Source organism: Onychomys torridus, chromosome 7 (assembly GCF_903995425.1).
Source record: "Onychomys torridus chromosome 7, mOncTor1.1, whole genome shotgun sequence".
In the NCBI taxonomy this organism is placed as follows: Eukaryota; Metazoa; Chordata; class Mammalia; order Rodentia; family Cricetidae; genus Onychomys; species Onychomys torridus.
The window spans coordinates 106,011,746-106,141,129 of NC_050449.1; the positions used below are offsets into that span (position 1 = coordinate 106,011,746).

At 43.5% G+C, this 129,384-nt stretch overlaps 1 protein-coding gene across 2 annotated transcripts; it reads right to left on the reverse strand.

Annotated features, from left to right (window-relative positions):
• Positions 1 to 58,663: 58,663 nt before the first annotated feature.
• LOC118586854 (programmed cell death 6 interacting protein) lies at positions 58,664 to 121,313 on the reverse strand. 2 transcript variants are annotated; one of them, XM_036192227.1, is made up of 18 exons: positions 120,956 to 121,313; positions 104,140 to 104,194; positions 102,182 to 102,251; positions 95,766 to 95,893; positions 93,957 to 94,110; positions 91,937 to 92,037; positions 89,256 to 89,372; positions 81,009 to 81,231; positions 80,105 to 80,228; positions 76,988 to 77,165; positions 74,890 to 75,001; positions 73,928 to 74,097; positions 69,716 to 69,964; positions 68,147 to 68,281; positions 66,775 to 66,869; positions 64,152 to 64,275; positions 63,063 to 63,247; positions 58,664 to 62,117 (listed from the first exon to the last, which is right to left on the reverse strand). In XM_036192227.1, the coding sequence occupies exons 1-18, from the start codon at positions 121,162 to 121,164 to the stop codon at positions 61,943 to 61,945; spliced, it is 2,604 nt and encodes an 867-aa protein (XP_036048120.1). In that variant the 5' UTR covers positions 121,165 to 121,313; the 3' UTR covers positions 58,664 to 61,942. The 2 variants fall into 2 exon arrangements, with proteins under 2 accessions (XP_036048120.1, XP_036048119.1); XM_036192226.1 differs by having other exon boundaries at positions 89,256 to 89,387.
• Between the last annotated feature and the right edge of the window lie 8,071 nt (positions 121,314 to 129,384).

A 129,384-nucleotide genomic window follows, 5' to 3' on the forward strand; every position in this document is an offset into this window, starting at 1 on the left:
TGTGGCCTCTGCATGCACATACACAAGTATACATGCATATATATACTGTGCACATACAAATAATAATAAATTGAAATAATAAATTAAATATATATTATATATAAATAAAAATAATAATAAATTAAAAATCAAAGAAATACCAGCTGGCTTGTGATTCAAACACAATCAAACGCTTAAAAAAGTTATAATTTTTTCCTCTCCAGGCAGGGTAAGGTCCTAAAGCAAATACTGAACACACTGTTTTTTATCGATCTGAGACATAAGTATGTGTGTATATGTATACATACCCAAGGTCAGGAGACAGGCAATACTGTGTCCAGTCCCCACCAGGGATTGCTGAGGATAAGAAAAGAGGGAAGGAACAGAGCCACAAACAGCACCAACATCAAAGGCTGGTCGCAGGCAGAATTGGGAATCTCTGTCATCAACTCACCATTGGTGACATAGGAACAGCAGCCAGCCATGATTTCTCCCCTGTGCCTCCAGCCACCAGTTCTATTAGAAGTGGTAGTGGACACAGGACATGTGTCTCCTTGCCTGGTCTGCAGTGAAGTTCTTGCTCTGTTGGAAAGCTGCCAAGTCTTCCAGTCCCCCTTCTGTTGCTCTTATCCCATCTCATAATCTCCAAGGTGACATGTCTTGAATGGGCTGCTTGTGCTGCTAATAAAGGCACTGGGACCCCAATTTGAGTGACTGAGTTGTCTCGAGGCTGCCGGTGGGTTCTCGCCACTCCCTTCCAACATGGCCTTGAAAAACGACAATAATGTGATTTGGGTCTAGAACCATTTGATTTGGTTAGCTGAGCATGCATATGAAAACCCATAATTCATCAGAAAAGCAAGAAACAGACAATTTGACAGGAAATTGAGAGAACCTGGTTCTCCTGACTCCCTGGGGGTTGGAGTCAGGGTAAGAGTTAGCTCTGTTCTCAGCAAAAAACATGCCTTAATTCCAAAAGCTGCATTAATTCAGAAGAAAAGAGAACCTGGGTTGGTGGGTCAGAACTCTGCAACTACAGCACCTCCTGCCTTCTCCAAGCCCCAGTCCAAGTCACTGTGCTCCCCACAGATGAAATAAACATTGCTAATGAGCGTCAGGGTCAAACAGCAGGCAGCTGGACCCACAGGTCTGATCAATGTGAGCAATCCTTAGCCTTCCTGGGGCCTGTGGTCTCTCCCTGGCCGGCTCAGCAGTTCTAAGGGGTTATTTTTAGTGTGTTGAGTTAATCGAGATCCCTGAAGTAGTGTGAAAAGAGCCAAGTCACTGGAAGGTCCCTGCTGAATCCCCACCCAGAGACAGGCTGCAGCTGCAGGGAGCCCAGGGTTAGATGAGTAGTGAGTGTGTCATTCCTGCTGCTGCTGCTGGTGGTGTGTGTGTGTGTGTGTGTGTGTGTGTGTGTTGGGAATAGAACTAAGAGGCTTGCACATGACAGGCAAGTGTTGTCTCAACTTTTCCGGGGGAGACATGAATCAAGGCCTGCTCCCCTCAGATAAGGCACCAATCTCACACAAGTCTAGTCTGGGCCACAAAGGAACTTACTGGGCTTATTTATAAGATTCATGAGTGACCCCCAAACAACCCTAACACTGAAAGTACTACTCCAGCATGGATGATATCTTCCCCATAGCTGCACAGATGGAGTCCCCTTCCATAAAGGCCCCACCCTATATACACTCCAGCACCTTCCATAGGAACTGTGGCTGGGACAGCTGGGAGAAGGGGATACAGGACCAAGTGACTGAGCCTCAGGTAAGGGTGTAATGACCCTCTCAACCCCTCCTCCTGTGAGGGACATAAGCAAACCCAATCTTAAAGATTTCTTGCAGATAGCCACAGTTGCTCTGGTGGAGACAGCAATGCTTTGTCATGCTTTGTCTCAACAGTCAGAAACAGCAAGGCTGCCACCACTGATCCAGATCCCCAGCCCTATACTTAGTAGCTGGACTGAGGCATCCTATTCTAGGATCCTCTGAGCTGAGCGAGATAGGGACAAAGGAGATAGATGAGCACAGCTTTCTTCCTCAATGATAAATATAAAGGGAAGATCGAATAAAAACAATGAGAGTCTTCAGGGAAGAAAATAAGCCAGTAAGTTTATATGACATTAAAATACATGTTAGGAAATCAAAGCCACTCCCTCCCTGGCTGATGTCAACTGTTCGGTCTCGTATTTGAATAACATCTAGCCCACCATTCCTTCTAAATAACTGTCAGGATAATTAGAGTTCTAACAAAGGACATACAGACTTACTCAGGAAAGAAAATTATGACAGCCTTGATCAAAATTACCCTCTAAATATCATGTTACTGTTTTAACAACCACATTTTAGTTGTAGGCTAGGAAGATGAGTCATGTTACCAAAGCTAGACACAGAAATGAAATCGGATTCGTTCTTTCTCTGGCAACCACACACACCGATGTGCCCACAGGAGACTCGCCTACAATTAATGTGCACTAGGTTCCTGGTGGGCATGGCCCCTGAACGCCAATGTTGTATTAAAAGAAAAGGGGTGGGGGCAGATGAGAGCAGAAATGAAGAACTCCTCCTCATTCGATGCTACTCTCAAGCATCCTTGGTGCAGTTCCCCATGCAGAGGAGGAACAGGAGAAAAGCTCACCCAGGACAATGCCACGGGTGCTGTCGCCTGACTGCAGCCTTTCGTGTCCAGCCCTCTTTCATGACAACTTCAGAGGGCACCAGGCTGTCATCAAACATGGAACCTCCCCTGGAGGACACAACGTGATGAAGAAGGAGAAAGATATATAATTCAATCTGTCTTGGTCAAACAAAAGACTAAAGACTTTTTTTTGAGACAGTATCTCACTGTGTAGCCCTAATTGGCCTGGAACTAGCTATGTAGACCAGGCTGGCCTCAAATTCACAGAGCCTTGGCCTCTGCCTCTAGAATGCTGCAATTAAACATGTGAGTTACTACACTCAGCTTGAATTTTTTTTTTTTTTTTCCAAATGGCCTTTTTTTTTTTTTTAATAGGATCTTGTATAGTCCAGGCTGGCCTCAAACTTGCTATGTAAATACAGGTAGCCTTGAATTTCTGACCTCCTGGCTCTACCTCCTGGATACTAGAATTACAGGCAATAGCTGGGTTCAATGTAGTACTGAGGATCGAACTTATGGCTCCAGTGTGCCAGATCATCACTCCACCAACCGAGCCGCGTCCCTCACATTGCCTTTATGCTACTTCATAAAGTTGTGATTATTGAAGCTGTAAAGGAAAAATGTTCCATTAAAAGTAGAAAAGTACTTAAATTCTATCGTAAAACAAATGTGAGTGTGCACACTCCTTCACATACACGTGGGCTGCCTCACTTCCAAAGGAGAACGCTGTCATGGCTCACTCACCTGGAAGTGAGAGGCAGAGGCACCAACATCTTTTCATTGATTCAAAAATCTGATGTTGAAGTGGTTGCCAAAGGAAAACAGGACATTTTTATCTCTCTGGGTTCAGTATGGGGAAAGCTAGACTTGCCTTTTATTTAAAATATAAAGTGCTATTAACTAAATTAAAACTATTATTTTAAAAACATTTTATTTCCAAAACCACTAGCCTAAAAACATTGAGGACATCTAAAAGACCAACACAGGCCATTCAACTTTTTTTAGATAGGATATGCCCAGGCTAGCTCATGATTTTCCTGTTTCAATCTTCCAGTTGCTGGGATTTCAAGTATATGCCACCATATCCAGCTTAAACAATTTAAAAGTGAATGTGTGTGTGTGTATGTGTAGTGTGTGTGTGTGTGTGTGCGTTGTGTATGGTATGTGTGTGTATGGTGTATATATATGTGTGGTGGGGTGTGGTGTGGTGTGTGTGTGTGGTGTATGTGTCTGTGTAGTGTCTGTGTATGAGTGATATGCGTGTGTTTTCATGTATGTGTGGTGTGTATGTGTATATGTTGTATATGTGTGTGTGGTATATGTGGTGTAGGTGTGTATGTGTATGTGTCTGTATGGTATATATGTGTATGTGTGGTATAGTGTATATATGTATGGGTGTGTGTATGTGTTGTGTGTGTATGTGTGGTGTGTGTATGTGTGGTGTGTGTATGTGGTGTATGTGTGTGTGTGGTGAGTGTGTGTGTGTGATATATGTGTGGTCTGTGTATGGTATATATGTGTATGTATGTGTGATGTGTGTGTATTGTGGTATGTGGTAAGAGTGTGTGTGTGTGTGTGTGTGTGTGTGTGTGTGTGTGTGTGTGATATGTGTGGTGTGTATGTGGGGGGATGTTGTGTTGTATGTGTGTGTGTGGTGTGTGTAATGTGTGTGTGGTGTGTGTAATATATGTATGTGGTGTGTGTAATGTGTGTGTGGTATATGTGTGGTGTGTATGTAGAGGGGGGTGTGGTGTGTGGTATGTGTGTGTATGTGTGGTGTATGTGTGTGTGTGATGTATATGTGTGCATATGATGTGTACACATGTGTAGAGGCCAGAGGAGGACAGCAGGTGTCCTGCTCTGTCACCCTCTGCCTTCCCTTGGAGCAGGATCTCTCACTGAAGCTGGAGTGGAGTTGCAGCCAGAAGGCCTCAGCGATCCTCCTGCCATCACACACACAACCCCAGCACTGGGATTCGAGGGGAGGTTGTACCCAGGTCCTCACGCTGACACACCAAGCACTCCTATCCTCTGGGCTATCTTGCCAGCCCCACTAATAGACTTTTAAGCAATACCTTCCAATTTTTTCTTTACTCCACAGAGATCTGCGCTGTCCCTGCCTACTATATGGAATCAAGAAGCTAGAAGGAACAGGAAGCAGGGAGTGTCCCAGAATGCATGTCAGGCACATTTGGCTTCCTCTTCCCAATTGAGGATTTTTCTGGGGAGCACAGACAAGGTGGGGAGCAGAGAGGAGAGAGTAGAAGGACATTCAAGGGCAGAAAAATCTTGCTTAGGCAAGAACTTGTCACTGCTGTGGTTTGAATGCTTGTCCCAAATTCAGGTTGACATTTAATCTCCCATGTAACACAGCTAAGAAGTACGGTCTTTAAGAAGTGACTTGCGGGCTGGAGAGATGGCTCAGAGGTTAAGAGCACAGACTATTCTTCCAGCGGTCCTGAGTTCAATTCCCAGCAACCACATGGTGGCTCACAACCATCTGTAATGAGATCTGGTGCCCTCTTCTGTGTACATAATAAATAAATAAATCTTTAAAGAAGGAGAAGAGGAGGAGGGGGGGGAGGGGAAGGGGGAGGGGAAGGAGGAGGGGAAGGGGGGGGGGGGGAGACTTGCCCATGAGGGTTCTGCCCTTATGAATGGGTCAATGCCATTATCCTCTGAGTGGGGTCCTTACTTAAGGATAAATTCATAGTGTGGCTCAGGGCTTCTGGTCGTGATGTGGCCATGGCCGTCACACTCTTAAACTCTCAGAAGCTATCATTACCTGTCTTGAAAGTCTCAGAGGACTTCTAGCAGTTAACGGTTGCTAGGGGATGGGGAGATTTTCCCCAGGGTTTACTTATTGTAAATGTGGTAGGCAAACCTCACCCAAGGTCCTGTAAACAACCCTAATGAAACTCATTGGGTCATAGGGAGGGGGAAGAAGGGAGAGAAGGAGAGAGGAAAGGAGGGAGGAAGGAAAAAGAAGGGTATTAGCTGGGAAATAGCAGAACAAAAGAGAGTAACTAATGCTCAAAATACATTATGTTCATGCATGAAAATGTCATGATGAGACCCGCTATGTATATAATATGTGCTATTAAAAAGCATCCCCTCCCTCTACCCCCTATTTATTCCTCTCTTGGCCCCTGCATCCCCCCCCCACTCTATCTATCCCTCTCTTGGCCCCTGCAGGCACTCACGCTTTGGCCTCAAAGCCTCCAGAACTGTGAACCAGTACGTTTCTACTAGTCGCCATTGCTGAGTCTGTGGTATTACAGAGCAGCACACATCCCTGGAATATCAAATAGCCTTCAATGGTGTGGTCACTACTACAAGGCAGCCAGCTGTTTCCCAAGTGCCAGTGAGGGCAGCAGTTGATGTGTCCTGCTAAGGAAGTGCTGTTTTATCAACAGCTGATCTGCACTGTTGCCATCATAAATCAGCATTTGGGTTATAAAGTGTGGAGATAAGCATCACTTTTCTTAGTCCTGCCCTTATCTCATCAGAAGCCATAGTGTGAGACCTCCATGTGAAAAACACTCTTGGAGGGAGGGGTCATTAACCCTGAAAATCAGTGGAGCCTCCTGTCCCTCTGGAAGCCACCTGAAGAGGGGAATTACTTGGGCACCGCTGTCTGCCATTTCTAACTTCTTGGATTCTGCTTTCCCAGAACAATGTGGACTCCCTGTCCTCGGAATCCAGAGGCATTTCAAACCTTCTGGGCTCCCTTAAAATAATGAAAAAGTCCTTCTTAACAGATGACTCGAGTTCCCCTGACTGCAATTTAAACAGACACCCCTTTCTCTCTAACTGATGGACGAACCAAAAAACTTAGGAGTCCCACACAACTGACCAAACTATTTTCTGACCTTCTGCATTTTGTTTCCACATTTCTACCTGGATCCTGAATCTAATGGAGGGGCTTGTGGGGAGGAGTAGCCATTATATTAATAAGCGTCACAGGGAAATAATGATTGCCTAATTCAGCAGAGCAGAGAGAACAGGAACAACCTTCAAATGGCATCATTGGAGGCGGCATTGAAAGGACTCGGTTCCTGACACAGTTCTGTCAATTAGCTGAGAAGGACAATTACCACTCCTTTCTCTCTTTTATTTGCAGAGAACCAAAATTTTCTAAGGATGATAAATGACTCCCTGGAAAATTCAATGCTGCTCCTGCTAAATCTGCACTTTTCATATCCTAACGATTTGGGTAGACTTTTTTTTTCAATTATTTCTCATAATCAATAGGGAAAGCAACTATCACACACACACACACACACACACACACACACACACACACACACACGACTGTGTAGAAGTCAGAAATAGGGGCCATACAAGAAATCTGGTACATGTGGATCTGTCCAAATGACCAGTGAATGAATACATACCTCAGTATAATTTGGGTGAGGATGTTGTTAAGCAAATGATGAAGTAATTTTCATTTTCATTGTTTTAAATCCTATTCCTGTTGCCCTGAAAAGAAGAAAAGGAGATATATTCAGATTATGACCTTTGAGAATTTCTGGACTCATTAGTGTTTTCTACAACACAGCACAGAATTAAAGTGAGGACTAAAACTGAAGTGTTCCCCAACTGCAGTTAGAGCATCATTAATGGCATGTAATTAAGAAGGTGCCCGTGTTGCTCCCCTGTCTTGGCTGACTATGCCTCACAAATAGCATTAAGGGTCTATTGTATAATATAGCCAGCTAACAATGGCCAAACCTGCTAGTTCAAAAAGAGGGCTCACTTTGCTCAGTGCTCTGACCAGGGACAAAGGCTTGGTGGGAACAGGCTATGGTGCAAATCCTAAACCAGTTTCCAGAAGCCTCTGCAGCCTTGAGGGCTCCTTGGGCTATGGAAGAGGGAAATGCAGGCAGAAAGAAAACCCAGGCTAAGATACTGGCAGGGAGGAGTAGAGGAGGGGAAGTCAGAGAGGGCCTCAGGAAGAGAAAGGTCACCATTAACTGCTCTCGGATGCCACCTGAAGGCCATCACAGAAGACAGAGGAAAGGAGAGAAAATACTTCTAGGCATAAGGACGACTAGGTGGTGTTGCTGGGGAGACACTCCCAGAAAGGGTCCACCAGAAATGCAGCTCCGCCACCTGATTCTGCTTCAGTTACCTTGTACAGTGTCAAAAGCCACCCAAAACTTAGCCCAAACAACAGTGTGCTCCTCTTTGTGTCTCTGAGTGAGCCTGGGTTCTGCTCCATGTGGTGTAGCTGTGGTTACTGATGGTGACACAAAGGTGGGAGTCTGGTTAGCTGGGGCTGGGGATTCATGGTGGCCTATTGTATTTTGGCTTCCCTTACTCTGTGACATGATGACAAGACACCAGGCAAGGGATGAAGGGGTTATTTTGGCTCATAGTTTGTGAGAGTAGAGCCCATCGTGACAGTGAGGGTATAGTGACAGGGCTGCTTCCTCACATGGGACAAATCAGGAAACAGAGGAGACAGGAGGTCTAGCTGAGCTCTATGCCTCAATGACTCACTTCCTCCAGCTAAGTCCCATTTCCCATGGGGTCCAAAACCTCCCAAATAGCATCATCAGCTAAACCCGAGAGTTCATAAATCTGTATGGAATACTTTTATGTCTAAACCTCTCATCTCCCGGGGGTACGTCTCTGTGGCATTTGCCATGTCAGGGATTGACCTGAACTCCTTTCCTACAGAGCTGCTGTCTTCCGAGGGTGGATCTCAAGAGACACTTGAACATGCACACACGTGCTCAACCTCATCTGCTTTGTGCTTACCAACAAGCCATTAGCCAAAGCAAGTCCCATGTCCAAGTCCAGAACTGGACTAGGAGGGAATGCCCAAGGCACAAACAGGAAACCCGTGGTTCAAAGGAAACATCAACCTACCGGTCAACTTCAGGGGCACAAGCCTCCCCAGGATTGACACCTTCTTCAGAGGCTTCTAAGGTCTACTGAAGCTGGTAGACATCACCTAACAATAATTTTGCAGAAACTGTAATGTCTATTATAGTGCCCACATAGAGACACACTCTCACATACATGTCCAAACACACGTGGTTCCTCTGGCATTCCTTTATTCTAGAGATAGTATCTTGATCCGTTCAACTGCACATGTCAGAAACACAAGAGCCATTGGTGTGGATGGCATCGCATCTCCCCTTGCTTGCCGTGTTGGTGCCAACCGAACAGAATGTAGAATAATCGAGGAAACACCTCTGAGAATATTTCCAGAAAAGCTTAACATCACCCTCTAGTCTAGGGTCCCAGAATGAATAAAAAGGAGATAATGGGCTGGCCCTGTTGGCACGCACCTCCAAAGCCAGCACTCGGAAGGCAAAGGCAGGTGGGTCTTAAGTGGCTCCTGTCCGGTGTCTTGACACAACAGCACACACTAACTGCCATCCATCGCAAGTCCTGTCCTCTGGGACCTGGCCACTTCTGACAGCTGGGTGGCTCTCCTAATTGGCTGGTCACTCCCAAAGAATCCACCACAACATAGCCAGAGTTTGCTTCACAGAACACAAGTCGAATCATGCCACACCATCCTGCTGCGCTTCCATGTTTAACCCCTTCAGTGCCTCATCTTCCTTTGAATAAGAACCAGGATCTCACTATAGTCATCCCACCCTGGCTTCCACTACAAGATCTTTGCTCACTCTCCACCTGGTCAAGTCCCGCTCCACAGTCAAATCTCAAGCACCACTTGGCCAAGAAATTCATATTGGTCCCTGAAACTGTGTGACCAGTTCTCTCCTCCCTCGGAGCTCTTCATATCCATGGCAAGCAGTATAAGAATGGAGAGTCTAGGAATGGGCTTGACATTTGCTTGCCCAGCATGGTGTAACATTGACAATAAACACTTGCTGAACACTTACTATTAATACATGCTGTGGATTCTGCAGTAACTGGCCCCTATCTGCCTGGCGCTTCCAAGCTGGTTGGAGAAGCTAGAAAAACATTCATATATACACACTGATGATGGTGAGTTCCAAGTAATTAAGTGTAATAAAGGGGTAGAAAGTGACAAAAATAAAAGATAGTTTTCCTCTTTTTTTCTCCATTTTATTAGCATGTAACAGTTGCAAGACTACTGGTATTTGATGTGACATTCTCATACACACATATAATATACTGACTATATTCACCCTTTGTGGAGATGTTATTTCTGGTATCTATCTAGAAGAGGTGACATTTGAGCAGAGACCTAAGGAAAATACAGGGACCAGTTGCGGGACCCTCTGAGAGAGAATATTCTAGGCGAGAAGATCCCTGACATGCTTGACCAGCCCTCAAGAGGCTAGGCTGAGTTGAGGAAGAGCTGGTAATAAATGAGGAATGGGAAGGAATTGGCACTTGAAGTCATGGGGAGTGGGGGGGGGGGGGATGCTGGGACAGCATTGTCACAAACTGGGTGGTGTAAACAAGAGAAATGTATTCTTTCACAGTCCACTAGCAAGGTGTTGGCTGAGTAAGTCCCTTCTGGAGGATCCACCTTGGGCTCCCTCCCATCTCCTCATGACCTCCACCCTTTGTGCTCCTTGGCATGTGGATGCCCTGCCTCAATCTCTGTCCCTGCTGCCACGTGGTTACATTTCCTTCACGTGTACACCCTCTGTGTCTCCTGTACTTTCTTTTTCTTCGAGATGAGGTCTTGATGTATAGCCCAGGCTGGCCTTGAGCTTGCGATCCTCTGCATTGACCTCACAAATGCCTGGGTTATAGGCATGCATCACCACACCTACCTCCTCCTCTTGTTCAAAGGACACTAGTCACATTGGATGAAGGGCTCACCCCAGCCCAATATGACCACATGTACACCTTTACATCCTTCTAAATTAGGTCACAGTCTGAGGCTCAGGGAAGGACAGAAATCTGGGAGAGCCGCTACTCAACCCACTGCAGTGAGGACTTGGGGCCCTGCTTCACTTGTGTGAGAGCAATGAATAAACAAATAGGTGATCAGAAACATGCTCAATGGAATGACACCGAGGTGAGATGATAGGTGAGCCTTTGTGAGCCTTGTGGCTCACTGTTGATCCTGCTCTTACCTCTGGATGCTCCTTCAGAATGGATACTCAAAAGTCATTGTTCTTAACATCTGTCCAGGAAGCATAGAGACATCTCTCCAACCAAAACAGCAGGAACACTTATGGGTCCCCTGATAGGCAGCCTCCCCCTGTCTCTCCCACATCCAAACTCTCTAACTCTCTTCTCCCAGCTTCGTAATTAGGCCTGAATTCAGGTTCATCCAACATAATGACAGGTGCCCAAAGAGGACCGGTTGTATTTCCCTGCTCAGCCCTCATTATAAGTCTCAGCTGATGGGCTACTAAGTCCTGACACTGCACATTTATTTAGAGGCACAAACACCTGTGACCAGAAAACCAGGCCAGCAGAAAGGCTTGTCTCATCCCCTCCCCCATCCCTCTTCTAGAGGGGTAGCCCACCCTGCTGCCACCCCCACAGCCGAAAGCCAGAAGCCAAGAAGGCAAAGGTCCCCTCCTGAGCACCTGAAAGGCCTTACTCAGCTTCCCCATCGTGTAGCCCATCCCAAGCGAAGGTGCTAGCCTGTCATGGGTTAAGGAAATAATTATTGTGGGGCTGGGAGAGTTGGTAAACAGCCTACGCCTGAGGAGGAAGCAGGTTCCTGAGCCCAGCTGAGAAATACAATTAAGTTGTAATATTTTGTCAGGGCTTTCCCTCCTCCTTCCTGTTTACCAGGGTTAAGAGACAATTTCCACTTTGCAATTCTCTAGGATGGCGAGTGTAGCTCACAGCAGGCAGATAAGATTAAACTGCCTGTCACAAGACACTGGCCTTGCATGTCGCTACATACACTGAACCAAAGAGATGAGAGTTCTGGGTACCAAAAATCTGCTGACTGGAAACTCTGACAACTGGGTACAGGGCAGCGTTGTCTCCTTTGCCTTCTCCATTACTCAGATGCTTGATTCAGTTCAACAGAAAGATACGGTATCCCCTATGTGCAGGCAAGCTGTCCTGTCTTCTCCATAGATGAGGGCCTCACAGAAGGGTTTCTGGTTCCCCAGTGACAGTGAGGTCCACATCCTAGTTAGCTTTCTCTATTGCTGTGATAAAACACTGGCCAAAACCCACTTGGGAAAGAAAGATTCTTTGGCTTACATGTCCCAGTCAATTGTTGACAGAAGTCAGAATAGAAACTCAAGGTGGGAAGCTGGAGGAAGGAACTGAAGCAGAAGCCACAGAGGAACAATGCTTACTGGGTTGCTCCTCATGACATGCTCAGCCTTTTTTACATAACACAGTACAACCTACCCAGGGGTGGCACCACCCACAGTGGCTGGGGCCCTCCCACATCAATCATCAATTAAGAAAATGCCTCACAGACATGCCCACAGGCCAATCTAATGGAGGCAATTCCTCTGCTGAGGTTCCCTCTTCTCGGGTGATCTTCTCAGGTGACTCTAATTTGTGCCAAGTTGACAGAAACTAGCCAGCAAAGTCCATTAGGAGCCTCCCCTCCTGGAAGAAACCGACCTGTGAACAAGCTAGATAGAGGTGGCACCTAGCACCTGGCAGAGTTAACCCATTCCTCTGCTGTGCCTCAGAGGATATGACTATCCATATGAGATATGGCACCTCAGAAGGTTCACATTTAGCCAATCTCAAAAATCCTATCAGCCTTGGATTGCTCTTCATTTCTCCCCACTTCGAATAACTGAAAATATGTTGACTCTATTGTCCTTAATTTAATTCACACTAAAGCCAGTGGTCTGGTACATACCTTTAATGCTAGCACAGAGGAAGCTGAGGCAGGGTGAGTGGTGAGAGGGCTCACAACCTAGGCTACATAGTGAGTTCCAGACCACCCATGGCTATGACAGCAACAAGAAAACAGCAACAAAATAGTGTATACATCAAAAGACTTGAATGTTCCAGCAGCTTTGTGCAAAACAGTCCAGCACTAGAAACAACTGGAATGCCCACTAACAGAAGACAAGATGGAACAATTGTAGCCCACATAACAGAATAATGTTCCTCAATAAATCAGGCCAATGAAACAGGACAAACCAGTGACATGGCAACATAAAAACGACTCTAACAGACAAGAGTTTGAGTGACAGAGGCCAGTGCCCTTTGAAGCACACAGTCGGGCAAAACTGATTTATGTAGACAAGTCAAAATGGTGGTTAACTCCAGACAGGGTACACAGAAGGGGGTGTAGGTGAGCTAGGATATTTTCTTAGCTGATAGAAATTTTCTGCACCCTTTTCAGCCTGGTAGTCACACAGTTGTAAAGAGTTACCAAGACACACACTTCATGTGTTCCTTTTACTGTATATAAATTAAGCTTCTATAAAGAATTTCTAATATTTATTCAATGTCTTTTCATTTAAATGGTATCCTCCTTCCTAAGCCACCAGACTCTCCAAACCTCCAGCAATCTGCTTAAAATAAGGGTGGTTTTTTTTTTTTCAATATTCTTAGGCTGCTAGATAAGTGGGTATGTAGATGAATGGATATATGAAGGATGGATGGATGGATGAATGGATGGATGGATGGATGGATGGATGGATATATGAAAGATGGATAGATGGAAAGTGAGTGGATCAATGTATGATGTAGGGATAAATAATAGATGAATAGGGTTGGAAAGATGGCTCAGAGGTTAAGAGCACCATCTGCTCTTCCAGAGGTCTTGAATTCAATTCCCAGTACCCACATGGTGGTTCACAACCATCTGTAATGAGATCTGGCCCCCTCTTCTGTATTACATAATAAATAAATAAATCTTGAAAAATGGATGAATAGGTAGATAATAGCTGATGGATGGATGTGTGGGTGGATGATGAATGTATAGCTTGATGATGTATGGATGTGTGAGTGGATGGTGAATGATGGATAGATTTGTAGGTAGATGGTAGATGATGGATGATGGATGGATGTGTGGGTAGATGATAAATAATGGATAGCTGTGTGGGAGGATGGTGGATGATAGATGGATGTGTAGGTGGATGATGAATAATTAATGATGGAAGGATGTGTAGGTGGATGGTGGATGATGGGTTGATATGTAGGTAGATGAAGGATAATTGATGATGGATAGATGTGTAGGTGGATGATGAATGATGGATGGATATGTGAGAGGATTGTGGATGATGAATGATGGATGATGGATGATGTGTAGATGGATGGTGGATGATGGATATGTGGGAGGATGGTGGGTGATGGACGGATGTGTGGGAAGATGATGGATGGTGGATGATGGATGGATGTGTGGGAAGATGATGGATGGTAGATGATGGATGGATGTGTGGGAAGATGACAGATGGTGGATGATGGATGGACACATGGGAAGATGATGGATGATGCATGATGGATGAATTTGTGGAATGGATGGTGTTTGCATCATGCCCTTCAACTTTCAGAAAGTGACCTACAATGTTGAATTGCTCTCACAGAAGATGGCTACATCTGTACCCACTCACCACTCACACTCACCTAGTCCTCCAGGTATCAACAGCACAGGGCTGGTCAATGACTGGTGTATGATCAAATGAAAGATGTAAGTTCTACATTCAGGAAGAGATAAAACCATAATGTAGGCCCATAATTGTTGACCATTATCTGAGGTACTTGGAAACCATGCTTACCAAACTTAGTGAAGGAAAAGAAATCTTGATTAAGTCAAACTTAGGACCAAAGTGACCTGCATTAAGTGTCTTGACAATTGTGACTAGTGCCTAATTGTTTAGATCAAGAATTGGGGTTGGAGGTTGCTGAGGATTGAAGTCAGGATTTCACACATGCTAGTCAGGTGCTATACCACTGAGCCACACCCCTAGCTAAGGCTAGGGTCAAGATTTTCTTAATAGGTGAGAGGTATGCCAAATTAACTAAGAAGACAGGAGACAAACACAAACTTTTATAGGTGCATTAGTTACTTTTTTGTTGCTATGACAGAACACCATAACCAAGGCAACTTAGAAAGTGTTTACTTAGGGCTTATGGCCTTAGAGGGTTAAAGTCCATGATGGCAGAGCAAAGGCATGGTAGCAGGAACAGCTAGAGCTCACATCTTGATCCATAAGCAATAGGCAAAAAACATACTGAGAAAGACACAAGTCTTGAAACCTCAAACCCTGCCCCCAGTGGCGCACTTCAACAAGGCCACACCTCCTAATGCTTCCCAAACAGTTCCACCAGCAGGGGACCAAGCATCTGAGTACATGAGCCTATGGGGGACAGTCTCATTCAAACCTCCACAGCAGACCATTACTAATTAAGAATTAGTTACATCCTTGGGTCTGTAACTGGGAGTGTTTTGTTTAGACAGATAACATGTCTGAATCCAGATCTATTTTCTCAGCATTTTATCAGATTTCCATATGTATCCTTTTAACTCTGTATGCATGGGATTTTTCTTCTTAAAGTGAATAAAAAACATACTAAGTATGAAATATATTTCCAGTTCCTTGAAAGATAGGGTCCTCAGACCACATGAGTGGGTAGAATGTAAAACAGCAGTATTGTCTTGCTGTAAAGGATGTTATTTTAACCTGCTGAGGTGGAGTTGATGCAAACATCTACACAGGAGAAAGAATACAGGTGAGAAATGTTCTAGTTAAATGTGGGGAAAGCTGCAATGACATAGGCTGTTGTGGGAATTCACTCAGCCAATGACCTTGGGGTATGTGGCTTGACAGAGAATACTTTAATTAGACAGAAAGGGGGAAATGCTTTGGGAGGATCCTTTTGTATGCTGTGAATATGTGTGCTGCTCTCATTGGTTGATAAGTAAAGCTGTTTTGACTATAGCCAGGCAGAATAAGGCTGAACAGGAAAGCCAAATGGAGATACAGGGAGAAGAGTGGAGTTGGGGCAGATGCCAGCCAGCCACCAAGGAAGCAAGATGTATAGAAAATGAGGTAACAAGCCATAAACCACATGGTAAAGCGCAGATAAGAAATATGGGTTAATTTAAATATAAGAGCTAACAAATAATAAGCCTGAGCTACTGGCTGAGCATTTATAAGTAATATTCAGCCTCTGAGTGGTTGTTTGGGAACTGACAGGTGGAAGAGAACCATCACATTATATATGATTACAACAGGCATTGGTCATTTTTAATGACCTGTCACTCTTGTCTCTCTATTTGCTGAATGGGTAGTGTTTGAGATAGAACAGGCTGAGCTTTAGCTGATAATGTTCTTCTAACTCTATAGAGGATGGAGCTGCAATAAATTAAACAGCTCCAGAAACTTGACCTTGAGTCTCTGCCTGTGTTCACAAAACCATATGTATTGGGTCCTGTCCTCAGACAGCCCAGAGGCCAAAGTCTGTGGGTACCAAAGGCAAAATGTTACCCATCCTTCTTAAACAAGGCTATTGTGTGCATGCCCACAAACACAGAAGCACTTTTTCACTCTTACATATACATCATCCTAGCCCTGCCAACACTCCACAACATGGAACCAGGAGCCCCCACCTTTGACAATTTGGCTTTATTTGAGGTAGTCTCACTGTGAGGCCAAGGCTGTCTAGGAACTAGAGACTCTCCTGCCTCAGTCATCATCCCCAACCCCCTCCTCACAAACATAGTGCTGGGATTATAGGTGTGGTGACCACACACCTAGTTCTCAATATGGTTTTACTCCCCTAAGAGAAGTGAAGTTTGAGTGTTAGGATTGATGGCACACCCTTGCTTTCATCTTGAAAGACATATTGTCACCAAAGGTTTAAAAGGAAGAAAGGGAAATGCTGAAGACAGATTCTAAGTGTTCAGAAAGGAGAGGAGAGTCAACCATCTTCCATAGCCTACTTGCTTCCATTTAAGTTTAGATAGTTAAAATGTCTATAGAATGTTTGCTCTCCATGCCCATTCCAGAGGATGCTGGAAAGTGCTAGAAGATTCTGGAAAGTAGGGGTAGCCTCTGTTGACTCCAAAGCTCTGTTTTCAAAGGACCATGAAATTCTTCTCTTAGTCTTTATGGTCTTACTTACTGAACCCTCCACTGTAACCTTGGGTCTATACACCTTATCCACATCTTCATCCTCAGAGCCTGCCTCTGAAGACCCAGAAAGTTCACCAGCACAGGAGGCTACTCATTTCTCTGGAAAAGGTGGCTTAAAGACACAATGTCACACACACTGGTCACAGTACCAGGCAGGGTTATCTGGTGGACTCAACAACCTACAGTCCTCTCTTAGTTATAAATGCAGAAATTGTCTGGAGCCATTTGGTCCAAAACTGAATATAATGTCTCAGAACCACTCTTGAGCAAAGGCACAGAGATGGTGCAGAAGCTGCAAACAAACAGAACCTCATCATCCAACAAATGATGTATACATTATACTCAGAATCCCTCATTTATGTCTGAGAATCTTCCTCCAAAAATGAGTGCTTTTCCATTTGCATCTGTGAATGATGGCTTTATTTTTCAAGAAAATGAAACACTACTACAGTATAATACAATAAATACCCCCACCTTTGAGAGATGAAAAATCCTAAATTTTAGTCTTCCAGAAACAGATTATAAATGGCCCAGACAAACCCAGTATTAAGGTCAAGGTAGAAAATTATATTCATCTCTTTTCTCACTGCTTTTCTGGCTCACGTGTGAGGATATGGTAGGTCTCTTCTGGCTCACATGTGAGGATACAGTCCATCACAAAGGGGGAAAGGTGGCAATGGGAGCATGAAGCAGCTGGTCACATGTCACCCAAAGCCAAGAAATGAATGCTAGTGCTCAGCTGGCTTTTTCCTTATCTCTACGCACACGGGTGGGGGCGTGCACAGGAGTACTCACCCTTGTATGCACATGTGGTGACCAGAGGTTGGTGTTATTAGGTGTGTTCTTTAACACTTTCCACCTTACCTTTTGAGATCAGGTCTCTCACTAAACCTGTTCCTTGCCATTTCTGCATGAGTGCCTAGCCAGCAAACCCCTGAGATTTATTGTCTCCACCAGGGCTGGAGTTATAGATGCACACGGCTGGTCTGGTTCCAAGGTACTTAGAATTTGAACTCAGGTTCTCATTCTTGCACAGCAAACTCTTTACACACTGAGCCACCTCCCCAGCCCCTCATTTTCACCTTTTTATTCAGTCCAGGACCAAGCCATGGGAGGGTGCCACCCACATTCAGAGTGAGTCTTTCCACCTTAGTTCCTCAGTTAAACTCTTCTGGAAAAGCCCTCACAGACACACTTGAAGGTGTGTCTCCTAGGTGACTCTAAATCTAATCAAGTTGACATTCATGATTAACCATCACAGAAAGTCTCAGTTTCATGTGCTCTCAGCTAATACAGAATTACAGCTTTCTAGACTGGGTTACAGGTGGTGAGCCTAAGGAAAGTCTTGGTGAAGGTAAGGAGGCAGCTTCAGGAAATGCACTGAAAAGGAGCAGGCACTGCATATGTGTGTGAATACATTCACAACGGCCACCTTAGGTCCACAGAACTGAGGTAAATTTCCATAGCCTGGAATGGAGGGAAATGGGGGCACAGATGAAACAAGGTTGGCTATAGATTGTTGTGGGTGTTTGTTACTTCATGAGGTTTATTGTAGATGCTCTGGTTTTTCATCTGTGCTTGAGATTTCTCTCAATAAAGCCAAAAGTGTCTTTTAAGGATAAATTGATTTTAGAGTATTATGCTTTAAAAGGGTAGAAATCATATTATGCATTTTAAAACTATGTCTTTCAAAAGCAATTCAACTAAAATATTAAGGCACTTTAAAAAGATGCTCTAAAAAATATATTTATCTAAAAATAACTCAGCTCTTGTCAGTAATTGCCTTATATGGAGGAAGGGGAGTTTATGGAGATCTATCTGTCTATCACTGGCTCTGTATCCCTCTCTCCTTCCAGCTCTCTTTCCCTCCCTCTCAGCATTTTTCAGGTCTCAAATCTATTCTTTTAGCACTAAGAACCTGTCCCCTGACATGAGCCAGCCATCTCTCAAATGTACAGCTCAAGGCATCTCTGTGGGAGCCCGTTTTCAGGTTCCTCATGGCTTTACCCAGCAGGTCCTCATAGAGAGGATGATTAGGACCATGGGCCTGAGTGCAGATGCCTGAGATGGTCTGCTCTTGGCTGTGCTGGGGGAAGGTCTTTTGCTCCACCCCTTGGCGTCTCTATAAATACCCTGGGGCAGAGACAGTCAGGGCCTCTTGAGGCTGTCCTTTATTTTCTGTTTATCTCTGCAATATAAATCCTTCTATTTAATATTTCCTGCTCACACTCAAGAAAACTCTGGGGAGCAGTGGGGTTGGTGGGTAAAAGCCCCACACATCTCTACAACCATGAGGAGTGAGGATCCTGGGCCTCCTACCCTGTCCTACCTAAGCAGAAATGACCTCTCAGCTGCCCTTGGGCACTAGAAACAGGATTTTTTTTCTGCTGCTGGCTATCTAAGTATGCTGCTGAGGGTTGGATTTGGGTTTTTAGGCTCAACACACAGGCCTACTCCTGAACCCTAGAAGCTTCATCCAACCCCCAACGAAGACCATCAGAGATGAGCAAATGTCACAGAGCAATGCACTATTAGACCAAAGCCAAGCTGACCAAGGAGACAGCAGCAGTCAGATCTCTGTGGAATACCATTATTACAAAGAAGATTAACTTGTTCTTCACATCACTGTCCTGTCAATGTCTTGGGAGCAACAGCCCAGGCTGGGAAAATAATTATGGCAGTTTGAGGTAATGTTTGGAAGCAACAAAATCTGAGATGTTTGTGAACACTTAGCTCTCCCAGGTTTCTCTGTGTGTCCTATCAAAGACCACTTCAGGGTCCCTCGGTGATTGTTTGTGAGGAATCAATATATCAACAGTCATTGATAGCTGCTTAAAGCTGGACTGACCATCTCTCCTCATCACAACCAGCTCATCACTCAAGCCAAAGCTGGGCACCAATCCAGGACCTACCCTCTGCACCCTCTTCCAACCAGTCCATTTTAACCCTAAATACCTCTCAGCTCTATCCCTACTCTCCATTTCTACTGCCTACATGTTCATCTACTTCAGTGTCAGTGAGTCTGCTGACATCTGTAAGAACTCAAACAAGGCCAAGGCAGGAAAGAAGCCCTGCCATACCTCAGGTATCGGGTGACAAAACCTCCCTGCATCATAGCATCTGCCTCACTATGACCCAAACATTTAGTCAGTCTGGGACCCCAGTCAAGAATCTTGCATCAGAACTATAGAGACAAAATATTGATAGCTAACCAAGTGTAGTGACTCATGCCTATAATCTTTGGCGACGATGGAGACAGGATGAGCAAGAGTTGAGGAACAGACTATACTTCATAATGGGTTTGAAGCCAGCCTTGGTTATATTAGACTCCATCCTCAGTGCCATGTGAAGCTCATTCTAACTTGAGGGAGTCACAGGAGGCAGTCTTTCATCCTGACCAAAAACAGGGTTTGCTCATGGTATGTTTCAAAATTGGACTTGGAGTCTTTAGCTAGAATACCCCATCTCCATTCCCCACCCCACAAACTTCACCACATCTAATACCATGAAACCTATTTCTGCAACCTTCTGAGCTTCTGAGAGTCTTCATTCCTCGTCACCACCACTACCATGACTTAAGTACCTGTGGCCACAGAAAGCCTGAGGGGACCGTGCCCTACCTCATAGGACACCCGTCGCTCTGATCCAGTGGTCTTGGTGCAGATAGGAAGGAATGAACTGGTTCAGAACCTCAAGTCAAATCCAGAGAGTGAGATAAGCCAAGTTTCCTCTAGGTGCCATAAACTAATAAGCCAAAAGTAGAAAGTAACAAGTCATTAAGGTCACACAGGGGAAAAGCAGAGTGCATGGCAAGGCTCCCAGGCCAGGCAGTGGGAGGAGGCAGCAGAGCAACCCCAAGATGTGGAGCTGTTCTCTGAGACTGGCTGATGGACTATGTCTTAGTTGGGGTTTCTATTGCTGTGAAGAGACACCATGACCACGGCACCTCTTATAAAGGAGAACATTTAATTAGAGTGACTTCAAGTTCAGAGGTTTAGTCTATTATTGTAATGGTACAGCATGGCGGTGTGAAGGATGAGAAATTCTACATCCACAGGCAATAGGAAGCAAACAGTCTTGCTGGGCATGGCTTGAGCATATATAAGACCTCAAAGCCCACCCCCACAGTGACACACTTCCTTCAACAAAGCCACACCTACTCCAACAAGGCCACATCTCCTAATAGTGCCACTCCCTCTTGGGGCCATTTTCTTTTAAACCACCACATACTGATGGTAGTGCAAGTGCAAAGCCATTTGAGGTCACATGAAAGTTCCTAAAGAGGTCATCAGTGGGTGCCTCTATGGATACCAGCACTCACCATACAGAAACATACACACACACACACACACACACACACACTCACACACACACACACACACGCACGCACGCACGCACTAAATGTAACAAAGTAAATATTTTATAAAGAAAAAACTTTAAAGCCAGAAAAGTTCAAAGGACTTCCCCAAGGTTATTATCTACCAGACAACAGACTAGAACTAGATGACCTGTCTTCATCAGGAACTGCTTAGATATCCTTGGCACTGTATTCTCTTTCCAACTTCCAAGAGAGACCTCAACTTTGCTGCAAATGAATTGTCTGTGGATGAAATATAAATATGTATCCAACTAATGCAACACCACTAAAAATGTAAAAATCATAGGAAAATTATTTGTCAACTTCCAAGTAATCGCCATTTGTCATCATACTGTCCAAGATTTCTGAAAACGTCTTCCTATGATTTCTGTGTTATATAATACATACAGACAAAATCCTAAAGCTTTATGTCAGCCTTAGCTACATGAACTACTAGAACCTTCCTACCTAATGAAATACTTTTTTAAAAAAAACTATTCTCTTGGAATGGGAATGTAGCTCAATGGCTGAGTACTTTTCTAGTAACCATGAGGCCCTGGGTTCAGTCCTCTACTCCAAAATCTAAAGAAATGATTCTCTTAGCAATGGTGTTTTAGTAGTAGTAGTAGTAATAATAATAATAAATAGAGACAGAGCAGGGAGGAAATTGAGTCTGTTTCTGTTTCTTGCATCTGGACTGACCTTGGGAACCAATGGAGCACTAACAGTAAGCATGACATAAGCGGAGGAGACAGGACTTGCCCTCTTCCTGCACAAGGAACCCTATAGGAAGAGTGACAGCTAGCCACCTGGACGATGCGTGACTGTGGGGGAGAAGTAAAGCATCTAGGCCACCAGCCTGCCAACCACTAGCCCATGTGAATGAGACCATGCTGATTACTCACAACACACAAGCTGCCCACAGGTGACGTCAAACCCAGCAGAGGATGTTCAACCCACCTCATATTGGACTGCTATGCTGGGCTACAGTCACAAGCCAACATGTTTTAGGATGTTGTGCACCATAAGCTGGCGAATTCTTTCTATAGCACTGCAGATACCATCATATTAGTGAAGTCTAATAATGTTAGAAATGACTTTCTCTGTGCTGGGGAAAAGGGAGGAAGTACTGTTGAGTAGACAGGTTGGAATCTGCTATTTATAATTACAGCTTCATGTTTTCTTCCACACCAGTCTCAGAGACTCATTAGTTTTCATTTTCTTGCAGATAATCACCATTTGACTGTGGGTGAACCCTTCGTGGATGTGTCAGAAGTCAATGATCAATACAAGAACTAATCGGTGCACTGAGAATCGCAAATCCAAGAAGAAAACAGCAGGAATCGGGCTATATGGTTTCCAGGGTTTGCTCACTTAGCCTTCTCCAACTCTGGTCATTGTTGTCTAGGCTGAGCAATATGGGATTTGTTCTTCTTATTAAGATCCAAGCCCCTGACAAGTTTATTGGCCAAGCAGCTGCTGCCCTTCTCATCTGCTAAGACTACAACCACTTTCCCAACCCCAGTTGGTCCTTCAGACCTGTATCTATTTGGTAAATTGTGTATATATTCAAACATTGCTATTCTACACATGAAATTCCCTGTTGTGGTTGACAAGGGTTCCAACCACCTCTCCAGTTCATTCACCACCACTGTCTCCTTTGCTCACCCTGGCCTCCTACTGCTCGTTATACACATCCAATATCCTTGGTTCTCACAGTCTTCACACTGGCTTGGATGCTCTGCTCCACATGGTCTCTCATCTGCCAAGCTAAGTCTGGGCTTGTTTGAATGCTGGTAGCTCAGCCTGTTTCAGAGGGAAAGAAAGAAAGTACATGACATCTAGGCTCAGAACTGGCGCTTGGTTACGGCTGCCACATTCCACCAACCATAGTCTGTCAGAAGACCAGCCTACATCAAGAGATGAGAAACAAACCCTAACTCTTCAGAGCAGAGGCCGCAGAGTCACAGAACAGCAAGGTGTGATCTCAGGAAGGAAAGAAACTGGGGTTGCCTTTGCAATCAACTATATCAGCATAGACCCAGAAAGATGCCTTTGGGAAATCTCCCTGGGGTTGTAGATACCCTACTTCCTCTATATAGCTTTCTTTACATATTTCTTTATATATCTCTCTTTGGGATTTTGAATTTATCAAACAACATATAAAAAACAATGAATAAGTTTTAACTAAAAAATTGTAATCCTGCTTTTACAATTATGTTTTAATGTCTAACAAAGAAGAGGATGAAAACCTTTAGCCGAATAAAATATGAGACAACTAGACTTGGTTGTCTCAGCATTTTGAAGGCTAGCACAGGAGGGTGATGAGTTCCAAGCCAGCCTGGCTTACAAAAAGACAATCCTTTCTCAAAAATGTAAGATGAAGCCAAACGCAGTGAGACACACCCATGATCTCAGCATTTGGGAGGTAGAGGCAGGAAGGTCAGGAGTTCAAGGTTACAAGCAAAGTCAAGGCCACCCTGAATTATGTGAGACTCCATTTCAAAACAACAAAAAGAGAAAAGAAGGAAGGAAGGAAGGAAGGAAGGAAGGAAGGAAGGAAGGAAGGAAGGAAGGAAGGGGAAGGGAGATGGGAGGGAGGGAAACAGGAAGCTCTGAGGTCCCTGTACCTGATGAATAATCAATCACATGTCAGCTGAGTCCACATATGCAGCAGTCACATTTGTTAACTTCCTTATATTTTGGTTCTTTCAAAAGTTCTCTCTGAGAGGGTCCTACACCTTACCTGAGCAACACAATAGAGCTGACCCTACTGACTAGTGGCACCCCTCCCCAACAGGTGAACTGACCCTAAGAATGTGAGTGTGTGGGATCTGGCCCCGCCCCTTGTCTACCACCCCCCATACCCTGCCCTGAGGTTATAAGAACAGAGAGCTGGCTGTGCCCCTCACCAGCTGCAGCACTGAGAGAGTGGCCCCTGCCCCTCGCCTGGGCAACACAGTAGAGCTGGCCCTGATGGTCCAGGTGTAGGAGAGCCAACCCTGAGGGCATGAAAGCAGGAGAACTGGCCCTGCCCCTTGCTCACTGCTGCAAGGGGCAAACAAGCCAGGGCAATGCTGGAGAGCTCACCCTGGTGGTGAGGACAGGAGAGAGCTGGCAGGTTGACCAACCCTACAACTAACCAGGCCCAGACCAGGGTTTTGAGTTGGCCCACTCCAACATCCATCCCATCTATGATCTGCTGGAACAGAAGAAGGGGCCGGTCCCGCAGACCCAAAGTGATAGGATCTTCATGACACAGGCCAACGACAGGATATCCAAGAGGATTCCCAGTGAGGGCCCAGCATCAGTAGTGTGGCAGAAACCATTGGCCTCAAACCAGACCAATGACTCTTTACAATGAACACTTGTATGTAAATATATATGGACAAAAAGGTTTACTGTGGGCTGAAGAGATGGCTCAGTGGTTAAGAGCACCAACTGCTCTTCCAGAAGTCCTGAGTTCAATTCCCAGCAACCACATGGTGGCTCACAACCACTTGCAATTAGATCTGGTGCTCTCTTCTGGCCTGCAAGGACCCATGCAGGCAGAACACTGTATATGTAATAAAATAAATAAACCTTTAAAAAAAAAAAAAAAGGTTTACTGCATGATTCAGTATGTCATACTACAGCTTCCATGATGAGATTTTTCCCTTTTTTCCTCCTTTTTTTTCCTTTAAATTTTATTTTGTTTTACTGGGGGGAGGAGGAGAGTTGCAAGGGCAGAGGGTGGATACAAAGAGACAGGAATGGGATCAAGATGCATCATGTGAAAGACAAAAAGAATAAATATAAAGAAAGTTAAAAGAAAAACAGAATTCTGTCTGTCCTTAGAGTTTGAAGTGGCTGGTGTCATTCCAAAGGGTAGGTGCAATACAGTGACATCCACGCAGACTCTGCAGCCATGCCTATATGGATTTCACATCCTTTCCTATCTGCATACTCTGTGGCAACCATTCCTCCTACCTAGGTCATGATTTTCTCCTCTGCAAATGCACATACAGCATGTCCAGTAAACATAAGGGAAAATGCAACAACTTGAGAAGAATTCTAGCATGGAATAGATGCAACAAATGCTAAGTATTATTATAGAAGAAAAACTTGTATTTTCTTTCCATAAACCATTTCCCACAGTTCTTTAAAAATAAACTCTTCACGAGCTGGAGATGGCTCATCAGTTAAGAGCACTGGCTGCTGCACTTGCAGAGATTCCGTGTTCAGTTCCCATCACCATTGGCAGGTCCATACTGTCTGCAACACCAGTCCCAAGGGGTCTGATGTTCTCTTCTGGCCTTCTCAGGTACTACATGCAAGTAGTACACAGATATACACACAGACAAAACACCCACAGACATGAAATTTTAAAAAAACCAAAAAACAGAAATAAATAAACTCTTCAGGCCAGATAACTGACTAACAATCCCACAGGGAGCCTCACTTAGCTGACCCTTGAAAGGCCATGAGAACCTTCTTATTGCTTATAATTCACAAAGCTCAGTTCTACGGAGGGTAAACAGTGCCAATCACTCACTGTCACTCACAAAGCAAAGCCTAGTGCCTTGAATACACCGTCAGAGAATACTAGGCTGTGAGTGAGTGTGTGTGTGTGTGTGTGTGTGTGTGTGTCCTCCAGGAAGCCAGAGGCTTCAGCCAGTCCAAAGAGTACAGTTTAGAGGAAATTAGACTCTAATTCAGAATTTAGATGGATAATAGAAGAATGAGGTGATGTTATAGGCTCAGGGGATGCTCCTGCAAACCCCAAAGAAATGAAGCTCCAGTCTAGAAGCAGCCTTCTGGGATTTGGACCGATAACTGGGATGGATCAAGTGGATTATCAAGGCTTTAACTGGGCGATTGCGTCCTTTCAGGCTTAATCACAAAGGCACTTCACTGGAAGGAAAGGGCTCCATCCCAGTGAGGAATTTAGAGACAGACAGGAAGCTGATGGCTTCCACAGGGTGGGGCTCAGCCCAGCCTGGGAGGCTGAGATGCTGGGCAGCTGCTGCGAGCGGCTGGACAGCTAAAGATGGAAGATATTTGCTTTCCAAAACAAACTGCAACTCGTGCTCACTCACACATACAGATTTACTACACAAACACTGTCTGGGAAGCAAACTCCACATCCAACAAAGAAAGACTGTTTTAGACCAAGGATTTCCAGTGAGTAAGAAACAACAGACACCATTCTTTGAGTGGAGTAGCGCAGGAACTGAGAAAGGACTGTGGCTTCTTTCTTTGCTGGCACCAATCAGAGTTTTATGAAAGTGGACTTCTGGGGCTGGCACACCCATCAGGAATGAAGAAGCTCTGAGGACTTCCTGTCAGTCTCTTCCTCTGGCCAACCTGTCCCTCATTTTCCCCAAAATCTTATCTCTTCCTCCATCCACTAGCCCCAGGCTTAAAGGCTAACCCTGGACAATGATCTTCCTGATCCAGAGGCAGATCATAAATACTATAGACTTCACAAGCTAAGCAGTCTCCTATGCTACCCCCAATTCTACTGCAGCCTGTGGGCAATATGTAAATTAATAAGAATAGCTGTTTCAATAAAACTTTATTTATGAATACCAAATGTGAGTTTCATATAGCTTTTACATGTTATGAAATATTATTCTTTTGATTTTTTTCTTAACCATTCAAAAATGTAAAGCCCGTTCTTAGCTTCCATGCCACATAAAACCAGGTTGGCAGGCAGGATTTATCCCAGCACAGTTTGCCAAGTCTTCATCTAGCCAATGCATAATATTCTGAGACATGAATATCCAGTACTGGGACTGCAATACCAACTTCCCCCAAGGCAAGCTGCATGTTAGAGCATCAAGGACCCATTTCATTCCAAAACTGGCCAAAATTCTAAGAACAACTGACCATCATCGCCAACTGACACATCTACAAACAACCTCCACACCTGAGGCTCAGGAAACATTATGAAGAGGGGCAGAAAAATCGTAAGAGCCAGAAGAGCAGGATGTCTTCTGTGGACACGACAGAGAAGCACCCTTAAAATCTTAACAACATCATCACCTAAACAATACTGCACAATGACAATACAAGCTTATGTGCCATAGTGGACGTGATAAAGGCTATGACCAAATGCAACTTGGCAAGAAAAGGTTTGTCTTATCTTACCACTTACCATCCTTCATGAAGGAAAAGCAGAGCAAGAACTCAAGGCAGGAACCTGAAGTAGAAGCCTTGGAGAAATGCCGCTTACTGGCTTGCTCCCCATGGCTTGCTCAGCCTGCTTTCTTAGGTACCCTAGAACCACCTGCCCAGGGTTAGTGCCACCCACAGTGGGCTCGACACCCCCCCATATCATCATTAATAAAGCAAATGCCACACAGACTTGTCTACCAGACAATCAGATGGAGACATTTTCTCAATTGATATTCTTTCTTCTCAAGTGACCCAAGCTAGTATCAAGTTGACAGAAAACGAGCTAGCACAGCCCCACCCTAGATAAGAGCCTCGGGCAATTAATGGCTGCTAAGAGAAGGAGAATCAGTCTTTTCCAGGGAAAAGCCCCTTGTTAGGTTCTCCAGTCCAAGCGGTCAGCCCTAAACACATACACATATGAACAACATTAAATAAACTTAGCAGGGTGTGTTTATATACACAATATAATTACAGTAATCATAATAATGAAGGACCAAGTCTTCACCTAGTGTATAATAGTCTGAGAAATGGATAGCCAATATTGAGGTTGAAAGACTAACATTTCCCAGATTGGTAACACTAATAATTTGAAAAGACGAATTTGCAAGGGAGTTGGGGTGGGGGACACAAGAGGAGTTGGAGGTGGGGTGAAATGCTCAAACAAAATAATAAAATACATATATTAAAATCATTATTTTTCCCCAGTTGCTAGCTTTAAGCAGCTTCCTACAGCTCTATACCATGATGTATACTGGAAATAGGCCAAACATCCAGAAAAGACCTGGTCCCTTGTACTTCTAGAGCTGATGGTTGGCAGAGAGAACTCTGATGGAGCTGCAGGAGGACCATTCTGAGCAGGAAAAGAGACTGTGTCAAAAGGACACGGAATCAAGACCACTGGGTCCACAGTGGGTCTGTGACACACTCCAAAGCCAAGCCAGGCCCAACAAGCCCCTACTGTGCCACATGATTCCCACCTGACTCCAGAATGCCCTGAGAAAGCCCTCTCCTCCTAGCCTGCCATTGGTGAGGCCACAGCTTGAATTGTGTGGGGGTTGGAAAGAACCATTTTCTTTTCAGTGTTTAGGATGCAGTGCAGGGGTAAGGTTGCAGAGCAATGGAAACAAATACAAGCTAACACTCGAATCACAGAGCTGAGATGGGGACGAACATCTGTTCGATGGCAAATCTACCGATCATAACTCAGAACTTTGCATCTTTTGGGCAACAAGACTCGTTTACATGCAGCCTCTGAAAATTGTGTTGTTCTGTCTCCCCGGCCTGTGAAGGGCGCAGAACACAATCTGTACTTGCTTATTTTGTAGCTAAGCAACTGTCAGATTCTATATCTACTAATAAGAAAGGGTATAATTATACCCTGATACTTTAATTAGCAGCAGATGCCTGTGTTTGCGAAGAAAATGTAAGATTTTAGAGGCCCGGAAGCCCAATTATATGCAAACTTCAGGTGCCTGGTGTCAAGCCTCTATTTCTTCCAGTAGGTCAGCAGAGATGGAAGGGGTGACTACAGCCTTTGCCCGCCTTGGCCCCAAGAGGAGGAATGGGGGCTAATTTGCATGGAATTTTCATACCATAGCCTATCAGTGTGTGCCTGTGTTTTCCAGCAATATTCCAGAAAACATGATAACATCTTCACTTACGTAATTCACCATTACTTTTTAGCCACAAAACCCTGACAAAAAAGCAAAAACTCAGAACCTGGAGAATTGGGGCAGCCCACAGTAAATTATGATTGGGTTGTATTTGGACAGCACCTTCCTGAAAGAGTTTTTGAGCTTTTCTGTGACAGAGGTATATTTCTTGAGGGGGGGGGGGGACGGGACTTTAAAAACACTTTAACTAGTGTGGTTTTCTCTCTCAGAATACAAGGCAATACAAATTTTTTCTTGAAGTCTAAAAGTACTTGTCTTGTGTTGAGACCTTTGGGGAAGGACAAAAGTGATCAAATGTGTCCTTGGAATCCCCACATTCCTGCTTCTTCATCTTCACCTGGAACATGCAAGATCCCCACAGGGACTTAAAACAGCATCAGAACTCCTAACTTTTAAAGGGTCAGGAGAGGCTGAGGTTGTAGCCCAGCAGGAAGAGTGCTCGCCTACACGCACCAGAGATCCATCCCTGGATCATATTAACAGGATGTCATGGCCACACCTGTAACCCCCAGCACTGAGGAGGCAGAGATGAGAGAATCAGAAAGTCAAGGTTACCTTCAGCTACACAGCATGTTGAAGCCAGCCCGGGCTACATGAAACCTTTCTCAATAAAACCAGATGATTTTGAAAATTAAAAAGGTAGAAGAGGAAGAAAGGAAGGAAAGGGGAAGAGAATTTAAGAGAAGGGGAGAGAAAGAAGAAAGAACAAAAGAGAGAAAGGGGAAGGAAGGAGAGGGTGGAGGGGAGGAAACGGGAGGAGCAACACACTGATCCTTGTACTTCCTGTTCCCTGTATCCTCAGTCTCTGCACAGCACCTGGTGCAAGCCTACTCACCTCGGCTTTGCTAAACAAACACACTGGATCTCTCTGGGCCTTCAACAAGAGCTAGCTAAGACATGTTCACACCCCATCCTCCAACCCACAACCCTACTGCCCATAGGCCTGCAGACTTCTGCAACATCGGCAATATAGCCAAGCTAACTTAAAGACAGATAGTCACTTGGGAGAAAAAAAATATCAGATCTAAACTTAAACGCTGAAGTCTCTAAAAACAGTGTCCCTACCCATCTGCCACAACCCCAAGTCATTTCAGACAGCGCTGCCATCAAAATAGGCAAGAAATAGCTGGTTTAAATAGGTTCCCAAATAAATTCTCAAACTCGTATCTGCACTGACCAAATAGAGCTGATTGAACCAAGCACCATTAAATAAAGAGGCCAGGTTTGGCGGGCTGGAAAGATGGTGTAGCAATTAAGAGTGCCTGAGTTTGAATCGCAGCGTCCACACTGCATCTCACATCCATCTGAACTCCAGTTCCAAGGGCCCTCTTCTGGCCTCCATGGGTACTGCACATGGGCACTACACACACATGCAGGCAAACCGTCCACACACATAAAATAAAAATAAATCTTTTCAAGTAGAGAGACCAGGTAGTATAAGATGACACCACAATTCTGGGGCTGATGAATCTTTCCTTTGCCTCTTGTCGAAAGTCAAGTCCCTCCAGTCCACAGGCAGACTCCAGCCCCTCTAACATGGCTGTCACTGGGTGCCTAAGGAGAATGAAGAATGGAAAATCTTAAGAACCAAAGAAAACCTGTATATTCTTTTCACAGTCTGGCGAGGCAAACAGGTGGATATGAGAGGCAACTACATGCTGAAAACTCTCCCACTAGGCTCTCAGGGGCAAAAGGCACCAGTTATCAACATCTGAGAGGTGTACAGGCACATCCCAAGGGCCTGGTGCATGGTGGGGAAGGATTTTCTCATTCCTGCAGCCTGGCTCTGATTAACCAGTGCTGCAAACTATCTGTTGCCTCCCCTGGCCTCCGGGAGCAGAACCAAGTGGACTGAGAACTTTTACCCACACCTAATTCTCTGCAGCTTCACCATTCCCAGCTGTTGACACCTCTCTGGCAGAAAGAAAGAAAGAAAGAAAGAAAGAAAGAAAGAAAGAAAGAAAGAAAGAAAGAAAGAAAGAAAGAAAGAAAGAAAGAAGGGAGGGAGGGAGGGAGGGAGGGAGGGAGGGAGGGAGGGAGGGAGGAAGGAAGGAAGGGAGAAAGGAAGAAAGGGAAGGAAGGAGGGAGGGAGGAAGGGAGGGAAGAAGGAGGGAAGGAAGAGAAGAAGCCAAAATTACAAATGCCCAAATCTCTCATTCCACATAAACATCCTTCCAAGACTTGCTGGACTTGCCAGTGATATCTCAGTTGCTTTCATATCATCCCAACCTTCTCTTCATGACCCAATTGTGCTCAGCTGCCTCCCACCCCACCCTGCTCCACACAAGCAACAGCACCCACTGCCTAGCAAACTTTCTTTTGATGTCCATCCACTGCCATCTAGCGTTCACACACTGTCACATCCACTGACTCCAGGAGTTGCTGAAAGCATTTCTGTGAGCTACTTTAAGTATTCATTGCCCTGGGAATAAATACAGTGGAAGGTTTGGCTCAGTCCATCCTTGCAGAGAAAATCCCGTTTCTGACCCTGAGGACATACTAGCACGGAGCATTTTGCTGTATCATCTGTCCCCGACACCTCACAGCTAGCATCCTCAAGCCTTTCCTTTCGGAAGGACCCCTCTATAGAAGCTCTTGGATTTTTAGATGCACTCTGACCACAAAAAGATCTTGTTAAAATGCAGTCTACAGCTCAGTGGTAGAAGTCTTGCCTGGCCTGCATGAGGCCCAAGGTTTGACTCCCCAACATAGAAGAAGGAAGAAAGGAAGGAAGGAAGGAAGGAAGGAAGGAAGGAAGGAAGGAAAGGAGGGAGGGAGGGAGGGAGGGAGGGAGGGAGGGAGGGAGGGAGGGAGGGAAAAGGAAGGAGTCAAAATGCACATTCTGAGCTGGTAAAGTGTTTGCCTTGAAGCATGAGGAGCTGAGTTTGGTTCCTAGAACCATCATTTTAAAAGGCAGGCATAGTGGTACATGCTTAGCCTATCCTATATGAAGAGGGTGACAGGTAGATCCCTGGGGCTCCCTGAGCAGCCAGCCTAGCCTACTTGGCAAGTTCCCAGTCAGTAAGAGACCCTGTCTCAAAACTACAAGGTGAATGGAACCTGAGGAATGACAGCTGAGTTTGTCCTGTGACCTTCAAATGTGTGCACACACATGCACCCTCAGAGGTATGTTAGCAAAAAATAATTTACTAATTAAAGTGCAGATTCTGATGCAGCCATTGGGGTTGCCAGGGTCTGCATCTATAACAAGCTGAGATCCTGTTTGAACAAAGAGTGAGAAAGAAGCACAGCTACAGATTCGGGAACCTGGGTCCAGACGCCACTGACCAGCACAGGGTTCTGCATACTCCACAGGACAAGCCCATCACAGCCTGCTGGAAGCAGTAAGCTATGTTACCAGCAGCTTAAGGGCAGATGGAAAGCTTGAGCTTGAAGATTATTATCTGGTTGCTACTTACAGTGTGACCTTGAGGAAGACACTGAATCCCTCAGAGCCTCTTTTTCTCCTCCATAAAATGTGGACAATCACGTGACTCGCTGAAACAGAATGCATAGGACAGCCCTGTGGGTAGCACTGAGTTGTCACCTTTGATCATAGGAAAGCACCAAATCCCCCATTGCTCTGCTCCTGACTGTGGATTCATCCTGTAGGATGATGGATATAAGAATATGGGTGTTTCTGAACCCGAAGAGCAGACCCTTGTGCAAAACAAGCCAGGAAGTAGAGAAGGGATTGTGAGAAGCAGACAGGCAGGCATGCTGCCTCTCTGCTTTCGGCTGCTACACTGGAGGCCTGCTGTAAAGCCAGTCAGCCCTGGCCCTGGGAGCTTTGCTCCCTCTGGTAGCATCCTTTCCAGGATAGGTGGCTAATGGGCAATCCTATCCAGTTCCTAATTTGCTGACAGTGTAAGGAACTTGGAGAACAGAAATCATTTCATCTATTCTATTTTGACTACTTGTGATGGCTATTCTTGGTTGTCAACTTGACTATATCTGGACTGAACTATAATCCAGAAATCGAGGGCACACTGTGATCAGATCTTGAGGAAAGAAGACAACATGCCTTTGGTCAAGACCTGGAGGCTGGAAAGTGCACCTTTCATCTGGGCCACACCTCTACTGGAAGCCTATATAAGGACAGTGGAAGAAGGAAGGGTTCGTTCCTCTTCATGTGCTTGCCCTGGGCTTGTCAGTACTGCCATTCCTTCTACTTCTTAGAAGACCAGCTGAGACACCCAGCCTCGTGGGACTAAGCAGCTACTAGATTCTTGGACTTTATCTTCACAACTAGCCACTGTTGGACTGCAGCCTGTACGTCATTCCAATGAGAGAGAGAGAGAGAGAGAGAGAGAGAGAGAGAGAGAGAGAGAGAGAGAGAGAGAGAGATTCATTCTATAAGGTCTGTGACTCTAAAAAGAACCCTGACTAAAACACTATGGTATTAAATTTCCCATCTCAGCAGTATAAATAGTTCGGAGTCTGAGACCTTAGACTCACGATCTTCTAGGCTCCAAAGGGTTTGGGTAGCCACCATTACTCTGGCTCTGCTATCAGCAACGCACGCAGCTTGTCACCTAGGCTCTGACTGGCTCCACCCGACACCCACCACTGTCTTTAGTGGTCACCCCACCAGCCTTGCATCTCCAATATGCTGGGGTCTCCACTGCAGCTGGGGCTGTAGCTTCACCAGCGGCCTCCTGGCCTCTCTACAGGAGCACCATCCCTGCCACATGGTGCCAAGCCTCAGCTGCTGTACCTAACTCCTTCATACCTTTGAAACCAGTCCCATGTCTGAGACTCTTACACATTACCAAGCTTGGCTGCCAACTTGAGAGGCAGCCATAGCTTCCTCTCTAAAGCACAGCTTCTATAAGATGACCTGAGTGAATAATTCCCAAAAGATTTCATTGCAGTGATGCTGGTCTCTCTTTAATCACAGCTGATCATGTTAACAGACCAAGCTGGCCAAAAATCACAGATTATTTATGTATATGAGTGCTCTATTTGCATGTGTGCCTTCATGACAGAAGAGGGCACCAGATCCCATTACACATGGTTGTTGCTGGGAATTGAACTGGGGATCTCTGAACCACTGAGCCATCTCTCCAGCCCAAATCACAGATTCTTTATTCAAAATATCACATGAATAGGGTCTTTAGGGGACACTCAAACTTCCCTCTGAAACTTCACAAGCCAGGCCACCATCATTTTCATTGCTCTCAGTATTAACTAAAAGTTCCCACAGCAGCTCACTGAGCTCTGAGCTCTCAATGGATTCCCCAGCCCAAAGCTGCAAAGTCAGCCACTTCCTTCCCACCACATAGTGCAAAATCTAAAAGCTACATGGCCAGGTCCATCACAGCAACATCCCACTCACTCTGTTAATAGTTTCTCTCTGTTCTCCTTACTTTCTGCTACTGTGATAAAACACTGACCAAAACCAACCTATGAGGGTGGTAATTTTCCCATCCCTGAGGAAAATCAAGGAAGGAACTAGGAAGAAGGACGCTGCCTACTGGCTTGGTCCCCGTGGCTTGCTCAGCCTACTTTCTTATATAGAACCTAAGACTACCTGCCTAGGGATGGCACTGCCCACAGTGGGCTGGGCCCTCCTGCATCAAATATTAATCAAGAAAATGCCCCCACAGACATGCACACAGGCCAATCCAGTGGAGGCAATCCCTCAAGTGAGGTTCCTGCTTCCCAACTGATTCTGCTTTATGTCACAGTAACAAAACTAACCGGTACAGGGGTGCTGCCTCGCTGAGGCAGCAATGACGGGCAGTCAGTCTTCAGGCCCTACCAAGCTCCTCCTAGCTACAATCAACTTTTATTCCTTCCTGCCCACAGACATTTCAATTTATCCTCTGTCACAAAGGAAAATTATTGCAAGGTCCTACCCTCTTTTTCATGAAGAGAAAAAGAAAAATAATATTGTTTTCCTGCTTGGAGCTTTGTCAGAAATGCCTAGAAGGCAAAATTAAACCTGAGATCAATCAAAACCTTGAGCGAAGAGATGAGCCAGACCTCAGGGCTCAGGCTCCACAGACCCCTGCCAGCCACCAGGAGTCCAGCCCTGGCAGGTGACCTAGCCCTGGCAGGTGACCTAGCCCTAGGGAAGAGTGCTGCTACCTTCCTGTCCCAGGACTTGCCTACCTGTCCAGGTTTCGGCTACCTACTCCTGGCCCTCCTCACCACCTGTCCTCCAGAATGACATCAGCAAAGAGGACTAAGGACCCTGAACTGTGAGTGTGGCCTCTCTAATACTCTAAGGATGGTCTCTGTGACCCTCAAAACCTAGCGGTTAGCAGAGCTCAGCATTGTGTCTTTCCCCCGTCATAAGGACTGAGTTGGGTTGATTGAGGATCTTCTTTTTTGTCCTTTTAAATTTTAAGTAGCTGCAACCCAAAATGTCACAAATACAAAAATAACATCTCTTGACACTCTGAATCTTAAAAATACTTCCTGGGATGAGGTCTATGTTCTGTCTCTCCACATCCAGTTGGCTAGCGCCTCTGTGCCTGTGCAAGTGTGCACGCCCACGTGTGTGTGTGTGTGTGTGTGTGTGTGTGTGTGTGTGTGTGTTTGCATGTGTGTGTGTGTGTTTGTCTCTGTCTCTGCTTCTCTTTCTTTGTCTCTCTCTGTGTTTCTCTATGTCTCTCTCTCTGTCTCTGTCTGTCTGTCTTTCTCTGTGTCTCTGTCTCTCTCTCTGTCTCTCTCTGTGTGTGTCTCTCTCTGTCTCTCTCTCTGTCTCTCTCTCTGTCTCTCTCTCTCTCTGTCTCTCTCTCTCTCTGTCTCTCTCTCTCTGTCTCTCTCTGTCTCTCTCTCTCTCTGTCTCTCTCTCTCTCTCTCTCTCTCTCTGTCTCTCTCTCTCTGTCTCTCTCTCTCTCTCTCTCCTCTTCCATGTCTGGTTGATAAGAATCACTGCTTTTCATCCTTCCCTATTTTTGCAGGCTTCACAGTCTCTGTGGTACTTTTCCCATCTCTGCCTCCCTCTTGCCCCCTCAGACCTGCCCATCAGAGCTTCCTCAGCAGCCACAGCTCGGGCACAACCTTTGGCCAGAGACGGCATGTCTACCTGTATGTAGGACCCAGTTGCCTTGCACCTCAGAGGCCTTCACTTCTGCTTTCAGACCTGCTTTGTTGTTCTCTGGGCAGAAGTTCCCTGGGACAGTTCGTGGAGTTGAGACTTAGGGGAGTGAGGGCCTAGGCTCACTCCCAGTACCATGGGCTACCACCATGATGATGGGGACCGAGGACTGACTGCCTCATCTAGGCAGAAGGAGCCATAGCAAGAGCAGTATGGCAAGGTGGCTGGGGACCAAAGAGGGGTGTGATGGCGAAGGATACATCAAAGGACACCACCGAACAGATGAGAACTCCAGTTTCTTTCTCAGGACGCCTGGCCACGGCGGCTGCTCTCTGTACCTGCCAGTCTTTCCCAAGGCAGCCAAACAGGAAAGCTGTCCTTACATAAAGAATGGGCTTTGGTAAAGCACACAGAGGATCAGGGCTGGACTCTGAGCAGACATGCCTGTATCCAGTGTTGAGTCTCCCAGGGCCTCTGTGTCCTCACTCATCAAATAAAGTATAACCAGCTCACAGTGTTCCTCACAAGCCAACAGGAGACAATGGTCTTCACAGACATGGAAAGTGCCACTGTCTCTTGGTTTCTCTTCAAAACTTCTTCCCACCAAGGGTGGTGGCACACAACTTTAATCCTAGCACTTGAGGGGCAGAGGCAGGCAGATCTCTGTGAGTTCAAGGCCATCCTAGTCTACATAGTGACACCCTGACCAAAAAAAAAAAAAAAAATCTTCCTATGACCTCTACTGTCTCTCTATATAAGAAAAATTGACTTTTGGACAATTTCTCCTAAGAAAGCTCTTTCATTCAGTCAGTCCACTCACAAGAGTTTTCTGAGCACCTACACTGCAGCTAGACCCTTTGCCAGGCACTGGGTTTAAAATCAAATGGGACAGTCCCTGCTATCTAGGGGATCACAAGCCAGCAGGAGAGACAGGTAGGATAGGCAGCCTCAGAAACATAGAGGAAGGGGGAAGGGAGCCACCAGATTCATGAGGACAGCCCACTCCCTCTTTGGAGCCATGGTCCCATTCAAGTTACCTCCCTCTCTGGGCCTTCAGAGGACAGCTCACGTGAAGAGACGGAGACTGGAAGCTGTTGGTATCTAAGGCTTGTAAGTCTCCCGTACCCTGTTCCACAAAGTCCTGTTATCAAGAGAATGTGAAGACTGTGGGATCGGGGAGATGACTTTGCTAGTGAAGTGCTTGCTTGCCTTACAGTTATGAGGTCCTGAGTGTGAGCTCCAGAATCCATACTCTTAATGGGGAGGTAGGAGACAAAACAGCACACACTTAAAATCTCGTTGCTGGAAAGACTGAGACAGGTGGATCCCTGGAAGTAGCTGGCAAGTGAGCCTAGCCTATTTGGCAAGTTCCAGGCCTATGAAGAATTTGCATCAAACAAGATGAATAGTGCTTCAGGTTTTCCTCTGACTTCTATATGGACATGCATACACATGCACCTGCACTCACATGCACACATACACACAAAATAATATGGAATAAATGAAGATTCTAACATCCAGGAGAGCTTCATACTCTAACCAAACTCTCTCCCCTCTCATCTCAGACATACACACACACACACACACACACACACACACACACACACACGTACACATGCATGCATGCACGCACCTCACCACTCACTCTAAGAGGACCTTGCACATCACTCATAATCAGGCAACCTGCCATCTACCCCTGCACCCCTCTCTTTGGTCAAGGCGGAGAGGTGCTGCAGGGGTCTTCTGGATGAACTGGAATGAATTCAAGTCTCATCCTAGCATGGCACGCAGCTGCCGGAGTTAATAAGGAAGCTACAGCAGCTTCGGGAGGCAGTTCAGGACCTTGAGCTATTTATAGACACTTCAATATGCACAACCGTTGCTTTACACTTTCCATTAACCCCTCCGAGGTTTGAACCGGCAGATTAATTTCCCGGTTCTCTGAGGAATGCTGGCCTTTATTAACCCCATTAGGACATTTTCTTCAGGGGTTCAATTCTCTGTATATGGGGAAGAAAAAAAACCTCAATTTCTTCATAGGCCTGATCAATTTACCTTGTGCTTCTTAAGTTATAAAAATAATAATGATTTTTAAATTCCAAATCATACAAATTCCAAACACTTTTCATAGCAAATAAAACTCATGGCTGAGGCATGCAATTAAAAGAAATGTTTCACAAGCCATGCATAGCATGATGCCTTATACACTTGCAAAAATGGTAACATGAATGGTTTTGTATTTGCTTACACTGGAAAGAAAAAAAAAAAAAAGACTTTGCACATGAGTTGAGCTCAAGTCCCATCTCTGCCACCACTGACTTTGGACACAACTTTCCACCTCTTTGGCTGAGGTTGCTTTTGACATAAAAGAAGAGAGGAGAATTCAGTTGAAAAAAGTCTGAATGGCTTTCAAATATTTGATCATGAAAATTCTCCAAGTGATGGTTCAGAGGGGCTAGGCATGTGGCTTGGTTGGTAGAGTGCTCATCTAGCATGCATGGAGTCCTAGGTTCAATCCCCTGCACTGCAGAAGCCAGATATAGTGGTGCATACCCATAATTTGAGCACTCAGGAGGTAAGAGTGGGAAGATCAGAAATTCAAGCTTATCCTCAGCTGTGTTGCAAGTTCAAGACCAGCCTGGGCTGTATGTGACCATGTACCAAAATGTTTGAAAATGAAGTTGCTTGGGGCGGGAGTGGGGAAGACAGGGGAACCCATGGCTGATGTATAAAATTAAAACAAAAAAAAAATGAAGTTGCAGATCAGTTCCATTATATAAAGTAACAAATGCTCCAGCAGGCCAGGGCTTCTGAGTTCCACCCAGAATTCCCTCTTCTCCCCGTGTTGTGTCCTTCAGGACACTCCATGGAACTCTGAGGAATCCCTGGAACATAGCTTGAAGCTTCTTGTTCAGCAAGTTCTAAATCTTTCATAGCATCAAGCTTTGTATTCTTATTGCCAAGTTCTTGTTTCCATCAACCCACCCAGCACCTTAGGGTGTCCTGCTGTCCTAAGTAGTTCTAAGCCTATATGAGAGGAAACCTTCCTAACAACTGAGAACCATCACCTCCCTTAGGGTAAGCACGTGTGACATGGTTCTGCCACCTCAGAGCACAGAGGTGTTCGGGGAGAGACACGCAACAGAGGTGGCCCTCTTGACAGGGACAAGAGCAGACTAAGGAGGCTGAGAAGATGGCTCAAGGGCCCCAGGAAGATTCAGGGACGTGGCAAGCCATGTCTCCAAGCACATGGCAGAGAATCTCTCAAAGTCCACCTACCACACCCACCACACATCCTAGAGAACATGGAGACAAAGTGAACATGCTCGCCATCCTTGAGGCAACAGCCAGCCCTGAGCATGAGTAGCCCCAAGAACAGTGGACAGAGAAGGATAGGTGTGGTGATATTATGTTCCCCCAAAATATTGTGCAGGAAGTGACATCAGCAGGACTTTGGTGACTGGTTTGGTGTGGGGTGATCACTGTGATTCCTTGGGTTCTGTGCTGTGGATATCGCTCTGTGTAAATAAATTTCTGATTGGCCAGTGGCCAGGCAGGAAGTATAGGCGGGACAAGAGAGAAGAGAATTCTGGAAAGTAGAAGGCTGGAGAGAGACACCGCCAGCTGCCGCCATGAAAAGCAACATGTAAAGACACTGGTAAGCCACAAGGCATGTGGCAAAGTATAGACTAACAGAAATGGGTTAATTTAAGATAGAAAAAGCAGATAACAAGAAGCCTGCCACGGCCATACAGTTTGTAAACAATGTAAGTTTCTGTGTGCTTTCTTGGTTGGGTCTGAGCGATTGTGGGACTGGCTGGTAAGAGAGATTTGTCCTGACTGGGTCAGGCAGGAAAACTCTAACTACAGTTCTGCTTGAGCAAATGTGTAGACAGACATTACTTGAGCTCTCCAGAGAAACAGAAATGGTATAGGGCATTTTTTTTTTTGATAGGGTCTCCCACAGTGCAGGCTGGCTTCAACCTTGCTTATAGCTGAAGATGACCTCAGACTTCTTATTCTCCTGCCTCTACTTCCCAATTGTGGAGATGACAGGTGTGCACCACCATATCCAGTTTATGTGGTGCTGGAAATCAAACCCAGGGCTTCGTGCACAGCAAGCAAGCACTCTACCAACTGAAGAGCAATTTCTTACAAACAGTGTTTCCTGTGATTATGAAAGCTGGAAAGGCCAAGTCCACAGTGCAAGTTGGCAGGCTCAAGACCCAGAAGAGTTGATGATGAGGCCCACTCCAGCAGCAGACAGGTAGAGAACCATTCCTACTTGTATCCTATTAAGTCTCCAGCTGATTGGAGGAGGCTTGCTCACACTGTGGCGGGCAGTCTCCTCCCCTCTGCCATAATATTAATAGAATATAAATTAACCACCCTTGCAGACACATGAAGAATACAGTCTGACCAAATACCTGGAGACTCCATGGACACTGACCATCACAACGTGATGCCTGTTCTGAGATCTGGAGACCAAGGGAATGGAGGGAGATTCAGGTAAAGTACACATGCCCAAGGAAAGATAAAACTCAATGAACAAAGGTTGTTCTTCAGGTTCAAGGAATCCCAGGGAACTCTGAGCAGTGAGAATAATTTTGCCAATCCTTGTTGTCACCATCAGTAGCCTACAGTGTGAACAGAACCCCAAAGCAGCTACTGAAGAGGCCAAGACAAGCAGATGGCACAGCTCCTACCCCCTTGATAGGAAAACTATGGAACTCATGTAGTCTGGCCTCCGAGAGGGGTGATAGAGAAGCCCCCAGCTAGCAATGAGAGGTTGTCAGTGAACAGTGTTGGCTCTGTGACTGCCTCATAGCCCTGCGCGTGGCATACTAGGCCCTTCTAGGTCTGAGACTTCCTCCTTCCGATTCTGCTTCCCTCACTGCTGTGGGATGGTCTTTCTGTACGCTGTGAATATGTGGTTAACAAAGAAGCTGCTCTGGCCTATGGCAAAGCAGAATACAGCCAGGCAGGGAATCCGAACAGGGGACATGGAGAAGAAGGCAGAGTCAGGGGAGATGCTGAGAGCCGCTTGGAGGAGCAAGACATAATGCAACACAGGTAAAGCCACAAGACATGTGGCGATACATAGATGAACAGAAAATGATTAATTTAAGTTGTAAGAGCTAGTTAATGATAAGCCTGAGCCATAGGCCAAACAGTTTGTAATTAATATATGCCTCTGTGTGTTTACTTAGGACCAAGCGGCTGCAGGACACAGGAAAACTTCTAGCTACACCTGCATCTCACAAGCCACTAAGAAATTTCTGGTTTCCACATTCCTGAAGTGAGGGTAGAAGCCACAGACTCAAATGTCATGATAATGACCCAGGATGGTGCTTAGCACGGTGCTCAGTGCAGAGTAAGCATGCAGTAACTGTTGACTACTACTGTGCTGCTGCAGTTGTCCTTGACATCACTGCCGACTTCAGAACCTAACACACGTGATTCCGGCTTTGGTGGCTGCTTATTACCTGAGAACCTTGGCTAGGTCACTCAACATCCCTGCGCCATGGAACAGCACTGCTTCTTGTCTCTCAGGTCTGTTGTGAGGATTCGAGGAGTCAAGCAGAGAAAGCCAAACACTCAAGGACACTTTAGCTGAGTGCAGCAAGGCAGGCTGGCCTCTGTCACAACACACAGTTCTATTTAGCACCCCTGTGGCTATTTCATCTGAGACACTCTTCTCCATCTACCGAGCATCCCTTCACATTGGGAGACCTGTTCACAGCCTTTTCACCAGAAACTACTGATACCCACACCTGCTCAAACCACCCTCTTTCCTGAGGCCTCCCCTGTCCCTGTCTTCCTAGAGAACATGAGAGGATGTCCTGAAGAAGCAGAGGTCCACAGACCCAGCGCATGCTCTACTGTGTGACCTGCAGATGTCCATTCCACTCCTTAGTGAGCTGGCAAGAAGAGAGTTCTCACCCCAGCTTGCTGCTCCTGTCTGTAACAACAGCAAAATGGTAAATGGTACCTCTCTGCCCCACACCACAAGGAAGGAAGGAAGGTCATGCTGGACCTGTGTGTTAGAAAATACTCCAGCAGCACCGCCCTAGAGTGGACCTAGGGTGGACCTAGGGTGGGCCTCTTGCACATGCCATTCACTTGAGGTAACAAGCAGAGTCTGAGCAGGCACCATCCCCCCCACATTGGCACTCTCAGAGCTTGGCACCAGCAGCATCTTCCTGCCCCTTACCCAAATGGCTACAATCTCTTTTAAGCCATTAATTCAAAGTGCTGGTATCACATAGACCTTAGGAGGTACTCACCATCTCAGATACACCTACTGTTAACAGAGAAAATGAGCAAGGAAGAGGCTGAAAGGCACTACACCCCACACCCCACACCCCACACCCCCAAAAAATCTTATACAAAAGACTGGGGAAATAACCAGTAAAGTGCTTGCCATGAAATCTTGAGAACCTGAGTTCTCATCCTCGTGATGCCTGTAAAGGTCAGGCATGGACTGTACTTTTACGTCCCTGTACTAGAGAGGTAGAGGTAGGTGGATCCCTGGAGTTTGATGGTCAGTCAGTCTAAGCAATTGGCAAACTTTCAATTTGGTGAGAAACTCTGTCTCAAAACATATGGTGGAGAGCAATCACGGAAGACACCTGAGGTCAATGTCTGGCCTCCACTGGCTGGTGCATACATGCGAATGAACACCCACAGGCACATGTGTATATATACATACACACACAAACACACACACACACACACACACACACACACACACACACACACACACCAAAAAACTTACACAAGGTACTAGAGACGTAGCTCAGCTGACAGTCTTTGAATAGCATGTCCAAAGCCCTGTTCCCATGCTATGGTCAGAGCCCTTTCCTGTCCAAAAATGACTTCTGTCTTAGTTAGGATTTCTATTGACATGAACAGACACCATGATCATGGCAACTCTCATTAAGGAAAACATTTAATTGGAACTGGCTTACAGTTTCAGAGGTTTAGTCCGTTATCATCATGGTGGGACATGGCATCATGCAGGCAGGCATGGTGCTGGAAAAGGAGCTGAGAGTTCTCCATCTGAATCCACAGGCAGCAGCAGAAGACTGTGACACACTGGGCATGGCTTGAGCATATGAGACCTCAAAGCTTGCCCCCACTGTGACACACTTCCTCCAGCAAGGCCACAGCTACTCCAACAAGGCCACATCTCCTCATAGTCCCATTCTCCATGGGACAAGCATTCAAGCATATCAGTCTATGGGGACCAGACCTATTCAAACTACCACAGCTTATTTTGGCTTGATGTCAAGATCTGCCTCTAGCCAGATGCAGGACCCATGTGAGACTTCAGATGGCATATTCTGGCTAGGGATACAGCCTAGTGGGAAGGCATTTACATTGCTATCAGAGGCCTTAGGTTCAGTCCCCAACACTGGGGGACGAGGGTATAAATTTTGATAGATCCTTAATATGATAGATATGTGTCTCAGTGTGGGGGTTGTTGTCATTTTTTTAAGACATGGTCTCTCTTTATAGTCCTAGCTGACCTGGATCTCACTATGTAGAGCAGACTAACCTTCAACTCACAGAGATCTGCTTGACTCTGTGTCCTGAATTCTGGGATTAAAGATGTATGCTGCCTGGGAATAGCCATAGCAGCAGCTTGAGCTTGGCATGAGGGAACATTTACGGGCACTGAGAGGGAAGAGTAGAAGAAAAAGTCCTTGGTGTCATGTGGCTTCTGAGTCACAGCCTGTGAAGTGTGGTGGAATTGTATAATTCATAGTAAGGATCCCCTCGGCTCCATAACTGCTGAAGTCAGGGCTATCTGCTCTCCAGGGAGGTCAGCATCCTACCACACACACACAGCTCTTCTTTATGGCCTGGGTGTAAACAACGAGGTGAAAGAAGGTGGGATACACAAGAAGGGGTTTATTTATGTATCCAATGTTCTATTTCAACAAGCATTTGTAAATCATCTGCTCCGAGAAGAAGACAGAGGCTCTTCAGTCAAACTCGCCAGCTGTTCACCAGCTGGCCCTGCCTTGGCCCTGGACCCCCAGTGCCCCACACACTTTTATTTCTGCAATCCTGACCTCCTCTGTGTCCACTGCCTCCTGGGATACTCAATGCCACCTAGTTGATCTATAAAACTCCTATTTATCTCCCGATGCCCAGGTCCTAGGTATTTTGATGATGGGGGAGGGGAAAGCATCTCTAAGATGTTTCATTTGGTAGTTAACCTAGCCACTCCCTGCTAGACTATGACATCTCCAAGATCCACAGCCATGTCCAAATATCTACATCAACTGAGAAGTCCAATTATATAAAAAGAAAACCACTCCATAACCTGAACGAGGGAGGCAGGGTGCCTGAGTTTCCTTTCCCTTGACTAATGTGAGTCACTATTGTTCCTTTCCAAGCAGTGGCTACAGATAACTCCATCCTCCCACACCCAGACCTATAGGTTAAACCAAGGAGTGTGAATAATACAAGGTACCTACCCACCAAATTGCTCCACTTTCTAAAATACTAACCCAGAATGGAGCCCAAATCCGTTGTAGTCAACACTACCCCCCCCCCCCGATTCACATGCCCAAATAATTTCACAAACTCAAGTCCCTCTTTCCTCAAACAGTCTGTGGTTTTCCTTTGGTGAAATAAGCTAAGAACTCAGCTCTGACTCCAGACCCAGGTCTGGTGGCCTTAGGTGGGCCATTGACACCTGTTCCTGTCCCACCTCAGCAGAGTAGGACTCCAACATCGTCCTTCTCTGGACCACACTCCACTGCTGCACACCCTCCAGTGTAGTTAGAAGGTTTCTCTGGTCCTGCCAGCCCCACAATCCTGCAGTCGCTTATAAGATAAGTCCTGAGGCTTAATATTATTTACAAACTGTATGGTCTATGGCAGGCCTCTTGCTAGCTAGCTCTTATATCTTAAATTAACCCATTTCTATTAATCTATGTATTGTCATGTGGTTGTGGCATTATCGGTCTGCTGGCATCTTGCTGTTCCTTAGGCAGCAGCTGGCATCTCTCCTCTCCTTTCTTTTCCCAATATATCTACTTAGATTTCCCACCTGCCTGTAAGCTGCCTTGCCATAGGCCAATGCAGCTTTATTCATCAACCAATCAAAGCAACACATATTCACAGTGTACAGAAAGACATCCCACAGCACTGCAGTGCCCTTCACTTCCAGGGATTCACAGCTCTGCCCTGAGATGCCCTTTCCTGGTGCCAGGGCTACTTCTTCCTAACAGTGATGTTCCACGACATAACCCAGTTGGGCACAGAGCAGGCCGTTCCAGGAGTCCTCTGAGACATCACAAAGCAAAGCTTCCCTGCCGATCTCTGAGGATCTCAACCAAGCACCACGTGGTTTGTAATTTTCCCTTCTCCCCAGCCTACATCCCACACGGAGCCCCAGGACAGGAAGGGAAGTCACTCTTGGTCAGCACTTCATGTGGCTTCCTCATTTTTGCCTTACTTGCTGTTTTTAAATCTGCAAAGTCGTCATGACATTGCTCCACTTCTGAGACCACTTCTGAGGCTCCAGAATCTCCCCTGATGGCACTTGCCCATTTATTGCAAGCAGAGGACCGCAACCTCAGGCCCTTAATGGGAACACAAGTTAATGAGTGGGCACCAGCAAGAGGAGCATTCACTAGAGGGAAGAAAGGAAGAGTCCTGAGGTTTAAACATCCATAAAACATCTACAAATAGGACTGGGGAGGGCTGCCGGGAGCTTCTGGTTCTGTTTAACATGCACAGTTAGCATTTGAGGATGCTGCTTGCTAGAGACAATGGCCCATGTGTGGACCTTTCATCCATTTCTCAGCCTCAAAGGCTGACTGCCTTTGTCACAGCTCATGCTCCAACAATGCTCCATCTCCAAGGACAGGAACTGCGGTGGGCCCCTCTCTTCAAAGGCATTCTGGAAGAAACTGCAGCCTTTCTCACCAAGGAAAATGTGATCCTTTTTTTCTCAGCTTTACCAACTGTGAAGCAAAAAAAAAAAAAAAAAGAGTGATCAAAAATAACAACCGTGTTTGGGTTTTGTTTTGTTTTTTTTCCTCTTTCATTCTTTCTCTCTCTTTCTTTTCTGTAGCCAAAATGGTTCCTGAGCTGGCAAAGGCAGTACAAACAACACTGACTCTTCAAAGATTCATAGGAAACTGGGTGCCCCTCCCCGGGTCCCCAGTGTTCCGTGGCTCAGCCCCCACCCCAGCACCACCTTGTCAGCAAGGAAACCAGGTCACCCATCAGATACAGGACGAACCACCCAACCTGGCTCTCTGAAAAGGGAAAGAAACAGCTGTCTCTGGCATCCCCTCTTCCATGAGAAAAGGAGGTGGAAACGTAACAAAACAGCCTTTGTCTCCAATAAAAATTAACTCTCCCAGCCCCAGGAAGGGTTGTAAACCAGAAGCCACTTCGAAACAGTTTAAGAAACATGAGACCTGAAGATGAACCTCAATTTCGTCACCTGTAAAGTGAGGTTCTTGTACCTGACCCCACATCAAAGGCATGTTGTAAGAAATACGTGAAAATTATCTTTAAAATGTCTGTGGTTTCTCAGAGGGGAAAAAGAGTATGAGATGAGGCTATAAATAAAGCATAAGGGCTGAAGAGACAGTTCAGCAGTTAAGGGTGCTTGTTCTTGCAGAGGACCGGGGTTCAATTCCCAGCACCCACATGGCTGTTCATAGCTGTCCATAATTCCAGTTCCAGGAGATCTAGTTCCTTTCCTGGGCACCAGGAACATACATGGTTCACATACTTAGGTGCAGGCAAAATATTCATACACATAAAACAAATATTTTGAATTTTTTTTTTGAGACAGGGTTTCTCTGTGTGACTGCCCTGGCTGTCCTGGATCTCGCTCTATAGACCAGGCTGACCTTAAACTCACAGAGATCCACCTACCTCTGCCTTCCAAGTGCTGGGATTAAAGGCATGTACCAACACCACCAGCAGCTAAAATTTTTAATGAAGTGTGCCAGGACTGCAGAGATAGCTCAGTGGCTAAGGTTTTCCACACGGTCATGAGTACTGGAGTTTGGATCCCCCAAAATCCACATCAATGTGAATTGGGTGTGGTGGGCTGCCTATAATTCTACCTTCATTAGGGGGAGTCAGGGGATTCCCAGAGCGAGCTGGCTAGTGAGATTAGCCATATCAGTGAGCTCTGAGTTTGATTGAAAACCCTGCTTCAATGAGTAAGGTGGAAGAGAGATGAAGGATAAGTCCTGACATCAGCTTTGTGTCTTCATATGCACACACACACACACACACACACTGTGGGGTGCACACACTCACCTGCAAACATGAATACACACACATACACATAAAAACAGAAAATGAAAGTTGATTGATTGATGGATCAATTACTTTAGTTCAGGCATGTCCATAAGTGAATGAGAGAAGTTTCTAGGCAATGATCAGAAACTGGTACAGCTGTCAACACACCAGGGCCTCTAGGAAGACATCTGAGATCCTGGGGAGCTGGGTCACTTCAGCTCCTGAAGGTGACCTGTGGTTCTGGTCAGTAAGGATGCCCCCCCCAGAACAGAGAGAAGGGCCATCTTGCCTCACCACACTGCCAGTGCCCCATCTCACACAGCCTCCCCACAGCTCCAGCAACAGCTACCCCATCCTCCTCCACATCCCAGTCCCTCCTCCACTGATACCCTACTGGCATCCCATTGACCACATCAAGTCCACCATCATCACAGACAACAGCCACACACCACCTCCTTCACCTCTCATGTTCCCACACCCAAAAGGCTCATGTGTTAAGTGCTTGATCCTTAGCTGACTGTGCTGTTTGGGAAGGTTCTGGGAAACCAAGGTGCTAAAGGAACAGCCTCCTCCACACACTCCTACCACCATGAAATGTTGTCTCACCAGGCACCCAGCATCACAGAGCCAAATGTCCATGAATTGAACCCTCTGAGAGAGTGAGTGAAGTGAATCCAACCCTGGAGTTATTCTAGTACCCCACCTGTACCAACATTTCATCCTCTGTACACTTCATCCCATCACCTCACCTCATCCCATCACCTCACCTTCATCCCATCACCTCACCTTCACCTACCATCACCACCTTCATCCACCACCTCACCTTCATCCCACCACCTCACCTTCATCCCATCACCTCACCTCATCCCACTACCTCACCTTCATCCCCACCACAATCTTACCACTATAATCCCACCCAGACCACTACCTACCTCTTCTCCCCCACCCACCCTGTTCTCACCGCATTCTCCTACTGTGTTGGAGAAACAGCCTCCAGGGATGTGAGATCACTGGTCTCGGAGCTGTACACCCTTTAAGTTTATCATCGGAGAACTTCAACAAGTTGGCTGGGACAACAGTAGCAATGACCGCAGCATCATGGTGAATGCTGAAGTCCATGAGGGCCTATTCTAAGTGCTTTGCACTGACTCAGAACCACTGTGTTCAGAAAGCTGCTGTTATTTTACAGGTTGGACATTAAAACACAAATACTCTAAGTAACCGGCTTAAAGCTTGCAGCCAGAAGCTGTCCGGCTGGGACTTAACCTTGACCAGGCTGCTTGAGGGCCTGTCCCCTTAAACAATTTGTCATACTGTCATCTCACAAATCAGTCTTGGACACCATAGGGAAGGACATCTATTAGGTTCACTGGGTTTAGGGCACCAGTGCCATGACTAAAGCAGGGTACAGTAGCAGTTCACACTCTTAGCTACCACAATTTGCCTTCACCACCTGCTCAAAGGACAAAGCTGTTTCTCATAGCCAGGCCCCATGCTGACTGTGTACACTGTGTACACAATCTGTTTTCTTCGCCCTCACTGTAATCTAGTGCGCTTAGTGATAGAGTTAGGTACAAAATTATTCCTGTTTTAGATATGAAAAAACTGCGGTTCAGAGAAGAGAGGAAGTCACCGCCTAGTAGATATGTCTCAAAGGATTCACATGCCCCCAGCATGTACCAAGCATCCTGAGAGGTCCTCTCCTGAGGCTCCAGCATCTAGGATGGAGTCTGGAAAGGCCAGCTTTCAGTATGTGAGTGAGTGCATGAGTGTGAGAGAGTGTGTGAGTAAGAGTGCATGAGTGAGTGTGTGAGTGAGGTGTGTGTGTGTGTGTGTGTGTGTGAGAGAGTGCATGAGTGAGTGTGTGAGTGAGGTGTGTGTGTGTGTGTGTGTGTGAGAGAGTGCATGAGTGAGTGTGTGAGTGAGGTGTATGTGTGTGTGAGTGAGGTGTGTGTGTGTGAGTGAGAGTACATGAGTGTGTGTGAGTGAGTGTGTGTGAGTGAGTGTGTGTGAGTGAGTGTGTGAGTGAGGTGTGTGTGTGTGAGTGAGAGTGCATGAGTGAGTGTGTGAGTGAGGTGTGTGTGTGTGAGTGAGAGTACATGAGTGAGTGTGTGAGTGAGGTGTGTGTGTGTGTGAGTGAGAGTACATGAGTGTGTGTGAGTGAGTGTGTGTGAGGTGTGTGTGAGTGAGTGCATGAGTGAGTGTGTGTGAGTGAGGTGTGTGTATGTGTGTGAGAGAGAGAGAGAGAGAGAGTGCATGAGTGAGTGTGTGAGTAAGTGAGTGAGTGGGTGCGTGAGTGAGTGAATGAGACATGGCTCATAATTGATGCGGGGTGAGGGGACAACCAAAAGCCCTTAAGGGTCAGAGAACCAGGCAGTTGGAGGAAGGTTCCTTTCAGAGCCTTCTGCATACTGCTCTCACAGACACCAGGCTGCTTCCTCCAGCCTGACCTACTTCAGGCCCTGCAGGGTTTGCAGAGCTGTTCCCTTGAACAAATGACGCTGACTTGAAGGAGTGGCTGCTGCCCTTTGCAATCAGATGCTTTGAGACCTCTCTTCTTCACCCGGCAATAAAGACAGTGAGCGAAGTGCTGATGTGGCCCAAGGACAAGGGTATTTGTGTGAAATTGTTCCCATTAAAATCAGCCCTGGGGGCAAAGAGCAAAACCAAGCAGAGGCCCGACGAGGTCTCAGGTTTTCAGTACAGGATCACAACCTCTGTCCACTTGGAATGTTCTCCCACCCTACCTTCATACCAGCTCTGCCCTCCCCAACACACACACACACACACACACACACACACACACACACACACATACACACACACACATTCCTCACACTGTATTAACAGAAACCCTACAACTATGTGCCTGTCTTGATCAGTCCTATTCATAGCAGAATAGCAAAATAAATATCTTCTCCACTGTGCAAGGTTTGGGATGGAAGGCGGGGGTTGGGGGTAGGGGCACTGTGAACACTAACTCTCATGTTCTCACTAGCCCTGGGGCGCTTGCTCTTTCATCTCTCCTTCCTGGATTCACAAGACAAGGATCTCCTGGTGGCGAGCCACCGCAGAGCCTCATCACTGGGCTCCAATCACACTGCTAACTCCAAGGAAAACTTGAACCAATTTTAGAACAAGAGCTAAGAGGCCAGAAGAACGAAATCCCTGCTGCAAAGTCTTCAAACATAAGTTGTGAAATGTCTCCATCTTGTGGTTTCCTGTGAAATTGCCATTCTTATTCCACACCCAGTAGACTGTTGGATAGTGGACATCATCTCCCCCTTTCCTGTGGAGCCTTGACAATCCATCAGAATGGGTGTTGCAGAAGCAGCAGGCATGAAGAACAGGTTTGCACCTCAGAAATACTTCCGCTGTGATGGTGAGATAGCCAGGGACTGTAGGTGCTTCCTAGGCAAGCCTGATGACCTGCGTTCAATCCCTGGGATCCATGTAAAGGTGAAAGGAGAGAAACATCTCCACATGGTTTACTCTGACCTCCAGATGTGAGCCATTGCACATGGTCACACACGTCGGGAGTAGCAGTAGTCAACACTTCCGCCAGCGGAGACGGCCTGATGCAGGGAGGGACTACCAACGGAAGCCGTCAACTGAGAAACACGGGAAATACCTACTTCGTTCCTTGAAATGTTTGCTTCTGGCTTTGAAGCACAGTGAACTAATGAGAAACTGTCTCTGTGGTTGCTGGGTCTCCATACAGTCAGCCACCGTGGTGGAGGTGCTGTCCTGGACGCCATAAGCCTGTCCCCTCAGCTGTGAGACTTTCACCCCTCAAGCTTGACACCTCTAGGAATATCCCAGTATCACTTTGCCAAAAAGCCACCTCCTCTGAGATCTTAACTGACTCTCGGTCACAGAGACCAGCTCCTGCTTGCACTTATGCCTACCCGTCACACAGGGGAGGTTCCAGTTTAGTGCTGATGTTTGCCTCATACATTTTAATGCAGTATCCACCTTCAAGCTTTCTTGTTCAACCTCATTCCCACTCAAAATGCAAATTCCTACAACCTAGAATATAAGTAGTCTGCCACCATGCAATTTAGTTTGGTTAGTTTTAAGATAGTTTCCCTCCCTCCCTCCCTTCTCTCTTCCTCCCTCTCCCCCCTCTCTTTCTCTCTCCAAGACAGGGTCTCATTATATAGCCCTGGCTGTCCTGGAATTCACTGTGTAGACCAGGCTGGCTTCTAACTCACAGATATCCATCTGCCTCTCCCAAGTGCTGAAATTAAATGTGTATGCAAGATACAAAAGAAAAAAAAAAAAAACTTTGAGGCCAGCCTCGTCTACAGAGGTGGGCTATCTATAATAGTCCAGGCTGATCTCAAACTTACTATCTAGTAATGACAGATACCAGAATTCCCACAACAATCTAGCCTTAGGATGATCTTGAACTTCTCATCCTCCTGCCTCCACCTCCTGAATTTTGTGATTATAGGTATCAGCTTTTTGTTTTGTTTTGTTTTGTTTTGTTTTGTTTTGTTTTGTTTTGTTTTGTTTTTCTAGACAGGGTTTCTCTATGTAGCTTTGCACCTTTCCTGGAACTCACTTGGTAGCCCAGGCTGGCCTTGAACTCACAGAGATCCACCTGGCTCTGCCTCCCAAGTGCTGGGATTACAGGCGTGCGACACCACCGCCCGGCTAAATGTGTAGCCCAGGCTGGCCTCAAACTCATGATCCTCCTGCCTCCGCCTCCTTCAGCAAATCCTACCGGCATGCGCCACCACAACCAGTGGTATCAGCTTTATATGCTGCTGGGCATCTAGCCCAGAGCTTTGTGAATACTAGGCCAGAATTCTACCAACTAACTACATCCCAGCCCTCACCCTAGAATTGTGAATGACTAAGGAGGAGAAAACATGGATGGGGGATGGATGGATGGATGGATGGATGGATGGATGGATGGATGGGAGCAAAAGCATTCCTATAAATAAACTCCAAGGAAAGAGAAATTTAGAAACTTTAACATTTAATCATTTTGAAAGCCCAGCTTCTCCATATCCCAACCCCAAACACTATCACCACGTTTTATCCATTCCCACCAAGTGAAGCAAAGTCAATGGAGACCTCTCAAGTGGCTGCTGAGCTCAATGCTTGAAGAACCTGGAATAGCATGCTCCAAGCATGCTGAAATCACACAAAGCTCAGGCTCCCTGTTTACTGCAGTAGCAGGAGCAGCATCACAGGTTAGAAGCAACTGAAGCCCAACTCAGCTCCTCAGAAGCCATGCAACCTTGGACAAGCTGTTCAACTCAGTCAAGCTGTGCCCACTGTTTAGAGTGTGATTGTAAAGTGGTACCACCTTCATGGGGTTCCATGAAACAAAGACCCACCACAGTCACTATTATGTAAAGCACAGTGGCTACCATGGAATTAACTAAACAAAGCAGCCACTGGCTATGGAGGAAATGTGAGACCAATAGATTGTCTCAGATCACATGAGACCATAGCCATATCTGAAAATGTATTGGAGAGATGTCTCAGTGGTTAAGAGCACTGGCTTCTCTTCCAGGTTCAAATCCCAGCAGGCACAGAAGGGCTCACAGCCACCTATAACTCCAGTTCCAGGAGATCTGATATGGTCTTCTGGCTTCCTCAGGTACTGCATGCACATGGTGCACAGACATACATACAGGCAAAACACCTATGCATATAAAACAAAAAAAAATTTTAAATAATAAACAAAAAAGATGGAGAACAAAGAGGAAAACACCCAACATTGATCTCTGGCCTGCACAGACCCACACAGGCAAGTGGACTTGACCTCTCTGTGCTGCTAGTTTGATGTCAGCTTGGCACAGCTATAATCATCTGAGAGGAGAGAATCTCAATTAAGAAAAGGCCTCCATAAGATCGTGTTGTAGGAGGCCGGGCGGTGGAGTGTGTGCCTTTAATCCCAGCACTTGAGAGGCAGAGGCAGGTGAGGCCAACTTGGTCTCCAGAGTTAGTTCTAAGACACCTAAGGCTACACAGAGAAACCCTATCTCAAAAACAAAAACAAAAAATCATGTTATAGGCAACCCTGTAAGGCATTTTTTTTAAATTAATGGGGAAGGGACCAGTCCATTATGAGTGATGCCATCCCTGGGCTGGTGGTCCTGGGTTCTATAAGAAAGCAGGCTGAGCAAGCCATGAGGAGCAAGCTAGTAAGCAGTGCCCCTCCATGACTTCTGCATCAGCTCCTGCCTCCAGGTTCCTGCCCTGCTTGAGTTCCTGTCCTGACTTCCTTTGATGATGAACAGTGATGTGGAAGCATAAATCAAATCAACCCTTTCCTCTCCAAGTTGCTTTGGTCACAGTGTTTCATCACAGCAATGGTAACCCTAAGACACACATTCATTTACATATGCCACATAAGACACACATCAAAAATATATAAAAATCACATGCTAGGCAAAGAAAAAAGATGTATCTAGACTTTTAGGCTTCATTCTGAAATGTGAAGACCTTAAAAGTTGTCACTCATTTTGTTAAGATTTATTTTTATGTGTATGAGCATTTTGCCTGTGTGTATGTAAGTACATCACAAGTGTACAGTGCCCACATAAAAGGCCAGAAGAGGACATCAGATACCCTAGAACTAGAGTTACAGACAATTGTGAGCAGCCACCATGTTGATGCTGAGAACTGAACCCAGGTCCTCTGCAAGAGCAGTCAGTGCTCTTAACCACTGAGCCATCTCTCCAGCCCGTCACTTCATTCTTACAAAGAACAAGAGAAGCAAACTGAAAACCAACAGCTCTTTGTAGATCCATCAGAGAACTGATCTCACTGGACCACACACCCCCAAAAGGTCACAGACAGGTGAATACAGATATTACTTACTGTGAGTGTATGTCACGGGAGCTAGGATCAAGAAAGGCAACAAGTAATGGGCAAACTACTGGAAGCGGGATGTGGGCTGACCTGAGAGGTCAAGCTAGCTGCTCAGTCCTAGCCCCCTACACACACACACACACACACACACACACACACACACACACACACACACACTTTAATGACATCTACTTCCAGAATCCATCTCTTCATGTGCCCAGCGGGAGCGGGTGGCCGGGGGACAGTGGCTGCCTCAGCATTCTGCTCTATCAGAGTTGACCTTATAGGGAACACAACCTATTCTAGCCCCTTCTATCCTAGAACCTTAACTAAGAGGGAAAACAGAATGGGGAGCACTTGTTGGAGGCCATAGCTCAGGGCCACATGCTTCTTAAGACCTAGGACCTTCTCAGGACACTCTATCCAATAGTCACCTCTGTCACCAACAGTGCTACTATATGACCATAAAGTGCTACAGCTGAAGTAATTCCCAGGTGTAATTTAAGGAATTCCTAGGGAAAGCAAAGGTGCTTAAAAAAAAAAAAAATGAAGTGGCTGGAAAAAAAATGGCTCAGTGGTTAAGAGCACATATTGTTCTTACAGAGGACCTGGGTTCAATTCCCAGCACCCACATCAGGCAGCTCACAACTGCCTGGAACTCCAGCTTCAGGGGGCTGACAGCACTCTGAACTCCTTGGCCACAAACACATGTCCATAAACATAAATAATAATTTCTTAATGAAGTCTCAAGACTTAACAGCCACAATAAGCTAAAAACACAATGGCCAAGCCAGAGGAGCATTAGGCCTGCTCCTACTGTTCTCTATCCCAGTTCCTTTAGCCAGCACACCGTGTCTCTCTTCCAATAGCACATGCTAAAAGGCAAAGCATCTGAAGATACAAAAGCAGCGATAGAATCAGGCCCTATATGGCAAGGATTTGGGAAGGTTCACACTACAGATTTTAAATAACTAGTTACTATGTTGAGAGTCTGGGCAAAACTATGGACATTGTACAAGAAAGAGCCAAGTACACAGACTGGAATCCTAAGGAGACAAGAGGAAATGCTGGAAACCAAAAGCCATGTAAGAGAGATGAAGACCCCTTAGGTGGGTTCACTAGCAGACTGAAACCTAAGCTGAGAAAAAGAGCTCAGTGGTAGAGCACTTGCCTAGCATGTCTGAGGCCAGGGTTCAATTCCCAGCACCATCCAAAGAAAAATGCAGTAGATTGAATACAGATGGGGGAATTAAACAAACTTGCCAACCTTGAAAATACACCAATAGAAACTTCCCAAGTGGAAATGCAAAGAGAAAAAAATAATGCAAAACTGGAACAGAGTATCTAAGAACTGTGAGAGAGTTGAGACCACGGGCACAATGAGAATGACCTTCAAGAATAAAAGAGAAGAAGAAATATGTGCTGGCACATGACTATAATTTCCAGCAGTGGAGAGGGGGGGTCATTACTGAGCAAGAGGATCAGGAGCTTGGGGCTCAAGGCCAACCTGAACTAAATGGTGAGTTTGACAAGACAGGGCTACACACAAAACCCTGCCTAAATGACAGCAGTGGACTGGAAAGTTCTGAGAAGACACAAGAGTTATAGTGGTTTGAATAAAAATGGCCCCCATAGGCCCATAAGGAGTGGTATTAGGAGGTGTGGCCTTGTTGGAGTAGGCATGGCTTTGCTGGAGGAAGTGTGTCACTAGGAGGTGCATTTTGAGGTCTCAAATGCTAAAGCATGGCCAATGGGTCACTGTCACTTCTTGCTGTCTGCAGATCCAGATATAGAACTCTCAGCTCCTTCTCCAGCACCATGTCTGTCTCCATGTCACCATGTCCCACCATGATGATAATGGGCTAAATCTCTGAAACTGGAAGGAAGCTCCAAATAAATGTTTTCCTTTGTTAAGAGTTGCCATGGCCAGGCAGTGGTGCCTTTAATCTCAGCACTCAGAGGCAAAGGCAGGCAGATTGTTCTGAGTTTGAGGCCAGCCTAGTCTACAGAGCTAGTTCCAGGACAGTCACCAGGGCTACACACACACAATTTAAAAAAAAAATAAAAAATAAAAAGTTGCCATGGTCATGGTGTCTCTTCACACCTGCAGAAACCCTAACTATGACAGGAGCACACATGAGGAAGCTCGGCTGTGAAAGCCTACACCTCAATAAATTGTATTCAGAGTGCAGGAAACCCAAGAGATTGTGAAAGTTCAAGGTGAGCTCCTATTACCTGCACTTCAAAGAGAATTCATAGGGACTCTTTGCACAACTATTTATGCAAGGGAAGTGCAATGAGATATTTCATGTTGAAAAGAAACCACCCTAGCCTAGAACTCTGCATTTGGCAACAACTATCTATCAACTGCCAATGTTGATTTAAATGTAAAACATAAACCTATAAACTAGAGGACAGGAGGAGAAAATCTAGATGACTCTGGATTTGACTTTTTTTTTTTTTTTTTTTGATACAACAAAAGCATTATCTGAAAGAAAAAGCTCTGTAAAAAAGGTTAGTAATGTTTTTATTTCCAAAGTTTTTTTTTTAATAATAAAGTAAAAAAAAGTATTTAATTTTTTAACTTTGCCATCTATATTGTGTATTCCTACAAAACACTCATTTTAGCTGGGTGGTGGTGGTGCATGCCTTTAATCCCAGCACTCGGGAGGCAGAGGCAGGAAGATCTTGTGAGTTTGAGGCCAGCCTGGTCTACAGAGTAAGTTCCAGGTTAGCCAGGACTGTTTCACTGAGAAACCCTGTCTTGAAAAAAACAAACAAACAAAACAAAACAAACAAAAAACCCCACCCATTTTAAAACAAAATACTTAAAATTTGAAGAAAGAAGGTTAACAAGAGAATAAAGCCACCAAGTGAGGGAAAAAATACAAAACATGCCCAATAATGGAACTATATCCAAAATACACACAAAGAATCCTTAATAACTCAGTTTTAAAAATAGATAAAATCAGGGCTCTGCAGTTAAAACCACCAGCTGCTCTTGCAGAGGACCTGGGTTTGATTCCCATGGCCCACACAATGGCTCCCGGCATCTTTAACTCTAGCTCCAGATCTGATGCCCTCCCTCTCCTGGTCTCCATGGACAATAGGCACATATGTGGTACACATACATGCAAGCAGGCAGGCAAAATACTCACATAAAATAACATTTTTAAAAATGGATAAAGTTTCCCAAATAAAACCTCACCAACATATTAGCAAATGAGATGATCAGCATCTTCCGTGAATTATGAATTCAAAGCAGTGATACCACACACACACATTCCAATGACTAACACTCAGAAGACCTTCAGGCATACTAAATGATGACAATGATGAGAGAAAGAGGACCTATTACATATTGCTGATGGGATACAAAATGGTAACAAGACTTTGGAAAACGACAGCTTCCACAGAATGTTTCCTCCTACACTTCCAAGAATTGAAAGCACCCAAGATCCATCAAGAGACGAGTGGGTGTGCTGGACTGTGGTATGCCCAGGCAAATCTACACACTGTGCTATGGAGCCATGAAAAGGCGTGAGAGGAATACACAATCAGGAGTCAGTCTCGAAAGGCTATTACATACTGTGTGTTCCAACTCTTAGCTTTCTGGAAAAGGCAACACTATCAGTCTGCGAAAGACCAGCAGGTGCGGCGGGGGGAGTAGTTGACACGCAGGGACTTGGGGCGACTGAAAAATCTATTCTGCATGAAGCAGTAATGATTGAAACATAATATGCTTTTGGTAAAACTATCTTTTCAGACAAAAGTAGACTAACGTGAACTCTGAACTTTAGTTAATGAAATTATTTGTTCGTTCATATGGTCCATGAGCCACACTAATGCAAACTGTTAACAGAAGCTTGGTGGAAGAGCCTGGGGACTCCCTGTGCTTTCTGCCCAATTTTCTATACTTGCTATGAAAATGAAACTCAAGAAACCACAAATCAACTACCATATGACCCTTCCATATGACCCTCCCATACCGTTTCTGGGTATATGCTCAAGATATATATATGCCTGAACTCACGCTTATGGTGGCATTTTTCATGGAGTCAGCATTTGGAACAGATCAACAGTTTGACGCTCACATAAGGAACAAAACTGTGTCATTTAGAGAAAAATTAACCTGGAGGTCATTTTGTTAAGCAAAATAAGAGAAATATTCACATTTTCTCTCATATGCAAAATCTAATTTAAAAAAAAGACACAAAAGTAGAAGGGAAAAAGAGCCTTGTTCCTGTAAGGGGGACAAAAGGAGGTAATGGGGGGGGGGTTATGATCAAACCCTCTGATATACATGTATGAAATGCCATAATTAAATGCATTATTTTATTAGTTACATACATTAATAGAGGGGAGAGAAGATGCACACACTTCATCCCCCCTTCTTCAATTAAATAAATATTATAGCAACCTTGTTGACTTGTTCCAAAAATTAGACCAAAAGAATGTCTCTAGGAGAAAATGCATGTCTGAAAGAGCTGCAGCCAAGTTGCTAATTTACGACAACCACAGCCCACCCCTAACTACTAAATATGAGACGGAGAGCTGTTAAACCCTAATGGGCTTCCTCATGCTGTCTCCTACCTTGGTTCGAGGGTGTGTTACTCCCCAACCCACCACTTGTCGAGGGAACTATGGAGCTGAAGGAGAAACACTTTAAATAAGAATTCATACTCCACAGAAGTAAGAATCTTTCAACTTTTATTTCTAGGATACATTCATCCGGAATCTTTTTGTTTCTTTACAATTTTCCCCCTAAGAGAAATGAATACAATAAAAATATAATCCAACTACCAGCAATGTTTGTAACCAGAAAAGAATCTAAAATCTCTGGTGTGATAATATAGGATATATTTTCTTAAAAAATATAAACTTCATACCAGAAATAAAGCCTGAATATTCTCTTTTGTTAAAAATATAATTTTCCTTCTTTGCTCTTCCATTGAATTCTAAATCTGTATTTAAACCAGCAATTTTAACTCTTCTTGCAAAGGTTTGGTCCAGCGTATGCCTGTTCTACAGTATCAGTCAACTAACAACTGCACATGTCTTAGAAATGATATGCCACAGGGCTGCAGCAAGGCTGCAAGACGCCCCAGGCATTAATTAAAATTCCCATAGCAAACTGAGGCCTGTTTACTATTTTATCCTGTTCATGAAATTAGGAAATGTATACATAGGAATGTTTGCAAACTGTAAAGCTCAATGTTAAAAACACTGACCTGTTTTGACGAGAAAGGGAGCTGGCTGGGGCAGAGGGGGGATACAACTGTGACATTCACCTTTACGTTGGGGAGAATGGTTGTAAGGGTGCTGGAGTGTGGACTCGGGTCTCTCGGAGAGACTGGTTGCTGCGTGGTAAGTGACACATGACTGCTTTTCTCAACTAAGAAAAAGACCAAGGAGCAGAGCATCGGCTTTCAGACTGAGATTGACACCACACCCAGTGGTCAAGCCACCCATCTGAGGATGGGAATCCAAGTTGGATGGCTTTTCCCCACTTCTCACTGGTTTCTCAGCAAAGGTTCAGTAGCTGGCAGGTAATCCATTCCCTAATAGGCTTAGGAAGCCAACATAAATGGCCTGAGGGTGGGTACCTTAATTTAAGAAGGTAACAGAAAGTCTAATTATAAACACAGGGTAACATACTCAAGCCAGAGTGGAACCCTCTACCTCCAAGTAAACAGCATCGTGCATAGTAACTTCTACAGTATACTCTGAAGAGCACAGCAAACCGAGCACAGGAGTAGAGCGTGCTGGCAAAGCACCCCAGTGAGGGCTGCCATCTGGTTTTCCAGGAAGGACAACGGGCACAGAAAGCAGCTTTCTATCCAATCCTTGTCCAAATAGACAGACTTAGGAGGGCAAACCTACCACTGCAGCTCAATGCCTTGCCCCGAGACCGGAGGAACATCCTCAGCAACTTCAAGGATGAGAGCCCTGGCAAGAGGGGGAGAGTCTTGGCAAGGGGGCCTGCCACACAGGAAGCTTCACTAAGGAGTTGACCTAGGAGACTACTGGGAGGGGCTGCCCCAGAGCCTGGGGGCTCCTTCCCATGCTGACCTTCCCCTGTGACCCTGCAGGAATAGACCAGTGCAGCGAGGGAATGGCTGATGGCCTGACCCCTCTTCCCTTCGGCTCTCTGATACATTCACCCTTTCCTTTAGACCTCCACCCCCATTCCCCAAGAGAATATTCAGGCCTTTTTTTTTTTTTTTTTTTTTTTGGTGGCTGTTTTGCATTGGTAAGAAATACAGACTAGCAATCTGGGACGTCCCTAACTCAGAGGATGTCTTATGTCAGTATAAGAAACTCAAGTGGGGAGAATATAGAACTTAAACGCCATTTACAGAGGACTCAAATAAACCCATCTCATACACCAAGTAATCCAAAGCATTGAAGCTGAGCAATGGTATGTTTAACCGTTAGTTTTGCCAAGGTTTAGCTGTCGGACTTTAAGCCAATGTCCATATTCCAGGTAATCAGTCATTTATAGTGAAGCAGCACATCTTTTATGTTTTCTGCATACAACAAAATAAGGTAATTTAAAATACACATTTGTTTAAAGCAATTTACTCCCTTTTACAATTGTATCTTCAGTCTTACATTTAAATATCAGCCTAAACTGTCAATGAAACCAACAGTGGACTGAGTGACAATATCATTTAAATGAGATGATAATGCAAGAATGGTAAGCATTGAACTCAGAAAACAAGCACAGATTAGAAGTCTGCTCATACACCTAATGTATTGGAAAGCTCATACAGACAGAGCCCCCCCGAGACCCTGAGCTCCCACTTGCATGGCTCCCCTGTCCAGGGTGCATCTCCTCATTGTCACGGAGGCTTGTACAGCACCTAAGCATTGTCAGAGCACACTCATGAGGACCCAGCCTATTCCAGACTCAGCATATGTCCCCAACAACTGTCCTGTTGAACTGCTCCCTGGATTACAAAATAACCTCAGCTTTCAGAAGCCAAAAAATATTTTTTTAAAAAATAAGAAACTGTAAAAGGAAGGGTTAAGATCCGTTCAAACATACTGTGCATTAGACATTACAGGAGAAGACCGGCTAAAACCAAGGACGAGAAAGGCACAGGGAACTTTCTACCATATCAGATGACACTGTCAATGGCAGCTACTTATTTTAACCAGATTTGGGGGGGGGGGATAAATTATTACCAGAATTTGCATCACTTTCTTGGAAAATCTAACAATGAAACATTAAATATACACTTTTTAAATGTTATATTTATTTGAAGAATCTTTGGTAACAATTGTGTGTCTCCCACATTATAGGACTTTTGAAATGAGCTTACTATTCAGCATAGGAAAGACGAACTGCAGACTACGCACTGTGCTTTCCTATTGCAACCTTGGCCCTGACGCTGCTCATGCATTTCAACACAGTACATTCAACCCATGGACATACAAAAGAGAAGCTAATACCAGAAAGGAACCAGACAGCAATGAGAATCAATGACAAAACATAACAATGACAACTGTTCTTAAGTAATTTATTTTTAAATTATAAGATTTACAATGCCTTGATTATGTAAAATATCATAATAGAAATTAAACTAAATCAATAAACCAGAAGAAAAAGAAAACTTTTTCCTTGAATATCAGTACTTAAGCCATCTTTGTTCCAACCGCATCTTATAAAGTATGCTAATTTCAAATGTTTCACTTGCAGGTTTAATTTCTCATTTTCAATGTTTTATGAACTGTAATTTTTTTCAAATGCTATTATACCTAGTGTTTATACTGCAACAGCAGCACAATCTCACGAGTGCGATCAAATGTGGAAGTGGGGCCCAGCCTTCGGCTTTGGCTTTTAGCCACAGACAGAAAGTATCCATGGCAACCAGTAGAGCAAAGGATGCTTGAGTGACCAGAACATGGCTTAGAACACAGACTGCAGCACTGTCCCTCCAATCTGACCCGCCGGCAGGTGGCAGAATTACTGCTGTGGGTAGTAAGACTGCTGTGGGGGCTGAGGGAAGGGGTAAGTAGGCTGCTGGGGTCCTGGGTACGGAGCCTGTCCGGGGCTCTGGTGGTACACCGGTGTATACGGCATGTTGTACTGGCCATATGCGTAGGGGTTGTAGCCCATGGGCATCGGCATCTGGCAATACCTGATGGTGAGAAGAGAAGAGAACACTGGGTTGTAAGTCAGACCCTGCAGAGTGAATGTCACTGTTCTAAAGTCAGTTCTCAACAAGAGCTGCTCATTCTTCCAGGGAAGAAGAGCGAGACAAAGGACCTGTTTCAAGAGAAAAGGCATCCCCACCATTAATTAAAGTCAGAGATTATCATACTTTTAATACTGCCCAGAAAATACTCATGGTGAATGCCAACTACTGAAGGAAAAATAAAAACATTCATTTGAATGAAGCAATCTAGTTCTCTGAATATGCTCCTGTTCAGGGCTAGAGAGATGGCTCACTGGTTAAGAACATTGGCTGCTCTTCCAGAGGATCTGGGTTCAGCTCCCACCACCGCAAAAATAAGTAAATAAGCCGGGCGGTGGTGGCGCACGCCTGTAATCCCAGCACTCAGGAGGCAGAGGCAGGTGGATCTCTGTGAGTTCGAGGCCAGCCTGGGCTACAGAGCTAGTCCAGGACAGGCTCCAAAGCTACAGAGAAACCCTGTCTTGAAAAAAAAAAAAAAAAAGTAAATAACAAACAAATAAATAGACATTCCCATAAAGAAGGCTAACCTTCAAACACATCATATAACTGTCTAAATTTCCAGTCGTCAGTTTACTGGATACTGAAATTTCTAAGTACAAGCACAGAAAGAAGGCCTTAGGATCTTGGCTTCACATAAATAAAGGCGGCCAGGGACATGTACTGAATTTCACACAGAAGAGACATGTTTATATAAATGAAAGATGCAAAAAATAAGAACTGTTCAGCTACTCAAATAAGCAATTATAACGTGATTTTAATTTCTGGGCAAGTTGACAACATGGCTAATTCATGAGATCTATGTTCAGAGAAGGGACGAGCCTGTCTTTAAAGATTAATCACAGCTAGAAATCAGTCAATTCTTGATGACACCGGGTGTCACTGCCTTACCCAGGATACCCTGGATAGGTAGGATACGGTGGTCCCTGAGCCTGTGCAGGGGGAGCAGAGCCAGGGGTCTGTGGTGGTGCTGGTGAAGCAGTCCCTGCCCCTGTGGGAGCAGCAGCAGCAGGAAGGACTCGGTTTGCAGGAAGCACAGGGGGTGGAGGCCGGGCTGGAGGCTGGGGCTTCCCAGGCTGAAAGACAAGCAATGATACAGAATGTGCAATGTGGCTCTCAGACGCTGCTGACTACAATGGGGGAGCACAGGCATCCTGACATGAACCAAATATCCCTTTGATTCCCACTCTTAAATATTAGCTTACTAGTCCAGAATGTGGCTGAAAAGTTGCTCTCCGACTTCTGCTCTTCCTGGTATTGACATCTAGTCACACACTGTCTCCACCAACACTCTGACACATTACTGGACCTACTACCAGGCTCCAAATTCTTTTTATAAACGCTTTAAACCTGTGAAAACTTCTAAAACACACAATTGCATGAGTAGCGATGAAACTGAGCAACTGTTAACCTATGCAATTGTTTGGATGGTCTGCAGAAGCATCTAAAGGCCCCAGTTTCACAGAGCCAGCCCTGCAGACATCAACACTCACCCTGTCACCACAACTATCAGGCTGCTCCTCCCTAGGACTGGTGACTATCCACTCCAGATCCAAGACTCCCTACTCACCTGAAAGAACAGTCTCCTGATGCTGCTTTTGTGAACCAAATTCAAATCAAAGTTCATATGCCACAGAGATCATAATGAATTGTTCATTCTCATCTACAACTCCCTCCCGTCTCCCCATGTATTTTAGAAAACAGAGGAGTCTCATAATCTGCACCTCATGCTCTAGGTTTGTTCAGCCACTTCTGAGGACATGTATCTTTTTCCATCATTGTCTTCATTTGGGGGGAAAGTCCATTCTAAAGATGTTGTTTCACTCAGGTTAAACGTTTTTGGGGGGTGAAAATTCATGAGTTGAAAGCCATAAGAAGGTTGAACCCCCAACCAGAGATGGGGACCACCAGTTAGTTCCCTCCACTGCAACCTCCAGAGCTGGCCAGCTGCAGGATTGCAGCAGGGCCCGGCCTACTCACCGGCATGGTTCTCGGAGCTGGAGTTGGAGGAGCTGTTGCGTGCCCCCCAGCTGGGGAGGACTGATATGCTGGAGGAGGGATGGAAGGAGCGCTGGGCTCTCTGGCAATGCTCTGCTGCAGATCCCTTGTGGAAGACAGGGTGTTATGGTTGACACCATGAAAAACACCTATAAGATCTTACTTCTTTTGCTTTTCTTCACATAATAAGCTAAAGTGCCTCCAAAAAAAAGACAGTATTCTAGAACATGTCCCTATTCTTGCCTAGAAACTGAATCTTTAATACTGCAGCAAAACAAAGCTAAAGTGTGACTCTACTAAAATCCAGCAAAGGATAGGGTTTTTTTCAGACATCTTAGTTACAACTTGAATAAGGAATTCTTAACTAGGCAAGCAGCCTTGGAAGACTGCTTCTTATCTAATAAGAGTTAATTACAAATCAAAAACTAGTAGCTCAATTGTCAGAGAACTACAACCCATTCAGACACTGGGCTAACATCTCAATTTGAGTATGACATCAGTGTCCACACAAAATAAATCCCAGCACCAGGGAGGTAGAGGCAGAAGATCACAAGTTTGGGGTCAGGCCTAGCTGTATATCAAAAGCCTGTCTCAAACAAACAACAAGGGGATAAAAATAAGATATGCTAATTATGCAAGTAATTATGTAAATTTCTAGAACATTTTTTTTTAAAACCTGTTAAAGATATGTAGCACTGAGCTATTGTATGTTAAAAGCTAATGTAGTAATCTGTTACTACAGTGGTCTGTCACTAGGATAAAGTCACAGAAGATATATTATTGAAAAGACATCAAAACACAGACATGTTAAGAGACATACATAAAGCGGGTTGGGGATTTAGCTCAGTGGTAGAGCGCTTGCCTAGCAAGTGCAAGGCCCTGGGTTTGATCCCCAGCTTAAAAAAAAAACAAAAAACAAAAAAAAAACAACAACAACAAAAAAAACCAAGACATACATAAAGTCTCTTCAAACAGCAAATTACAAATTAGAATTAACTTCACAAGTTTCATTAAAGCCTATGGTCTACATACTCCAGTGACACATGGTGGCCATCAGCCTCTCATGGCTCAATAAGTATCTACAACAGGACCAGTGGTCATGAAGTCACAATTAGTCACCTTTATTACACAGCCACCCCTCACATCTGCCACCCATACCAGGTGGAAGATAAAAACTATCCTCATTTAAAAAAAAAAAGATGTTAAGTACTTAATGTAAGTAAATACTGCTTACAAATGGAGACATTTTAGTCAATATTAATATTCTAAAGGTCACACTGTGAAAGATCTAAAATATATGCATATACTATAAAGCCTTAACATAAGACTTTTCCTTTAATAAATTCCAATAATTAACATATTCATGGGCAAATGAGAGTTTCCTATACTTACTAATGATATAAATTAAAGCTATTAAGTCACAGCTCCATAATGTAAAACAGCAAAAGTAAAATGCCACACTTGCTATGCCCACCACCAACACCACTGACTTGGTGTTTCACATCACTTGTGAAAAGAAAATGAAGGACAAGTGAAAGCATTTAATTCTTCCAAATGTTCTGCCTTTGATTAAAAGATTTCAATTAACTGTGAAATTATGAAATTTGCAAGCAAATAGTCATAATTGGATAAAATTGCACTGATTGAAGTCACCCAGATCCAGAAAGACCAATGTTGGGTATGTTCTCACTCTAAATCCGTGTGTTTACTTGGAGTACCTGTACAAGCCAGGAAACTAGAAAGGGGCCAAGGGGTGAGGGGTGGGGAGATCTTGAGGGAGGTAGGGCTAATAGAAGACAGGTGGCCTGAAGGAAAAAGGGAAAAGAGAGAGATTTAAGTAGGGAGGACAATGGGAGGGTGAGGCAGAGGAGGGTTGGGGAGATGGATTACTAAACACTAAGGATATTTGAAAGAGCCGCCCAGAAACATACAATTTTACAAGCTTCCTAAATATATACAAATATACGTAGATGTATATATCCATATATGGGTGCATATATATATATATATATATATATGTGTGTGTGTGTGTGTGTGTGTGTGTGTGTGTGTACATGTGTAACTATATGTGTGTGTGTGTGTGTGTGTGTGTACGTTGTGTGTGAGTGTGCGTGTGTGTACACATATGTAATAGTTTAACAGGGGTTACCCTACACAGTGATAGATAGTGTTCCTCACAGAAGTCACAGATTACCAAATAAAGTCTAGTGCCAGGTGTGGGCTATCTCCCCTTAAGGTGTTAGTCAAACGTTGTCAAATTCTGTCCCCTTGCTCACAAGATAAACAAGGTCAGCTTCTTCCACTGTGTCAGTCCTCTATTACAGGCCCCACTTTCTCCGAGGCTCCGCAGAAGGACTGTGCTATCTTTGAGCTGTTCACCCTCTCCCCCGAGTGGAGCATTCCTGAGCTGTTTCACTCTGGGCCCCACTGTACTTCCACATACTGGGGTTCTGCTCCTTCATTCTTTCATCCTAGATCAAGAAGCCCCATGACTCTGTGGAATCCACAGAAGAGAGAAGGGGACTTCCTGCATCAGCACCACCCAGTTCACCCCAAACGTAAGAAAGTGGCTTTCAGTACACTTGGATGCACAAAACAAACTCACTTCAAGAGCTCGTCTCTTTCTGTCTTCCGTGCAAACACAATGTCACTGCATTTGTTCTGGAACCTGACCAAGATTTCAGTCAGCTCGTTGTAAAACTACAAGCAAAGAGCAAATACAAGTACTAAGTAAAAGCAATTTTAACCCAGGGAAAAATACATTCTAACAATAATTTATCAATGATGCTGAGACTAGAAGCTGCAATCATTCACATGAGATACATTCATACTCTCAACTGAGTAACTTAGTACTAAATATGACCTAAGATTGGTAAGAAAAATAAAACTAATGAGATCATGTTCACAGAATACTGGCACTAAATATTAAATAGCTGTATGTTACAAGTTTTATAACTGTGAACATATTCCCAATCCCTATAAAAAAACCAACTATTAAGTGATGACTCTAAATCTATTGTCATGCTGAGTTAAATCTGTCGACTATCTATAAAAATGCAGGTGTTGCCAGGTAGTGGTGGTGCATGCCTTTAATCCCAGCACTCGGGAGGCAGAGCCAGGCGGATCTCTGTGAGTTCGAGGCCAGCCTAGTCTACAGAGCGAGATCTAGTACAGCCTCCAAAGCTACACAGAGAAACCCTGTCTCGAAAACCCCCCCCACCAAAAAAAAAAAAAAAAAAAAAAAATTTGCAGGTGTCACTGTAGCTAATACCCAAGGCTCTCTGGAGAATTCCTCAGTTTATCTACTTGAACAAAGCATTGAGTCCTAATGAATGGCATCATACTCTCCCCTCACACCACGGCTTTACAGTACTGTCTATTCAAAGGACTGCCAAGAACAGACATTGCATCTCATCAAGGTAACTTTACTCAGTTACCATTATGGAGCTAAGAGCCAGAAGGAACTTTGTATCTGGAAAGCTTAAAAATCACTTCTCTCAAAAGCAAACAATCAGAGGAAAAATTATATATATAAAATAAAAGCATTTCTCTAAACCCTTTAAAAAACAAAGCAAGGGATGTACTTAGAACATACCTGAAACTACTCTGATACTCTGGTAGGTCCCAAGTCTGTCCTCTTTACACCACCAGCACAGAGAGCAAAGCCATGTGTCCCCCTGCACCACAGATCAGTCCCAACTAGCCCTGAAGAAGATGTCATTGGTTTCTGATAGCTCTGATTCCTGCTACCTACAATGCAAAAGTCCCTCCTCCACATAATTTATTCCTCAAAGTTCCACCAAAAGGGTGCTACCTCTGCTGAGCATTCTCACTCTGCAAGCTCGACAGAAGAAAAGGCAGTAAAACCAGCACATAAAATGCACAGTACTTGATCCAACTGGAAATACCAACAGCATCCTAACTGTCCTTTCCCATCTGTACTTAGCAGCTCTAGTCTCTCTCGTGTGCACACATACCTTTGTGCCCTCCTTCAAGTTAGCTACAAGTTCAACAAAGTTGTCATATGCAGTTGCCAAGTTCTTCAGAACTTCCTCTCTCAAGTTAGCTTCATTGTTAGACTGCTTCAGTTTAGAAAATTCTTGGTGTGAGACCTTGGTAAAAGAAACAAACAAGGTGTGTATTTACTTAGAAACTTAATTCAGCTTAAAATGCTTGGAAATTTTCTTTTCTTCATTGTGTATTGCACACACACATGTGCGTGTAGGTATGCATGTGCCGTGGTACATATCCAGAAGTCAGATAGCAAACTTCAGGAGCTGGCTCTCTTCCTCCACCTCATAGGTCCCAGGGGCTAAACTCAGGCCTTCAGAATTGGTGGTACGCATCTTCATCCCCTGGTCCAATCAAAATATTTGTACTGGGGCCAGGTAATCTCAACATTGGGGAGGCAGAGACAAGTAGATCTCTAAAAACACCAAGCCGGTCAGGGCTACATAAGTGAGACCTTCTCAAAGAACAAAAATAAAACAACAAAAAATGTATTGATCTCTTCTCCAATTAGGAATTATGATTGCTGATATGCAAAATTACCAAGGAATACCTGGAATTTGTTTGAGTCACACTGTTTTTTACTTTTTTCTTAAGTAAAAATGTCACAAATTCAATGATAACAAAATATAATCAACAAATGGGTATCAATTTCTATCATTCTATAACATAAAAAGCACACAGATGAGAACTGATTATTTTAGAATACTTTTAACGCAATGTCTTAAAACAGCAATGTCTCAAGTTTTATACATAGCTAAAGTCTATTATGTATTAGCCAGATCATTCTGCAGGCATTAATGATTCCCACTAATTTTGATTCTTCCTAGAAATGATTTGGAAAACATGTGTCTAAAGGCCTTCTAAGCAGCACAGAGCACCGTATCCAGAGAAGCAGCTTTGTTTCTAGCACTGGGACTGAATCCAGGACCTCACACATATAAGGTGAATGTGACCAATGGACACTGTCAGCCATTAAGAGTGCATGCTGCTCTAAATCTTAACCCCAGTGTAGTGGGTAGCTGTTCCAGCTTTGACCTGGAAGTACTACCCCCACTACTACCCCCTGTCACGCCTACCTATGACCTGCCTCTGAGCGGGGCTGAAATGGGAGCCCTTAAGACCCGAGATCGATGTGTCGGCTCTCTTGGTTCCTGGTGATCCTGGATGCTGGATGGTAGACCGGACTGAGTTCTCCAAAGAACACCTCTGGACTGCACTTCACCTCTCCCGGATCCTGTAACCAATCCCTTTACTTGCTGTAAGTTACCCCAAATTAAACCTTCCTTTTAACTACATGGAGTTGCCCTTGATAAATCCCCCAATACCCTAGCACTCTCGAAGGTGACACACAAGGATGGAAAGAGATCCACCTGTGTCACATAGTGACCGTGAGTTCCATGTCAACCTGGCTGTAAAAGACCCTTTATTTTTGCCTACTATGCAGATATACCATATTCTCCTCTGTGAATTCTTCCTTTTCCCATTCTCCAATGGCCATAGGTCTGGCACACACCTCCTATTAAACATAAATGTACCTGTATGTTTTTTAAAAGTCCCTCCTGCTTCTTGAGAGACTCTTGGACTTTAGTTGTTAGACCGCCATAGATCCGATCCAGCTCAGTGACAGAAAGAGCCTCTTCATTTATCACGCCATCCTGGGCCAGGGCTGTCAAAAACTTGCTTGTCATGTCAAAATTCACTGACTTCAGGTCATTCTCAAGACCCTCTCTTTCCTTCTTTAGTTCATCAAGATTTGACAATAAAGATTTTAAGTCATTTACAACCTAAACAACAAACACACGCATGGTCAGTGGGAGGGCATCCCTGGGAACAAAGTTCAAGGATGAGGAACACAACTCCTCTGCACTACCTCTTGGGAACTGAGCATTTTTTATATATTCAAAATGCAAAACTGCCGGGCGGTGGTGGCGCACGCCTTTAATCCCAGCACTTGGGAGGCAGAGCCAGGAGGATCTCTGTGAGTTCGAGGCCAGCCTGGGCTACCAAGTGAGTTCCAGGAAAAAGGCACAAAGCTACACAGAAAAACCAAAAAGTGCAAAACTTTAGTACTGGAAACAAATGGACCTATCAAAGTGAAACAATTACAAGAAAGAAAATATTTCAAACTAGGTTTGATGTTGTATGCCTTAATCTCAACATTGGGAGGCAGAGGCAGGCAGATAACTGAGTTTTAAGTAAGACCAGCCTGGACTACATAATAAATTCAAGGCTACATAGAGAGAGCCTGTCTCAAAAGAGAGAGGGAGGGAGGGAGGGAGGAAGATTAAATTTCAGGCTGGGAATACAGTATTCGGTTGTCAGCTTGCCTAAAATGCATGAGACCCTGGATTCAATTCCCAGAACCATTGTTTCAAAGAAGGAAAGAAAACAGTATTTCAACACTGGGATACCAGTAATCAGCATGACAGACTTAGTTACTGTATAACCAGCACAGGTGAGTTCCTGGAAAGCTGTATCTTCTCACTTGCAAATGAGAACAGTGCCTGTCTCAGGACCACTGTAAAGATCAAGGTGATCCATATGAAGTGTTCAACATGATTCCCTGCATAGAAAGAGCCCGACACACATGCACTGCTACCTAGCAACTGAGTTTTTATGGTACAACTGCAAACCTTGGGTACACTTTGAACTACATAGAGGCTGAGAAATCTAAGCATTCAGACAGATTTTTTAAAAAAATACAAAACAGATTAGGAATTAAAGTCTCGTTTATTTAGTGAATTTAAGGTGCCTCTTTAATTATGTGTCATATTTTTTTACTAGGTCAGGTGCAGTAGGGCATGTAAGTTTAAAATACTGGAAAAATATTATACATTGGAAGGGCTGGGGAGATGGCTCATGGGCAAGCATTATGGCCTGAGTTTGGATGCCCACAACACACCTCTGGTACATAGTGATAAGCCTTCTCAGTATTTGTAGATAAACGTCTCTGATTGAAAAACCTAGAGTCAGAGCCAGAGAGATGTCTCAGAAATAAGAGCACCTGTCACTCTCCCACAGGACTTGAGTTCAGGCTACAGCACCACACAGGGTAGGTGCCTCCAGGGTCCTGCCTGCGTTGAGTTCCTGTACTGACTTCCTTCAGCAATGAGTAGCAATGTGGAGATGTAAGCCAAATAAAACCTTTTTCTCCCCAACTTGCTTTCTGGTTTTATAGCAATGGAAACTCTAACTAAGATACCTCATTGGTTCCTTGTTGATAAAGTTATACGGCTGTTGTATTTTGATTTCCCTTTCAATGGAAAAGAAAAAATGTTTTTTGCAAAATAAAAATAAAAATAAATTAATAAAATGGTTTTTGCTAAACAAAATCAGAATTAAAGCAAAATCTGAATTAGTTAAGCCTTTATTTGTTACCATTTTATTAATTTGTATTAACAGACACTTTTTGTTAATCTTTAATGCCATTACACATGGGGATAAAGTCTTTTATAATCAACACTAAATTACTATATTGAAGCTGGATTTCCTGACAGAGGTGGCCAGAAAATGTTCAGCACTGTGTTTATGCATCATGAGCTTCTGTTACAATCCTTATGTGTTATGAAAGCTATTTCAAACTGTTGTCATCAAAATTGAGATAGTTTACCCAGGGCATTTGTGATTAAAAACAGCCATTTGAAAGCCTGGCATGGTGATGCTTGCCTAGGCAGAGTGGATCTCCATGAGTTCAAGGCCAACCTGGTCTATACAGTGAGATCCTGGCCAGCCAGGCTATATGATGAGACTGTATCTTAAATATTTTGTTTCATGTTGGGTTTTTTGCTCTTTTTATTCATTTGTTTTGTCCTATTCCAATTTGTTTCTGTTGTAGTTTAGTATTATTCCTTATATGCCTGTTTGTTTTCTGAGGAGAGACAGAAAGCATGTGGATCTGGATGGATAGGGACATAATCTAAGGATACAACTCAATGGTAGAATGCCTGTATAATATGCAGCAGGCCCTAGGTTTAATACTCAGCACTACAGGGCAGGGATATGGGACTCGTTGTTGTTCCCTGGGGCTATACTCAGGTTTAGATCCGTTGCTCTTCAAACACTTATATTCTGACCACATCCAGGCCTGTAGCTGACATTCCTGCCAGTCAGTCCTGCATATCGCATCCCTAGACATTCAGCTCGGCAGCCCTCTCTGCTGCTGGAGTGCTGCCCAGTAGCTGTTCTGCTCTCCATGCCCTCTACCACTTCTGAAAACACTCAGGCTAACTCGGCCCTGGATGGACTTGTTGTGTGTTCACTTTCTCTGCCACTGTTCTCACAGTGTGCCAACTTCCCAAGAAGACTCCCAACCAGGGGCCCCACACTACTGAAATGTACGAACCCTGTCTAAATCCAACAATTCCTTATGCTTTTCCTACAGAGTTTATAAACTTCTAATCTATCATTGCCATCTTTGTACATGACTAGTGTCCACACTGAACCACAAATTGAAATAAATAAGGGCTGTCTATGATTCATTTGCTAATTTTTCAAAGTACTCAACATAATATCTCACATAACAAGTCTTGCTACAATACATAAAATTACTCTATATAAAGAAATAAAGAACAGTGTCAACTACTTCAGAAATTTATTATCCCAGGAAATGCATCGTTTTCAATACAGTGTGTGTTTCTTGCCCAGGCTTATTTCCTATGCACCAGGAAGCATCTATCTTATACCATTACACCACTCTACCTGACAGTGAACACCACTAGATACACCTGTACATTCTCTCCTCTTTAGGACTCCCCTAATCAGAGGCTCTGTGGGTTTTCGCTTTTCTGCCATCATTAGAAATATCATCATGGGGGCTGGAGAGATGACTCAGAGGTTAAGAGCACTGGCTGATATTCTAGATGACCCAGGTTCAATTCCCAGGATCTACATGGCAGCTCCAATTCCAGAGGATCTAACACCTTCACAGACACACATGCAGGCAAAACACCAATGCATATCAAACAAAAAAATAAATTAATCTTTTTAAAAAAGAAATAACGGGCTGGAGAGGTGGCTCGGTGGTTAAGAGCACTGGCTGTTCTTCCAGAGGGCCTGAGTTCAATTCCCAGCAACCACGTGGTGGCTCACAACCATCTATAATGAGATCTGGCGCCCTCTTCTATATACATAATAAATAAATAAATCTTTTAAAAAAAAAAGAAAAGAAAAGAAATAACATCATGATGCTGTCCATTTACTAATATGCATACCTTGGCCAATTTTCCCTTCAAACCAACCCCAATTTGAATATGATGGAAAGCAGAAGAAAATCAAAAGAAACAAAGAAATTGTAATTAGAAGGCTATCCATCTTTTGCACTCCAAGGGAAGTTTCTCTTCTTTCCAAGTCTCCCTCTTTTATAAAAACTAAGTTAAGCATTGTTACCATATGAAGTACCCAGAACTTAGTACTCAGCTCACAAAGGGAGCTCAACAAATAAAAATAGCAGGTTGTTCATCTATAATTCTACACCATACCATGTACATAGTACTAATTTAAACACAACAACCCTAATTCACTTCTACATGTGTATATGTGTCTGTATGTGAGTATGCACGATTGTGTGGTACTTGGAATCAAACCCAAAGCCTGGTGCAGGCTAAGCAAGTGTTCCACCATGAAGCTACACCTCAAGCCTCATTCTTCACTGTTTAAAAGGTAACAAGACACTGGCAAGTCATTATACACAGCAGCTTGAACAGAATTCCAAAAACACAGGACCACCAGAGCAAGTTCTACCTTCTCACCTCACTGCCCTGCATGGTCTTTGCTGGATTAGCAGAGGGGATGGCGGCATTCAGCTCAGGTTCCGGCTTACACAGAAGTGCAATGGTGTCACGATGGGACTGGTAACGCTCTTTCACATTTCCGTCTGCTTGCACAGCTTTATCTAAAACCGCTCTGAATTTGGATCCCTCTGGGGAAAAGAGTTTCCAGAACTCAGCTGACTGTATTTTAAAGCCCTGGTCCTCAGCTTGACCCCCACTTCCCCCTCTGTAGGCCCTGGTTCACTAGACAATAGACCTCACCTTCTACAGATCTGTGCAATTTTGGCTTTGGAAAAAAGACAAAATTACTTATGGACTGGGGCACAGTAACTTGTCACTCGGTTAATATTTGCCAAGTGAAAGAAAACTGATATTTGTATAGTTTCTTTCTACAATGCATGAATAGAGAAAGAAATCATTCACATCAAAATAGGGTACAACTCATGAAAAAGTACTTCTCTCTCAGGATAATCTCACTTCAAAGAAAAGTAGAACCATTTGAAAAAAATCTAACAAAGATAAAGTTCCTAGATAAAATGAAGATACAGTTTATTGTAAACACAAATGTTAATAATCGAATTCTTAAAGAGCATAATTTATTTCAAATTTGCTGTTAAGGTTCATTTTCTTACCCACCTGGGATTCACTACTAAGTCAAAAAGGAATGACAAAACCATACATATCATTTCATGTGTGTTTTTAAATACATGTGGGACTTGGAAAAGCTTGAGACTCACAAAACCAGGAGTTATCCCACTTCACATGGAACCTAGATGAGCCTCGTTACTGTTTTGTCTTTGTTAATCAGGGGGAAATACCTGCATTTTCATTAGTCATACAAAGTCCAGTAAAAATGAATTTACAGCTGAGTCTAATTTAAAACACACATGGAAAAGTGAGAATTCCCTTGCACACAGGTCATGTGGGCGGGCCATGGTTACCTGCTCGTAAAGGCTTGTAGAGATCACTGGATGCCGTCCTTTGCCAGCGCTCCTTGAATTTTCCTCTTAAGTCATTATCAGTTGCTTCTTCTTCATCCAGCAATCTTAGAGACTTAAAAAAAGGAAGCAAAAACCCTCGTGATATCATCTCTAGCATTAAAAAAAAAAAAAAAAACTTAAACATTTTATTGTTGTTTATGGCGTCTGAGAGGGTTGGTTGTTTGGTCTGGTTTTCTGAGACAGTGCCCTGGCCACCCTAATACTTGCTATGTAGAGAAAAGGCTGGCCTTAAACCTACTACAATCCTGCCTCCATTTACTGAATGTTGGAATTGTAGGTATAAGCCACCATATCTGTTTTTGACCTGTTTTGACCATATTCAATAAAGATAACCAATGACGTGGAAATATTTCAGTACCACTAATTGATTGCTATGTAAATTTTGTTTTGTTTGAAATGGTCTCAATATATAACCCAGACTGGCCTCAGATTTGTAATCCTCCCGCCTTGCAAGTGTTGACATTATTAGTACAAAAAGCAATACATTTTATTGCAGAAATCTTGAGTAATAACATGACAGGCTATTGATCTGGGGAGGTGGCTCAGTAGAAGAATGCTTGCCTAACAGGTAAAAGGTGCTGGATTTTATTACCAGAGTCAGTCTGCCTCTGCCTCTCTCTGCCTCTTTGTCTCTCTCTGCCTCTGTCTCTGTCTCTGTCTCTCTCTCACATACACACACACACACACACACACACACCAGTCAGAGTTAAGAGTATTTATTATCTTTTTTAGGAAAAGAAAACAGGGTGCCCCGTGGGTACAGTGCTGCCCTGTGTGTACAGTGCTGCTCCATATGTACAGAGCTGCCCTGTGTGTACAGTGCTGCTCCATGTGTACAGTGCTGTCCCGTGGGTACAGAGCTGCCCTATGTGTACAGTGCTGCTCCATGTGTACAGTGCTGCCCTGTGTGTACAGTGCTGCTCCATGTGTACAGTGCTGCCCCGTGGGTACAGAGCTGCCCTGTGTGTACAGAGCTGCCCCGTGGGTATAGCGCTTGTTTAGTCCAGTCTCCAGCACCATATAAAAACCAGGTATAGTGGCACATGCCTGTAATTCCAACACTCGGGACATAGAAATGGGAGGGTTAAAAGTTCAAAGTCAAAATTCTAGCGTGGTTGGGGGAGGGTTATGGTGGTCTGAACAAGACTGGTTCCCAAAGGCTTATATATTTGAATATTACAGTCATCAGGAAGTGGCACTACTTGAGAAGGATTGGGAGGTGTGGCCTTGGTGAAGAAGTGTGTCACTAGGTGTGGGCTTTGAGGTCTGCTCTCTATGGGTCAGGATGTAGATCTCAACTACTGCTCTAGTGCTATGCATGCCACCGTGCTCCCTGTCATGATGAGAATGGACTAACCCTCAGAAACTGCAAGCAAGCCCCTAACTAAATGCTTTCTTTCATAAGAGCTGCCTTAGCAGGGCGGTGATGGTGCACACCTTTAATCCCAGTACTCGGGAGGCGGAGCCAGGCGGATCTTTGTGAGTTCGAGGCCAGCTTGGTCTACCAAGCAAGATCCAGGAAAGGCACAAAGCTACACAGAGAAACCTTGTCTCGAAAAACCAAAAAAAAAAAAAAAAAAAAAAAAAAAAAGAATTCAGTTTAAACCCAGAACTCAAAGAATCCCTAGGAGTAAAGCTACAGGGAGCATGAACTCACAGTCAAAACTCATTCAACATTAAACACAATGTAATAGCATGTTCAGGTCATGGAACACAGAAACACAAGGACACAGTGTGAGGTGGTGTGTGTGTATGTGTGTGTGTGTGTGTGTGTGTGTGTGTGTGTGTGTGGCCTGAGTGACGCTTACTTCAATGTTCTCACTTCTTAGTTTAAGAAATGTACCACAGTCCCTAAGATCTTAACTCAGTAAAAGCTAGGTAAAGAAAATAACCATTCCTGTCACTATCTATCAAGCTATAGTGGCTAAAGGCAAGTAAGGGACAAAGACCTCGACCAGACATGAAGCACTATCCCTTGACATCCAAGAGACACCAAGATGACAGTTTTTTCTTGAAAAGCCAATCTTTTCAAACATACCTCCTCTAAGATTTCTCTATTTCTTTGTAGTAACTCGGGGAGTTCTTTTATCAGCTGGTCAACAGTCTGGATGCCACCCTGTTCAATCACAGATGTAGACTTGGTAAGTATAGACTGAGGTACAGTGTCTCCAGATACATCTTCAATTGCTGCTGGAAGGTTGAGGGAAGCCAATACCCTGCAAAATAAAAGACACTGTGTCATGTGTAAATCTACATGGCCTTTAAAATAGCAGTCACTTATATCCACCCAAATCAACAATGGAATTAGCACTCCACAAGGATGACTCCTATTAAAAATAAGAAAGGGGGAAATCAACAATTAATACAATTAAAATAATTAAAGAATAGATGTTGGGAGGGAAAGAGGAGATATGTTGACTAGGAGGGGGAGGGGAGAGCTAGAGGAAGGGGTTGGGGGATTGACACTACAAAGATTCATTGTATACCACTATAGAATTTTCAAAAAATTGTAAAAATTAAAAAGACTGAGATGTTTAAGTTCAGAGTTCAGAATTAAAAGACAAGAAGCAAGAAAACTGCTGGGCATAGTGGTGCATACCCTATTATAATTTTGTATTTATGCAAAAAATCAAAGAACGCAGAAGATCAATTACAGACTCTCCCACATTCTGCATTTTTGTGGTACAATAACAGCTCTCCAGTCACTTTTCATTTACATGAAAAGGCAGAGGAATTCACACCTAGTTACTATATTCATGATGCAAAAAAAAAAAAAAAAAAAAGCAAATAAATCAAAGAACATGAGAAATAGAGGCAAGAGGATCAGGACATCAAGATTATCCTCAGCTACAGATGAAGTCTGAGGCCAGACGGGATACACCAAGTGATAGATAGATAGATAGATAGATAGGGTAGATTAGATAGTTTAGATAGATAAACAGACAGACAGATAGATAGATAGGAGGGAGGGAACAAATGTTTCAACAACAACAAAAAAAAAAAAGAGGCAAAATTCATGTAATCACTTAAACTGCAAGCATGAAAAGCCAAAATATGTAATCACAAATATCTGACAAAGGACTTGCAACCAAAATAATACATGAAGAATTCTTTAAAGACAAGGATGATTAGGAGACAGCTCAGCTGTGAAGAACACTTGTTGGACTTGTAGAGGACCCAGCTGCCATTACATTCACATGGAAGCTCACAATTATCCAAAGGCAGTTCCAGGGGGTCTGACACCCTCTTCTGTCCTCCACTGGCACTGCACTCACATGGTACACACACATACATGCATGTACAATATAAATACACATAAAATATATCAGCTATAACATATTTATAATAAACATAATATGTTAAGTAAATTATTTTAAAGATTAAGAAGAAAAATTTGCCAGGTGGTGGTAGCACAAGGCTTTAAATCCAGCACTCAGGAGGCAGAGGCAGGCAGCTCTCTGTGAGTTTAAGGCCAGCCTGATCTACAAAAAGTGAGTTTCAGAATAGCCAGAGCTACCCAGAGAAATCTTGTCTCAAAAAAACAAAAAAAAGAAAAACCTAGTTTGCATTTTCTCATGAAACTCATTGATGGAAAGAGAGACATGCACATGGAGGCCAGAGGACAGCATGAAGAGTCCTCTCTCGCCTTCTACCACTCAAGATCACACTCAAGTCGTCAGACTTGAAGGTAAATGCCTTTAGCTATCTCACTGGTCCAGGGAACACTTAAAGTTTGAAAAGGCAATAAATGACTAAGAGTATAACACAGTGGTGGAAATATGCCTAACACATAAAAGGGCCTGGTTTTGATCCCAGGTACCTGCCATACCCTTACACATCCCTCTATAATTCTAAGCCAAAATAAACCCTTTACATTGCTTTTTTTTTTTTTTTTTTTTTTTTTTGTCAAAGCACTTTATAATAACAGAAAAGAAACTAAGACATTCTCTCAAGTAGTTCCCCCAGTATTTTGTCATAATGATAAAATACTCAGAGTATTATGGGTTGAATGGGGTATGTCCTCCTTGGTTTCTTGGTCTTCAACACTTGCTCCCAAGCTGATAGCTCTGTTTTGGAGGTTGTAGAACCTTAGAAGATGGAGGAAGTGGATCACTGGAAGGCAAGCTATAGAGATAGCCCAGCTCTGCTTTCTGCTGATACAACATGACCTGTTACCACAACCAGCTGCTCTTACCCAAAAGCCTTCCCTACCATGAACCTCTCAAAACATGAAGCAAAACAAAGTTTTTCTCCCCAAGATGCTTCTTGCAGATACTGTATCACAGCAGTGAGCAGAATGACCAATGCACCCGGTATATGCAACATGCACTGTTAGTAGCCTGTATGGTGCGTAATGTGGCAAACTATGATGTACACGATGTTCATACTACAGTGCTTACATTTATGGCAAACTGCACCGAGTGAACTTGACCTGTAGTGACACAGAACACATCAGAGTAGCCAGGAACTAATGACAGAGGGACTGAAAGGGAGGAGGCATCAGGACTGATTTAGGTTATACTCTCTTTGTAGTAGTTACATGGGTATATGCATTTACCAAACTGAATGAACTATACTTTAAATGAGTACATTTCATTATGTATAAATTATACCTAATTTTTAACCCCCTGAATATTTTCTTAATCTAATATAAAAATTGGTTTACAGTACCTAATGGTTTAAAGAGTCTTCTTATTACATGTGTTTATTGTTGTTGAGTATGTGTGTGGACACTCACAAGCCACAGTGTGCATGTAGAGGTCAGAGGACAACCTGCAGGAGTTTCCCTCCACCATGGGGGGTCAGAAGCCTTGGCAGCACATACTTCTACCTGCTGAGCCGTCTCATCAAACCGGAATCATGCATCTCAAAGGGCTCTTCTCTACTCATTTTGCCTCAAATAAATCTCTTGAAACACTAAAGAGTAGTCAAACAGCCTCACCTTTTTTCTGTAATTCCATTCCTTCCCACTCTAGTTCGCCTAAGGCTTCTTAAGAAAATAACCAAAAGAACAAGTGTTGGTGTACCCACGTCTGCTTGGGATTCATTTCCAAGCTCAAAAGACTAAAATATATTCATAAACTACTCAAAACACAAGTCAACAGCAAACTTAAGAGCCTCTTAAGTCAGCTTCCGAAGGCCGGGTTCCACCTACCCATTTGCCAAGGTGGTAGCTTCTCTCATTTGAGCGATTGATCTGTTAACCAAGTCAGCTTTCCTCTGACCGAACACAGCCAGGGACTGCTGCACAGACACAGGGACCATCTTCTCAAACAAATCTAAAACAGAAGAGAAGCTCTAAATAAGATGTATGGAACAGACTCAAACTACAAACATGACTACTCATTTTCTCTATAATGTCACAAGATCAGAAACTACATCGTACTGAAAGACAGTGGTGAGCAGAGTTCTAGATCACTATACTGACGGACAGGAGCAATGGAAATTTCCTCTCAGATCTTTGTTCCGGAGTCTTTAAAGTCATCATATATGATGGATCTTAGTGGCACTGCTCAATTGCTGATTAGACAGACTGCGTGGTCACAGTCCATCACTTCCTAGCTAGGTAGCCTTGGGAAACAAGACTTGCTCTGAGCCTCAGCATCGTCATCAGTAGCAAAGACATCTAGTTCCTATGCCACAGGCTGCTGTGAGAGACAAACTGAGTACACCTGTCAGTGCTTAGCAGTCACTGGCATTTAGTTAACACGTTCTGTTTATTAAGTCAAAGTAAGTTAAATAACCACTCTTTCCCAGCAACTTAAATATTATGCATGAGATCTGTTAGAAGCTATCAAATATTGCATATGTCATATCTGCACTATCAAAGGAAGGCTATAACAACATTTATCTAATGCAAATACCACAGTAGAAATAATGCAAATACCACAGTAGAAATATACTGGTTTAAAATAGACTCCAGGTACAGTGGCTCTTCACAGAAATTAGAAAATGAGTGGTTTTCAGGGTCAGTAAGGAGGGAAAAACAAGAAGCTGGGAGTGGGGTAGAAACTGAGAAAATACAAACTGACTAAAGTACATCTAAAGAACAGACCTACCTGTGAACTTCTGGCTGATGGGTACATTGACTGGGGTGGGTTTCACAAGGGTGGCTTTGCCGATAGGATCTAGATCTTTAAGGTCTGGAACACGGTCATGATAAATGAAATCATTATCCTTCTTTGCTGCAGTAAGGGCACGGCTGATTTTGTCAGAAAAATCCTTCACATTGACATATTCATCATAGCGAGAGGCCACATTCTTAATCAGTTCTGCTGCATGCTAAAAATAAAAATTTATATATACAGTGTTTGTTTGAAGATGGAGGTTTTCTCTAACAAGCATTTTTAAACTCTCAATGACTCCCAGCGCTGTGCCTGGCAGGATAACCTGGAAATGCCATGATAAAACATGTAATAATAAAAGAGGAAGAGCAGACATCCCAGTAAACACATGAGGGAGCTGCATGTATCCACAGTCAAAGAAAGCTGGGGTCAATCAACATAACCTTACAGTAATGAAGGCTGGATGTTATTTCCACAAGCTATACCTACTTACAGTAATGAAGAAGTACTGAATGCCTCTATGAGGCCCTAAGATGACGGTCTTGAAACCACAGGTATCAGTGACCCTCCATGCCGCCATTCACATGAGCAGAAACCTGAACAAGCCACCCTCTCAGTGAAAAGTGGAACTCATCAAGAGTTACTCCGCAGCACAGGAAATCAACCAGTAAGGAAAAAATGACACAAATGTAAGGCTCAAATTCTAGTGCAGATAGAATATTAAAAGAAAAGAATTGTCAGGTAGAAGTGGGGCATAAGGGCACAAGCCATTTATTCCAGCACTTGGGAAGCAGAGGCAGGTAGATCTCTATGAGTTTAAAGCCAGCCTGGTCTATATAGTGAGTTCCAGGACACAGCCAGGGCTATGTAGAGGGACCCTGTCTCAAAATACACACCCCCTCCAAAAAAAAAGAATTGCCAGGTGGTCTGGAGTGATGACTCAGTGGTTAAAAGCACTTAGTCTTGCAAAGAGCCTGGTTTCAATTCCCAGCATACACATGACAGTTCAAAACCATCAGTAACTCCAATTCCAAGGGGAATCCTGTTGACCATGGACAATGCATGCTCATGGTACACATACAAGCAGGCAAAACACTATACATAAAAATTTTTCAAAACAAGTGGCAGGCAGTAGTGGCACACACCCTTAATCCCAGCACTCGGGAGGCAAAGGCAGGCGGATCCTCTGTGAGTTCAAGGCCAGTGTGGTCTACAGAGCGAATTCCAGGATAGGCTCCAAAGCTACACAGAGAAACCCTGTCTTGGGAAGAAAAAAAAAATTTTTTTTTCATTAAACATTGTCAGATACAAAATGAGTAGGTGTTTTACCACCTGCCATTATAAGACACAAATCTTAGTTCTGCATGTAAGACACTAGCCATATGAGCAATTAATATAAGATGCTGGTAGCTCAATCCATATCAGAGTAGATTTTTAACATCCCTGACCAGACAATACCTGGATTAAATAAGAAAAATAAATAAATAAGATTTGAACAGCACAACTGGTGTAATTTATCAGAACTTTGAGCTCCATAGTTAGAGACATAACATGTCATTGCATAAATCTGATGCATGAGCGATACAGCAATCCTCAACACCAAAACCACATTACAAAAAAAAGTCTAATACTAGAATATCTGTTCACATAATTCTCTAAAATATAAAATTTAAATTAAAAAATGTCAGAGTGTTTGATAAAGATATTTGTGTCACTGGGACAAACATCTTGCAAGCCCACAGGTCAAAGTCTTCATCCTCAGCCCACAGTGCATGGAAGCTGATATAAGCTTTAAGAAGTCAGCCTCATAGGAGGTGTCAAGTCAATGGAGTCATCCATGAAGGGACATGGGACCCCAGCCTCTGCCTTGCTCTCTTTTGCACCATTGCCATAGGCGAAATGTTCTGCACACTGCACCATGAGGCACTGACTCATCATCACAGGACCAAATGCAACACAACTAACCTATCTCAGGCTGAGTCTCCAAGACTGTGGCCCAGTAAGCTTTTATAAGGACTACTGTAGGGTCACTGACTGGCATGATGCTGTTTTCATTTTTAATTTGTGTGGGGATTTTGTTTTTATTTTATTTTTGGTTTTTTTGCATGCACATGGAGGTCAAAGGACAACATTTGGGAGTCAGGTCTTTCCGTCTACCACATGGACTCAAGTCATCAGGCTCAGCAGCAAGTGCCTTTACCACTGAGCACTGTATGCTGGCTCAATGTTCCCTTTCTTTTTGCTATGTTAATAAATACATAGTTCTTTAAACTTAATAAAAACCGTCACTCCCTAAATTGGTATTATGTTTTATATAAACAGGTAACATTCCTAAAAGCAGACATCAAAAGCCACCAGTATCACCTTGATCACGAGTATAAAGAACTTACTTTCAGGAAAGCACAAGAGTCGCTAAACTGCATATCTAGTAAGTAGTAATTGAGAACAAAGCCACACAGCACATACAGATTCACAACCCCTAATGTGAAGAAGCAACTGCGGAAATAAATCTGCTCTTACTAACAACATACAATATGTACACTACACCTTAAAACACCTAAGATCAATATAAAACTATAAACAAGAATTGACAAAATGAATATCATCATTGTAAACTAGGAAAAATATAAGCTTAACTACATGCAAATCAAATTTGATTTGTAAATTTACCAAACACTTCCTCAAACAGAAGCTTGAGTTCAGGTATCCTAAAAGCACAGAAAAAGCGGAACGCACAGGACATCATCATTTGTGGGAACTGCTTAGATCAAATCAGAAACAACGTATGTGGTCATATTTTATTGTATGTTAATAAATAAAGTTTACCTGGAGATCAGAGGAAATAGCAAGCCATTTTAAGTAAACACATAAGTCAGGCAGTGTAATCCTGATCACTTGGCAGGCAGGGTCTCTGTGTGTTCAAAGCCATACTAGGGAACAAAGCCAAGTGTGGTGACACACACCTTTAATCCCAGTACCAACCATAGAGGCCTGGAGGTCTGTACAGACAGGCAGTGACAAGGAAATGAGGTAGCTGGGCTAAGAGCCAATGAGAGAGCAGAACAGCAAGGCAAAAAAAGGCACAGGTAGGCAGGAAGTAGCTCACTTTTTGGGAGCTGCAGAGCTGGTGAGGTAAAGTTGGTTGGTGGTTCTCACCATTTCCCTGATCTCTAAGGCTTTCACCCCTATATTTGGCTCCGTGATTTTTATTTAATAAGACCATTTAGAAATATATCACTGTAAAACAGATACCAGCCAAGACAAAAGCAAGATCAACTTAACAAGAAGCCATGGAAAAAAGATGGGATACTGAGGGGCCTGGTCCTCAGCACAAGAGTCAGATTGCCATAAGGGTAGGATTAAAAAGGGGGAAGGCAAAAGAGCATGGCCACCAGAGAACATGCCACAGCTCAAATGGGAAACACAGGTATGGAGAAAAATCCTTCCCTCACCATCAAGGTTCTAAAGACCAGGGGAACCTATATACAGCTATGCTAGAAAACCACCTAGGCCATCCAGGAAAATCAGCCACACTTAGACACAAGTAAATAAAAAGCTATCTCAGGGGTTGGGGATTTAGCTCAGTGGTAGAGTGCTTGCCTAGCAAGCACAAGGCCCTGGGTTTGGTCCTCAGCTCTGGCAAAAAAAAAAAAAAAAAAAGGTATCTCCTAGGTATGAACATGAACATGAACCATAAGAAAACATGAATCAAGTAGTGTTTAAGCAGTAAAGAGAGGGGAAAACACCTTTAATCCTAGCACTTGGAAGGTGGAAAGTGGCAGCAGCTCAGGAGTTCAAGATCATTCTCAAATACATAATGAGCTGGTAAACCTGGGCTATAAAAGACTATGACTCAAAATAAATAACAAAAAATGAGTATTATAAATTTCCAATATATAATAAAAATTTACTAAGGAAGTAAAGTCCCAAAATAATGAAAATACCATGCTAAAGAAACTAAAATAGCCAAGTAGTGGTGACGCATGCCAGAATTCTGTGAGTTTCAAGCCAGCCTGGTCTACAAAGCAAGTTCCAGACAGTCAGGGCTACACAGAGAAAATGTCTTTTAAAAAAAAAAAAAAAAAAAAAAGGAGGAGGAGGAGAAGAAGGGGGAGGAGGGGGGAAGGAAAGGAAAAGAAAGGGGACAGGGAAAAGGAGAAAGGGAAAGAGAAAGTTAAAGGAGGAAAGGAACAGAACGAAACTAAACTAAAATTAGGTCAGGCACTTAGCAGTGCACACACGCCTTTAATCCCAGCACTCAGAAGGCAGAGGAAGACAGATCTCTGAGTTCAAGACCACCCTGGTCTACAGAGAGTTTTCCAGAACAGCCAGGGCTATAAAGAGAAACCCTGTCTCAAAACACCCCTCCTCTCAAAAAAGAAAAAGAAACTAAAATTAAGGATGCAACTACAGTAGAAAAACAGACACAAAAGCATGGGAGCTTCTGGGTGAGACAGTAACTACCTCTTTGTGTGGTTAACAAGTCAAGAAAACGAACACAGACTCTGAAAAAGAGAAAGAGGAAGTGTATCAGAAACTGACAAATGGACTGAGGGCAGCTAGAAAGCTCAGACAGGATACCACTCCTGTCCTGGGGGCCCCAGGGAGAGACTGGCAATCCTGCTGCAGGACAAGCCCCCCGTTTCTCAAATGCCTCAAATCCAGAGGCAGGATTTGGTGAGAAAGTGGCTCTTCCAAGCCGAACAAGTCAGCAAAAGAGGGGGAGTTCCACTTTTTTCATTTGACATGATCCATGATGGCTGGGTCATCTTGAGAGAAAATCTACTATAGAAAACTGAGCTACCTATCCTAAGGACCTGAGAAGAAGGGACCACAAATGGGAGCCTAATGTCAACCTGCCACAGGGTGAGACACAACCTTCAGAAGCAATCCCCAAGACACACTACTAAGCTATGACATGCCAAACACTGAAGGCAGAACTGGGAGGTAGAAGCTGACCTCGGCACCTGAGAACGGGCCAGGATGGATCAGTCTATCTGCCTACAAGGACACTGCCGCAGCACCTAAATGCTGGCACTCCAGCACCCATAGCCACATCCTCTACAGCAGTACTTAATGCTTAGTGTATGAAGACAGACAGGCGAGTCCAGAGCACAGTGCTATGCTCCCTTGCCCTCCACAGACACGGTGTAGGAACTGGGCGATCTCAGGACAGCAGGAGAACCTGGGTGAAGGCAGCTCTGTCCTAAGGTAGACACTCCAATCCAAACGAAGCTGGACCACACAGTCAGCTAATGCCTCTGCCCCACAGCTACCCTTGGGGCCCCACCTCAGAGGACAAGCATGCTATCCATTTAGGGATTTGCCCATGTGCTTCCTCTCTTTCACCTTTTTGGTAATATTTGACTTTTTTCAGAAAATATATTGAAAACATTCATGTTTTCCTTTTTCTTTTTGTGCCTGTTCTGGCTTTCACCCTGTAGCCCAGGCTGGCCTCAAACTCACAGAGATCTGCCTGGCTCTGCCTCCCATGTGCTGGTGTGCGCCAACACCACCAGGCCACGTTTCCCTTTTTCATTCCCCCTCTTAAGGTCACCTAATCTTGTGAGCATATATAAAAATTGTTTTTGGCAAATTTCCTTTGTCTTCCATATTTGTGTTTTGGGGGAGCTTGTGTTCCCTATTGTCTTCTTATGGTTGCAGTAGTATTTTCACTTGTACTGTTTTTCCTTTAAAACAAGTTTTCATTTTTGTCTCTTTTCTTAGGCGTACCTAACTCCATGTAGGCACTTCTCACTATTAGTCTTCTCCTCGTCTCTTCTGCTTCCTAACACGCCCACGCTCCCCTTTGCCTCTGCTGCAGCCAACCTTGCTCCTTCCTTCTGTGGTACCCACCTTCCTCACAACCATCTGCTCTAGGCCTCCATAGGAACTGCACTCGTGTGCACATGCTCACACAAAGACACAGACCTATACACATTTTTTAATCTTTAAAAATTATAACATGAATACTAATTTCAAAAATACTAAAAGGATAAATGAAGGGCAAAGAACTTTTTTTAAAAAAAAGATTTATTTATTTATTATGTACACAGAAGAGGGCACCAGATCTCATTACAGATGGTTGTGAGCCACCATGTGGTTGCTGGGAATTGGACTCAGGACCTCTGGAAGAGCGGTTGGTGCTCTTAACCTCTGAGCCATCTCTCCAGCCCTTTTTTTGTTTTTTGAGACAGGGTTTCTCTGTGTAGTTTTGGTGTCTGTCCTGGAACTCACTCTGTAGCCCAGGCTGGCCTCCAACTCACAGAGATCCACCTGGCTCTGGCTCCGCCTCCCAAGTGCCGGGATTAAAGGCATGTGCCACCACTACCCGGCAAGGCAAAAAATTTTTAAGTGTTTCTAAAAATGGGGCTGGAGGGATGGCTCAGCAGTTAAAAGCACTGCCTGCTCTTCCAGAGAAAGTGGGTTCAGTTCCCAGTACCCAGTGGTGGCTTGCAACTGTAACTTCAGTTCCCGAGTATCAGATGCCCTCTTCTGACCTCCACAGGTACTGCACACACATGAAATCCATGCAGACAAAACACCCATATACATAAAGTAAATTATTAAATTATTTTTAATAACCCATGACTTCAGAGGATACAAACAAGGAGAGCAAGTAAAGAAATTAATTCACAACCTAGAAAAACGTCAGCAACACAGATGAGAAAGTCAAGACCATCATGAATGAGAAATCCAGTAAACTAAAACTGTTAGAAGCCAGGTGGTGGTGGTGCACACCTTTATTCCCAGCACTCAAGAGGCAGAGGCAGATAGATCTCTGTGAGTTTCAAGACAGACTGGTCTACACAGTAAGTTCCAGGACAGCCAAGGCTACACAAAGAAACCCTGCCTTGAAAAATAAATAATAAACAAATAAATAAATGTATGTTAGAAAAAACTAACAAAAATAGAAATAGAATGAGTCAATAAATCAAAGAAAACATCACCAACAGACCCCACCAACAGAAGTTAGCGTGCTCGTTCACCATGCACAAGGCCCTAGGTTCAATCTCCAGCATCAAATAACAAAGTGCACTGCTGTGACTCTAGCACTAAGGAGGAGGAGGAGGTAAGAGCATCAGGAATTCAAAGCCAAAGCCAGCCTCAGCTACTTTTTCAGAAAGCTACACTGCCTCAAAAAAGGTAAGCCAGGAAGAAAGGATGATAACAGCATATTTGTACCCTGCATTCAAGATCCTAGAAAACCCCAAGTTTGAAGCCAGTCTAGCTACACAGAGAATCTTATCTTGAAAATAGCAAATACAACAAACGTAATGGATACTTGTTGGCTCATACTTCTTATTTGTGAGATTATTCATAACATTTAAAATATGGCAGGACATGGTGAAATAAACCTAGACCCTCAGCACCCAAGAGGTTGGAGAAGGAAGATCAGGACTGTAAAGCCAGCCTGGTCACAAAGTATGGTGGCTTGAAAGAAAATAGCCCCCAAAGGGAGTGGCATTAATGGGAGGTGTGGTCTTATTGGAATAGGTGTGGTCTTGTTGGAGGAAGTGTGCCACTCCTAGCTCATTTCTGTTGCCTACTCGATATAGACTCTCAGCTACCTCTCTAGCACCATGTCAGCCTGCATGGACCCATGTTCCACCATGATAATGGATTGAACCTCTGAACTGTAAACCATCCCAATTAAATGTTTTCCTTTATAAAAGTTGCCATGGTCATGGTGTCTCTTAAAATAGAAACCCTAATGAAGACCTAAGTAAGACCCTGTCACTTCCACCCTAACTCCGGGTGAGGCCGGGAAACCTGCCACTCTAGGCCTAAACAATGAGCTCCAGGTTGTGAAAACTTTTTTTCAAACACCAAAATGAAGAGTGACTGAAGAAAACACCTGACATTGACCTCTGGCCTATGCAGGCATGCACGCACGCACAAAAGCACCCACTGCATACCCACAGTGTAGAAGGAAAAGAACCACATAGTAAAAAGACTAGAGTGCATCCTTCTCAAACTGTGGGGCTATAGGCCTACAAGTTAAGCAGTACATATCATAAAATAAGAATGGATAAATAAGAGAACAGAATAAAAATTCAAATGCAATTTTCAAATACATGAAGATTTTCAAAACATGCTTGTAGGCAAAGTATAAGGATGAAAATCATCACTTGCCTCTGATAAAGACAATGAACAGGAAGTGTTTATGGGCAAACTGGGTCTCACTAGTCAGAAACAGGAGAAGAATGTCACCTAAGCATTTATCACCAAGAAACTCACCTGCAACCTTGCGATCTCTTCCCCAAACTTCTTCTGCTGCTTGGCCAAGATGGACTGGTGGTACTCAGCATTGGCTTGCATAATACACTGCTTTGCAGCCAGGGTGGGGAATACCTCCTGGAAATAAAAATACTGACCAGGGGAGAGTCCAACCACACAAATCATCACAGACAACAAGGATGCAGGAAGAAAAAGGAGAGGAGACAGAAATTACAATCACCCAGTAATGGTTTAGATAGGTTAGTCATTAGGTGTGAGCAAAGACCTTGTGGTTTTGCAGGGACTGCCATCTATGAATCCATTTCTTTCAGTTAAAATTAAGGCTTGTTTGTTGTTTTAAACTGTTAAATGAAGCCAATTCAGGTTTTTTGAAGCTCATTCTATGGAGTAGGAAATCAGCATTTTGTTTACAAGGAAGAAAGGAAGGCATGCATTGGGAAGAGTTGGGAAATCCATGGAGGAACACCAAGCCCAGCTTTAGAAGCTTTCTTAGCCCCTTACCCAGCCTTCAGGGACCTACACCAGTTACTCACATACACTAATGAAACTGCTCTAGAGCTGACTGTTTCATCATGTTTAAAAGACAAAAGACAGTAAGGTAAGTCCTCACTTAAATTCATATGCTGAGAGACTGTAAAAAAAGATTATGGTAGCCAATAAAAAAATAATTTAGTATCATATAAATATTGACATTTCAGTATTATATACTCAAAAATATATCCTAGACATACAAATGCACTAGTGACTGACTGTGATGATAAAGTGTAACTTCGCCCTAATTTACTTTTAAAAAAACTATAGTCTAACACACTTAAATCCAAACACAGGAATCAAGAAAGCCACTATAATGGTCGTGACCCTTCAAAATGTCAAGTCGCATCCTATAATATCACTGCCTTTCTGAAGTACATGGTATTTTTAAAAATCCAATAAATACACTGGGTAATTGTTACATCAAGAACCAAATTGCTACCATGAATGTTTTCTGTCTGCTAGGAAAAAAAACCCAGTGCTGAGCCACTACTTCCAGACATCCTGTTAGAACTAGAACTGAATTGCTGCTTATGGTGAAAATACCTCAGGAGACTTAGTGAAAGGAGAAATTCAAACACACTGTACTCTGAAACTGTCGGTACTCAAGGAAGGCTGGAGCATCTCGGTAAAGATGTTCCAAGAAGACCCAGGAATGCTGCAGAGTTGGCTTCCAAGCCTTTGAGATGACAGGACTGTGACAGGATATGACATTGCACTGTGCAGCCAAATATGGAGAGAGATTCTGAGTCCTATAAGAGTCCTGAGCGAGGCTCTCCCGAGTTCACCATCCGTTAGGAGGTCAACTCAGGTTTAAACAGCTCAGCATGACTTCCGGGGGGCCTCCCTATACACTTTCCTATATGCCTACCCCTCCTCCCCAACCAAGGCCCCAGTTACTTCCTGACCATGTGAAAAAAAAATAATAATAAAATGCTAGGATCTACCTCTGTAGTCTAAAAGTACAAAAAAAAAAAAAAAAAAAAAAAAAGAGTCCTGAGTAAACTTCTAAACTGTGGGGAGAGGACCAGTGGCAGTGCTGTGGATGGCACCCAGTCTTAGGTACTAGCTAGGCAAGTGCCCGGTAATGATCTCAAGCCCAATGGGTCTTCAATCTATACATCTTGACATTAGCTCTCCACTGCTCACATACTTCTGGGCACCTTACATTTATTTTTAGCTGTACCCTATGTTTTCTGTGGTTTCATAATTTACAAAGATCCCTGAATAACATAAACTCATGGATTCTCCTACAAACATCACCTACTACCACAAATAACTAATTCTTTGTCCAACTATGAGGGAGAGCAGTTAAAATGTCCTTCATGCCAGGCAATGGTGGAGCATGGCTTTAATCTCAGCACTCAAGAGGCAGAGGCAGGTGGATCTCTGTGAGTTTGAGGCCAGCCTGATCTACAGCGCTAGTTCCAGGACAGCTAGAGCTACACAGAGAAACCCTGTCTTGAAAAACCAAAAAAAAAAGACAAGAAAAAAGGAAGTCCCTCTTTGCCAGTGTTTAAAGCATGACCTTAACCACTCCAACTCTACTTGCCCAGCTGGTCACATGTCTTGTCATTTATAAGACACCTCTACACAGTCTTTTCCATCACTCCTTCAGAAAAGCTTCCATTAAACCAATGCTTCCTGTGGCATGTGGTCAGGACAGCTGCTTTTTCTTAGCTGTCCACTAGCGGCCAAATGCCCTATGCCTGCTGGTAAAACTTAACTCTCATCAAGGAATCAGATGGACTTAGATTTTCTTTTCCTCTGTGTCTGTTTCTGTGCTTTAAGGCTCATCCTTAAGAGAACAGGACAATGATTAAAACTGTGAATCATCAGCACGCTCCATACCCATGCTTCTTCCCACACTACCAACAATCAGGACAATACAATGACAGAGGACAGATGATTCGAGATCTCCACAAGAGTTTTAGCTCAGAAAAATAAATTTAGTGAAGCGTAAATAGAAAGGCATCCCCTAAAAGAACAGTTCATGCATCTTAAAACTTAAGAAAATATTCTAAAAACTATTCTTCAAATGTTTCATTAAAATACCAGATTTCTTAAAACATACTTTTCAACTTGTTTCTCATCCATAAAAATGTTTCCGCATGCAAAATAACCAAGTGTCCATGAAGACAGTAACTGACCTTGGGGAGAGTATCTTTGTACTGACACTGTTTGAAAGCGTCGCCAAAGTAATCTGCAGCCTGGTTTGCCAACTTAGCTATAATGGCATCTTTCATTTTATCTGGAATAAAATGTTAGTTAAATGATCATTGTACTTGAAGTACATGAGACAAGGGCTAGCAACAAAACTCAGCAGGTAAAGGTATGTACACACTGCACAACTTAGCCTGCATCCCATCACCAGAACTCACAGCGGAAGGAGAAAACCAACGCCTCCAAGTTCCCTCTGACCTCCACACAAGCACCATCACACACATGCACCTGTATTCTCTCCCATCCCTAACACACACACACACACACACACACACACACACACACACACACACAAAATAATAATAAAATAAATGAAATAACCTGATACATGACTTGGCATAGACACACCTGGGACTGGAGCAATGGCTCATCGGTTAAGAGCACAGACTGCTCCTCCAGAGGACCTAGTTTCAGTTCCCAGCACCCACACAGCAGTGCACACCTGTCTAACTCCTGTTCCAGGGAATCTGATGCCCTCTTTTGGCCCCCAATAGTACCAAGCACACAACTGGTACACATGCATAGAGCAACCACACAACCACACATATTTTAAAAAAGACGAAAGTAAAATTTACACATCTGTCTAAAGAAATCCATATTGATTAAATTGAAACATCTACACACAAAAGTATTCCACAGGTAGCAAAATATGGTAATGCCTATATATGTAACTAGTACTTTGTGCCTAAACCCAGAGGACCAGAAATTCAAAGCCATCCTTGGCTACATAGCAAGTTCCAGGCCAGCCCAGGCTACATAAGTAAATAAACAATTCTATAAACAAGTCAAAGCCACAGAAATAGAGTAATGGCTGCTGGCAGCTGCAGCAGAAGGAAGGGGGTGACCTGACATTAGTTATTCACGGGTGTGGGGATACCCCAACATAGGGGTACTGACTATGAACTCTGTGAATACTCCAGAAAACACTGCATTATAGTCAAAAGGGGAATGTTCCTCCCCAATCGCACCATTTTCTGAAGTACAGTCTCACTCTGTAGCCCAGGATGGCTCCAACTCAGCCAAAGTCTAACTGCTTTGGTTATAGGTATGAGTCACCACATACAGAATTTGTTGTGTGTGTTTGTTTGTGACAGGGTTTCAGACCATTGCCAGGCTAGTCTGAAACTCGATAGGTACCCTAGCATTATCTCAGTATCATGGCAATCACCCTGTATTGGCCTCCCAAGTGTAAGGATTACAGGTATGAGCCACCACACCCAACTAAATTGCCATTTTTAGAAAAAAAAAAATAAGTTGTGTTTACGATTCTTCTAGTTTCAATTTCTCTATACTTAGACATTCAGTCTATATCTTTCACACGGACTTACATACCTTTACAATGTGTTCTTCTCCCTAGTCACCAAGGATAGTGCCTGAATAGCTCTTCTTGTCACTTAAGTCTACTTTTTCTTATTTGTTTTTTGAGCTGAGGATCGAACCCAGGGCCTTGTGCTTGCTAGACAAGTGCTCTACCACTGAGCTAAATCCCCAACCCCACTTAAGTCTATTTTAAACAGGACTACCTTAAAGAAGCCCTTCTTGATAGCTCAATGGTTAAGAGCACTTGCTGCTCAATCATGAAGACCAGAGTTCAAATCCTAGCGCCCACATCAAATAGCTCACAATGCCTGTGACTCTAGCCCTTTTTCCACCTGCAGGGCACAGACACCTGAATCCACACTTAAATCAAATCTTAAAAGAAATCATTCTTAACAAACTAATTCCAATGCAGTGATCCCATAGCCATCCCACACCCAGGCACCAGCCACTGCCATGTGAAGCATTCCATCTTCCTCCAGTAACTCTCCCTCTGAAGCAAGCTTGACAACTCAAAGACCGCTTCTCACCCTACCTACATGGAACATACTATGAACTAATCATTAACTTGGTATAAAAGCCTAGCTCTTGTTTTCACATGTAACATAGTAAACAAGAAATTGGAGTTACCTCTTGTGGCTTTTAAGAAAAATACTTCTTGAGCCTGGGCGAGCATAATAAGACTGAGGGTCCCAACAGTATCTGGAGATATGTCCACAGTAGGCTCTCGACTTAAGGCAGATAAAACTGTGTCTTTAATATGTAAAAAGGCACCACTAGCAAACTAGAAGGAAAGAAAAAAAAATTCTTTACCATTGAGACTTAATTTTCTACGGTTACAAACAAACATCTACAGGCCGACTGAGAGGATAGTGTGACATCATGTCCATTTCCATACTGAGATCATCTCATTCATAGACAGGGGCCTCACCACAATTCTAGAGCAACAAAAAGTTTAACAAAGATTCAAAGCAAACTACAGGAGAGAGTAAAGTAAGAGAATGGCCAAAGGTAGTCAGCACTAACTTATTAGATACACTTCTTCAAAACTTATCTAAGAACAGATGAAGAGATAAAACACTATTCAAATGGCTGTGTGCGTGTGTGCATGTGTGTGTGTCATCCTCAGGACCTCCACCCACTTCCTTTGAGTCAGGGTCTCTCATTGGTCCAGAACTCACCTAAGAGGCTAGTCTGGCTGGGGAGCAAGCCCTAGGGAATGGATTACAAGCACACACTTCCAAGCCCAGCATCTACTGTGTGGCTTTGGGGATCAAACCCAGGTCCCTTGAGCTTACAAGGCAAGTGCTTTCTTCACAGACGGAGACATTCCTCCAGCCTCTACTCATTTGTCCTTAGCACAGCAATGTCCTTGACTTTATCCAAACAAAGTCACCTTTCAAATAAGCATACTGGGCTTAGGAGACACTCTAAAGCCGGCAATGACACAGACATTTTCATCTGGCATTTACAACTTCCTAGTGAAATGCCCCCTTATATTCTTCTTCCCAATTTTATTGTGTTGAGGTTACTACTAAAATTACTTTTATGAAACAAAGCAAGCTGAGAAAATAAAGAAGTCAAGTCAATCTGGAATTTTAAAGTGAGTTAGCTTGGTGGACCACACAGACAAAACTCAAAGTCACTGTGTTAACAAGACTATCACAGGGCCAGCAAGATGGCTCAGTATGGAAAGGTGCCTGTCACCAAGCCTCACATCCTGAGGTCAAGCCGCAGGACCCACATGGTGGAAGGAGAGACCAGCTCCCACAAGTCCTCTGACCACACACATGCTCAGCCATACTAATACACACACACTCTTTTTAAATATAATTTTTAAAAAAGATATCACATTGTTCTTTTATCTGAAACAAAAAATAAATAAAAGCTGAGTAAATAATAAAGTACCACAAAACAGCATGCCCTATTAGCAGATGATTAGTCCCTAAGGTAGGAAGCTATCCTCAGAACAGTCCAGGCCTGACCACACTTAAACACAACTTCTCCACAGTCTACAGTTAACTTATTTTCTGGCCAAAAGTTCTTAATTTTGCCATACCACTGAAATTTTGGATGTGCCTCACCCTGAGAAAACACACACACAATGTCTAACCATTTTTGAATGAAGTCATTTACTTATAAGAGGTTTTCCACAAATGTATGGCATTCGCCCCACATATTTCATCTTTGTTGTCCAATCAACATTCACTGAGCCTCTATTTTGTGCCAGGCACTGTGCTAGGGGCTGGGTGGGAGGACATAGTGAGGAAAAACAGACATGGGCAATGGAATAGTGCTTTAGTGCTGCAGTGTTTAAGGACTCAAGGATCAGTTTACTTCAGAGCATCTGTCATGAAGAAGGCAGCAGCTACCATCTAAATGCCAACCACTCCTGGAATCCAGCATGCATCCCTGTGTAGGAACTGCTTTTCTGCATACCTGGTACTGCTTAGCAGCGGTTTTCAATCCTTCATCATTATCCAGGTTCTGCTCTGCTGCAATCTGGCTAGCTAAGGCAGCACAATTGAACAACACACAGCTCTTTTCATATCCTAAACTTGCAAGAGCTGTAAAAAAAAATTGAGAAGGAAAAGTGTATCAGATTATTTTTCTTCTAAAGAAAACAATATTTCAATGAGAAATACCATGGCCTCTATCCCAGGGGCTCTCCGAAGACCTGCCTTCTCACCTATCACCTATTGCAGGCCGACTGTCCATATTCCCACATTATGTCCATCATCAAAAACTCAAAAGTTATTCTTTCTCTCCTTCTCTTTGTTCCCACATTTTTCCTATAGTCAGGTTCAAATTATAAAACTTATTTTTGTGTTATTTCTCACTTAATTACTTAAATTCAAATAAATCATTACCAATTTTCCATGGCCTCTCCAAATTTTTATCTTCCCCCAACAATGCAGGCACACATGCACACATACATACATGAGCACACATGTGCACACGCACAACCAGCCCCTACATCAACATAAGCATACCATTGCTTCCTTGATAGTCTTCCAGATCCCCCCTCTCTGATGACGAATCTATACAACCCACATCCATCAGCATAACTATTTAATTTTAAAAAAGAAATGAACAAGTGTTGATGATAAACTACAACCTTTACTTGAAGGAATACAAAATACTGCAGGTCTATAGGAAATAATGTGTGGGTCCTCAAACACTTAAAATGATTCATATGACCCAGAAATCCCTCTCCTGGGTATATACCAAAAAGAATGAATGCAGAGTCTCATCGAGGAATTTCTACACTTCTGTTCATGGTAGCATCACTCAAATAGCAACCTGAGTGACCATCAACCAGGATGTGTAAACAAAATAACGTATGAACATTCAATGAAGTATTTATTAGACAACTTCCAAGGAAGGAACCTACATGTAAGACAAGCCTGGAGGACATTACATTAAGTGAAATAAGCATCATGAAAGACTAGGATTCACTTACAGCAAATACTTAAGACAGCGGGTACCAATGACGGGGCCAGGAGGCTACTGTTTAATCAGCACTTAGGTTTTTAAGATCTATTTACAGTGTGAATGTACCCTCGCACTACTAAAAACCACGTACTTCAAAATGGTTAAAGCCAGGCTGTGGTGGCACACACCTTTAATCCCAGCACTCAGGAGGCAGAGCCAGGCGGATCTCTGTGAGTTTGAGGCCAGCCTGGTCTACAGAGGAAGATCCAGGACAGCCACCAAAGCTACACGGAGAAACCCTGTGTGTGTGTTGAGGGGAAGGCGGGGAGAGACAAGACTCAAAATGGTTAAAAGGTAATCCCATGCATTATGCTTCTTACAACATCTTAAAAAGACCAATATGTAAGTCTACTTAGATGCAGTACTTAGAACAGTAAAATATGAAGACAAGAGGATGAACATGTCTGTGGGAAGTTACTGTTTAATGAGTACAACTTCAGTTCTGTAAGATGAGAGAGATTTAAAACCAGATGGTACGATGACTGCAGAGGGCTGTAAGAATGCTGGCTAGTCTTATGTCAGTTGGACATAAGCTAGAGTCATCTGAGAGGAGGAAGCCTCAACTGAGAACATGCCTCCACAAAATGAACCTGTAGGCAAGCCTGTAGTGTATTTTCTTAATTAGTCATTGATGGGGAGGGCCCAGCCCATTGTGGGCTGATGATCCTGGGCAAGCCATGAGGAACAAGCCAGTAAGCAGCACTCCTCCATGGCCTCTGTATCAGCTCCTGCCTCCACGTTCCTGCATTTGAGTTCCTGCCCTGACTTCCCTCAGTGATGAACTGTAACCTGGAAGTGTGGTCTGAAATAAATCCTTTCCTCCCCAAGTTGCTCTGGTCACAGTGTTTCATCGCAGCATTAGTAACCCTAATCAGAACAGTAAGCATAATTAATACCATTTGAAGCTGTACACTTACCATGATTAAGATGGTAGATTGTGTGTATCTTATCACTAATAGAAATAATTCTTTTAATCTACAATAGTTTTACAGTTACTTGTAAAATTTAATCACAGTGTAACTCCACATCTTGTATATAGTTCCCCAGACAGTATCACCAAGCCAAACACTCAGAAGGCTTCCTACACAGAGTAACGCACAGTGCATCTCAGAACCGGAGCAGCATGACAGCTGTCTACTCCACACAGTAGAACCAAGAAGTAGTCAGTGCCTCTCTGCAAGCAGCCAGTTCTCTATCTGTTCCCAAACCCACTCTGATCTCCTCCTCACTCACTCAGCAGACACATCAACTGTTCCGATCTGCATTCTAACTAACTCTAAGAAAACAAAGTAACACAAAAATAATAAATAGTGTGAGGAGGTCCTGAGGACAAATAAACGATCAAGGTAACATGGTGTGCACATCTGTACTCCCAGCATTTTGGGAAATGGAGGCAGGAGAACCAGGGCTGTAGAGTCCTCCTTGGCTACATAAGAAGTTTGGGTCAGCCTGGACTACATACGACACTATCTCAAAAAAAAAAAAAAAAAAAAAGGAAACTAAAAACTGAGCCCAGAATAAATGTAGGCAATTCCAACAAGTCAAAGATCAGAGTTAACATCCTTAAAGAAACCTTAAGGCTGTACATGCGTAAAACAATACAGTTATTGCTATTGTCATTTCAGTGTACCCAGGTTAGCCAAGGCCACGCTAAAATTGATCAACCTACCTCTCCCTCCCAAGTTCTGGGGCTATAGAATGGTGGCCATGATCAAATCCAAACAGGATATTTTTTAAGTTATTGGGTAAAATAAATCTAAAACTTGATCACAGCATTTTCTAAAAAAAAAAAAAAAAAAGAAGAAGTAAAGTTGTTCCTAGACTCAGAACAACCAAAATCTGACTAATAAAGAATCCAAGGGGCAGGAGGGTGATATAAGAAAAATATTTTTTCAAACTTCTTAGAGCTGAAGAATTAAGTGCTGCAACTAAAAGGACCAGCAATAAATGCAGTTGTGTTTCTCATACTATCATTACCCCAGGCTGTCATCTGCCATTTTATTTTTATACTACCTCATAGCTCAGAGATTACAGATTATCTTTTGTTTCAGTGATTAGGCCTTATATTTTTCTAACTTTGTGATATCTCCTATAACTTCTAAACAAACCAGCTTTTTAAAAAATAATATTTTATTCTCCCTTTTTCCATAGAGCATGTTTTTTCCTAGCATCCAACTCTGTTCTTGTTTGCCACAATCTCTTCTTCTATACTGAGTTTAAGAAAAAAACTCAGTTATAAATAAAAAACATTTTGCCAAGCAGTGGTAGTGGTGGACACCTTTAATCTCCGCACTCAGGAGGCAGAGGCAAGCAGATCTCTGTGAGTTTAAGGCCAGCCTGGTCTACAGAGCAAGTTCTAGGACAGCCAGGACTACACAGAGAACCCCTGCTGATAGATAGATAAATGGATGGATGGATGGATGGATGGATGGATGGATGGATGGGTGGGTGGGTGGCTAAATAATGTTTTCAAAAATTCAAACAACTGTTAAAAAGAAAATAAAATTTAAATCACCTACTATCTTACCTCTTGAAAATAAAGCTTTTTCTATTTTCATTAAGTAACTACAGATGTGCTCACACATAGCATTTTGCAAACTGCCATTGCACCTGCTCAGGCTATCTGGATGCAAGCTTCAGGGAGGAGTTGGAACTGATTCTTTACCAAGTGTCTCTAGGAGCCAAAGCAAAGGGTCCTAAAGTTGTATGATGCAGGCTACCGAATTCAGTATTCCATGGGCACAGTTTAACATGTCACCACATACATGTCAGAGTGATCACTTACTCTTCTAAAATAACACCAAAGTCTGGCAAATGTGCAGTAAGAGACTGTTGAAGGAAGGACATTCAATTTCTATGTTAGCTACTAGAAATGACCCTAAGTTCACTGCATAGCCTGGTCTACACAGGCTAGCCAGGGCTACATAGTGAGACCTGTCAAAATAGCAAAGAGCACCTCTCCCTCCTGTATTCAGTTACACTCTGCCCACCTGTAGGACCTTGGCCTCCAATTCAACCATCTCACTCACGTTTTTCTTGCCCCCTGCCATCAGCTCCTTACTCTGAGCTGCCAATCAGCCTAGTCACAACAGCACTAAAAATCCTTTTCTTCACCTTGGCTCCCAACTCTCCACAGTGTCGCCTCGAGCCTTACTGTAAATTTTCTGACACAAGCAAGCTACATTTGCAGATTACAGTTCCTCACACACACCCTCCACCCACCCCGCCTCAACCTTACAATCTGGCTTCTTCCAGACGTTCCCCTACCAAATCCATGCCGTTTCACCTCCACTTGGCAGTCAGTGCCTCAGCCTGCATCATCCCCAGTCAGCTGGAGACGGGTGACTCAAGTGGCCCACCCCAACATTTCTTTTCTATGGCACCAGGCATACTCTACTGAATATCCATCTTTAACATGCCCCCCAACTGTTCTAGCATGAAACCAAGTGTCAGGACCACCATTCACTTCCACAATGAATGTTTTTCCTGGTCTTCCATGGTGCAAATGCTTTTTCTCAACTTCACCCTAGTTCTGGCTCTTACATGCTTTTGCCTATAATCTGTCGAAGGTGAATGAATTTTTATCAATGAGTAAGTAACTGTTACAAAATCTAGAACTCTCTCTCTCTCTTCTGTGCTTCAAATCTACTATTTCCAAACGTCAGAGAGATGCTTACACAGAGGTAGCCTGAAAGCCAAATTCAACCTTTTAAAAACTAAATACCCAACAGGTCAAATCTCAGAGTCAACCCTTAGCTCCTCCTCATCCCTCTGACAGGCAATAAAGCCAGTCAACTTTACCTCCCAGAATTCCTTCCAAGCCCAATCCTTCTCTGACCATACCAACTACCTAGTCTAGTTTCACCATCTCACAGATCTCTCAAATGGTCTGTTTCTCTAGTCCTGAAGGCAGGCTCTCTGCATTCCTATCTCAGCCCCTTTGAAGCCTAGCCACATACCCTTCACAAGTCACTTAAACTTCCCAAGCCAATATACTCAACTAGCAATGAAAGGGCCTTTCCTGATTGGGTTCCTGGGGAATTTAGTAACATAACACATATGAAGCCCTGGGTACAATAATGACTGGCTATTAATATTAAGTGGGAAATTACAAATTCAACAGCACATTTATACCTCTTCACAATCTTTGTTCCATTACAATCACCTTCCAAAATCCAATTCAACCTATGGTTTCTAGCCATAACAATAATTAGTACATTGATCACATCTTATACAGAAAACATTATATAATATTTTATAATATTCCAATTTTCTCACCTATACATAAGGTATACACATATATTTACTTAAGTGTATCTATATACACATACACATACACACACACACACACACACACACATCTTACAAGATATTTAGTATATGCTGTATTTTTGTTGTTGTTTTTGAGAAGGGTTTCTCTGTGTAGCTCTGGCTGTCCTGGAACTCAGAGATTCACCTGCCTCTGCCTCCCAAGTGCTGGGATTAAAGGACCCCCACTGACCAGCTGCTGTATCTTATATAATATGTATCTACTATATAAAATATACATACATCATACAACATGTTTATAAAAATATGGACATCATATAATGTGTGTGTACAAATATATGATAGCTTATACATAGTAATAACATGATACTTACTGTTCATTGCAATTAAAACTTAATGAACACTGTTTAAAGACTTGAAACGTTTTCACTCTCTTAATCTACACAATATCTCCCTCAAGTAAATATTATTTCCATTTTTCAGTTGAGGAAACTAAGGCTTGTACTGTCTGATCAAAATGCCTTCACCTTCTGACCTTAGTTATGTTTGTACAAACTCATTCTTCAAAACCTAACTTGTTGCTTTCTTTCTACAGGTAGAATTAACTTCTTGCTCATCTATACTCACATGAGATTTTATAGCCATGCCTCAATGACTTCAACATGTTCTGGAGAAATGAGCCGTTAAGCACTTTATTGTACACGTAAGACAAAATAAGACAGGTACAATATCATCAGACAACAACCGTATGTGGCCACCATCATACATGTAGTCTTTCATGGATCAAAACATCATCCTGTGGTGCATTCTACACATATGTATACACAGTACATTTCAGAGATAACTATCTTCACAATCAAACTGAACACAACCGCCTTATGCATTTTTGTAACTAGGACAGTGCCTGGCAAGGTATGGGCTCTGCAAATATTTTGAATTACATTGGATTAGAAGTTAAAGTTAAAAAACAAAATGAGATTTTTTTTTTTTTAAAAAAACCTTTAGTACTCACAAGGAAAGCAACTTTAAAAATCTAAAAGCAGTAAAAATGCTCAAGGCAAGTCTATAATTTTTTATTGAAAATTACATACCCAATTTTACAGATCCTCCAAAAAGGGAACCTTTATCAAAAGCATCCTTCCACGTAAATGTCAAACAGATCTAGAGCGAAGGAGAGAAAACAAAGTTGTTAACACTGAAGAAAACCCAGGAAGAGAGGGACAGAGCTCCCTGTGCACCTGTCACTCTAGCCAATGACCCTTTTCCTTCCTACAAACTTTTTTCCTCAAAAAATACTAGCATTAAGATATTTCAAGCCAGGCAGATCTCTGTGAGTTCAAGGCCAGCCTGGTCTACAGAGCAAGTTCCGAGACAGCCAGGGCTACTCTACACAGAGAAATCCTGCCTGGGGGGGGGGGGGATGTATAAAGTGCTTTTTAAAAGTAATTTTATTTTCATGGGGGGGGAGAAGAAGAGGAGGGGCCCTAGAGTCCAGGAAAGAGTACTGGACCCCCAAATGTGGAATTATAGATGGTTGGGAACCTATGCATAAGAGGTAAACACTTAATGGCTCAGCCATCTCTTCAGGTCCACAAAGTACTTTTCTTCTACCATTTAAGATCTAGAAGTACTACATACTTTAAAGACTTTCATTAAGTCTCCCACATAAATCCATAGAAACTATCAGCATTTCCAACAACTACCCATAAAGACAAAGTAAGGCTGACATTCTTATATATTAAAGACATTCTTATATATTAAAGACATTCTTATATCTTAAAAATACAAGTGTAATGCCGGGCGGTAGTGGCACATGCCTTTAATCCCAGCACTCGGGAGGCAGAGCCAGGCAGATCTCTGTGAGTTCAAGGCCAGCCTGGGCTACCAAGTGAGTTCCAGGAAAGGCGCAAAAGCTACAGAGAAACCCTGTCTCAAAAAAAACCAAAAAAATAAATAAATAAAAATACAAGTGTGTAGTTAGAGTTTTCCTGCCTGGCCCACAGTCAGGACAAATCTCTCTCACCCGCCAGGCCTATAGACGCTCAGACCCAACCAAGTAAACACACAGAAACTTACACTGTTTCTACTTCTTCTATCTTAAATTAACCCATTTCTATTAATCTATACTTTGCCACGTGGCTCATGGCTTACCAGTACCTTACATCTTCCTTGTCATGGCAGCTGCTGGCAGTGTCTCTCCACCCAACCTTCCACTTCCCAGAATTCTCTTCTTTCTTGTCCCGCCTATACTTCCTGCCTGGCCACTGGCCAAACAGCATTTTATTTATACAGAGCGATATCCACAGCACAAATGTATATTTTAAAAAAGATTTATTTATTTATTATGTATACAGCATGTATGACTGCAGGCCAGAAGAGGGCACCAGACCTTGTTACAGATGGTTGTGAGCTACCATGTGGTTGCTGGGAATTGAACTCAGGATCTCTGGAAGAGCAGTCAGTGCTTTTAACCTCTGAGCCATCTCTCCAGCCCACAAGTGTATTTTATACCAATAATTTTTAAAGCACTAAACAGAGTACTTACTGAATGAATAATTATCTTCCTTATCAATTTTGTAAAAGCCAAGGAAAAGTGAGCATGACAGGCACAAGCCTGTAATCCCAGCACTCAGGAGGCAGAAGCATATTGACTCTTTAATTTCAAGGCAAGCCTGGTCTACACAGTAAGTTCCAGGACAGCCAGGGCTATGTAGAGACCTTGTCTCAACCCTCTGCCCTCTTTAAAAAAAAAAAAAAAAGCTCAGGGAGAAAAGAGCAGATTATTTCCATCTATATGCAGATTCTATTGATATAAAACACAGATTAACACTCTGGACTGAGGGAGAAATGAAGAGAATTCAGGAGAATTTTCAGAAGGACAAAGATTCACATCAGACAGATCTCAGAACTTCTCATTTATAAAAAACTCCACAGAAGCCTAAACATAGTAAAGACACATTATTGACTTCAATGAAATGGTACCACGGATAAGAGGAAGTGACCTGCCATCACCACACAACTTTATAATATAATAAAATTAATAGCTTACCTGATTTTCTGAAAATGGGAACTTGGGTTCAATGGAACAAATCTGATCATAATATCTAAAAAAGAGAAAGATTAATTATTAGCAGGGTAAAATAACATGAATTTATAAAAGCCCAGCTGATATATATATGGGCTGTAGAGATGGCTCAGCAGTTAAGAGCACTGGTTGCTCTTCAGAGGGCCTGGGTTCAGCCAGAACACATATGGTGGCTCATAGCCATCTGTAACTCTAGTTCCAGGAGATTTCTGGACTCTGACATCCTTTTCTGGCCTCTGCAGGTACCAGGCATGCTTATGGTGCACATATATGCAGGCAAAACACCCAAACACATAAAATAGAAATAATAAACTTTTTTAAAAGACTACACCATAACTATCTGTGATGGTTTGAATAAAAATGGCCCCCATGGGTTCACAGATTTGAATGTTTTATCATTAAGTAGTGGTACTACTTGAGAGAGATTAGGAAGTGAGACCTTGCTGGAGTAGGAGTAACCTTGTTGAAGGAAAAGTATCACCAGAGGTGGGCTCTGGGGTTTCAAAAGCCCAAGTAAGTGCCAGTGTCTCTTCCTGCTGTCTGCAGATCTAGATGTAGAACTCTCAGCTACCTCTCCAACACCAGGCTGCCTGCTTGCTGCCATACTTCCCACCATCCTGATAATGGACTAACCCTCTGAAATTGTAACAAATGTTTTCTTTTATAAGAGCTGTCATGGTCACAGTGTTAAAAAATAAAATCCAAAAAATCTAGAATTTTAAAGGTGAATTAAATTATACCTCCTCCCCCACACCCAGAGACAGGGTTTCTGTGTGTAGCTCTTATTCTGGAACTCACTTTGTAGACCAGGCTGATCTTGAACTCATAGACATCTGCCTATGCCTTCCAAGTGCCGGGATGAAAGGCATGCACCACCACTAACCAGCCCATTATTGTTTCTTCACAGCAATATAATACTAAGACACTATTTGTCCCCAACTACAGTGGCCCCCCAATCCAATGTAACCACTTGCTTTAAGGTTAGTAAACAAGTCCTGTCACAACTAAACTACACAGTAAGTTGTGCACAGTGAAGAGCTACACTGAAGATGACAGACAGACAGACACCCATCTACTATCACTGAGTAAAAGGAAATAAACACCTATCTGAAAACTCGGTATTTTTCTTTTTCCAGTTTTTCAAGACATGGTTTCTCTGTGTATCCCTGGTTGTTCCAGAACTCACTATATGGACCAAGCTGGCCTCAAACTCACAGAGATCCATCTGCCTCTGCCTCTCAAGTGCTGGGATTAAAGGTGTGTACCACCACCTGACAACTTTGTATTTCTTAAAATACTTTATTAAGATGACTGTGTTTGGTCTGGTGTGACAGCTCACATCTTTAATCCCAGTACTGGGGAGACAGAGGCGCAGGCAGAGGCAGAGTTCCAGAACAGCCATGGAGCCTTTAAAAATTTTAAAAAAGGGGCTGGAGAGATGACTCAGTGGTTAATAGCACTGATTGCTCTTCCAGAGGACCTGGGTTCGACTCCCAGTAACTCCAAGATCTGTCACCCTCACACAGAGATACATGCAGGCAAAACATCAACGTGCACAAAATAAATAAATTTAATTTTTTTAAAAAATTAAAAAGGTTGACTGCTTGGGATAATGCTCTTGTACACTGGTTTAATAAGACGCTGATTGGCCAGTAGCCAGGCAGGAAGTATAGGCAGGACAAGCAAGGAGAATTCTGGGAAGAGAAAGGGTTAAGTCAGGAGTCACTAGCCAGACACAGAGGAAGCAAGACATCAAGGCAGAAAAGGTACCAAGCCATGTGCCTAAACATAGATAAGAATTATGGGTTAATTTAAGCGTAAGAGCTAGTCAGTAATAAGGCTGCACTAATGGCCAAGCAGTCATAATTAATATAAGCTTCTGAGCGATTATTTTATAAGCAGGCCATAGGATTGTAGGGGCCTGGCAGGACCAGAGAAACCTTCTGACTACAGTTGACTATCTATGTCCATTGGAGAAGTTCATGTATCTGGTCAACTGATTAACAACAGATCTACTGACTTTCAGACATTTTAGGTATGTCCATTACTGACACACACACAGCTTCCCAAAGCTTACAAAGCACATCCATTTCAGGTACACCAATCCAAAAGCCTTCTTTCTTGTTCTTTGCAGTGTATGTTCTACACAACAGCCAACATCTCACATAATGAAGCAAACTGACCCATACCCAAGCCACTGCTCAGGGTGAGCCTTTTAGCTAGCAATCAGAGGACAGAGAAAGGTCAAAGTTATACTTTCTGACTGGCCTCCTCCCTTCACTTATTCCTGTCTACAAATGCCCACCTTCATCATGACTAATTTTCAATGATACTTCTAGGGAAGGTTTCAAGAAGGCAAGCAAGAGAGGCAGAAAGCAACATGTCTGACTGGTATGGCAATAAGTCTGGCTGCAAACTGAAAGACCTGAGCATTCTGTGAACATACATTGGCTAACGGGGAGCCAGTTATCTCACTGTCAGAGGAAAGAATCCTCAACACTGGGAGGGGCAGGGCGGGACTGGAAGCATCAATGTGAACTCACTTTTTAACACTGTCGAGATAAACAAGAACAACTATTATACATTTCTTAACTACATATGCTGGGAGGGCCTGGGAGCAATGACACCTCACAGGAACAAGAATCACACTTAGTGTCCGGTTAATAATGTCCTGCACTAACAGTGCTCCTTAGAGAAATGGATACAACTGGGAAAACAAAAGACTCAAGCTGGAAAGTGACAGAGACATGAAAAACAGAAAACACAATGAGCCACAAGAAGCTAGTTTGAAGGGTGCCTAACAGTCAAGTCCAGAAACCAGTGAAACAGGAAATGCAGAGTGGCTCTGTCGTTAAACTGTCTGTGACGCCAACACGAGGAGTTGGATCCCTGCTTGTAACCTCAGTAATGGGGACCCTGAAGCTTCAGGCCAATGAGAAACTGTCTCAAAATACAAAGGAGGTCAGGAGAGATGGCTTAGCGGTTAAGGCCCTGACTGCTCTTGAGGGGACTTGGGTTTGATTAAGTTCCCACGTGGTGGCTCACAAACAACTTCAACTCCAGTTCAGGGCAGCGAGTGCCCTCTTCTGGTCTCCATGGGCACAAGGCATGAATGTGGTGCACAGACATACATGCAGGCAAACACCCATGTGCATAAAACTAAAAAAAAAATTAAGAAAGAAAAATGAATAATGTGGGTGGCACGAGAAGAATGGCAGCCGAGGTTGACTTCTGGCCTCTACATGAATGTGCACACATGCACCTACCTGTGCACATATGCACCCACACACCAAATAAATAAATCACACTGACAAATCAGTCCACTGAAGAAAATAACACTGTTCTCAAGTAAAGAAACAAGTGACCAGAAACAGTTCTATACACTCTGCAATGCCAACTAGTACATCTTTCCCCACAGTATAGATTTGGTTGTGGTAATATTCATCAATGAATACTAAAAATAATCAAAGCTTTGTATGGACAAATCCCTGGATTCAATCCCTAGCATTATATAAGCTAGAGGCAGTGGTGCACAGCTGTAATCTCAGCAATGGGGAGGTAGAGGCAGGAGGATCAGAGAGTTTGAGGCCGTAATAAATCAATAGTAATAAAAGTTTGATGCTATAATCTCTACAAGCACTTATTAATGAGTATATATACTCAGTAACCAGAGAGTCACAGAACCTGGCAAACAGTATCCTAACCAAGTAATAGAAACCCAAGCTGTCACATAGCATTGTACTCCTCCTAATATACCCGGAAAGCAGCACTGGTCCACCTGCACACAGACATCCAAGCCACAAGGAAATCTGACACAAAACCTTAACACGGGGAGCCAGAAATGGTGACACATGCCTTTAATCACAGTACATAGGATTTCTGTGAGTTCAAGACAAGCCTGGTCTATACAGTGAGTTATAGGACAGCCAGGGCTACATAGAGAGACCTTGTCTCCTTAACAGAGAGAGAGAGGGGGGGGGGATACCCTTATTCTGCAAAGTAACTGTGTTCTTCAAAAACTGCCAAGGTCATGGGCAGGATGTAGTCCACTAGCCTAGCATTTTTTCAAAACATTTATTTATTCATGTATTTTTTTGTTTCTTTTCTCGAGACAGGGTTTCTCTGTGTAGCTTTGGTGCCTGTCATGGATCTCACTCTGTAGACCAGGCTGGCCTCAAACTCAGAGATCTGCCTGGCTCTGCCTCCTAGTGCTGGGATTAAAGGCACGCACCACTACCAGTGCCTGGATTATTCATGTATTTTATGTATATGTCTTCAAGCACACCAGAAGAAGGAATCTCATCCCATTACAAATGGTGGGTGTGAGCCAAAAGGAAAGCTGTTCCGACTGAAGGACATTAAAGAGGCATTAGTAATTGAAGCAATGAACTGCGGAAACCAGGTCAGGGACCTGTAAACCTCTCTACTGGAATATCAGCAAAACTCAAATTGGACAGATTAAATGAAGTTAGCCAGCTTCCTAATTATGAAAGACATGGCTGGGTTACATAAGAAAGTGCCCATATCCCTAGGAACAAATTTTAAGTATTCAAACCTTTTGATGAATTACTGTCGTGGTAACAAAAGAGATGTCCCCCATAGTCTCAGGCATTTGAACACTTGTCCCCATTTGATGGTGCTGTTTGGGAGGCTTAGGAGGTGTGATTTTGCTGGAGGTAGTATGTCACCAGGTGGGCTTTGATATTTCAAAAGCTCTCACCATTTCTCGTGTGCTGTGGTGATATTGTGTTCCCCAAAATATTGTGCACCCTAATAAACTTATCTGGGGTCAGAGAAAAGAACAGCCACTAGATATAGAGGCCAGAAAATGGTGGCATACACGCCTTTAATCCTAGCATTCCAGAGGCAGAGATCCACCTGGATCTCAAAATTCAAAGCCACACTGGAAACAGCCAGGCATGGTGACACACGCCTTTAATCCCAGGAAGTGATGGCAGAAAGCAGAAAGATATTTAAGGCGTGAGGACCAGGAACTAGGCCTGGTTAAGCTTTTAGGCTTTTGAGCAGCAGTTCAGCTGAGATTCATTCTGGATGAGAACTCAGAGGTTTCCAGTTTGAGGAAACAGGATCAGCTGAGGAATTGGCAAGGTGAGGTGTCTGTGGCTGGTTCTGTTTCTCTGATCTTTCAATGTTCACCCCAATACCTGGCTCCAGGTTTGATTTTATTAATAAGACCCTCTAACAACTCATGCTACAATGTGCTCTCTCCCTGCTTGTGGTTCAAGATGTAAGCCCTCAGCTTGCTGCTACAGGTGCCTTACCTGATGCTTCCCCTTGATGGTCAATTCGTCCCTCGAGGGCTGTGGTTCTCAACCATCTTAACACTGCAGCCCTTCAGTACAGTTCCTCATGGTGTGGGGACTCCCAACCCTAAAATTATTTCTGTTGCTACTTCATAACCATAATTTTGCTACTGTTATGAATTGTAATGTAAATGTTTTTGGAGACAGGGATTGCCAAAGGGGTTATGACTTGCAGGTTGAGAATCACTGCTCTAGAACCACAGTTTCAAAACATCATTTCTTTTAAGTTTCCTCAGTCATGGTGTTTTATCATAACAACAGAAAAGTACTATTACTTCAAAATTTTTTTTTTTTTTTTTTTTTTTTTTTTTGGTTTTTTCGAGACAAGGGTTTCTCCATGTAGCTTTGAGACTTTCCTGGAACTCGCTTTGGAGACCAGGCTGGCCTCGAACTCACAGAGGTCCACCTGCCTCTGCCTCCCTAGTGCTGGGATGAAAGGCGTGCGCCGCCGCCACCACTGCCCGGCACTTCAAATTTTTTAATGATGCTGTCTGTACATTATCTGGCCACCATCTCTCATGCCCAACATCAGGATATTCACTATACATTCAGGTCAACGCATTACATTTTCTCTGGTTCAGGTCCTGAACTCCCTTTTTTCTACTCTACACCTAAAAACCTTTCCCTAACAATTACCCTCTTCTTTGTCTGGGCTGACATACCTTCATTCGTTCATTTATACTCATTCAATAAGCCCATATTAGGAGTTTAATATGTCCAAGGGAATTTCTAGGACCTTGGACCTCAGCAATAAACAAGCATTTAAAGTCTATAGCTTTGCTGATACTTTTCAGAGGGAAAATGTTTTAACTTCGTCACAATGGCCATATCCTTGGGGTGAGGGTGGGGAGTACTGTTCCCCAGACAATGGCTCTGTTGCTGCCACTAAAGGTGGTTCTAATTAAAGCTCTATATTCTCGAGATTTAAAGACCGGGTGAAAACCTGAGCACTCGAGTTAGAATAGCAACTGGTTAACTTTCTCTCTTTGCTGGTGACCAGAAGTCACTTCTGCCCCACCTTAAAAAACAAAACAAAACAAAACAAAACAAAAACAAAAAAAACCACACTAAGCCCCTCCCTGCTACTTCCTGTCAACCAGTTGCTAACCCCACCTCTGAGCCCAAGTTAATTTTATTTAATTAACATAAATGCAGCAGAAACAAATGTAACACATCTTCACATTGTTAACAAAGGCAGCAGAAACAAATGTAACACAGCTTTGCCCAGTTAAAATAATATTCCACCACAGGAAAAGTTTCTGAACACATGATATAGTGACAAGGTAGTAACTGTTACAAAGAAAGAGGGTAAGGAAACAAGTTATGCACAGTGTGAAGTAAGAAGGCTGTCATTTTAAAGAAGTTAACTTTTTTCACACCATGAACTGAAAAGATCTGCAGAAGTGAGCCAAGCAAGTATCTGAGGGGAAAATAGGTGCTAAGAGCCTGGCACTAGAATGCCAGCCCTGCACCTGGCATGGCAAAGCAGCTAATACAATAAAATCATTAAGCCAATACAGAAGTGAACAGTAGGAGATGAAGTCAGGGAAGCAAGGGGGCCTTGGGTATGAATGTTTCAGTTTTTCTTACACAGAATGACAGAGTGAACAGTCAGACAGTTTGGACAAAAGAGCAACATAATATTAGGTTTTGGGTTTTTTCCCCTGCAGTCACTATGGCCACTATGTAAAAACCTGACTGCAGCTGAACAAACAATAGAAGACAATGAGACAGGGAGCTCCTGAGCTATTGCAGGAATCTAACATGGACCAATGCAACCCAGTGATGCAAAGTGATGGAGGTCATCCATCTAAGCCCTTTTCAAAACTAGCTCCATCCACTTATGATCCCTTAAACACCTTAACATCTTCTTTGCATATGTCACAGACTGCAATATGTCAATTTAGGGTTATGTTTAATGTCTTTTCTCTCACGGAATTCTAAAGTCCGAGAGAACAGGATATGTTTGCTCAGTTTTGTTGCCAGCTCCAAGCAAATGAATCTGTAAAATGCAGCTTTCAAAACAGCCATCTATTTTCTACCTCTGAAAAGGCAAATTTAGGAATCTCCTTTTGAGAATGGATAGAAACTACCAAAGAACTAGATCGAAACAGGTTATAGCAAGGTCTAGAGTCTGAAGATGTGCCTGCCAGAGTGAGGCCAAGCTGGCTACAGACCAGGAATTGGCAAACTTTTTCAAAAAAGGGATATTCTAGACTGTTAGTGAAAGGGGAAAGCAAAGACCGTGTGTAAGTGCTTACATAATAGGAAAGAAACTTCTGCCCCTCACCCAAGCCTAAATTGGTGAACCTACAGCTGTCCAACTCCCATCAACTGAAGACATTCTCTGAAAAGTCCCAGTCTGCAGCAGAGGAGACAGAGAAGCAGCAGCCATCCACAGTCAGCACCTGCTGCAGTTTGGTTATGAAGTGTCACCTCAAGACTGACTCCAGGAGGTGGCACTGTGGAGACATGCCTAGATTAGGAAATGCTAATCAAATCCATGAATTAATCAATCCACTAATGAATTCTACAGCCTAATCTGCACTACAAGGAAGTAATGTCTAGCTGGATGGAGGAAGAGGGTGACTGGAGGCATGCCCTTGAAGGGCGCATCTCCTCTGGCTGCGCCACTTTCCCCAAACTACCTGGCTGCATAAGGTGAGCAGCCTCTGCTGTCACATGCTCTGGCTGTGTAACAGGCACCAAGCAACTGAACCAGCAGCCACAGACTGGAAACCTCTGAAATCATGAGCAAAAACAAACCTTTCTCCCTCTGGTTTTCATCGGGCATTTTGTCAGCAATAAACCACACCCAAATTTCAATGCACTCTCCTCTCCTCTGGGAAAACAAAGTAATTCACTGTGAACTTCCAGATTAGGGGTCCACTACTGGGAGTGAAGCATGGCTGAGCACAATAGCCAATGAGTGGGTGGCAGCATAGTAAAGCTAGGTAGCTGTGGCCAACAGAGAAAGCTCTGGGAGCAAAGGGCAGAATGAAGCACAGAACACCATTAGGCCACCAAGGTTCACAGTGCTAACCCACCCAAGAGGTGTCCTCAAGCCATACAAAAAAACAGGCAGCCCATTAGTTGTAACCCTGAGCCCTGCTGGAAAGTAAGCAGGAAGGAAATGGATCATGAAGTTACTTGTTTCAAAGGTAGAAAAGAATGACTGCATAGAACAAACTGAAACCTTTACCCCAAGCCTATCCTCCACAAGATGAGGTCAAATAGCAAAACCTGAGTTGCATGGGGAGAAGAGACTATATATATTCTAAGTTTACATGGTCACAAACTGTGAGGGCCTGGGCGGCGGTGGCACACGCCTTTAATCCCAGCCCTCGGGAGGCAGAGGCAGGTGGATCTCTGTGAGTTCAAGGCCAGCCTGGTCTACAGAGTAAGTTCCAAAGCAGCCTGAACTGTTTCACAGAGAAACCCCATCTCGAAAAACCAGGAAAAAAAGAAAAGAAAAGAAAGAAATGCTATGGGAGGTAACAGGGAAGTATTTGGAAGTACATGGGAGGGCAGTCAGTAAGTCAGAAATGTCTGACCAGCATGGAGCAAACTCCAACAAAACAAGACCAGCTATGTCTTTACAAGAGGGACCCCACATAACTAGTTACCACAGGCAAAATGCTGCTCTTGAACAGCCAAATACAAGAGCTATATACTTCCACAGAGGGTACAGACACCACTAACAAGCCACCCTCTGGTTCCACCTCTGTCTCAGGTACCAAAGTTCTCCAGGAAGGAAATCTACCAAAATGGCAGAGTATACCACATCCCTCTCTTTATTATTCACAGTTCTGGCTATAACAAGACTCTAATCTAAGATACATACCTAACAATGTAAAGAGAGCTGAGCAAGTTTAACAAAGCTTGAGAGAAAGCCAACATGCTATGGCTCAAAGATGGCCCCCCAAACACACCCAACATAGGAAACAATGTAGTAAAGAACAATAATCCCTAAAGATTTGAGTTTAAAAATAAACATCTCTTCAGGGCTGGCCAGAAAGCTCAGCAGCACAAGTTGCTGCCGCCAAGCCTGACAACACAGCCAACTCCTATGGCTTGTCCTCTGACCCCCATTTCCATACCAAGGCATGCAAGCCAAGACACACACACACACACACACACACACACACACACACACACACACGGGAGGGGGGGTTCTTAGAAATAGGTGCATTTTTAATCATTTCTTTAAAAATTTTAATTCTAAGCATACTTAAAGATGTCACAGTGAAGGCGGTGGTGGTGCACACCTTTAATCCCAGCACTTGGGAGGCAGTGACAGGTGGATCGCTGAAAGAGGTCAACTGGTCTACAGAGTGAGTTCCAGGACAGTCAGGGCTACACAGGAAAACCCTGTCTCTAGAAACAGAAAACAAGAAAAAAATAAAACAACAAAAATGAAAATAAAGATTTCACAATGAGTAGAACTCAAGATTTTTCAACCGGACAACCCAAGGATGCATTCAGTGTCTTAGGCATCTGATCACCTGCAAATTACAGGAACTATCTCAGTCTAAAGACTTCCACGCTGAAAACAATGTTTCCCTTAAAGCAGTGGTTCTCAGCTTTCCTAATGCTGCGACCCTTTACTACAGTTCCTCATGTTGTGCTGACCCCCAACCATAAAATCATTTCATTGCTACTTCATAACTGTAATTTGGCTACTGTTATGAATCGTAACATAAATAGCTGATCTGTAAGATATCTGATATGTGACCCCCAAAGGGGTCAATACCCACAGGTTGAGAACTACTGCCTTAGAGGAACAAATGATACAATATGCATAAAGTGCTTGAGACAGTGGCCAGATACACAATCCACACATGGTAACTGTAGCATCAAGCAGTATAGGACTGCACCTTGGTGCTCTTAAATGATCCCTACTATTTTGCAAAACTCGGGCACTTTAAAGCAAATCCATTTTAAAACTCTGATGGAAGAAATTTAAAATCTGTCTCAATAGAGCACACACAGCATAGGCAGGGACCTACCTAGGTTTTTATTCTACACATTACTAAGAACAGAAATCTCAGGGGGGGGGGGGACTAGCAATTAATACATTTCTTCAAAAATATCAACGATACAGGGGAAATTCTAGTCTTGCAAGTGTTTGGGGCTGGAGAGATGGTTCGGTGGTTAAGGGCACCCACCGGCTGCTCTTCAGAGGGTATCAGCTCAACTCCTGCATCCATGTCAGGCAGCTCACAAGGGTCCTCTTATGAGCTCTGCAGACACCCATAAACACGTGGCACACAGACACACACATAAATCAAAATCAAAATCTTTTAGAGTGTTTCTGGGGGATGGGGAGATGGCTGATGACCTGAATTCTGATCTTTAGAGCCCATGGAAAAGCTGGAGGCAGTCATGCCCTCAGCTGTAATCCTGGAAGGTGGAGACCTGCAGAGCCCCCCACCCAGCATTGAACCTAAACCCTGTGTGAAATGAGGTGGGAGGTGAGAGCCAACCCCAGAGGTTGTCCTCTGACCTACACACAGGTCCGTACTCATAGTCATTCAGATCCATATTCTCTCTCTTGCATACATACACACACAGTAGCAATATCATTAGTATAATATTATCACAATATGTCTCTACTCCTAAACCAATAATCCAAATGTAAACAATAGTTATGAAGTAAAATGGAATCACAGTATTTTCTTTCTTAATCTATAAAACGTTAAGTGTTTGGAAAAAAAGACATCATAAAATTAGGTCTATCAATTTCATTTTTTTTAAGATTTAGTTTATTGTTTTTAATTAAATGTATGTCTGTGTGATTGTATGTGCATGCTCATGAGTTCAGCTACCTGAAGAGGCCAGAAACATTGGATCCCCTGGAGCTGGAGTTACAAGTAATTGTGAGTTGCCTTACAGGGTGCTGGGAGCCACAAACTCTAGTCCTCTGCAAGAGTAGTAAGTGCTCTTATCCTTTAGGCCATCCACCAGCCCCCATGAACTTCATTTTTTTTTTTTTTTTTAACAAATGACTCAATTTAAAAAAAAAAAAACTGGGGTTGGGGATTTAGCTCAGTGGTAGAGCGCTTGCCTAGCAAGTGCAAGGCCCTGGGTTCAATCCTTAGCTTTAAAAAAAAAAACAAAAAAAAAACTGAAACTACAAACTACTAATACTATACAAAAGATGTTCACTAAGACTATCATCTACAGGTATGGTGTCATTCTCCTTTAATCCCAGGATTCGAGAGGCAGAGGCAAGTGGATCTCTGTGAGTTTGAGGCCAGCCTGCTCTACATAGTGAGTTCCAGGACAGCCAGGGCTTGAGAAACCCACAAAACAGACTATCGTATACCAAAGGCAGAAAGATGTAGTCAATACAGACTAAGCGAAGAGGTGGACACAGCAAAACAGTGGCTTTGTTTGTAAAAAGAGACAAGGATATAGTATGGTGTCATAGTGCTCACCTAGAAATAAAAGCCCTGACTGAGATGCATACCCAGTGGGAAAGCAGGCAGGCAGGGAGAGAGGGAGGAGGGGAGGGAGGGAGGGAGGGAAGAGGGGAGGGAGGGAGGGAGGGAGGAGGGGAGGGAAGAGGAAGGCTCAGAGAGCAAGTCTAATCAGGGAAAAAGAACATATATTGCATGCTGAACATTCAAAATGTACAAAATGGAACTACAGATTATGAGACTAGAACATTCTGGGAGAACTTCTGTGAGGTAAAAAGTAACATAATTAAAAGACAAGAAATTGACTGGACATTGGAAAAGTAAATAAAATATTCAGAAAACAATTTTACAAATCAGTAAAGAAAAATCAACCTGGTAGAAAAATGGACAATAAAAATTGCATAGAAAAAGGTACTGAGTAGCCAGCACACATGTAATAAGGGTTGCCCTCAGCAACACTAAGAGATGCTACCTCACTTCCCCAGCTCAGCTACCAGTAATAATTCAAACTGTTAGCCCACAAGGACCAGCAAGGATATGGAGGGAGAAAAACTCCTAACCTGACTCTGTGAACCCAACCACTTTGAAAAGCTGAGTCTCCTGATAAAATAAATCTGAATAAATGTTCTTCTCTTCTGCCTCCCAAAACCTTACTAAAAAAAAAAAGATGTGCAACAGCAGTGGGCAAAGCTCTTGGGGTAACCCCCAGCAACACCCGACCAGGAGGAGAAGACTGGAAATGCAGCAAGGACGAAGGGAACAGGAAAGGCAGTGACACAATGTTTGAAAATGTTGAAGTGGAAGAAGCAGAAAATGCTGAAATCTGACCAGGAAGGGAGGCAAGGTTAGCAGGCAAATCGACCAGAGCAGTCAGGAGAGAACGGAAGTAAGCATGGACCACCGACAAGGCAGGCAGGAGTTCCATCGACTGAAAAAAGTGTAGCTTAAGAAAGAAACAAACTCACTCCCTCTCCTACGCTCTCAGATCCTGAGCATGAACACAGTTTCAAGTTGGGGATATCAGCAAGCCTGAAGGGGGCTGCCAACCTTCCTCAGGTCTCCCTCGGTCCACGAGGACGCCAGTTCTGAGCAGTGCACACAGTGACATTACAAAAACCCCTCCTGGCACTTCTTCGGCGAGACGCAGGCTCACATAATGGCCAGTGATACATAAGGCTTTGCGGCAGAGGCTAGAAAACACCCTGGACACTCAACCTTTCTCCCTTCTGCTATCCTACAATCTAGAACGGTGGTTCTTAATCTGTAGGTCACAACCTCTATCAAGAGGGTCACACATCAGATATCCTGCATATGATTCATTTACATTACGATTCATTACAGTAGCAAAATTACAGTTATGAAATAACAAAAATAATTTTATGGTTGGAGTCACTACAACATGAGGAACTGTATTAAAGGGTCACAGCATTAAGAAAGTTGAGAATCACTGGTCTAGATCATCGCTACAACTGCAACCAAGGCCATGAGAGCAAGGACCAAAGTCTGGGTTTTACTGAGCAAAAAGTCTGAAGTCTGAACTTCACAGACCCACTGTCCCTAGACTAACAGAACTATCTCTACAACTTTTTTAACAATAATAAAATCTTAATTTAACTCCCTGGGTAGTTGGGGAACTATGGAATAAAGCTGAACCTAATACAAGTGTCATATAGGAAAGACTACATACAGCACAGGATGCAGTAAAGCACAGGTGTGCACTTGCCAGCACTCTGCAGGGTGAGGCAAAAGGATCCAGAGTTCAGGAATAATCTGTACCAACTAGTTCCATGCCAACCTGGGCTCCACAGTGAGAACCTAAGAAGAGAAAGAAAGAAGACTAGAGGGGAGGGGGGGAAAGAGAGGGGAGGAAGGGAAGGGGAGGAGAGGGGAAAAACATACATATGTGACTGTTAAGATTCCTAACCTCTAGTCACTCTGATTAATTTCAGAAAGCTGACAACCACAGTTTTCCACGGAAGGAAATAGATGCCACAATGCTGACTTTGGCAAAAGTAAAACAAGAAAACAGTAGGATTCCTATCTGGGACCCATCTATCAAGGTTCTCCCAACCAACTTACTGTAAAAAGCAACTTGTGCTGAACAGTTTTGTGTCACCTTGACACAAGCTATGGTCATCTGAGGAGGAAACCTCAATTAAGAAAATGCCTCCATAAGATCAAGTTATAGGCAAGCCTGTAGAGCATTTTCTTATTAGTGATTGATGAGGGAGGGCCCAGTTCATTGGGTGGTGCCATCCCTGAGCTGGTGGTCCTGGGTTCTATAAGAAAGCAGACTGAGCAAGCCATGGGGAGCAAGTCAGTAAGCAGCACCTCTCCATTGCTTCTGCATTAGCTCCTGCCTCCAGGTTCCTGTCCTCTTTGAGTTCCTGTCCTGACTTCCTTTGATAAACAGTGAAAGCATAAGCCAAATAAACCCTTTCCTCCCCAATATGCTTTTTTCTTTTCTTTCTTTCTTTTCTTTTTTTTTTTTTTTTGGTTTTTCAAGATAGGGTTTCTCTGTGTAGCCCTGGCTGTCCTAGAACTCACTCTGTAGACCAGGCTAACCTAGAACTCACAGAAACCCACCTGCCTCTGCCTCTGCCTCCTGAGTGATGGGATTACCAACTTGCTCTTTTTTGTCATGTTATTTATCATAGCAATAGAAACCCTAAGATACAACTTATAGAGGACAGGGTACCATGTATAAATGAAATTTTAAATAATCATTCTCATTAGCACATTCTCACAAGCATTGTGACCCAGGTTCAAACGCCCAGCATCCATGTAAAAGTCAAAGCAGCGCTTATCTGTAACCCCAGGGCTCCTAGGGGCACGATGGGAAGCAGAGACAGGAAACTTCAGAAGCCCCGAGGCCAGAGAGTCTAGACATGCGACAAGATGAGACTGTCTCAAAGGAGGTAGAAGTGAAGGGCCAACACCCAAGGGTATCCACTGGTGTCAACGCACAAGTGTTATGGCATGTATAAACCTACAACTCGCCAGGCCGTGGTGGCGCACACCTATAATCCCAGCACTTGGGAGGCAGAGGCAGGTGGATCTCTGTGAGATCAAGGCCAGCCTGATCTACAAAGCAAGTTCCAGGGCAGCCTCCAAAGCTACAGAGAAACCCTGTCTCGAAAAACAAAAACAAAAACTCACACTCACAAACACTAAATAAATAAATATTAAGTAAGCTTTTTAATATTTTAAAAGTCTGAGAATGTACCTCAGTGGTAGCTAGCTAGCATGCACGAGTCCATTAATTCAATACCCAATGCCACAACAACTTTGAGGGATGAGAATATATAGCTCAGTAGGCAGAGTGCTTGCCTAGCATGCATGAAGCCCTGGGTTAAAACCCCATCACCCTTAAAACAGATTGCAGCAGAAACAGGAGGATTAGAAGTTCAAAGTCATCTTCAGCTACAAGGGGAGCTTGAGGCCAGCCAGGGATAAACAAAACACCTTCTCAAAGGAGTGGAGGGCACACCTAATGAATGATACCAGTGTCTGCACAAATTTGAAAATTTTACGTTAATTCTAAAGAATGGTCGAAGCCAGGCGGTGGTGGTGCACACCTTTAATCCCAGCACTCGGGAGGCAGAGGCAGGCGGATCTCTGTGAGTTCGAGGCCAGCCTGGGCTACAGGGTGAGTTCCAGGAATGGCGCAAAGCTACACAGAGAAACCCTGTCTCAAAAAACAAAACAAACGAACGAAATGTAAGAGTGTATTTTTTCCCCTTTCTCTCTCTCCCCCTTGCTCTTCCCTAGCTCCGCCCTATACCCACCCCAACCCCAAAGGGGGGGAAAAAAAAAGAATGGTCAATTATTCCTTCATTACCTTAAAAAGTGCTTATTCTATCAGACTAATGATCCTTGCAATCCAACAGTCTTAGCTCTAAAATTAACACCAAAGGATCATAATCTCTGAGCAACCTATCCAATATCTCTTACTTCGGGGAACAAACCTTTCCTCTTTCCAAATGAATCTTTCTTTGATCCATGGAGAGCAGAGAAGTTAAACCAACTGGGTAACCCAGACAAACTTAGCCCATTCCCCTAATCATTAATGTATACAGTCCAAACAAATAAGAGAAGCCCCCAAGACTTTTAACAAAGTTTACTCAGTAAATGGCTGTGAGCCATTATAATTATGGTAAGAGCTGCCAGTGGCCATCTCTCAAAACACAAAGGATCATGGTAGCAAGATGATCTCTATTGATGCCAAAACCAAGAAAGGGATGTCCCCAGAATATCTTAGCTTAAGCTACTTGAATCAGGGTTTCTGCACCTTGCACCCTAATATACCAGTGTCTCTTGCATGAAACAAGGAGATCATGTTACAGGAAACTGGATCATAAGGTACCACTGAAAGGTTGTCATCATTAAGTACCAGCGTTCTTATCAATTGCAAAAAGAACCAATGTATTCCACATGTGCATACCCCTCGTCAACTGATTTTAAGGAACCCACTCTCAGTAGTCTATTACGTCACTCAAGTTTTCTTTCAAATGACTGTACTTGTAACTTTTACAACTGTCATTCTGTTACTCGATTATTCTGAACTAAGGATGACTTAATTCAAATGAACAACGTAATGAGTAACCGACATTCGGCTCTGTGATCCGATTCTCTCACTTCCCTTATGCAACTATTATTAGGAAATCTAGATGTGACCCAATAAAACAGCGATGGTAAAAAGGAGTCTTCAGTTGTAAGAAGCAAAAAGAGAAAACCAGTCAAACGGCTGTGATCACAGAGACCATTACGTGGCAGACTTCCTCCCAGGTAAGGCGTCTATGTGACAGAGGCCAACCCGGAAGGGAGAACAGGGTTACAAGTCCTCTCACCAGGAAGGAATGCTGACCACACCTACGCCGCTGGCCTGAGTCAGAGTGGGGAGGCCAGCCTTGGGAGAGGGAGAGGGAGCCAGGCTGTGGAGGGAGGGAGGCAGGCTGGGAGGGAGGGACTCTGGGAGGAGAGGGAGGATGGGAAGCCGGGGGCTGGAAGGGAGCCCCTGCGGCCCGCGCCCACCTCAGCAGCGTCTCCAGCGAGCCCTCGTGCTTGTCGAGCGGGCGGCCGAGCGCGGTTCGCCGCAGCTTGCTGAGCTCCTCGGCCGCGCGGCAGTACTGGGCCTGCTCGTCGCCGCCGCTCGGGTACGTCTGCTGGATGAACTTCACCAGCGGCTTGGCCAGGTCCACCTCCGAGGTCTTCTTCAGCTGCACCCAGATGAACGACGACATGGTGAGCGCCCGGCCGCCGCTTCGGGCCGCAGAGACGGAGGGACAGCGACGACGGCCTAGCCGCGCTCAGCACCGGCAGCGGACGAGCGGACCGACGGGCCGACGGACTGAACCGCCAGCTATTCGGGCCGGCCACTTCCGGGAGCCCCTGCGCAGGCGCAGTTGAAGGGGCGCGCCATTCGGTCACGTGACAGTGTCACCACAGCGTCCCTCGCCTGGTCTTCCCTCTGCGGCGCCTGCGCAATGTGATCAGACGTTTACCTACTGCGATGGTTAAACTTTCAAAAAGACTTTTTGTTTTGTTTTGTTTTGTTTTGTTTTTGTTTTTCGAGACAGGGTTTCTCTGTGTAGTCCTGGCTGTCCTGGAACTCACTATATAGACTGTCTCGAACTCACAGAGATCCGTCTGCCTCTGCCTCCCAAGTACTAACTAACTGGCCTGGCTCAAAAGATTTTCTAATTTCTCTTTAAATTCTGTTTTATTTTTATATTTAAATATTTCTAATTAGTTATATTTTTTAATTACTTAAATTTAATTTTATAGATCTGAAACTATTATGCTCCATGGTAAAATACTCTTTTGTTGTGCTTTTTTCTATGATGCCTGACCTTCCGGCTCTGAGAGTATTGTAATGTATGATAATGGTTCATTCAACTGCTGTATGCAGGCGGTCGATCCAAAGTTACCTCGGGCACTTGGCCAGGTAAGGACAGAGGTAGTAAGTAAAGACAAATCTCTTAGAAGAAACGTATCATAAGCAAGATAATTTAAGAAACATCCTCCCAGAAGATGAACTTAAAAGGATAGCACAGTTTGAGAAGATGTCTTGATGTTAAAGGAGGGAAATGGTGGAGAGGAGTTCGGTGAGGGATAGCCTCCCAGACCAAAAGCACGCGTGTCCCGTATCCAGAATGTAAAAGGCAAGTAGAGAGTTGAATGAAATGAAGTCGAAGAGTGAAGCCATAAACATCATGGAACGTGTAGTCAACGTATAGAATTTGTTTTGTATGATCAATGGCAAGTAAGCAATTTGTTTTTACATGTTAAAAGGGCCTCTCCTCAGTAACTGGAGAAATAGCTTATTAGTTAGAGTGCATGCTGCTCGGCCAGAGAGAGGGCTGGAGTCGGTTCCCAGCACCCACTTCCAGCAGCTAACAGTCGTCCTCCCTTTTCTAGTCTGTCTGTCTGTCTGTCTGTCTGTCTGTCTCTCTCTCTCTCTCTCTTACACTCTCTTACACACACACACACACACACACACACACACACACACACACACACACAATGTTTTTAAAGGCCTCCAGGAGGACAAGTCTGATATTTTGAATGTTTTATATTTTTACTATGTTTTATTTATTTGAGTGCATGTAAAGGTCAGAAGACAACTTCTGGAGTCAGTTCTCTCTATCATGTGGGTCTCAGGGCTGGAATTCCGATCATCACAATTGGCAGCAAGCACCTTTACCTGCTGAGCCATCTCACCAGTCTTGATGGAACAGATGTAAATATACAATATCATCTATGAAACACTAACTTGAATCTGTCACAATATTTAACTTTTTAACTTTTTTATGTGTATGGGTGTCTGTGTACCACATTTGTGCCTGGTGCCCCCTGAGATCAGTAGATGGCCTCAGGTCTCCTGGAACTGAAGTTGCAGAAATGATGAGCTGCATGTCAGTGCTGGAAATGGAACCTGGATCCTGGGTCCGCTGGAAGAGCAGCTGGTGCTCTTAACAGCTGAGCCATCTCTCCAGCTCCAAAACACACAACTGATAAGAAATATACCAGATGAAATAACAAATTCTGTAATATTCTAGAGGATAACTGGTGTATAAGCTTCAACAAGTTATCATCCTGGGAAAACCAATGTTTGTGTGAAAAGAAATCTATGGGACATTACAGCCTGAACTGGATCCTATTCTGAACAGACAAGCTATAAAATGCCTTTCAGGACAGTTGAAGTATGAATGAAGACATGGAATATTTAATAAGATGAAACTGTGTTGTCATACAAAGGTAAAGGTCATAAGAAAATGTCGTCACAAAATGGTATGTGTGTAATTGTGTCTTGGTTTTAAAAAATTAAATGTGTGTTTTATGGACTATGAAAAAGGATTGTTCCATATGGTGGTGCTGATTGTAATCTTTGGAAATATTTCTTGGTCATCTTTTTTTTTTTTTTTTTTTTTTTTTTTTTTTGGTTTTTCGAGACAGGGTTTCTCTGTGTAGTTTTGGTGCCTGTCCTGGATCTCACTCTGTAGACCAGGCTGGCCTTGAACTCACAGAGACACAGAGATCTGCCTGGCTCTGCCTCCCAACTTCTGGGCATGTGCCACCGCCACCATCACCTGGCTTTTTTTGGTCTTCTTATTTTTATCTTCATGGAATTTTTTGCATTATATAGTACATTTATTCATTAACAATAAAAGTTTCATTTTCTACAATTTATGAAATTTTATTTTTTTACACTTGCTTTTTAATGGATGTGTGTGTTTGTGTGTGTGTGTGTGTGTGTGTGTGTGAGAGAGAGAGAGAGAGAGAGAGAGAGAGAGAGAGAGGACAATTTGTCAGAATCCTTTTCTTCTGTCATGTGGGATTGGAGTTTGAACTCAGGTCTTCAGGCTGGTCAGCAAACTCTTTAGCCACTGATCCATCTCAACAGCACTATAAAAGTCTCGAAAGAACCAAAAAAAAGGGGGGGGGTCTTTATTCTAACTAAACTATTCCTGATTAAAGTAAATAAAATAGTCACCCTGCCTGATGTGTAATAAATGCATCAGAAGAGTACAATGAGGCAAAGTTGAAACTAGTTCAGAAATTCAGGCAAAATAAATAAATAAATAAAATCTGACATAAGTATGAGTGATCAAAAGTGAATTGAATTTACAAAAAAAAAAAAAAAAAAAAAAAAAAAAACCTGGACAGGAACATAAAGAAAGGAGAGTGACCAAGGATGGCTCCTGGTTTGCATGCATTGTGGGTGTGTGTGTGTGACTGGTGAGATCATGTATTAATAGAAAGAAAACTAGTGGATAACTCACTGGGGAGGGTGAAAGGGTGGTGAGGGTGCTTGCCCACCACATTATTTGAGTCATTGTAGTGATATATAAGAGATTGAGTCCTACAAATTGGTTTTTTCATAGGAGTCAGCATTCAGCATGCAGATTCCTTATAAACCTGTGGAACTATAAAGGGTCCCATAAAATAGGTAAAAAAATTATCAGGAGGTAAAGGCTCAATTTAAGGTTTTTTAATTTAAAATTTTATGTATGTGTGATGGGGGTGTACAGATGCCACAGACTGTGTGTGGAGGTCAGAAGATAACTTTTGAGAATTGGTTCTCCTGCCTTGTTTCTGAGGAAGAGTCTGTCTTGTTTCTGCTGTGCTGGCTGAGTACTCCAGACTACCTGGCCCACAAACTGTTAATTCTGTTTTCAGCTCCCATCTCACTATAGGAGTTTTGTGTATTGAGTCTTTCTCTGTCCCCACCAGCCAGCCCCCAAATAACACAACACAGAGACTTCTCATAAAAGTTTGGCCTTAGCTTAGGCTTGTTTCTAACTAGCTCTTATAACTTAAATTAACCCATTTCTATTCATCTACGTGCTGCCTCTTGGCTTGTGGCTTTTACCTCTCCTCCCACATGTGCTGCTTCTTCTGCGTCCAGGTGGCGACTCCTCTTTTCTTCTTCCCAGGATCCTCTCTATCCCGGGAAGTTGCACCTAACCTTTTCCTGCTACTGGCCATTCAGCTCTTTATTACACCAATCACAGCAATACATCTTCACACAGTATAAACAAATATTTCAAAACAGTTGTGGGATTGTAGATGTTCACCATTGCACCCAGCTTTATTTGTTGTTTTGTTTTGTTATTTTTGTTGTTTGGTTTTTGAGACAAGATCTCTTCTATGTAGCCCTGGCTGTCCTGGATCTCACTCTGTAGACCAGGCTGGCCTGAAACTCACAGAGATCCCCCTGCCTCTGCCTCCCAAGGCATACACTGATGCATCTGGCTTCATCCAGATTGTGTGTGTGTTCTGAGGATCAAACTTGGGTGATCAGGCTTGCACAGTAAACACTTTTGCCTGCTGAACTATCTTGTTAGCACATGATTATTTTTTAAGATGGAAAATGCTAGAGGATCTTTTGTGTTGGTTGACAAAACGGATTCATTGAGGGAAAATGAAGATGCTTACTAGAGAAGGCCCAGAGATAATGCCTTGGCAGTTAAGAGTGCCTTCTGCCCTTGCAGAGGGCCAGAGTTTGGTTTTCAGCACCACATCCATTGAGCAGCTCCAGGGGTGAGGCACTGCACTCAAATGCACAAGCTCATACAGAGACACGCAAAAAAAACAACAACAACACACAATTTAAATGTGAGTTTGAAGAAATGGCTCAATGGTTAAAAGCAAAAGCACATACTGCTCTTGCAGAGGAACCAAGTTTGATTCCCAGCACCCACATTAGGCAGCTCACAATCACCTGTAGCTCCAGCCCCATAGGATTGAACACCCTCTCCTGGCCTCCAAGGGTAACTGCATTCATATTCACATACCTACACACAAAACACATTTATAAATAATTCAAAATAAATCCTTTTTAAAAATTGCTTCCCAAAGTAAATAAAGGGCCTCAATCTGTGGTGCTTTAAAAAAAGAATAAGAAGAAAAAAAAAAAAAATAGAATTGCTTTAGTTCCACATAGATGTGCCATCACCAAAGGAGCCAAGTACGTGAAAGGAGCAGAGAGTGTAGGCGGAAGTTCTCCAGTGTCCTGCCTGGTCCCACAGCTGCTCAGACCCAAATAAATACACAGAGGCTTTTATATCAATTATGAATTGCATGGCATGACCTATGGCTCAGTTTTCTTGCTAGCTAACTCTTACAACTATACTCAACCCATTTCTATTAATCTGCATGTTGCTACATGTTTCATGGCTTTACCTGTATGCCATTACATGCTGCTCCCTGGAGGGTGGGATAGCATCTCCTCTGCCTCTGCCTTTCTTATTCCTGTCTTTCTCCTGGGTTTCCTGCCTGCCTCTAAGCTGCCTTGTCATAGGTCAAACAGCTTTATTTATCAACCAATAAGAGCAACACATATTCACAGCATACAGAAAGATAACCCATAGCACTTCCCTTTTCTAATCAAAAAGGAAGGTTTTTAACTTTAACATAGTAAAATTACATATAATAGAACAGTTATCAAGCAAGAATTACAGTTACAATATCTAGTCTATTTGTTTTTTGGCAAAATTAAAGAAAACACTCTATCATCTATCTTACTTCTGTGAGTCTAAATTTTCATATCTAGTTTATCTTTTCCTATAACCAAGGAAAATTATAACTACCTAGTCTTCAACTATGTCAAAGATCCCAGAAGGATATAATATTACCTAAGTAAAGAAGAAGAGCATTCTAAGCACCTTCCAAAAATCTAGAATGAAAGAGATGGCTGTCTGCCTGTACAATCATCCAAAGTTCCTCTGTAAGGTTGGGGCATCCATCTTCAGCCAATAGCTCTAGTCTCACTTTTCTCTGGGTCTTGTAGAACGTCTGGCAGTTTCCTCTGTGAAGCAACAACCTAAAGAACCATTTTGCTCCATTTTAGCAAATTCAGTGGTTATTTTCTTATGAGTCCTGCATGTCCATTTTATACAACATATTATCAGTAGTCCAGGCAAGAGCAGTTTCTTGCCCAAATGGCCTTTGTTTTGTTGTTGTTTGGGGTTTTGTTTGTTTGTTTGTTTGTTTTTGGTTTTAGAAACAGGGTTTCTCTGTGTAGTTTTGATGCCTGTCCTTGATCTCGCTCTGTAGACCAGGCTGGCCTCGAACTCACAGTGATCCACCTGCCTCTGCCTCCCAAGTGCTGGGATTAAAGGCAGCGCCACCACCACCTGACTCCAAATGGCTATTTTTATCAAGAAGAACATAAACTCCATATAGAGTGTCTTCAATGCCCACCTCTCTTTGAAGTAAATTGATACTGCCAGGAGCAGACATGTCTCACTGTCCAGAAAGTCTAAGTTTTTAAAACATTTTAAATGCCATATCTTGTAGGTCTTTGAAGTATTGAAGATTACCTATCTATCTGATATATATCTATCTATACCTAGAAACTTAACTAACATGACTATAAGTATGATTATCATAGATGACTAATTATTAATCTATTTCTTAATTATACATTATAATTTTAAATGAGTTGCATAAACATAATACCTTACACAGGAGTAGAAACATACATATAGTGTAACAAAATTAACTTTAAATTTGTATCAATAAACTAAAATCCATAGCAATGTAAACATTTCAAAGAAGTTGTTGCTCTTTAAAAGTAGATTCAATAATCTACCCTTTTATCCTATTATATCTGTATCCTACATTTCTATATCATATCCCCCTTTCTTCCTTTAGAAAGAGATTGACTATGACTAATAACAATTTGCAACCAACAATCTAAACAAAGACAAACATCCATAATCCATTTGGGGGGAATATGGACATAGTGGTCTAGGTTACTTCATGCTGGTATAGGGCACTAGTAATCTTAAGGGGACACAAAGAAAATTTTAGGATTATGGTCAAGTCCTGACTGGAGTAGTCTGTGAGGCTATATTCTCTAAGCTAGTTGCCTTGAAGCTGTTCTGAATGTTGGATCATCTGGAGACCTCAGGAAGTCTTGGATGTTCAAACCATATTAGTGTAGAAGTAATCCAGCTGGGTGGTGGTGGCACACGCCTTTAATCCCAGCACTTAGGAGGCAGAGGCAGACGGATCTCTGTGAGTTCGAGGCCAGCCTGGTCTCCAAAGAGAGTTCTAGGAAAGGCACAAAGCTACACAGAAACCCTGTCTCAAAAAAACCAAATAAAAAGAAGTAATCCATAGGTTCTCATCTTCTGCAGAAACAAAAGCAGAACCTCTTTTCCAAAGCAACATATCCTTAGATACAAATTTTGAAGTCAAGATACCTTTAATATATTTATGTGTATGTGTGTGTGTGTGTGTGTGTGTTTAACTTAGCAGCCTTTACAATCAAATGTCTTTCTGTAGTTAAAAATCCCAAAGACAGCACAATCCATATTCTCTATGTAATATCCATCTTTATGTGACTTATTTTTTATATTACTTTTACTGTCTCTATAAACACTTTATTTTTTAAAAACTATTTCTTTATATAACTGTCTATCCTCCTTTTCCTCTCTCTTCCAAGTCTATGTGCATTTTTACACATAATTTAAACCATTTAGAGATTTGTTACATCTGAATCTGCCTTTTTGTGAATCTATTGCTTTAAACTGCAGCATGGCTGGGACTGAAACAGCAGCCCTGGCTCCACCACCACCCACCTCACCTTCCCAACATGGTGTAGGTAATTCACCGTCAGCTCTGGGAGACCTGCTCACTGCCAACTTGGGGCTTGGAGACACCACTGTGTACTACAGCAGGAATCCACCATGCCGCTTAGCTTATGGCAGCTGGCAGCCAGCTCCATCTCACAGGCAGCTGTCAGGAGATGAGTCTCTACACTGCTATTGGCATGAGACTGTGAGACTAGGAAGCCTAGTGTGGCTCTGTTTCTGTGCATTCAGAGTCTTTAAGCTGTGTTAGGTCTATTTGTATCAATCCCCAACAGTGAGCGCCAAAGATAGCCAGAAGTTTTGCAGGGTCCCACATGGTGCCCAACATGGGGCATGAACCCACAACTCTGAGATTAAGAGTCTTATGCTCCACCAACAGAGCCAAGAGTATATAGGAGGAGAGGTGAGCTATAAGAAAGATGAAGAACACAGCAAATGAAGCAGAAAAGGAAATTAACATAGGTGTGGGGCTGATACTGTAGACCAGGTACTGGCCTGCCTCGCCTGCAGCCCTGGTTTTGATCCCAGTACTGGATAAACTAGATGCGATGTCACACACAGTAATACACTTTTCAAATGCTAGGATTGCCAGCATGCACTATCCTGCCCAACCTTAATGACTAAGTTTTTATCTGACCTCCCCATAGGGTATAAGCTTCATGGGAGAAAAGTGTGTTCATTTTGTATAGTATTATGAACACTCCTTGACTTCAGTGGATCTGTGTCTTTGTCTCATGTAAACTGACTCATCATAGACCAAAATGTATTGAATATCTCTAACCAATAAACATCATTACTTAGCAACATGATACACTGTGAGGTACAGTTTGATTGCCTTCAGGATTGTGTGACAGACTG

Coding starts and splice junctions, on each gene's coding strand:
- LOC118586854 (XM_036192226.1), bottom strand. CDS start 121,164: ATGTCGTCGTTCATCTGGGTGCAGCTGAAGAAGACCTCGGAGGTGGAC. Junction 77,166..80,104: donor GCTACCACCTTGGCAAATGG/GTAGGTGGAACC, acceptor TTTATTTTGCAG/GGTATTGGCTTCCCTCAACC. Junction 74,098..74,889: donor CTACAAGCCTTTACGAGCAG/GTAACCATGGCC, acceptor TCTTTTCCCCAG/AGGGATCCAAATTCAGAGCG.